The sequence below is a fragment of the Leopardus geoffroyi genome, chromosome A2 (genome assembly GCF_018350155.1).
Source record: "Leopardus geoffroyi isolate Oge1 chromosome A2, O.geoffroyi_Oge1_pat1.0, whole genome shotgun sequence".
Classification (NCBI taxonomy): domain Eukaryota; kingdom Metazoa; phylum Chordata; class Mammalia; order Carnivora; family Felidae; genus Leopardus; species Leopardus geoffroyi.
In genome coordinates, this window is record NC_059331.1 from 151,155,014 (window position 1) to 151,270,337 (window position 115,324).

At 47.5% G+C, this 115,324-nt stretch overlaps 2 protein-coding genes and 1 long non-coding RNA gene across 9 annotated transcripts; 1 reads left to right on the plus strand and 2 right to left on the minus strand.

The window, feature by feature from the left end:
* The first annotated feature begins 13,578 nt into the window (after positions 1–13,578).
* On the plus strand, positions 13,579–36,059 carry STRA8 (stimulated by retinoic acid 8). The gene is made up of 9 exons (XM_045495764.1): positions 13,579–13,705; positions 18,295–18,523; positions 22,846–22,921; positions 23,508–23,592; positions 25,447–25,668; positions 26,563–26,848; positions 31,106–31,179; positions 32,820–32,931; positions 35,985–36,059. Exons 2-9 carry the CDS (start codon positions 18,332–18,334, stop codon positions 36,057–36,059), a joined length of 1,122 nt encoding a protein of 373 aa, XP_045351720.1. The 5' UTR covers positions 13,579–13,705; positions 18,295–18,331.
* Positions 30,167–86,930, minus strand: LOC123606914 (solute carrier family 23 member 1-like). Of its 4 annotated transcripts, none has more exons than XM_045495762.1 (13): positions 86,581–86,929; positions 84,073–84,219; positions 73,726–73,883; positions 56,279–56,438; positions 49,691–49,872; positions 48,668–48,785; positions 47,413–47,569; positions 45,854–46,107; positions 41,005–41,169; positions 40,491–40,599; positions 40,300–40,395; positions 38,762–38,932; positions 30,167–31,836 (listed from the first exon to the last, which is right to left on the minus strand). In XM_045495762.1, the coding sequence occupies exons 1-13, from the start codon at positions 86,620–86,622 to the stop codon at positions 31,799–31,801; spliced, it is 1,797 nt and encodes a 598-aa protein (XP_045351718.1). In that variant the 5' UTR covers positions 86,623–86,929; the 3' UTR covers positions 30,167–31,798. The 4 variants fall into 4 exon arrangements, with proteins under 4 accessions (XP_045351718.1, XP_045351719.1, XP_045351716.1 ...); XM_045495760.1 differs by lacking the exon at positions 30,167–31,836 and adding an exon at positions 35,695–38,064 and having other exon boundaries at positions 86,581–86,930; XM_045495761.1 differs by lacking the exon at positions 30,167–31,836 and adding an exon at positions 35,695–38,064 and having other exon boundaries at positions 84,073–84,216.
* A 392-nt stretch (positions 86,931–87,322) lies between these two features.
* On the minus strand, positions 87,323–97,632 carry LOC123606916. Of its 4 annotated transcripts, none has more exons than XR_006716568.1 (5): positions 97,232–97,632; positions 96,946–97,028; positions 95,917–96,190; positions 95,040–95,091; positions 87,323–87,420 (listed from the first exon to the last, which is right to left on the minus strand). It is a non-coding gene; the product is annotated as an uncharacterized LOC123606916 (long non-coding RNA). The 4 variants fall into 4 exon arrangements; XR_006716567.1 differs by lacking the exon at positions 87,323–87,420 and adding an exon at positions 92,166–92,500; XR_006716566.1 differs by lacking the exon at positions 87,323–87,420 and having other exon boundaries at positions 93,008–95,091; positions 97,232–97,414; positions 97,522–97,632.
* Positions 97,633–115,324: the final 17,692 nt, after the last annotated feature.

Consider the following 115,324-nt stretch of genomic DNA (forward strand, 5'->3'; position numbering starts at 1 on the left):
CTTAGGGTTTCTTTGTCTAAGAGGTGAGACTGTGAGATACTTTCACTTCCTATTTTTTACTTTATCTTGTTTGAAATATTTATAAAGTATATTTTTGTAAGCAGGTAAAGAGCCAGTATCTTTGAGCCTCCCATTTCTCCTCTGTAAATTAGTGAGAATGATATCTACCTTGCAGAGTAACGAAAACTTAATAAGATAATGTATGTAAAAAACTTAGCACAATCGCCCATCATTAAAATGCAGTATTTGTTCCCATCTTCCCTCTAATGGTATGGCTTTCTGTAGTTATCAAAGTAGAACTCAGAATCATTACTGCCACTTTGTCCAGACCCTCCAACTCAACTATATGGAAACTTAACTCCAGCAGCTCTGATCTACACTAGAGAAACCAGAAAAGATAACAGGGAGCAAGCCACAGCGAGACCAGCTTCACCCTTTGCCTGCTTTCGCTGTCTTCACAGGTGTAAGACACCTTGCCCCACAGGGCAGGCAAGGCGAGTCACCTCTGTGACTCCTGGGAGGACCAGACCAAAATCCTACTTTGACTGGGATCTCAGATCATCAAAAGAGTGCTTGGGAAAATCCCCCAAAGGGAGTAATGGCCAAGACCTCTGCCTCCAAGAATGTCGCTAATTCAATTTTCCTAAGGCACCTGACACGCACTGCCATAGGTCCCACGTGCCTCACCTCCACCTGCGCTGGCACTTCCCAGACACCCCGTAAAATCAGCTAAGGTTGGCTTTCTGGTCAGTGAAAGGCAGCTCCCCCAGGCCTTCGGGCAAAGCACTTTCCTCTATCAGGAGTGTCTTCCGCACATACCCACGCAGACAGCTCATCCGAGCAACGCGTGAAGGAGGCTCCGCGTGTTTGTGCTAATGTCATCTCAGAAAGGCTCTCTCTGACCATCCCGTACAAAAGAGCAGTACTCTCACCTTGGAATTCTCATCCCCCTTGCCCTGCCTTCTCTTTCTGCACAGCACTTACAACCATCTGACAAGCTAGATGTTTGACATATTTATTGCCTGTCTCCCTGTACGCTAAAATATAAGCTGCACGAAAGCAGAGATTTTGTCTGAATCGTTTGCTACTATATCCTCAGAACCGAAACCAGCGTCTGCCTTGTAGTAAATGCTGAATAAATATTTGTTGAATTGTATGAATGAGGGCAATTTCAGTGAGGGCCCAGCCACCTTCACACAAGATAGCCCGGCTCGAGGGAATGGAAACTCTTGGATCCCTCCCACGTGTAGGCTCTGTGGCATTACCAACCGGTTCCCTGCCCAAAGCATTCCTTCTTTCCATCTTCCCTCCCTATTATTTTGCTCACTCTTTAAAGATTTCTAGAGACGTTTAGCTGAGCTGTGTTTATGTAACTGGAGAGGGCACTAGATTCTCCAGCTTATTCATCAGTTCCAGTTAGTTGATCTGATTAATCTTTTACTGCTTATGCTCTGGAGCCTGCTCTGAAAGTAGCAGGTGGCCTGGGGGTCCCTTAAGAAGGTGTGGTCGGGGGCCTGCAGCAGTTACATTATACAAAAAAAAAAAAAAAATTACAGGGGCATCCACAAGGTGAACCACAAATTACCTTTTCTTTCAATCTAATCATCTGCCTTTGAGTCAGGAGAGAAGGAAGGACGGGGCGGGGGGAACCAGTAAACATTTAATGAGTACCTACTAGATGCCAGGCAGTGTGCAAGGTGTCAGGAACAGGACAATAAGGAAGACCAGGGTCTCTGCCCTCGGGATTAGCTCCCCGGGGGGCAGTGGGGGGAGGGGGGTTGCGGTTTGCTATCCAGACAATTGAAGCACACACTTGGCTGCAGAGTGGAGGCTGGACTGGATGTGGGCAGGACTGGAAGGGCGATGGAGGCCAGACAGAGCCTGTGGCATTCTGAGCAAGGGATGAGACTAGGCTGGTAACAGCGAGGATGAACAACGGGGCAGATTTGAGAATTCCTGAGAAGTGGAATCAGCTGGACCTGGTGACTGATTAGCCAAGGTAAATAAAGAGCAGGGCTGATCAGTAATTGGCAAGTTTCTGGCTTGGGCATCTGGGTGGATGATAGGGCCATTCGTGGGCAGAAAGAACTCAGGAAGAGGAGACCTCGGGACTTCCAGACACATTGTTTTTGGTGAAAGCTAAAACAGAGACCCAGGAACTGTAAATAATATTAGGACACAGAGCACGGCTGGCCCACCTCACTCCCCTGGAGGCTTCAGCTGTTATCTATACACCGATGGTTCCTAAATCTTACCTCTAGCCCAGCCCTTTCCCCTGAGCTCCTGCCCAGGTACGCACGGCCATCTCAAACTTAACCATACTAGTTCAGTCAGAAGCATTTATGGAGGCTTTAAGTTGAAAATGGTGGGACTTCGGCTCAGGTCATGATCTCGCGGTCCGTGAGTTCGAGCCCCGCGTCGGGCTCTGTGCTGACAGCTCAGAGCCTGGAGTCTGCTTCGGATTCTGTGTCCCCCTCTCTCTCTGCCCCTCCCCCACTCATGCTCTGTCTCTCTCTGTCTCAGAAATAAACATTAAAAAACATTTAAAAAAAAAAAAAGAAAGAAAGAAAATGGTGAATGAGGCTTGAGGCCTGCCACGTGAGACTGTAGAGTTCAGCTCCTGTTTCTCCGAAGTGTAGTTCTGTTACTACCACATCACAATTACCTCAGGAGCTTGTTAAATTACAGAGTCTGGGCGCCAGAATTGCCCAGAATTGCCTGGGATGGTGCCTGGGAATCTGCATTTGGAGCAAACTCCAGGTGACTCTTAAGGACACCCACGTGTGAGAACCACCTAGTTCATGGTAACAGAGGGTAGAGGGGCCAGCTACCAACCAACAGAGCTTCCATGCCTAAGTGACTACTTTAAACTTAAAAGTAATACCAACATCCATGTTGGTAACTGCAAGACACTTTTACATACCCTGTTCCATTTGAATTTCATGCGACCCTATAAAGTTTTCTTTTCCTCATTTTACAAATAAAAAACTGAGAGGCACCTGGGTGGCTCCGTCGGTTAAGCTTCCAACTCTGGCTCAGGTCATGATCTCACGGTTCGTGGATTCGAGCCCCCACGTCGGGCTCTGTGTTGACAGCTCAGAGCCCGCAGCCTGCTTCGGATTCTGTGTCTCCCTCTCTCCCTGCCTCTCCCCCACTTGCACTCTGTCTCTCTCTCAAAAATAAACATTTTTTTTTTAATGTTTTTTTCAACGTTTATTTATTTTTGGGACAGAGAGAGACAGAGCATGAACGGGGGAGGGGCAGAGAGAGAGGGAGACACAGAATCGGAAACAGGCTCCAGGCTCTGAGCCATCAGCCCAGAGCCCGACGCGGGGCTCGAACTCACGGACCGCGAGATCGTGACCTGGCTGAAGTCGGACGCTTAACCGACTGCGCCACCCAGGCGCCCCAAAACTAAACATTTTTTTTTAATTTTTTTTTCAACGTTTTTATTTATTTTGGGGACAGAGAGAGACAGAGCATGAACGGGGGAGGGGCAGAGAGAGAGGGAGACACAGAATCGGAAACAGGCTCCAGGCTCTGAGCCATCAGCCCAGAGCCCGACGCGGGGCTCGAACTCACGGACCGCGAGATCGTGACCTGGCTGAAGTCAGACGCTTAACCGACTGCGCCACCCAGGCGCCCCAAAAATAAACATTTTTTTAAAAAATTTTTTTAAAGAAATAGAAAACTGAAGTTTAGGAAGACTAAATAGTGCCTCAAATTTACGTTTCTGGTTCCGAATCCTCCAGGGCTCTGCCGAGAGATTCACAGCAGCATCATTGAATCGGTCAACTTGTGAGACAGGTGAAAGACAAGGAGTTATCCCTCCTCCTGAAGAGTTTTAGAACTCAGACTAAGCACACCGGGTCTCTTTGGTAGCTGGAGCATTCTTCCCCGGGCACGGATCAACTTACCCCTCCGTAGCCAAAGATAACAGGTCAGAGGAGCAAGAGCACCTGAAGCCATCCAAGGTTCTAGGGTTTCCTTCGAATTCCGCCTTCTGCCATTCTAATCTTGATGCTCTGGGATGCCCTTGGCGTACCCCACAATTTCTGAGATTTCTTTTCACCCGGTCCTTTGCCTGACTCTGCTGTGGTTTCTCACTTGAACTCCTGTTGTCCTTTTCAACTCAGTCTAGTTGTCCTTAGCCGCTACCTCTCTCTGATAGCACTGGCTATTCTCTCTGTTCTCATGGCATAGCACGTTGTATGTGCTTATCCCATTGCTTTGTAACCATCTGTCTCATCTCCTTGGTTGTAAACTCCTGAGAGCAGAGAAGGTGTCTTGCTGGTCCTCGTGTCTCCGGTGACTAGCACAGTCCTTTAAAAGTAGGTGCTCAGTAGCTATTTGGGGAATTAATGAGTGAGGAAATAAAGTCCACATGACGGTACTGCCGGGAACTTTAGGTTACATCTGCAACAAAGAGCACCTATTGCCATTGCCAAGGGCAGAGGAATCTTTTCTACCCCGGGGTCAGTGCCATAAAAGCTATGAGCACTTCTGAAAGCTGGAAGAGGCCCACCATGACCCATGTAGCAGTTCGTGGGGTCCCTGTTGATAACCTTCAACCTTGCCTACTTACATGCTGGTGTTTAACTTACTGAAAATTAATGACATACCAATTAAAATAAATGCCCTTTTCACCTATCAAAATCGCATTAAAAAGAATATTGTCCAGTATTGTTAAAATGAAAGGGACATTCTCATAAAGCTTCAGAATAAGCTACTTTTCCAGGAATGAATTAATAAATGATCAAGCTTCTCCAGAATGTTCTTGAACCCAATGGTTCTCCTTCTAGAATTTCCCTTAAAGAAATGATAAAAAATGACAAGGTTCATGTCAAACAGGGTCAATTGTAAGAGTGTGAGTTATTTGTAACAATGAACGTGGTTTACAATAGTGGAAGTTGTAAGTATTTGGAGGCTATGGTGAGATATCCCCCCAAGAAGTCAAGATTGAGGAAAAGTGCATTTCCCACTGAGTGCCAAACTGCAAAAACCACCCAGATGGATCGGACACCAAAGATGCAAAGTCAGCGGCAAGAGAGAAAAGCTATGAGGCTCACAGGACTTGACTGAAGGGCACCAAATCACAAAATAAATATGGTGTCAGAAGAGGTTTTTTTTTTTTTTTTTAATTTTTTTAACGTTTATTTATTTTTGAGACAGAGAGAAGACAGAGCATGAATGGGGAAGGGTCAGAGAGAAGGAGACACAGAATCTGAAACAGGCTCCAGGCTCCGAGCTGTCAGCACAGAGCCTGATGCGGGGCTCGAGCTCACGGACTGCAAGATCATGACCTGAGCCGAAGTCGGCTGCTTAACCGACTGAGTCACCCAGGCGCCCCTAGAAGAGGTTTTAAACACAGACACACAGAAATCCAGAGAACGACCGTGGCAGAGCCTATCAAAGCCCTTGTGCCCGGTTCAGCCAGCAGATGACGTTCTGTGCTCTGTCCTGTCTTTCTCAAGATGAGAAGGAGGCTGTAGACCACCCCCAACTGGACCATTAAAGGCATCCCGCCTCCCTTTTCCTGGCTCCAAGTTCACCCAGCGACCATCTGATTCTCCTGGCACTTGACTACATGAAGATCAGTGACATTCGGGTGTTTTTCTCCTGGCAAGCTAAAAGGGAATTTCCGACTATGATAGCCTTCCAACGTAGGTGGAAGGGGACGTCGTTGTCAGTGCCACCGTGAACGCTCCTTGCCTGCGTGACAGTTGCGTCTCTCATTGAACCATGAAAGACCCAGCACTGCAATGTCCCTCCCGCCCTTGTGCGGCCAAGTCAGCCTGAATCCGCCTTTCAGAACCTGCTCACCCTCCCCCACCCCCCCCCACCCCCCCCCCCCCCCCCCCCCCGCCCCGCCACTGCAAGAACCGGTTCCAGCTGGCCTGGTTTTCACACCAACTCCACGTGCAGAAGTCTATTCATGATTTCTGCAGGGAAACAAAGAAACGTGAAGCAAAACGTTCAACCTTCGGGAAAAGCTTAAGTAAGTTATGCTACGTCTATCCCACGCAATATTATGTCGTTGTTAAAAAATCACATTTTTTCAAAGACTCTGTAATTACTTAGAGAAATAGTCCCACTACCTGTTAGAAAACATACGAGTCACACTCCAGGGGAAAAAAAAACTGACAGTTTCTTATAAATTAAACACGCAATTGCTACAGGACTCAGTAATTGTACTCTCGGGCATTTTTATCCCAGAGAAATGAAAATGTCCCTTCACACAAAAATTTGTACATGAAAATTCATGGCAGCTTTATTCATAAACGTCAAAAACTGGAAGCCATTCAAATGTCCTTCATGTCTTTTTGAAAGAATCTAGAATAAACAGGGCTGACAGGCAATGCTGGGACCCAGAGCAGAGCCGTCCCACCTCACCTCCTCTGGTTAAACAGACTGTGGTCCATTCATGCGATGGAATCCTATTCAGCAATAAAGAGAAATGAATTAGTAAGACACATACAACCTGGATGGATCTCAAGCAGATTCTGCTGCTGAAAAAAAGCCAATCTCCAAAGGTAACATACACACCAAAGATAGGATTCCATTTGCTTAACACTTTGGAAAAGACAACATTTAGAGAATTTGGAGACCAGATTAGTGGCTGCCAAGGGCCAGGGGTGAGTTGGCACGTGTGTGTGGAAGGAAGTATGATTATAAGAGGACAAAGTGAAGGCTCCTTGTGATGGAACTGTTCTCCATCTTCACTGTGTTCGTGGATGCGGGAACCTACACGTGCCATAAAATTGTAGAGAACTAAACACACACACACACACACACACAGACGTGTACAAGTAAGATAGGGCTATCTGAATAATACTGGTAGATTATAAATTTCAATACCCTGGCTGTGATACTGTACTATAGTTTTGCAAAATGTTACCGTCGGGGGAAACTTGGTACATGGATCTCTCTATATTAGTTCTTACAACTGCATATGTATCTACAATTACTTCAAAATATAAAGTTTAATGTTTTATTTATTTATTTTTTTTAGGTTTAATTTTAAGAAGTGTGCTATGGGGGTGCCTGGGTGGCTCAGTCGGTTAAGCGTCCAACTTTGTTTGGCTCAGGTCATGATCTCACAGTTCACAAGTCCAAGCCCGGCATCGGGCTGTGTGCTGACAGCTCAGAGCCTGTAGCCTGCTTCGGATTCTGTGTCTCTCTCCCTCTCTGCCCCTCCCCTGCTGGCGCTCTGTCTGTCTCTGTCTCAAAAATAAACATTAAAAAAATAAAAAATAAAGAAGTGTGTGGATTGTGTCTTTGATATATACGTACACACAAAATATCTACAGTTATTGGCTTTAGGTGTTAGAAAGAAGTGTGGATTTTATGGGCGGTTTCTGACTTTGTCTTTTTTTTTTTTTTTTTAACATGTATTTATTTTTGAGACAGAGAGAGACAGAGCATGAAGCGGGGAGGGTCAGAGAGAGAGGGAGACACAGAATCTGAGACAGGCTCCAGGCTCCGAGCTGTCAGCACAGAGCCCGACGCGGGGCTCGAACTCACAGACGGCAAGATCATGACCTGAGCTGAAGTCGGACGCTTAACCGACTGAGCCACCCAGGCGCCCCCTGACTTTGTCTTTATACTGTTTAATATTTTTCAGATTCCTTACCACAAACCCATATTGATTTTCTTTCTTTTTTTTTTTTTTTTTTTTTTTTTAACGTTTATTTATTTTTGAGACAGAGAGAGACAGAGCATGAATGGGGGAGGGTCAGAGAGAGGGAGACACAGAATCCAAAACAGGCTCCAGGCTCTGAGCTGTCAGCACAGAGCCCAACGCGGGGCTCGAACTCACAGACCGCGAGATCATGACCTGAGCCGAAGTCGGCGGCTCAACCGACTGAGCCACCCAGGCGCCCCTTGATTTTCTTTTATAAATATAAATGACTATCTTTAAACACAGCACGTTCTTTTTTCATTGCCATATTTTCGTGCTGACACACACAAAGCTTTTACAACTGTCCTCCCCAAAACTTATAAATATAAGCTGCTGCCAAACTGGGAATTCCCAATTCTGTGCCTCTACAGCTCAGTTTGGGGAACCAACTATAGGACCTCACACATGAACTCTGATCATCAAGTTGTGACATTTCCCTGGCTCCCCTTCCACATCTGCAACGTAAAGATCTTGGATCAGAAGGACCCTGAGGTCCTTCCAGCGCTGCTAGCCCATGCTGGGATGAGGCACCTGCTGGGAACATTGGCCTGTCTGTTTAGTGATCATGGGCCCCCGAGACTGAAAGTGAACCACCTCTCTCAGACCACTGTGACCACACCCCCCTGAGGAGTAGCTCAAATCAGAGACCCCGCCCCTCTCCCACACCTCCGCCTTCTATCCCAGAAGGCAGCCAAGTCCCATTTACACAGGACAGGAAACCACCAGTAATGGCATCCTTAGGCTGCCAGCAGTAGGAGTCCATAGGTTTATGAGTCTATAAAATCGTTCACTTTCACTGCTAGAACAATCCAAGACTCCCAGGTTAATAAGTAATACTGCCTTCACAAACAAGGGAAGACTGCATGGGGGAATCCCACCTTGATTGCCATGCTTCCTAAAAAGTAACTCCCTGCGCTCTGCAGTCCTGCTTTTATCTACTGCAATAACTGGGGCAGCCCCCCTGCCGACCCCGTGTACATATGTGTATACACACATATATGTAAATGAATGTGCGTATGTATACTAATCTTCTAAAGGACCCTAACACACGTTGCAAGAGGTTTCTTCGCTTTCAAATGGATTCACCTTTCCGCCCTAGTTATGGAATCTATGGAATACTGCGCAGCAGTAAATGAATGAGGTAGATCTCCACCTACGTGGTCGAGTGAAAACAGCAAGCTTCGGAGTGATACGTTTATGGAAACATTCTTTCCTCTGAAAACTTGCAAAACCAAACTACACTTTCTAAGGGACCGTCCGTAGGCATGTAAACATCCAGCAAAGGATCTGGAAGCGTTCATATCAAGCTAATGATGGCAATTAATTCTACAAAGTGGAGGGAACTCTAGGAGTGGACTCAAGATGTTTTCGTTTTTCACAAGGGGAATGTGTATTGTTTGCTCAATTAAAGTTAAGCTTATCTAGAAAATTAATAAAGGGGTTGACCAATGATTTGACTCACGTGGACTGACGCCACCTGGCCCATGGTCTTCCCCATTGTTTCATTTCCTTCTTCCAGTTGTCCAGGTTCAAAACCTGGGGGGGTCACTCTTGACTCCCCTCTTTCTGCCATGCCCCTACCTCCGCCGTCAACACATCAGGATATTCTGTGAGCTTTCCCTTCAATATCCAATGATTTCTCAACCTCACCACCACATTTCGTATTTTCTCTCCTGTATAATTCTAACGGCTCACCTGATCTTCCTGCTCCCACCCTGGCTTCCCTGTCTCGTCTCAACCCAGCAGCCAGAGTGGCCGCGTGAAAACCCTGCACCCCTCTCCTTTGCCCCTCTGATCCCATGTCTCACTATTTTGCCCCTCACTCACTGCCTCACTCTGCTCCAGCCACAGGGACGCCTTGCTTTGCACTCAGCACACTTCTGCCCCAGGGCTTTTGCATGTACCGAGCCCTCCACCCAGAACACTCTCCCCATTGTTATATACTTGGCTGACTCTTGGCCTCCTTCAAGTTTTGGCTCAAATCTCTTTTCTGAGAGATCTTCCCTGACCACCCTATTTGAAATGGACCCTCTCCCCTGTACTCCCTATTTCCCTCCTTATCAAACTTTCTAATATACTAGAAACACTTTTATTTTTTATTCCCTCCCCCAGCACTAGAGTTAAAACTCAACAAGAATCAGCTTTTATGTCTGTTTTGTTTATCATTATATTTCCAGCACCTAAAACACTGTTTGGCACATAATGGACACACAATAAATATTTATTGAGTAAGTAAAGAATATATCCATAGTTTCATGAAGGACACTATAAAAATGGCAAAAACTCCACATTGAGACACCACTGGTTGGCTTTTGAATTTTGAGTAAATCACTTAGCCTCAACTTGCTTTTTTAATTGTAGTAAAAACAACAACAACAAACCATGTAAGATGAGATCTACCCCCTTAAAAATTAAAAAAAAAATTAATGTTTATTCATTTTTGAGGCGGGGAGGGGCAGAGAGAGAGGGAGACACAGACTCTGAAGCAGGGTCCAGGTTGTGAGCTGTCAGCACAGAGCCCCGTGAGGGGCTCAAACTCATGAACCGTGAGATCGTGACATAAGCTGAAGTCAGACCCTTAACCAACTGAGCCACCCAGGCGCCTCTACCCTTAACAAATTTTTAAGTGTATAGCACAGCATTGTTAACTACGTGCCCAGATCTCTAGAACTTTTTCATCTCACGTGACTGAAACTCTATACCCATTGAACATCAGCTCCCTATTTCCCCCTGGTGACTGCCCCCAGCCCCTGTAACCAGCATTTTACTGCCCCCAGCTGCGGACAACCACTCTTTAGCAATCTGCTTCTGTGAGTCTGACTACTCTAGATAGCCCCTACCAGTAGAATCATGCAGTATTTGTCATTCCACGACTGGCTTGTTTCACTTAGCATAATGTCCTCTAGATTCATCCATCTTTTTTTATGACTGAATACTATTCCACTGTGTGTGCACCACATTTTCTTTTCCATTCATCTCTTTTTTTTTTTTTTAATTTTTTTTTTCAACGTTTATTTATTTTTGGGACAGAGAGAGACAGAGCATGAACGGGGGAGGGGCAGAGAGAGAGGGAGACACAGAATCGGAAACAGGCTCCAGGCTCTGAGCCATCAGCCCAGAGCCTGACGCGGGGCTCGAACTCACGGACCGCGAGATCGTGACCTGGCTGAAGTCGGACGCTTAACCGACTGCGCCACCCAGGCGCCCCTCCATTCATCTCTTGATGGACACTTAGGTTGCTTCCACCTCTTGGCTGTTGTGAATGATGGTAGATGAACACGGGAGGCCGACACCTCAAGATCCTGCTTTCATTTCTTTTGGATAAATATGTAGAAGTGAAACTTCTGGATAATATGGCAGTTAGTTCTACTTGTAACTTTTTGAAGATCCTCCATAGTGTTTTCCACAGCAGTTGTACCGTTTTACATTTCCGCAAACAGGGCACAGGGTTCCGGTATCTCTACATCCTTGCCCAAGAGCCACTGTCCACAGCCCTCAGTTCAAAGCTGCGGGTCTTTCCTTCAGAAGCTCATAAAATCAGGTAAATTTCTCTCCGGCCTAAGGTAGTTGATAGTCATCTCACTAGATGTCACCCCAAAAGCCATGGAATGCAAAGAACCAGAAAGAACCTTAGATGTTGAGATCTTAGACAAATCACTGCCCTTCTCGGAGTCTGGCTTCCCCATCTATAAAACGGAGTTAAGACTCTTCACAGACTTGTCCGTAAGGATTAGGAACAGAGTGGGTACCCAATACACAACCCATCACTCTCATTTAGTTTGAAGGATGTAAAAATGGTAGGGTCTGAGGCCCCTGCCCTTTACCACATGAAGTTGATGGACCAACAATGGGGAACAATTGCAAAAGGCTTTTCTTCTAACGAGAAAGTCAAGGCCAAGTGGCGCAGAACAGGGGTGGCCCCACAGGGGTGGCATTAATGCAGGGATCTTAGAGGCGTCCTGGTGGACCTGGTGGTCAGCTAGATCCAGGAGAAGGGAGTGCCCTCCAACCGATGGGGGAAGGGGGGTTTTTCAGGGCAGGATCTATGCTACTGTGTAAGGGGGGGGCGGTATTTCAGAGAAGGATCTATGCTACTGGGAGGGAGGGGGCAGGGTCAAAAGTGACAGTGTGTGTGAATGTTGCCGAGGAGAACTCTGATTGTATCTGAAGCTGAAGAGAGCCATGGGGAGGTACCAGGGTTCAGGAGCAGAGCCTTCCTCCTCACAGCTGTGGGGAAGGTTGACTGATGTGGACAGAGATCTCTGTGGACAGAGATCTCCATTTCCAATCAAGAAATCAGGCTGCTGCAGGTAAAGGGGTCTCCTAGTAACATCCCCCTGCCCTCCGACTGCATTTCTTCTGGATGCAGATCTGGTTCTCCCAGGGAGGCGCATCCAGGGAGGCAGTGTGGTGTGGGTTGAGGGGTGAGGTTGGGGGGGGGGGGGCACTGATCAGATGAAAACCTGAGGCAGGTAGGTCTCTGAGCCCCTCTGTGTCCTCTCGGTGCAAAGGGGAAGCTCTCCAGGACAGAGCTGCAGACTCCCCAGCACCCTCTGCTCCCCGGGGCCCCAGCAGTGCTGCGGAGGGTGGGGGGAGGGGCTGATGGTGGGAGGCAAGAAGTGGTGGGGGGAGAGAAACCAGGAAGGGGTGGGGGAGAAAGGAGTTCCTCAGGGGCCCTCAGAGACCCTGCATCAAAGGCCACCGGAGAGCCTGGACCTAAGCAGAATTGAACTGAAACGAACATTTGACATTTACCCTGAAAAGGAGGGTAATTGATTCTTACCAGGTGCTTTCTATGTGACAGTTTCTTTGTACATAACACATAATTCAATAATCCCCCAAAATCCTTTTAAAGAGGAGTCTGGCACTCACTGCAGTTGAATTTCTAGAGTGTGGACGGAATGCTAGGTGGCCTATTTGCACGTTTTAGCTAGGGCTGGCTCACTCATGGTCCTCACAGTCACGGGGAGGGCACTTCTGGACAGAGATCCAGATCTGTGCACCACCAAGCCCACAGCTAGGTGTGAGACCTCTGTGTGACCCCTGCCCCGGGGTGAAGTTCGGCCCCCTCAGAGGGCAGCAAGGGGGTACCTGGCCTGGCTACTGCTCCTGGCGCACAGCTGATGCGATGGGGTCACGACCATCAGGAAATATTTACGGGTGCAGGGGATCAAGCAAAAAGAGGCCAAAAGACAAGAGTATATCTAGATTTGGGGAAAAGGAATTTTTCCCCCTCAACTGAAAGAATGCCTGCTTCCTGTTGTCCCAAAGAGTGAGTCCTTTTTTTATTATTTCTTGATATTTTAATCCAAGCTTTTGAAGGTCTCTTTTCTAACCTTCTTACGCCCCCCTCCCCAAAGTTCTCTCCCCTTATTTAAAACATCATTCCCCTGGCCCACCCCCTTTATGCCGGTTTCCTTCCTACCTACGTGTTTTCATCTTTTCCCTGAGATGGGGAGCCCCTAGTTCTCTGGACCCTTTATTTAAGGTGTCTTCTGTAAGCCTCAAGATAACCCTGTAAGGTAGGTGTCATCGTCCCACTTGACGGATGAGGAAAACTGGGCTCAGTGTCCGGTGAGTGGAACCAGTTAGAGAACTTCCCTTTAGTCCTCTGTGGGCTGTGTGGGGCACCTGGGGTGGCAGAGGCATCCCCCCACCCCCTCCCTGTCCCCGCGTGACCTCCACTTGAAAAGGAGCCACCTGGCAAGGTGAGAAGGTCAGTCTCCCCCTTTTGTGTGTCCTTGAGACAACTCGTTACATTCTTTCTTCCACGGCCCGCACCCTCATTGGCCCGCCACCGCGCTTCCCCATTGGCTGTGTTGGCCGGGGACGCGCCGTGATTGGTCCCCATCCTGGTGCCCAGGTGCTAGGTCTGTCTCCTGGTGGGGGTAGGATCTAAAGTCCCCAGTCTGGCTCGCGCGCGAGGCCAGCGACAACTGTCCCGGCTGTCAGGGCTTCAGACGACCTCCCGCATGTCCTGGGAGAGGGGACGTCGTGTGCACGGGCGCCCACCTCCCGCAGCGCGTGAGTATAGATAGACCAACCGCTGCTATCACTGCGCCGGCTCATCTTCACAAAGGTGCACTTGGCCATGTGGGTGTTCATGCACAGGTATGGGCTGTGCGTGCCCGTGATCCAAGCAGGTGAACGTTGAGGTCTGGGGCCAGACCTTCAGCGGGCGTTTGTGTATGGCATCGTGACAAAGTACAGAGTTCTGAGAATGATTTTGGCTTTCTCTTTTACGTGATGTAATAAGCGTAGGGAACCAAAGGAAGCTGCCTGGGAGTTGCAAAACATTATCCAGCCTATTACGTACTTTCGCTCAGGGTGTGCTCATAAGCGTCACACTCAAACGTTTTGTGGAGTGATGCTAAAAACTGATGAAAATTTCTCTGAATCGCAGAAGAGGCAGAGGTCACATTTTTCAAAAATTTAGGGAGTTTTTAAAATGTCGACTCCAAGGGTGTATTAAGTGGTGTTTTGATAGGAACGGGTTAGTGTTCAATAGGCAAGTCGAGAAAGGTAACTTGAAAGTGTGCTTTGCTCTACAGATGAGGAGTAGCAAAAAAAAAAAAAAAAAAAAAAAAAAAAAAGGCAGGACGGTATGAACCGTCCCAGTGCCTTTCTAGAAGAGTTCGTCAGTGAGGCTGTCTGCTGACTTTGTTGGACTGCAGAGCCTTGTGCTTGCTGGTCTGACGCACAGGTTTGAACACAGTGAAAAGCTTTTAAAAGAGAATATATGTCAGGCATTCTGAAATGCCTATTATCTTTGGCCCGGGTTTCCTGCAGAATGAATGGGGTTTTCACAGAAAAAGTATCCAGCAAACCTCTGTCCACAGGGCTGCAGAGCCCAGAATTCCTCCAGATTCAGCTTCCCACTCTGTCGTGTACTCCACTTCTGCTAAAAGGAGTAGCTCGTGCTGCGTGCCTTTGCTCCGGGTGGTCATAGAAATCGTGACAGTGACCTTATAGAGGCAGCAACTTTATAAAGACTTTCGCCCCTCCTTCATACAGACAAATTAAGACCTCGGGCTTCTTGGCTCATATAAAGTCACACGGGAGATTAACACGGAGCTGGAGGTCCAGTCCAGGTCTTGAGCCAGTGGATAATCCAGCCGGCCTTGCCCTACACCAGTTCATCCCACTGGCCGGGTACCATCTCTGGGTGCAGCGTCATCCCACCCACGGTGGGTTCTTAGGCCTAGTGTCCTGCCCCCCCCCCCCCACTAGCTCTGCCCTGAATTTCCAAGATTCTCACACATTTTGGTTGCCCAAACATTTACACTCATCCCCCAAACGTGGCCAGTTTCTGGAGTCAGGAGAGGTATCCAGATTCTTGCCCCTGGGTAATCCCTCCCCTCCTCTCCTGTGTGGCAACCGGCCAGCATCCCCTTCGAAGGCTTTTTAAGCTTCCGAGATGTGTGCCTCTCACTGTGGATCTGGCCAAAAACTGAATTCAAGAGATCGTTATGCTTAGGATCCAGAGAGGGCTTTTGGGTTTTGGTCGGACTAGCTGTTATTCCCTGCCTCCAAGGTCTTTTCGTCATCCTATTGTGTCTTACTCTGACCTGCCGTGCAAAGGACGGTTTAGATGCCGATACGTTAATCCCAGCCAAGGATTTTACTAATTTGTTGGCAAAACAAGATTAAGTTAGAAACCAGTGTGGATGGGGCTGGCCAACTTCTTAGAGGAATTGGGGCCTAAACTAGGAATAAAAGGACAGGTTGACTCTCAATAGGTAGAGACTGGGGGGCAGGGGACAGAAGGAGGGGCGGCATCCCAGGGCAGACAGGCAGGGGCCACAGAATAGAGGGTGGTGGGCAGGAGAGCAAATGTTTCTGTTATTGGTGTGAGGGAAGGGAAAATGGGAGAGTCTGCTATCAAAATGCAGATTTCCAGGTCCCGGGGACAGAGTCTGGGACTCTGCTGTCCTTCTACCTCTGGGGGCAGTTTCCTTAACACACGTGGCCCCTGCACAGGACATTTAGGGGAAAAGGTTTGTTTTTGTTTTGTTCTGTCGTAAATAAAAGATCCCTTCTCAATCTCATTTTTACAGTTGGTTCCCCCTTTCCTAGCAAAAGAGCCAACCTGGGGAAAAGGCAGAAGGAGGGTCTTGCTCTCCCCTCCCCCCACCGAGACTGTGGCTTCTGCGGTACTCACCCCGGGGGCCACCCCCTGACACAGACCACAGGTGCAGACAGGCCAGATCCACCTGTATTATCCCAACAAAAAGCTCTGTCTGAACAATACTTACACCTCAGCTCCTGTTAGGTGCACAGCGCAAGTCAATAAAGACAACTCGAGACGCATGCCTTCTGGAGATCATACCAGCTCATTCCTAGCAGAGAGCAGGATGGCATTTAGGAGCAGAACATTTAAAATTGCACAGGGTCTTATCAAGTTTCATATCTGCTTGGCTTGAGGGAAGGATCCTCTCCCATCACCCCTGTGTCCTGCCCTGCTCCTGCCTCAGGGGGGAAACTATCTCAGACTCCTGACCGTGGGGCGCCTGGGGCAGGCAGGGTGAGGCAGAGGCCCCGGCTCGGGAGGTGGGCAGGATGCTCTGGGACTGGCCTCACCCCTAGTGGCAGGCAGTGAAGACTGGCCCAGGGGGTCCGTCCCCTTTGAGAGAGGCAGGGGGTCATAACCCTTATCCTGTGACTGAAACCACACAGCCCTCCAGGTATTTGGGTGGAGTGTGTTTGGGGAGAAGCCTGGGAGGAAACCCAGATTACCAGCATTGGCACCGCGAGAGCTTCAGATTTCCCATAAGCCCAGGGGCCTTAGGTGTCAGTATTCTGAGACCCTTAGAGAATTCTAGATCCTGGGAGAATCCTAGTGTTTATTTTACTTCTGTTCACTGACCTAAATTCCCTGGTGTCCAGGCACATTCATTTCTTCTTAACTTAAGCAATTAAAGAAAACCTTTGCTCTTCGCTTCAAAAGATTTTTATTTCTTCCCCAGGCAAATCAAAAGTTTCTTTGTTTCACTTTGCTCCCTATTAAAGATTTGTCAGTGTCTGGGAAGTGAGGCTATAGAGAGTTTTTAACCCAGCCATCAGGCTGGATGGACCTGTGCAGATTCTGTGGGTGTCCTCTGTGCACCAATGGTGGCATTCTGGGTAATAAATGTTACAGGAGCTTCACAGATCAGTGGCACAGACACCCACAGACGTAGTGGCACCCACTTACTATCTTCCTGCCATTGTTTTGAGAAGCAAAGAGAGGGAAAATAGACCCATTGGTGAAAATTACGTTGTTGGTAGATGTGTTTTCTGATCTAAATGGTGTTTTACAAATCCCATGCTGCCTGATTGGGTTCACTATCTCTGTGGCTGGTTCTCCCTGTAGAACTTAGTGGGAATGCTTTCTCAAGCCCCCTTCCCCGACATTCCCTCTATGGAGGAGACTTCGTTCCCAGCTGCCAGATGTGGTGCTTGGAGAGAGGTGTTGCCGTATGGGCCCTAGTGATGGCTCAAACCGTGAAGGTATCAGCATCACCTGGGGAGCGGGCTGCCCACCAGATGCCTGGACCGAGTAGATTCCAAACCAGTATTTTCAAGGTGGGGCCTGGGCGTGTGTATTTTCTACAGTCCCCCAGGTGATTGACATACATCAAAACAAGCAAACCCCAGGCTGAGGTCATGGAATGTCCCTGAGTGGCAGGCAGGACCGAGCTCAGGGAAGCCTGGGACCCAGTGGAGGGCTTCCATTAGAATTCACTCAAAACCCCAGCACTGAGCACCTTCTGGGAGGACAGAGGTGATGAAGATGTGGCCCCTCTGTTCAAAGGGCTGGCTGTCCTCTGGGTGGTGGGGTGAGTGCCTGAAGGAGGAGTCTATGACTCAGGTAAGAGACCTTGGTCCCTGTCTTTTATTAAAACTGTTATGGATCCATCCCAGAATTGCCTCTCCTAGGGGAGGGCTCCTGCTTTGTAAACTCAGATGTGACAACCTAATGATCATCCTCAGAACGCACAGCAGGCCAAGGGACACCTGCTTCTAAATCTGTGTCATTATGTGACTTTTTGCTTTCACAGGTAGAAAAGTGCATCTCTCCTTTTTTGAGATTATATATATATTCACGAATATACATATATATTCGCGAATATATATATTCATGAATATATATATACATATATATATATATTCACAAGTCTAAGGACACACCTTGATGGATTTCTTTTTGTACATATACCCGTGTAACCACTACCTAGATCAAAGAGGGGTGCATTCTCATGGGAGGAAAGACCTCAAAGGGTGTGGACACATGCCTGTTCAGCTTTTCACAGACTGTAAGGAATGAGATCTCAGGGGTATGGCTTGCTCTCCTTGGCCACGGCCAGTCAATTTAACAAGTGGCTGGTGAGTACCTGCAACGTTCTGGAAAATCCCTGGGGTAAAGCAGCAGTGCCCCTCAACTGTAAGTCAAATATGAGCAGCTTGTGTTCTTAGGAGTCCAGTTTAAATTCCGGATTTTTGTGTCCTCTGTTCTTTATTGTGTATGTTATTGATTATATTCGTCAGTTTGGGACCTGTTACTTGGGAGTGGTAACCCCTTTCTGTTTCAGTCTGCCTTCCTCTTTCTTTAGTACTGTATTTTTATTATTTAGGGCCAAAGAAGGGCATACTATTACACAGCAGCTTGTAATGGCGACCTCTGGAGAAGGTAGTAACCCCAGTGGCAGAGCAATACCCTGGCCGCTGGCACAGCTGTGGGAGCTTGAGCCGAGGGTGGCCCGCCGACGCCTGTCCCAGGCCCGCCACCGAGCCACCCTGGTGGGGCTGTTCAGCGACCTCCGGAAAATGGTCTACTCCCAGTCTGATCTCACAGCCTCAAAGGTAAGGGGACCTGGGTGTGGGAGGAAAAGTCTCCAACGTGGAGGGACTGTGGGGTGAGGTGGGGACCGGCCTGGAGCCCCCGGTGCCCCCACCCCCACCCTCAGGGCTGCTGCCGGGATGGGGTCAGTGATCAGAGGCGGGCACCTCGTGGCGCACGGTGTGTGGCTGCACGTGGGTGACGCGTGAGCTGGACCTTCCCTGCCCGCAGCAGACAAGCCTGGCATCAGAAGGGAAATAACGCCCCGAGAGGCCTGGTTAGCCAGCGGCTCCTGTGTCTGTCCCTCGAGCGGACAGGGGTGACCTCCGGCATCTGCTCCGGGACCCTGCCTCTCCACTCAAACACGCACACATGCACACACGCGTGCACACACACACACAGACACACGCACGTGTGTGCGACTTGGTTCTGGGCACCAACCAGATCTTTTCCGCAAGGCAGCAGAGCCCTCTGGGTAAGCATTTATCTGTTCCTGCTCTTGATTTTGCCTTTCTCCCTCGATAGCTTCTTTATTGCCTGTTAGTGCCTCTGGCAGAGCATGGAGGAAGGTTCCGGTGTTTCGGGTGGTGGTGCTAGAAAGAACGGAGCTCCTGTTATTGGAGGAGCCTTATAGGAGGTCTCCAGTAGGGGAGAGGGCCCTGAGATCTTCTCGCTCCCCCTGCCCTCTTGGAACAGCGGAGGCACAGGGGTCCGAAGGGACCTGTCAGCTAGTTGGTGGCAGGGCCGAGAGGAGGGCCTCAGCTCCCGGCTCCAGACCTGGTGGTCTTTCCAGAGACCAGCCGGTTGCCTGCGACAGTTTCTAGCCAGCAGATTTTCCCTGGTGGGCTGGTGGGTTTCAGCGGAGCCGCATTTAAGGACAGGGACCGCTTGAGGGGCATGAGCCCCCAGCCTCCTGCTGCCGGAGCTAACACAGCCTTCTCTCACTCAGGGCCAACACAAGAATTCCTCCTCAGCTGGCACGGGGCCAGGGCCTCTGTGACTGTGGCTTGATTGAGTGGCACCTCAAGCGCCTGTGTGCAAGACGCCAAGTAGGGCCGAGAGGGCTTTTGGGTGAAAGAATCTGAACAGAGATCCTGCCTGCTCTTGTAGAAGGGTGTGGAGGGTGAGAGGTGCGGGGGCCACTGTTCTTCCTCTCTCTGCTGAGCCAGGCTCGGGGGCTCAGGGCAAAGAGCCCGTCCGGCATAGCTCTGCGCCGTGTCCCCTCGCCGAGGAGGAATCTGCTACCTGTGCCCGGGGATGCGCCGAAAACCCAAAGTCCCCGTCACTGGCCAGTGAAGTAGTGTGCACAGACGCAGCATGACCAGAGAAAGAACAGGGCCCCAAAGTAAATAATCGAAGTCAAATATAGAGGAAAACTGTATTTTCCTCTATATTTGCACCCCCTAAAGTCTGTACCTCGTGACGTGGTGGAGGAGAGCCTGGCGGATTGGCCTGGGTCCATGTGAGACAAGGTACTTGCCAGGCTCCCGTCACCACCTCCCTTAAACACGGGCAACAGTAACGGCTTCCTCGGAGGCCTGTCGTGGCACCTAATAAGATCGCTGCGTGGAAAGACGTGGCATTGTCATAATGGCTTCCGTCTTGGTCACTTACTAGTGTATTACCTCATTTATCTGCCACAATTCCATTCTGATCTCATTTTACAGAGGAGGAGATGGAGGCTCCAGAAAGGTAAACAATTTGCCTGGAATGGCACAGCCAGGAAACAGCAGGCAGACCAGGTGTTCTCTCTCTTCTCCTTTTTTCCTCATCCTGCTTGAGGGACAGCCCTGAATCCTGCCTTCGTCATAGGCATGAAGAAAAGGTTCGCCCTAACAAAAGACCAGGAATAGAGTGGCTTGAAACAACAGAAATGTATTGTCTAGGAGTCCTAGAGGCTCAGAGTCCAGAATCAAGGTGTCCACAGGGCCATGCTCCCTCTGAAGGCTCTAGGGGAAAAGCCTGCCTGCCTCCCAGCTTCTGGCGTTTGCTAGCAATTACTTGGCGTTCCTTGGCTTAGAGATGCCCCACTCCAGTTTCTTGGCCGTCTTCTCACTGTGTCTTCACCTCATCCTCCCTCTGTGCACGTCTGTCTCTGCATCCAAATTTCCCCATTTAATAAGGACACCAGCCACGTTGGATGGATTAGAGCCCATTCTACTGATCTCGCTTTAGTTTAGTCTACGAAGGACCTATTTCCAAACAGGGTGACATTCACAGGTTCTGGGAGTTAGAACTTCAACATATCTTTTTCAGAGGGATATAATTCAACCCAGAACTAAGGTCCTAATTAGCCTGCCAAGAACATTCTGGAAGCACCCGGCTTCCATGGCTCTGTGTTGGCCCTCTAAGACTGCAAGTGAGCATGGGGTGTCTGGGCCAGAGGGCCAGAAAGGCCTCACCTCATCCTGATTAAGAACAAGCCTGAGATGCTGGGAACCAGGTGAAAGGAGTATTCGAGGGCCGCCTGGGTGGCTCAGTTGGTTAAGCATCTGACTTCAGCTCATGGTCTCGTGGTTCGTGAGTTCAAGCCCCTCATCGGGCTCCTTGCTGACAGCTCAGAGCCTGGAGTCTGCTCCGGATTCTGTGTCTCCCTCTCTCTCTCTGCTCCTCCCCTACTCGCTTGCGCTCTCTCTCTCTCTCTCTCAAAAAATGAATAAACATGTAAAAACATTTACAAAATAAAATAAAAGGAGTATTCGAGATCTCGCAATCAACTGCATTCTCCTGTCGCGGTTTTGGGGGCAGCAGAGTGTCGTGCTTCGCGCTCCCCTCAAGCCTCCTTTCTGTGCACCAGGCGGGACGCTGGGACGGCACCGGGGCTGTGCGCCTGTGGCTGCTTTGGCTTCCTCTCGCACTGCCCGCCCCGGCCTGGCCACACCTGGCTTCCCCAGTCCCCTGGGGCGGCCCACGTCCCCAGCCGCCCCGTCTCTGTCCCTGCGTGGAGGCCTGCCTTTGAGACACTGCGCTCTCCAGAGCTCAGCTCGGCCTGCTTGCTTGGCTGCCGTGCTCTAGGTCGTCTGGACGCCTCCAGCTGGAATCAGTGTCCCTTCCCACGCGTTTCCACGGCCCTCGGCTTCTACTCCCTTTGGTGCCTACTGAATTCTAGCCTGTGTTACAAGTCGTTTCCACGCTGGCCTTGTCTTTCCTGCTGGAAAGCAGGTGCCATCTGATTTACTCTGTGTCCCCAGGGGCCGAACGCACAGCTCTGCCTGTTGCACTTGCCTGATGAACGTATGGAACTCTGGACAGCTATCGGTGGTCAGCCAATAAACAGTATTTAGCATTTCTTGTGTTTGCATAATCTTGCAATCACCGTTTGACTTTATTTATTTTTTTTTTTAATTTTTTTTTTTTTTAACGTTTATTTTTGAGACAGAGAGAGACAGAGCATGAACGGGGCAGGGGCAGAGAGAGAGGGAGACACAGAATATGAAACAGGCTCCAGGCTCTGAGAAGTCAGCACAGAGCCTGATGTGGGGCTCGAACTCACAGACCGCGAGATCATGACCTGAGCCGAAGTCGGCCGCTCAACCGACTGAGCCACCCAGGCGCCCCAGTCACCGTTTGACTTTAGGAATAGGGGCGCCTGGGTGGCTCAGTCGGTTGAGCATCCGACTTCGGCTCAGGTCATGATCTCGTGGTTCATGAGTTCGAGCCCCGCGTCGGGCTCTGTGCTGACAGCTCAGAGCCTGGAGCCTGCTTCGGATTCCGTGTCTCCCTCTCTGTCTGCCCCTTCCCCGCTCATGCTCTGTCTCTATCTCTCAAAAATAAATAAACGTTAAAAAAAATTTTTTAAAGGAATATTACACATAGGAGAGAAGGAAGGGGAGAAGGAGGAGGGGAATGCTTGTGACTTAGCCCTGCAGCAACAGGAAATTCAGAGTTCAAGTTGACAGGGCATTTGGTGTTTTTTGATCAGCTGAAGTGTATGCATCTAGCAAATAAGAACTATTTATTTCATATTAACCAGCCAGTTGCTCATTGCGATAACCGAGCAGAAGTTAGTTCTGGGTCTTGGCGCCAGCCTGGGGCTGCTGCTCGGCCACAGTTCACTCCATCTTCAAGGAGCATATATAGCTGTTTGCCCTTCGGAAGCCCTAGTAGTTTGCAGAACACAGCCCTGTTGCCAAATATTTTAGCATTTCTGTGAGAACCGTCTCCAGAATACAAATTAAATGCTTCCGAACAAACTTCCCGACCTTTTTATTGACAATGTCAAGGAATGTGACTTTGCATCTGAGGGAGCATGGCGTCAGCCTGCGGAACGGACTCCTGTGTCCACGAGACCGCAGCCTCGGGGGTGGAAGGCTGGCTTTTCAGCATTGTCTGTCTCGGTTCCCAGTGGCAGGTTTTGAATAAGGCGAAGAATCATATTCAGGAGCTGGAGCAAACCTTGGACAATCTTCTGAAGACGAAAGGTAATGGACTCCTATCGGCCACCCCCGTCTCCTTCCCAGGGAAAGACTGGTTGGTTTTTCCACCGAAAGCAGAGCGATTGGATTAAGCCAAGTGAGCAGGTATTTCCTGCGTGCCGACCATGTGCCAGGCACTGTGCTGAAGCCAGGAGTGCAAGGAGATTTGTGCCCCTGCACTCAGGGAGCTTATAGTCTGGCAGGACAGACGGAAGCCATCAGGTACCTGATCCCATCTTGAGAGACCAGAGAGGAAGAGGACCGGTACTTATCACGCCCAAAAGCAGAGCCTGGCTCCCTTTCTTGGCACTCAGTGTGGGAACGGTGGCTGGCGAGGAATTTGGGCTTACTAAGCTGGTGGAAACTGAATTCTAAAAGGGATACTTTTGGTGTCTTGATTGAGAAGGGCCGGTTTAAGAAACTTCTCCCCCTTACCTCTAGAAGAAGAGGTGAAACTGGACCCTTGACACCCTAACCCGAATCTGGGTGGGCTCAGGGACCACTCATGGTCCACCTGGATCAGAAGGGCAGGAGGGAGTCGACAGAGGCTGGACTTCCCCATTTGTGACCCTTGCCTTCACCTCCCCAATAGAATCCTTCAAGCTGGAGGACGGGAATGCAAACAGCTTAGAGGAGGTCAAGGCAGAATATGCCAGCATGTACTCTGGAAATCACAGGTAAGACCCCCAGGCACCATCGTGCAATCAGCAAAGGAAGGATCATCTCATTGAGGCAGACAACTGCATTGGCGGTTCCTAAATGATCAGCCACTGATCCCAACCCCATCCATTTCCGTAAGCCATCCTTCCCCTACCAAGTTAAGATACACCCTGTATCCCATACTAAAATCTGATCGATACTTATATCATGTGCCCATGTGAGAATGGCTACATTTCTTTTTAAATCATAATAATTAGGATTTTTCTCTAGATAGATTATGGACCTACAGCAATTAAAAGTGTGGCATCAGCTCAGGAATAGATTAATTATATTTTATAGTTCTTGTATTTTAATTCATTACGTTAGGAGTGAAATTCAGTGTCTTCCTTCAAGATCATTTGTATTTCTTTTCCTGGCAACCTTTAGTGCCTATTTTTTTGCCCATTTTCCTGTTGGGATGGTGATCTTTTTCCCACATGGCTGTAGAAGTCCTCTGTATAGACCAAGCAATTAGCCAGCCATCTTGTAGGATATGACTTGCAAATAATTATCCTTTGGTCGTTTGTTTTGTTATTTTGCTTTTGATGTTTTTGCTTTTTGTTTTGGCCACGCAAAAATGAAGTCTAATCTGTCCATCTGCTATGGTTACTCAGAAAGGCTTCCTGTGCTCTGAAATTTAAAAAAGAAAAAAAAAAAAAGAAGAAGGGAGCCTGGGTGGCTTAGTTGGTTAAGCGTCCAATTCTTGATTTCAGCTCAGGTCATGATCTCACAGTAGCGAGATTGAGCCCCACGTCCAGCTCCCCACTCAGCATGGAATCCCTCTCTACCCCTCTTTTTTTGCTTCTCTCTCTCAAAATAAATAAACATTTAAAAAAATAATGTTGAAAATAAAAGAATCTTCCCAGGTTTTCTTCTGGTGCACTTGCTTCTTAACTCAACATGATGCCTTGGAGATTACTCCTATCAGATGAAGAGATTCTGGGTTACAAATCCCGGTTTTCCAAATCGCGTCGTGCTGTTCTGCTCTCTTAAAACTGCCTTTTGAAGAGCAGAATTTGAAATTTTTGATAAAGTCTAACTTACCCATTTTTTCTTTTTGAGGTTGAGGTTTTGGCGTGAACCTAAGTATTCGGTGTTTTGAGGTGCTGTTATAAACGGCACTTCTTAAAAATTCAATTTCCAGTTGTTCATCACTGGAATATAGAAATATGATTGGTTTTCACATATTGACCTTGTATCCTGCAACCTTCCTAAACACGCTTCTTTGTTCTAGTCACATATTTGGAGATTCTTTGGGATTTTCTACATAGATTATTGGGTCGTCTGCAAATAAAATGAGTTTTACTTCTCCCTTTCCAATCTGTGTATCGTTTTGTTCTTTTGCTCGCCTTGTTGGACTGGCTAGAATCTCCAGTACAATATTGGATAGAAGTGGTAAGAGTGAACATCCCTGTCTTATTCCTGACCTTAGCAGAGACATATTTTGTCTTTTACGGTTAAGTATGATGTTAGCTGTAGGTTTTTCATAGATGCCCTTTATCAGGTTGAGGAAGGTCCCTTCTATTCCTAGTTTGCCGAGAGTCTTTGTCATGAATGGATGTTAAATTTTGAGGAGTGCTTTTCGGCATCTATTGAGGGGATTGTTTGGTTTTTCTTCTTTAAGTCTGTTGTTACAGTGAATTCCACTGATGGAATTTCATCAAAGTTTGAGCCAGCCATCCTGCATTCCTGGGATAAACCCCACTTGGTCGTGATGTGTACACACACAACGCACGTGCACACGCTCACATTAAAATTGTGTTCAGAATGTCAGTGTCAGTGTTCATGAGGGGCATTAGTTTGTGGTTGTCTTGTTTCTGTTTTCTCACCAGCCTGGTCTCAAATGAGTTTTGTCATAATGGCTCTGCCAACTGGTGCCCAATTGAGGCAGTTGGGAAGGATGCTGAGGGGGAGGAAGAGGAGGAAGAAGAGGGGGAAGACCAAGAAGAGGAGGAAGACAAGGGAGAGGAAGAAGAGGAAGAGGAAGAAGAGAAGAAAGTGGAGCCCTTACACTCCCCAGTCACCTTGTTGCCAGACCTCATGGAATTTGAACGGTGTGAACAGCTGGGAGGGTGGCTTCACGCATGGCCTGAACTCTTGTGGGGAAGGGGTCAGAGGCTCTGTCTGCAGCAGGCTGCATCCCCGGTGCACTTCCAGACCAGGCCCCAAATCAAGGAAGCTCCAGAATTTCCGTATGTTAGGGGCTTGGGATGGGGTTGGCAGAAGAGCTAGAGAAATAATCTTGAAGTTACATTGCACAGCACATACACTGAGTTTACTTAGACTGGGTATTTATTTGGGGTGACTTTGTGGGGGCTATGATGGGGATTAGGAGGACCAAATACCCCCATACACACACACACACACACACACACACACACACACACACACACCAGCTGCATTACTGTTCTTATAGTAAGAAATACAGTGGATGACTGGCCTGGACTCCCCAACAGCCACCCACTGCCCCTCCACAGACTTAAGACCCATGGCAGCCATGTTGGCTTCCAGAGGCCAATAGAAGGAGGCTTGCTCCACAGCTGAACCTTTCCGGCCCTGAAATAAAGCAAGCGTCATATCATGGCTGCACATTCATGGGGCTTAGAATTATAAGCACTTTTCCCATGGGCTGAGAGGCGAGCAGGGAGCGTGGGCTCCTTGTTCTCTCTTCTGTTAGGCAGAGAGCTCCATGGGAACTCTGGGAAGACGTGGGGGAAGGACCCTGGAGCCCAGATCTATATCATTCCACGGCCCCCCAGATGGCTTCTGCTCTCCCAAGTGTCAGGGGCATGCAGACTAGAAAGGCTAAGCCCCTGGTAAACCACAGAGCTGTGGCACTGCCTGTGTGCTGTGGACCACCCCACTAATGGACACCTGAGGAGACGGTTTAGGGAGGGACCTTCGGCCACTGGCTTCAGGTCTGGGAGATGACGCCATTTCTGTTCCAGGTATCTCAACTTTTACAAACAGATGATGGACCTTCTGATCGGGAATGGGATTGTCTCCTCACAGGAGGTGACACTCCCCATCATCTCTGCAGCCATCTCCCACCTGTGGCAGAACCTCTCTGAGGAGAGGAAGACCAGTCTCCTGCAGGCCTGGGCACAGAGGAACAGCGGCCTCCTGGGCCTTGCTGGTACCTATCAGGAAGCAGGCTGTGCCGAGGGCAGCGTGAAGGACAGTGGGGTTGACAGCCAAGGAGCCAGCTGCTCACTCGTCTCTACCCCAGAGGAGGTGAGCAGACCGTCTCTGGGTCAGGGGGAGGAGTGCGCGGGAACGATTCCGATGCCTTTGGCCTGGAGACACCAGGGGTCTGCTTGGGGTCATTTACCAAATGTGAGGTAGTGTTTAAATTCTGACTCAAGCCGTGTGTTTCTGATTTTCCCGGCCTAAGCGCTACCACCACAGAATGGCATTCCTTTTTCTCCTGCTTCCTGAGCTTTCCACGGGGACCATAGAAGAGAAGGCTTAAAAGGTCATTGTCAGTTGGGATTGTTTTCGCTGCCAGTTACTCGCTCATTAAACCATGAAGGGAAAGATGCTTCTCCCATGCAGGGAGGTCCCAAGGTCAGGAGGGCTTCCCCTTAGTCTCAGTGAGGTCACCGTGGACTTGGTCCTTCCCCTCTCCCTGCTCTGCCTCATCGTAAGGCTGACTCCTCACCTTGTCTCCCCTCCCCACCTTCCCGTGTGACTGCAGAATGGCAGCTAGGAGCCTTTGAGCTGTATAGTCCCTCCTCCACATCAGGTAAGAGAGAGAAAGATTCATGTGGCTCTTTCTTAATGGCCAAGGAAGACCTTTTCCAGAAATTTCTGCCATACCTCTCCTGCCCTCCCATTGGCCAGATTGCCAGATTACTGAGCCAATGAGTGACATCATCGAGAACGTATTATGTTTGGAGGGGGTAGGCCCAATCCCTAAGAGGAGGTCAGTTCCCACCCCCAAGAGCATTCAGTGAAAAGAGAGGAATTCACTATCGACTATCGGCCTCTCAAAGCAGTGTGTCTGGTGGCATTAGTGGTCACTCAATGCTGAGATCGAAGTGGGCCCCTCAGCTGCGCTTCCAGAATTAGAACAGCCTCAGGAGGCTGCTGCTGCCTCACGGCCCTTCTGACCTGCTTCTCCAGCTTGGGGCAGGCAGTTCTGTGCTCTCTGCGCCTGTCCTGTGCTTTGCAGGACACTTAGTAACCATGGCCTCCACCAGGTCAGCCGCACCCCTCTGCTTGCCCTGACTTTCCAAGCATCCCTTAGTGGGTGGTCCCTTTGAGGAGATGTTCTGTGGCTCTGTGGGGAGCCTTAGAGCCAGACAGCTTCCTAGTGCCTGGGACCCCGGGGATACAGCCCTGAAATGCTCCATCGTCCAGGAAGTTGCCCAGCCCTCAGGGCCCGGGGCCCGGACAGCAACAGGATGTCAGTCACCTAGTCCAGGGCTTCCGGTTTACTGATGAGGCCTAAGGAGTGAGGTGGCTTGTCCAGGATGCTCAGCTCCTGCTTCAGAGGTTTTATCTCCTTCATCAAAGAATTTTTCAAATCTTTCTTTGGTCACCTGTCTATGGTCAGCCTTCCGTGATCTCCCCTGATCCTTCTCAAGTGGAGTCTAGTAAAAAGGCAGGTACCTGGCTAATACCTTAGACCCACTGAAATGGAGTACCTGACCCCTCAGGTGGCTCAGAACCTTCATTTTTTAAAATGTTTGTTTATTTTTGAAAGAGAGAGAGAGGGAGAGAGAACGAGGGGGGGGGGGCAGAGAGAGAGAGGGAGACACAGAACTCGAAGCAAGCTCCAGGCTCTGAGCTGTCAGCACAGGGCTTGGTGTGGGGCTCGAACCTGTGAACCACGAGATCATGACCTGAGCCGAAGTCGGAAGCTCAACCGACTGAGTCACCCAGGCGCCCCAGAACCTGCATTTCTAACAAACACCCCAGGTGACTGATGCATGAGGGCATTTTGGAAGGAACTCTCAGTGCAGATATGCAACAGTCAGCTTTTGTGTATGTCCCCTCCCCTGCCCCAGTTGGACTTGGGCTTCTCACCTATTTGTCCATTAATGTTGGCTTCACCATGAGAGGACCTGAGTTCTCCTCCATAGTGGTCAAAGCGGGGCCAGAAAACCAGTCGCTGAAGACCTCATACCCAAGGCATGTCAGCCAGCCTCGATGTCTTTGTAGCCCCGAATCGCCTGGCCCTGAGGTCTCACACAAAGAAGGCAAAAGGAAAACATATGCCAAATGTGCAGACAAGTGTCTCAAGCTGTAAACCGATGTGTACAGGCGTGCATGTGCATTTGCGGCACGAACCTTTCCTCAGGGAAGGACAGACCCAACCCAGAATCTAATGTCCCCAAATCATGGAAGCAGCTGATCTTTTCCAGAAAGGGCTAAGGGCTCACATTCTTCTGGCAGCAGAGTTCCTCAGCAGTGCCCAGATGAGGGCTCTGCCTCACTGCCATCCCTAGGCTTGGGCCAACCCAGGGCTGGGTGACCAGGTGAACAGAAGAGAGAAGAGTTACACCCAGGGCAGGGCCAGTCACTACTCTGGCTTCTAACTTAGTTGCAGTGAAGTCTTTATAGGTCGTGGTCCATCTGGAGAGGTTCTGCTGCAGAACAACTGTGTTTGGGGCCAGCTCCTGGATGCAGGGTCAGGTGTGCCTGGGAGGGTCTGAGAACCAAGACCCCGTGAGTGTGCTGGGTGCTCCAGAAGGGCCACAGAGCCTGGCAGGGCACCCCACCCCCGGCCAGGCTAGCTGCGAGAGCCGTGTGCACAGCTGAGGACAGTGTGTGGCCCGGAACTTCAGTGGGCTGACTGGTCAAAGGCAGGAATTTCGGGCCCAGGACCCTGCCTCCCACCTGCTGGGGAAGAACACAGAGTGGATGGGCTTCTGGGCTGGTCCTTTCAGTGACCTCTTCCCAGACCCTCTTGGAGATAAGCAAAGGGATATTAGAAAGAAGGTTCACCATAAAATGTCTAAAAGATCAGGAGAAGGGCCATCCGGGTGCCTGGGTGGCTCAGTCAGTTCAGCTTCTGACTTCAGCTCAGGTCATGATCTCCTGGCTCGGGAGTTCAAGCCCCACTTCGGGCTCAGGCTCTGTGCTGACAGCTCAGAGCCTGGAGCCTGCTTTGGATTCTGTGTCTCCGTCTCTCTCTCTCTGCCCCTCTCACACTTGCCATCGGTTTCTCTCTCAAAAATAAACATTTAAAAAATTAAAAAAAAAAAAAAAAAGAAGAAGGGCCATCCACATGGCCAGAGTCCCAAGGGATTCAGTTCAGGGGAAGCAAATTGTAAGAAGATAAGAAAGACAGACACAAGACCTCCAGAGATAGAACGGTGTGTCTCAGGTAAGGGGAGAGACCCTATGGAACCTGCCAGAACCTGCCGGCTATGGGCCAGAGAGCTCCCTCTCCTCTTCTCAGGGTGACTGCCCTTGTAAATGGGATATCAGACACAGGGAGGCGTCCCTGGTGAAAATTATGTAAGAATGTCCTGCCCAATATCTGGGACATTCTTATGCTAAAAACAAAAAACAAAAAACGATTCTTTATTTAAAATTCAAATTTAACGAAGCATCCTGCATTTTTATTTGCTAATCCTTGCATTCCTAAGTGTATATATCACATTCCTGTGGAATATTTAATATTCTTCAAGAAAGTAAACAAAAGCAGGACTGAAAGCCATCTAAATAACAAGACTGCAAAGTCGAAATATCCAATGTAACACGCCCCAGGAAATGACCAGAGGGAAATAGGTCAATGTGTCAACAATAGACCTCTCAGGCTTCTCCGTGGTTTTCATTTCTTTCTGTTTCTATTTTCCAAAATCTTCACGATGAACATGTGTTTCTTTTACAAAGCAGATTAATATTCAATAATAGCTAACGTTTCGGAGGCGGATGCTTCACCGACCTCATCTTATTTAATTCCTGCAGTGTCCCTGCGGGTAGGCGCTATTGTGATTCCCTTTACATAAGAGGAAGATTCGAGAAATGAGGTCACTTGTCTGAAGTCACACGGCTTAGTGAGTGGCAGGACTGGGAGCTGGCCCTCCTGCGGCCTCACCCCAGCGCCCCCAACCTCTCTCCGGCTGTCCTGGCTGATAGATGACTGCCAGCTTGGGGGATCCTGGGCTCGTGTAGCCTCTGCATCTCGGGAGGTGTAGATGAGCCCTCTCCCAGGGCAAACTGAAGCCTGACTCTGGCTGCTGCGTCTCACGCCTGGGCTCCCACCTTCTTTAGAAAGAGGAGACCGCAGTCCTTGGTGCTCCCCCATCCCTTGTGGCCACCTCTGGGGTTGGCACTTTGTTCTGGGCGGGCAAGCGCTTACTGTGCACGGCCTGGGAAGGTCACTGGGCAGAGATCCTGTGTTTGGGCCCCGGCTTTCACATACCCATCCTTTGGGGAGTGAGGGTTAAAGAGAGAGCCTTTCTATTCGTGTCCGCCAGCGGCCCAGAGCAGGTGCCAAACTAGTGCTGACACATCACGTTCTGTGCCTTCCTTCAGATACTCTTTGAAGATGCCTTCGATGTGGCAAGTTTCCTGGACAAAAGTGAGGCTCCAAGTACTTCTAGCTCTAGGTGAGGAAAGGGGTATGAAAGAGTGTGAGTGTGTGTGTGGACCCCTGCGCGGATGCTTAGGGGCCGCTCCCCTGCAGCCCCACAGAGGGGCGCAAAATTCCTCAGAAGTTCTTAGAGATCCACTTTATCCACTTTTGTCTGTGGTTCGAAGCGGGCTGGTCCTAGGATCGTGCCACTGAACTGAGGCTTCTTCTACGTAGAAAATGCTTCCATCCTGGCCCAGGGCTGAGACGCAGCGGGTCATGAGCTCGAGGCTGTTCACACTGCACCATCTTCCCAGGGTGAGGGGGGCCACGGGCAGGTTGCTGCGGTTGTCTGGTCTGAGAGGTGGGCAGGGGCTCCGGCCCCCCCACCCCGCCCCGAGAGGCTGGGCCAATGTGGAAACGGGCCGTGCCCTGAGCTGGACAGGGGAGAAGTGGCTTTTCACGGTGCTTCGAGGGATGGAGGTGGGAAGAGGGGAGGAGGGGACAGCTGACCCCATGAAGCGAGAAGACACAAAATAGGATCTGGGGAGATTCCCAAACAAACAGCTTGACTAAATCCGTAGCACAGGGGCTTTTCGCAAAGAGAGCTTGATTGGGATGCAAATTCCTTTGCTGCTTTGGAAAGCTGTGGTCTTCTAACCTATAGGCACAGGTACCTGCGCCCGTGTCATGGCTAAAAAAAAAAAAAAAAAAAATCCCGATTATTTAGTTTTTCTTCTTTGGGAGTGAGGAGACACTCCTGTCCTCATACCCCAACAAATATCCCCACTCTCCGCCAAGGCCATGCGGCCAGGCTGTCCCCAGTCACCTGACATCAGCCTATGTCCCTCCCACCTGCCTGCTCCACTCGGCCTCAACAGACTTGTCCAAACTCTCCAAAGCGGTTTGATGAGGTGACTCAAGCTCCTCTCAGCTGTGTGTGGGGTTTGGTTCTGCTGAAACGGGCTGGAAGCGGATGGATGTTCCTGTTTCTGAGCTGGGCTTGGGCTGTGCAGACAACTTCGCCAACCTGGAACGCCTTACTATGACGATGGAACACGAGAACAACCTATTAAAAATGTTTCCTGCTCTCCCTGGAAAAGGCATGGATTGCTGCCGGAGGGTTCCTACGCGGCTTGTGGGACCTCGATCCCAGGGGAAGTGAGGTCAACATGCAGGCTCTCCCCACATGACTTAAGGCTTCTTTGAAGTTGTTGGGAAGGCAACGGGGAGGAGTCTGCAAAGCAGGCCTTCTCCCTGCATCAGGGCTGTGTTCTGTGTTAGACCTACAGAGGGGAGGCATCTCAGGGGACTGAGCCCAAGTGTGGCGGATGCCCCCTGAGCTCCGTCAGCTGCCACAGGGGGACCAGGACCGTGGAGTGCGGCTATGCAAGGGTGAGCCTGAGGGACAGAGGCAGTTTAGCTCCCTTCTTCCAGAGGCCACAGCTCAGAACGCTAAATTAGGGCGCAGGAGCCAGTCTCCCTGTAGTCTCTCTTTTCCCGTGGGCTCCACACGTGACATTGAAGCCGAGGCAAGGCAGACCTCCAGGCTGTCTGAGAATTCAGCCGGGTGCTTCCAAGTGCGTGGTTCACCCTGTAAGCCACATATTTTAGGGGGTACGAGCCAAGGCCGAAGATTAGGATTCTAAACATTTGCTGTTTCTTCTCCTTTGTCAGTTCAGCATTTGCCGGCAGCAACCCAGAAAATCCAGAGGAGAAGTTTCAGCTCTACGTGCAGATCGTCGATTTTTTTAAAGGCCTTTGCTGCGTTAACACTCAGTTAAAACAGGTAGGACCGAGCAGAGTGATGGGAGGCCTCCGCTCACCTCCCGCAGGATGCCAGAAAGGACTCTCGAGACGAGAGTCAGCCTGATGCACCCTGGGGAATAGAAGATGTCCAGGGAAGCTGAGGGACGAGACTGACGGATGTTCCCCGGGCAGGCCTGAGATGGGGACCTGGCTCTTGGCAGGCATTTGTAAATGTTGTGTGACTGGGCGACAGCTTTCGGAGGGGCTGAGCTGTTCTGTCATCTTCTGAGCCCCTGTGCTAATGTTTGCTGTCAGCTTTTGAAGGGCATTAATTTCCGCTTCCCAAAAGCTGTGTCTTCATTAGAAGGTACGTTCCAGAAATTTTCATGCGGGGCGGGGAGTGAGGCGTGAGGCACCAAGGGCACAGGCCGCTTCAGATTCATAACCGAGGAATTTCTCTCCGAATTTAGCAAAGACACAACTGTTAATTTAAAAAGGTAAGCAACAGGGGTGTCTGGGTGGCTCAGTCAGTTAAGCGTCTGACTTCGGCTCAAGTCATGATCTCACGGTGCGTGGGTTCAAGCCCTGAGTCAAGCTCTGTACTGACGGCTCAGAGCCTGGAGCCCACTTCAGATTCTGTGTCTCCCTCTCTCTCTGCCCCTCCCCTGCTCGTGCTCTGTCTCTCTCTCTCAAAAATAAACATAAAAAAAAACTAAAAGAAATAAAAAAGTAAGCAGTAATAATGACAATGCTCGTCTAAAAATAACTAGGACAGCTTTCCAACAGGTTAAGGTATCAGCCTATTAGTGGCCCTCTTCCTACTGACCCTTCCTTGCCTCTGCCGAGACCACTCTGAATCTCCACTTGGGGCCCAGGGCCCCCCTTCCGCTTGCTCCGCACCACCCATCAGCTCTTGGCCGTCCGGCCCTTACTGCTGTGTCCGCCTTCTCTTGGACACAGGAAAGTCAGTCCACTTTACCGAGGCCAGTCTTTGCTTTCCCTGCTTCCTTTTCCCCGCGTATGGTAGAAAAGAAAGACCAAGCAGGACTGGAGTATCCGTATAAAGCAGAGAGATGCTCGAACTTGAATCCTCTCGGGAGCTAACCGGAAATGCAGATTCCTGGTGCCCCGGCACCCAAGATTCTCATTCACTGTTGTGAGGCAGGGCCCCAAGAATGCGTATTTTGAACAAGCTGGCCAGGTGGCTCTGGGGCAGGAGGCCACCAGCCTTTGCCATACGCTGTATAAAGAGGGAAATCTCATTCTCTTCCCCATCCACCTCCCCTGTCAGCTTGACCGAGGTCGTTGGATGAAATTTTAATTAGCACCTGTATGGTGTCCTAGGAAGGCTGTGTTAGCACTCAGCACCTGGACAGCACCTAGGACTGGCTTAAAATAACAAAAATGTCTTCTCTCACAGTTCTAGAGGCCAGAAGACCAAATCAAGGCCAAATGTAGCCAGAAGCTAGAGAAGGTGCAGGGCCATGCCGCCCCAGAAGGCTCTAGGGAAGAGTCCTGCCTTGCCTTTTCCTAGCTTCAGGTGGCCCCCACAGTCCTTGGCTTGCAGCTGAATCCCTCGAGTCATGGTCTCTGTCTTCACATGGCCTTCTCTCTTCCATGTGTCTCCCAGGCCCTCGCATCTTCTTATAAAGACAACAGTCATTTGGATTAAGGGCCCCCCCTAAATCCAGGATGAGCTCATCCTGCAATCCTTAACTTATTACACCTGCAAAGACCCTCTTTCCAAATAGGGTCCCAGGTGGGCATGAACTGGAGTGGATAGGCTACTATTCAGCACCCGAGACCAGCAGATACCTCTCGCAACCTGCTGCTTTTGCAAATCTGCAGCTCAAAAATGCCTTGGACACCATTTTCGGGGGCTTAGGGAACTGGACCCTTCTGAACAACATTCAAGCCCTTGGTGTGACACAGACTTGAGTGTGTGGCCCCTCCTGGGATGCTTGGCCTCCTGGCGCCCCCTGTGCTCCACTCCCTCTTTTTCTCAAGCTTTGCTGTGGTCTTCACCCTGAATGAAGGGCCCACATGACTTTCCTAGAGACCACCTGGTTCCCTCTCGGATACGCTGGCTCCCCACGCACCCTGCCTTCCTCGGTAGAGCACCGTGAGTGAGGACGTCAGCAGAGTCTTCTCCCAAGCTGGCCATCACCCCGGGGACTATGTCCCACATTCACGAGGTGGTTGACTGAGCTTAGGGATGCCTCCCGGGGCCCAAGGGGACCGGCCCCTGACCAGCAGGGTAACAAACTACAGGGGTCACTTTCTGCCAAGGTGGGGAAAGACAGGAAGAGCAAAACCCAGGAACATACTTTTAGGGGGAGAGGTAATAGCGAGTCAGGTCAGTGGGGGTCATTGTAAAGGGAATAAAAAACCCCTGCTAAACACACACCGTGCTGCTGCTTAAAAAAATTATCTAATAGTCAACCCATGTACATAGTTTAAAACTTGAAAGTTACCAAAAGATATACAAAGAAAACTCAGTCTCCTACCAGCGTCCCTTGGCTATGCCCCCATTCCTTTCCCCAAAGGCAATCACCGTCACCAGTTTCTTGTGCAGCCATCCAGAGATACTCTACAGATATTTATATATTCTTTCAAACACAAATGATAGTCTACTCTGCACACTGCCTTGCACTTCACTCTTTTCCTTTTAAATAGTATACCCCACAGAGAGAGAACCATCTCGTTCCTTTAATTTCAAATAGCTGCATGGTATTCCCTTGGTGGGTTCACCATGGCGTAACTCACTGTCCTCCATTGATGGGCGTTTGGAACAAGCTTTGATGCTGTCCACCACCCCCCCCCCACCCCGCCTCTTACGCGATCCTGGAAACCCCCAGGATGGAAAAGCAGCCAAGAAAACCCTTTCTGAAGATCATAGAGTGTGGAGTTGAGTGAAACGGAAAAGGGACCTGCCCCCGCCCTCCCCCGTAGCCCTTACTTCCTGGCCGGAAGCTAGAGAAGATGCAGCAAGAGATGGGGTGGACTCAAGGGGAGACATGGGGGCCTTCTCATCCGCCTGGGGACTGGCTTCCTTAAATAAAAACTGATCCTCTTCCACCCTGTGTTTTGCAGGAACCAGACCTCCCCGTTGATGATGAGATGATCATGTTGAGGTGCATGGAGACCTTCGATGATGAAGACCTGTGACGCACAAGGGCTGGGAAGGGAGGGGGTGAACGGGGGTGGGCAGCTTCCAAGTACTATGCCGACAGCCAAAGCCGTACCTGCCTCAGCCTTCCGGGACATTTTGGAGTGGCTGTCCCGGAGCATTTGGATGGTTTCCGTTTCCGATTGTTATAAAGTATTTGCAAAGTAGTGTGGCCCTGTGTCAGTCCCTCAGGGTTGTTTGGTGTGAGGGGTTAGCCGGATGCCAAGGCACACACCTGCTCCTGCTGTGTTCCTCTTTACGGGGGTCCTGGGGGCAGCCTGGCTGAAGCCCGGGCCACGGGCCTTTCAAGAAAGGACAGGTGGGGTCTGTCCCCAGAGGTGCCATGACACTGGATACTTACAGCACACCTTGGAGTCACGACATAGTTCTGGTGGGTTCTAGAGAGTTCTGGAGGCCACTCACTCATCCTGCATGCCCTGGGAGCCCAGGAACGGTGCTGACCACTCGTGTGCTGTAGGAGCTACAGGACATCGGGGCAGAACCAGCTTCCTCTGCTGCTTCTGGTAATAAAGACTCCTAAATGGAGTTCAAGCCAGATCCCAGAGTGTTCTGAGTGCTTTCTGGTGAGGCTCCTGGCTGCACAAACGGGATGTGATAGTTGATTCTATGTGTCAGCTTGACTGGGCCACGGAACCCAGGTATTTGGTTGAACATTCTAGATGTTTCTGTGAAGGTATTTTCAGATGAGATAAACATTTACAATAGTAGACTTTGAGTAAATACAGAATAATTACCCTCCTTAATGTGGGTCGGCCTCACCTAATCAGTTGAAGGATCAAACAGCCCTGAAGCCTGAGCTCGAGGAAGAGGGAAATCGCCAGTGACTGCCTTTGGACACAGACAGCAACTCTTCCCAGTCTGCCTGCCTACTCTGCAGATTTGGGACATTCCAGCGTCCACAATCACATGAGCCCATTCCTTAAAATCTCTACGTGTGTGTCTGCACATATATGTAATAGGTAGACGTGCTTGTGTGGACGTGTGTGTGCACATGTGCGTGCACACACATCCTACATCCTATTGGCTCTGTTTCTCTGGAGACCCCTCACCAATACACCGAGCGTGCATAGAAAGGATTTCCCATCATGACCACATAAGAAACTGAGGCGCAGGTTAAGGGTTAGGACCCAAGCGCAGTCCTGCCTGCCCTGAGCCCCAGTGCTGGCCCCTCACCTCATGTCCTGTCACAAGCCCACCCCCGAGGCTCCCCCATGGGGGATACGCGAGGACTGTCGCTTCACTATTTATAAACAACCAAAATGGGGGGGGGGAGCAGGTAGGGGCTCTCCACTGGGGGCTGTGCTGAGCAGAAAGAGGGGGGCTCAGCACCCGTGCTCACAACCACCCCCAGCCACTCCAGCAGCCAAGAACAAGGCAGCACGTGGGAAGGAAGAAAGAAATCTCTACAGAGATGCCGGCACATAGTAGGTCCTCAAGCAATGCGGGCCTAATCAGCTCTAACCAGCCCCCACCCCACTCCTGTTTAGTCTTCATTCCTGGAGCGTCGCGTCCTACGGGGGCCCCCGGTCTGCGTGGACCTCAGGGGAATACAGCATCCTTTCTCCCCACAGCCATGTGCGAGGAGCGCCCCTGCCTTCACACCTCAGCCCCAGCGGCCGTCTGCTCCCCACCCCGCAGGGCTCACTGGATATGGCACAGCCCAGGATGGATATGTTGCTTTAAAATCCCCTCAGATGCTACTTATCCTCCCTTCCTCCCCACCTAGGACTCTTCCGACATCAGTCAGGTATCTACCTGTATCTTGACTGACGATATCTTTTCCCGTGTTAGCCAGTCCTGTATCTGTCAGAGATACAGAACCAAGAGGATACAGATGGGGATGGGTATAGGTGCGGGTATAGGTTTAGGTATTTTGCTTTAAGGAACTGTTTCACACAATCGTGGAGACTGCAAATCTGAAATCTGCGGGGCGGACCAGCCAGCTGGAAACTCGGGCAAGAGTTAACGCTGCAGTCCTGACACCTATTAAAATAATGAAACAAGGAGGCCATCAGGTGGAGTGGGTTCTGATCCCTCGGCAGCCTACAGGAGCACACCGAGGCCTACGCGGGAGTCCGTGCACTCGATTCCAAGAAAGTGAAATTTAGGAACAATCCATCACAAACAGCCTGAGCCGGACGCGGGCTGGAGCACCAGGAGCTCAGAGAAGGTGCTGGGGGAACAGAGGGTCGTCCTCCCCTCTCCTGAGGAGCCGGCCGAGGGCCGGGTGCACGGAGGGGCTGGGGCATCCTGCCTCTTTGAGGAGGAAGAGAACTGTCCCTGTCACCTTTCAGCAAACAGCCCCAACTCTGCCCCCTGCCCCACCCCAGGCCTTTTCCTCCCCCCCAAGTCAGTATGTTGCCAAGAGGTCAGTATGCCCTAGAGAGTTTCTGTGTGGACGCTGGATTACACTGGAGACTGGTTTTCACTGTGGTGACTAAGTGACTGTGTCAAAGCCCACGCTTCACAGTCTTAATCTAATACTTATCTGGCTGCCACAGCGTGCGGGGTGCCCACCCATCCTCGCGTGGGGAGACGAGTACCCGAGGTGGGGGGCGAGGAGCACCCTGGGGCAGGCGTGAGGACAGCTCTTCTCATATCTTGGTTTCTGTGGTGCCTTCCGAGAACTCTCCCGAGGAATTCTGGGAGAGGCAGGTGAGCAGGCTCACTCCCTGCTCACCTTTCCCAGCTTCCCCCGTGGGCCAGAAGGGGAGACGCTGGGCGCAGGAGGACGTGCAGGATGTGGAGCCAATCCCACAGGGGAGGCCGTACACCTCCAAGGCCCTCGCAGTCTCCTCAGACTCCTCCTGGATTTGATTCCACACCAAGAGGCCTCTCTCCTCCAGGCTTCCTAATGGGAAGACGGCAAGCAGTCAGGACTGGGTACTGACCTCGCCGCCCTTGGGCTGGGGGAGCCTCTGGTGCCCCCTGCAGGCACCCGGGAGGTCTCCCCTGCCAGCCCGCCAGCTGCCAACAGCGACAGCATCGGCTCCTCCTCCTCCTCCTCCTCCTCCTCCGCTGCTTGTCTGGAGCATTCCAGGAGCTCCCACTGCGGCTGATGTGCAGCAGAGCTCCAAGGTACAATCCTAACTGAACCCTACCCTTTCCTCACCTTCAGGCGGTGGGCCTCTCCACCACTGTTTCTAGAATGCAGGCGCACTTTACACTTGGTAGAGAGAACAAATGTGGAAAACAGAGTGCCATCAAGCAGGTGATAGATAGCCTAGAGGTCCTCTCAAGGGGCCATGGGAGGTTCGAGAAGGGAGCACTGAAAGCCACCCCTGATGGCCGCTCTGCACTGCTCACGGCGACATCCTCAGCTCCCAGAGACTCGGTTTGCTCATCACCACACTGGTTCCCCTCTATTCTCATTGTCTGTTCCCTTGTCTCTCTCCCCTGTTAGCCTGTGGGTTTCTGGAAGATGGGGGGCCTGTCTCTCTGCTCTTTGTATTCTCAGTCCAGAGCATCTGGAACACAGCAAGTGTTCGGTGGGTTTTCATTGAAAATGTGAGTGAATGAATGAATGAATGAATGAATACATGTGTTCTCTCCCTCGCCAACTGGACTTTGGACTGTAAGACAGCTGGGGCTGTGTCCTTTTCTTCTTGCATCTGGCGTATTTCTCACCTTACAGCTCTGTTACAGCAAAACTGTCTCCCTCCCCCACCCCCCAAAAAAATCATATGTTGAAGCCCTAACCCCCCTACCTCGGATGTGACTGTATTTGGAGACAGGACGTTTAAAAGGGTGATCAGTTAAAGACGAGGTCTTTAGGGTGGGCCCTAATCTAATCTGACTGGTGTCGTAACATGAAGAGAATAAGACACACAGAGAGACAGCAGGGAGGCACCCACATGGAGGAAAGGGCATGTGAGGTCGCAGCAAGAAGGCCGCCATCTGCAAGCCAAGGAGAGAGAGCCCTCCGGAAAAACCAACTCTGCCACCTCCTGGATTTCAATCTTCTAGCCTCCAGACTGTGAGAACACACAGTTGTTGTTTAAGCCAGTCTGTGGCATTTTGTTACAGCCGTCCTAGAAAGCTAATACCATCCTGTACATCCACCCTCGCCCTCGCCCCCCCACCACCAGACCCAGGGCCTGCTCGACATACGCTGTGGTCAGCCTGACATGGTAATTGGGCTCAGCGAAGCAAGGTGGGTGGCCCAAATGCTGACCGCCTACCCGAACCGCTAGCTTACAGAGCGAAGGTGAGCCCTACCGGGGATGGTGTTGTCCAGGAGAAAGCCCAGGAATCCACCGACAAACATGCCTGTGGTCAGCAGGACCTGGATGACCTGGTCCAGTTGGAGAATCCCTAGAATGGAGACAAAAGCAACCAGGATTCCCAGGGGCCGAGGGCCCCCTGCCTCTGCCCCTGGAGAGGTCACAGTCTAGGAGACAGAGAATCACCTGTCTGGAGCTTCTCAGAGTTCTGGTTCACCCAGCTGGGAATGGCGAGACCACAGTAGATGGAGAAGCCAAAGATAAAGAGGTTCCTGGACGAGTTCATGTCCACGTACTGTAGGAGAGAAGCCCCCAGGGCAGCCCAGAGCCATCAGCGCCCGTACTGCACAGCGATCTCTCTCTCCTCCAAATGCCCCCTCCCCTCCCACTGCCACCGGAGATGGGGGAGGGAGGCTGGACTCAGGGCATCACACGCAGCCGGCAAGCCAGGCTGAGGTTCCACTTGACCCTGGGAGCTCAGTGGTCGGGACCACCCGAGTCGAACTGCTGCAGTTTCTGTTTTCCAAAAGTCTGGGTGCATCCGGCTATTTCTTTCTTCCGTTCAGAGCCCACTGTGGTCTCTGGGAACCAAGGATTCCTTCTCCTCCTCCCCTGCCCAGCCCTGTTCTCTTCATCCCAATTCTCACGGGCTCCTTTCAAGAGATGCACTGGCCGCGCTTCAAAGGGTGCCTCGCCTCACCTGCAGATTGGAAATCCCCACAGCAGTGATGACACCAAACATCACCAGGAACATGCCTCCAATCACAGGGGTTGGAATGGTGGCAAAGGCAGCCCCGATCTTCCCAAATACGCCCATCAGGAGAAGCACGCAGCTGGCAGCGACCATCACCGTCCTGCTCCCCACCTGCTCAGGGAGACGTGGGACAAGACGCTCAGCTCCAGCCAGGCCTCGGCCTTGCTCCAGGGGCACCACACATCACAATCCGGCGGACTTGAAAGAACAGCTGCATGAGCCCAGATGGCCCCCCTCTGCTCCCACATGGGGGTTGGGAAAGGATGAGGGTGTGACCTTGGGTCTCAGCCTCTGCCCTCATCTCTTCGCGCACTGCTCTATCCCCATCTTAAAGTCCTGACTCAAATGCTCCTCTAAGAAGGCTTTCCAGTGAGGCCGAAGGTCTCTCTTGGGAGGCAGTTGACCCAATGCTTAGGAATGGGCGTTTGAGAGCCAACGCCAGCTCTGCCCCTAACTGCCTGTATGACTTCGGGCACATGACTTAACCCCTCCAAACATCAGCTTCCAAAACTGCCAAAGGGAGTTAATTAAAATACTTACTTCACAGGGAGGGAGCCAAAACACAAGAGACTCTTAAAAACTGAGAACAAACTGAGGGTTGATGGGGGGTGGGAGGGCGGGGAGGGTGGGTGATGGGTATTGAGGGGGGCACCTGTTGGGATGAGCACTGGGTGTTGTATGGAAACCATTTTGACAATAAATTTCATATTTAAAAAATAAAAATAAGAGAATACTTACTTCACAAACTCGTTTTACAAGGCTAGCATTACTTTCATACCAAAGCCAGACAATAAAAGAAACTGCAGACCCACATCCCTGACAAATACTGAGGTTAAAAGTCTCAATAAAACATTAGGAAATCAAATTCAACATCACCTTAAAAAGATCATACACTGTGACCAAGTGGGATTTATCCCTGGGATGCAAGGATGTTTTAACATATACAAATGATAAATGTGATATGCCACATAAATAAAATGAAAGATAAAAACCATACAATCATCTCAAAAGATGCTGAAAAAGCATGAGACAAAATACAACATATTTTCATGATGAAAACTCTCAACATATTGGGTATAGAAGGAACACACCTCAACACAATGAAGGCATGAATATATGACAGTAGAGGTGATATGATCTTATATACAGAAAATGCTGAAGAGTCAACCAAGAAACTGTTAGGCCCAATCAACGAATCAGTAGTCACAGAATACAAAAATCAACATATAGAAATCAGTTGCATTCCTCTACAAACAACAAAATATAGGAAAAATAAATAAAGAAAACAATCCATTCATAATAACATCAAAAACAATAAACTACTTAAGAATGAATTTAACCAAGGAGGTGAAAGATCTGTTCACTAAAAACTAAAAGACACTGATGAAAGAAATTGAAGAAGACACAAACAAATGGGAAGATACCCTGTGTTCATGGGTAAGAAGAATTAATGTTAAAATGTCCATACTATCCACGGGGCACCTGGGTGGTTCAGTCAGTTAAGCGTCTGACTTCAGCTCAGGTCATGATCTCATGGCTCGTGAGTTTGAGCCCTGCGTTGGGCTCTGTGCTGACAGCTTGGAGCCTGGAGCCTGCTTCGGATTCTGTGTCTCCCTCTCTCTCTGCCCCTCCCCTGCTCATGCTCTCTCTCTCTCTCTCTCTCTCTCTCTCTCTCTCTCACAAATAAACATCCAGAAAAAATTAAAAAAAAATTTTTTTTCAACGTTTATTTATTTTTGGGACAGAGAGAGACAGAGCATGAACGGGGGAGGGGCAGAGAGAGAGGGAGACACAGAATCGGAAACAGGCTCCAGGCTCTGAGCCATCAGCCCAGAGCCTGACGCGGGGCTCGAACTCACGGACTGCGAGATCGTGACCTGGCTGAAGTCGGACGCTTAACCGACTGCGCCACCCAGGCGCCCCCAGAAAAAATTTTTTAAGAAAAGACCATACTATCCAAAGCCATCTGTATAGTCAATGCAATCTCTAACAAAATCCCAATGGCATTTTTCACAGAAATAGGAAAAAAAAAATCCCAAAATGCATATGTAAATACAAAAGACCCCAAATAGCCAAAGGAATCCCGAGAAAGAAGAATAGACTGGTGGAATCACACTTCCTGATTTCAAATAACACTACAAAGCTATAGTAATTTAAACAGTATGGTGCTGGCATAAAATCAGGCACATAGACCAATAGAACAGAACTGAGAACCCACAAAAAAACCCCATGCAAACATGGTCAACTAATATTTGACAAGGAAGCCAAGAATATTCAATGGGGTAAAGGACAGTCTTGTCAATAAAGAGGGCTGGGAAATCCAGAGAACCACATACAAGGAATAAAACTTGACCCCCTACATTTCATCATTCAAAAAACTAAATGCAAAATGGATTAAACACTTATACGTAAGACCTGAAACCATGAATCTCCTAGAAGAAAACATAGGGAAAATCCCTTTGGAATTGATTTTTACAACTTTTTTTGGATATGACACCAAAAGTGTAAGCAACAGAAGCACAAATAAACAAATGGGACTAAACAAAACAAAAAGGCAACCTACAGAATGGAATAAAATATTTGCAATCCATATATCCGATAAGGGGTTAATACCCACAATATATAAGAACCTATACAACTCAATAACAACAACAATAACAACTTAAAAATGGGCAGAGGAACTGAATAGACATTTCTCCCAAGAAGACATACAAATGGCCAACAGGTACATGAAAAGATGTTCAACATCACTAATCACCAGGGAAATTCAATCAAAACCACAATGAGAGATCACCTCAGGTCTATTAGATTCAGTTATCATTAAAAAGGTAAGAAATAACAGGTCTTGGTGGAGACGTGCAGAAAAGGGATCCTTTGTGTACCGTTATGTAATGTTTATTGGAACATATACTGGCACAGCCACTATGGAAAACAGTATGGCTTTTCCTCAAAAAATTAAAAATAGGATTACCATATGATCCAGCAATTCCTGTTGTGAGGATTTATGCACAGAAGCCAAAATACTAACTGGAAAAGATATCTGCAACCGTGTTCACTGCAGCATTATTTACCGCAGCCAAGATAGGGAAACAACCTAAACGTCTACTGATGGATGAATGGATAAAGAAAATGTGGTATACATACACAATGGCATATTACTCAGCCACGACAAATGAAATCTTTCCATTCTCAACAACATGGATAGACTTTGAAGGCTATGCTAAGTGAACCATGCTAAGTGAACTATGTCAGAGAAAGACAAGTATCATATGGTATCATTCACATGCGGAATCTAAAAAAAGCTAAATTCGCGGAAACAGAGAGGAGAGTGGTAGTTACCAGGGTGGAAAAAACGGGGAGAAAATGGGAAGATGTTTGTCAAACAGTATAAACTTCCAGTTAGAAGATGCATAAGTTCTGGGGATCTAAGTACATTGTGACTACAGTTAACAGCACTGTATTATATGTATACTTAAAAGTTGCTAAGAGAGTAGCTCTTAAATGTTCACACTGTTAAAAAAAAAAAAAAAAAAAAGGGGGGCGCCTGGGTGGCGCAGTCGGTTAAGCGTCCGACTTCAGCCAGGTCACGATCTCGCGGTCCGTGAGTTCGAGCCCCGCGTCGGGCTCTGGGCTGATGGCTCAGAGCCTGGAGCCTGTTTCCGATTCTGTGTCTCCCTCTCTCTCTGCCCCTCCCCCGTTCATGCTCTGTCTCTCTCTGTCCCAAAAATAAAAATAAACGTTGAAAAAAAAAATTAAAAAAAAAAAAAAAAAAAGAAAAGAAAGAAATGGTCATTATATAACCTGATGGGAGGGTTAGCTAATGGTGGCCATCATGTTGCAATATGTTAGTGTATTTTCAAACAAATACATGGTACAGCTTAAACTTACACAACGTTACATGTCAAGTATGTCTCAGTAAAGCTGGGGTGGGGGGAGGTGGGAAGGCAAATCTGGAGCACAGTGAGACACAGAGAGGCACCTGGGAGACGAGATGAAGAACACGCAAGGGTTCCTCCATGAAGGTCAAGGGCCACGGGGAGGAGTTAGAATACAATCCAAAAACAAGGCATAAACAAAATGTGGTGTGTGTGTGTGTGTGTATTATACATGGGATGGAATATTATTGGGCTGTCTGTGGACAGTCCTGGAGATAAGCCAGCCGCAAAAAGACAAATACTGCACGATTCCACTCCTGTGATGTAACTAGTCAAATTCACAGAGACAGAAAGTAGAATGGTGGTTGACAGGTGCTAGGGAGAGAGGAGGATAAGGATAAATCAATTGTTTAATTGATACAGATTTCAGGTTTTATGTTATGTGCCTTTAACCACAACGAAAAGTACTTTTTAAAGTATTTTTAAAAAGATACTCTAGCGTCAACGACTGAAGTCCATTAATGCCACGATAAGTAGCAGATTCTGCCTTTGTTTCTTTTTCTTTCCAGCCGAAGAGCTTACTTATTGAACTGTCTTCATTCCAGGACGTGTGGCAAGAATTTAACCACATCAAAATACATTTCTTTTTTTTTCCCGTTTTGTTTATGCTCCTAAAAAGAACAACAAACAAAGGCTGGAATCAAAGCTAAAGGGAACACAGCCCTTGCCAGGGTTTTTATTTGGGCTCGCTGAGACCCGTGTTGGACTTCTGAACTCCAGATCAGTAAAAGAAGGAATCTGAGTCGTTTGAAACTGCGAAGTTTGTGATAATTTGTTCCAGCAACGACAAGAGACTGAAGCACTGAGGACAGATTCGGGGGCACCCAGCCCACCCCATCAGTCACCGTCAGCAGACTTACCCTGGTGATACCCAGCGCCCCGACATTCTCGCTGTAGGACGTGGTCCCGTTCCCGGTCCCCCAGGCCCCTGCCAGCAGACAGCCAAGACCCTCGATGCCGATGCCTCGGTTGACCGCGTGCCTCGGAGGGGGTGGGGCCCCCACCAGCCGCGCGCAGGCGTAGTAATCCCCTACCGACTCCACCATGGAGGAGATAACCCCGGCAATGATCCCAAAGACCCCAGCCAGGCTGATGGTGGGGAGGCCCCACTGTCCTGAAAGAGCAGCACAGAGGGAATGTTAATCCAGAAGGCGGCAGGTTGCTGAACCCCAAATAACTTCTTTGCTGGGGGCGTCTTTGGAAAGCTTAAAAAAATTCTTTTAACTTTTATTTACTTTTTGAGAGACAGAGAGAGACAGAACGTGAGCAGGGGAGGAGCAGAGAGAGAGAGAGAGAGAGGGAGACGCATAATCCGAAGCAGGCTCCACGCTCCGAGCTGTCAGTGCAGAGCCTGATGCAGGGCTTGAACCCATGAACCGCGAGATCATGACCTGACCCCAAGTTGGACGCCTAACCGACTGAGCCACCCAGGCGCCCCTGCGAGGCTTTCAAGACCAGGAAGTATGTCTTCCAACCCCACGACTGTCCAGAGGCTTTGGCCTGGGCTCCTGTCCTCCCACTCCTTCCTGAGGGTAAGTCAGACACGCAGACCTGGAGGTCACTGTGCAAAAGAGCAAGCGACAGGGCTTCTTCCCAGGGCACATCTTGAAGCATTTGGAAGCAGAGATTCTCACTCAGGGAGGCTCTGGGTCCACAGTCCGCAGGGCCAGGCCCTCCCTCCCTGGTACCTGGTTATTAATACACCCCGAGCCAAGAAGTGCTAGGAAAGACAACCAGAAGTGGGCTATGGGATGGCCGTGACCTCATCTTCCTGGAAATGTTCTCATTCAGCCCAGGGATCCCTTGGGTAGATGCAACTAATCCAGGAGGAGACCCAAAGGTCTAGCCAGAAGGGTGAAATGTCTCTGATCTGCCCGTGCTCAGGCTGTGGGTTCTGGGTAACATGGAGGAGGGGTGGAGGGATGTAGACAGTCTTGGAGGAAGGTCCTGGAATGGGAGCCTTTGGTCTATCACCCTCAGAGGATTTTTTTTTTTAAATATATGAAATTTATTGTCAAATTGGTTTCCATACAACACCCAGTGCTCATCCCAACAGTCACCCTCCTCAATACCCATCACCCACCCTCCCCTCCCTCTCACCCCCCATCAGCCCTCAGTTTGTTCTCATTTTTTAAGAGTCTCTTATGCTTTTGCTCTCTCCCACTCTAACCTCTCTCTCTCTCTCTCTCTCTTTTTTTTTTTCCTTCCACCCTCAGAGGATTTTTAGGACAATCTGAGGGTCTCCTTCTTCTCCTAGGGGTCTGACACAGACTCCCTAGAGCCTGCTCCTCCTTGTCAGATCTTTTGGAAGAGATCCATCCTTTGCCCCTACTCAGCTCTCCATCCAGTGCCCTGGCCCCCACGGACAGTCCTGGAAAACACATGTCCCAGTCAAAAAGGGGCCCTATCTTCTCATTACCTGGGTAAGGGAAGCGAAACCAAGGAGCCCGGCTCAGGACATCGCCTTTGGTGTCGGTGCGGGCCAGGTGCCCGTAGGCCGTGGGGGCCGTGGGGAGGGTATTGGTGACTGTGAGCACGAAGCAGAGAAGCCACGAGATGCAGAGCGCCAGCAGCACCTGCCAGAGGGAGGGGCTTCACTACCCATCCCAGACCCCCGGCCCCTGCCAACACCTCCCAGAGGTGCTGGGCCAGGGAGGCAGGTCAGGGAAGCTCTTTGAAATAAGCAGGTGCTGGGTTACTGGCCCTGGTGATGACAACTACAATCTGCATCACAATTAGTGCATTAACGGAGTGTAGAAAATAAACTCTGGAAAGACCTTGTATCAAACACAGGCAGAAATGTCTAGCAAAACCGGCACAGCCTGGGGCAGAAGGATTATCATCTGTCTTCCTTTGCACTGCCTGCTGGTCACATGACCTTAGATCAAACTCCCTGAGCCTCAGTTTCCTCATCTGTGCGATAGCATTACAATCACTGCTCTGCAGGGCCTGAAGCAAGATTTCTTCGAGCAGCGTCTTCAGATATACTGATATTTCATCCCTGGTGGCAGAACCCCAGAAATGTGTATTTTGAGCGATGTCCCCAACTGATTCTTGCACAGTGAACTGTAGAACCACTGACCTGCAGGGTGGTGAAAGATGGACGAGACGTGGAAGTACCTTTGTACAATTTGAGATGTAGCTCACGGTGCAATTAAACCAGAAAACATACCGTGTGGTTGGTAGCCACACAGAGCTAACCCCGGTGCAAATCCAACAGCGGGGTGTCTGAAGAGGGGGCACCAGCATCGCCGTGAGGGATCTGGCTTGCCCGCGGGCCGCTGAGGAGGAACGTGATCTGAGCGACAGAGTCCTTAGTTTTGTGGAGTCGGGCGTGAACCTTGCTGGGAGCACAGCCCCAGGAACGTGAGAAGGCTGTCCCGCACTGGTGCCCAAAGCAGTGACCTTGGGGCAGGGTTCTCTGCTCCTGGGGGAGCAGCTTTGCGGAATGAGGGGACCACATCGCACCAGCAGCCAGGGAGCACTCCCACGGACGGTCGGCCGGCCTCCTTCTACAGAGGATGAATGCAGGTCGGGGGGGGGGGGGGGGGGGGGAGGAGCCACCACACGAGGAGGAGCATTTGCTTTGGGGACCTTCTGGGAGTGTGAGGGGATGCCCCCAACTCTCCGGGGGAGTCCACTAAGAACGGAAGAGGGCGGGGAGTGCTTCTTACCGGGAAGACCTGAAACAGGTAGAACTTAGACACGCGGCACTTCTGTCCTCTGTAAACGGGCATGGGCACAGCGACATTTTTCAGGTACTGAGAAAACAGCACGATGAGGAAGATGGTCCTAAAACAGAAACATGCCATGCCCAGCCCGGCAAGCTGGGGCTTATCCTCAGCAAGCGTCCAGGAGGCTGAGCCACCACTGTCTCGGGGACGGGGAGGCAGTGGCCGCCCCGGGAGGGTCCCCATCGAGGCCCCTCTTGGCAGCGCGGGCAGCGTCCTGCCATCTCTGAAAAGGTGGGCTGTTCCCTTTCAGAGCCGCCGGTGGCTGGAGAGGAAGAGCGGGGAGGGGGGCTGTTATCCCCTGGGGGTGGGCAGCTGGATGGGTCCAGTGGTTGGAGCCGGTGAGGTGAGAGTCCAAGACTGTCCTCTCTCCTGGGTCATTCTGCAGGTCCTTGTGGTCAGACTGCAGTGGCAGTGTGTCCGGTGCTGTCCCCAAGTCCCTTCGAAGCTCTGTTGAAACGCTTAAGGCCTCTTTTTCCATAAAGCCTTCCTGACCCTCCCAGTTGGCTTCCACCACCCCCTCCCCTGAACGTGCTTGGCATTCTGCGATTCTCGTCACTGTCTCCCGGTGTCACAGCTCCGTGGGTCCAAGGCTCATCTCTCTCCTACACCGTAAGCTTACTGAGAGCTGGAGCCACGTCTTTGCACCCTTCTCAGGTGCCAGAGATTTACGGACATTTGCAATAAACCCCAGCAGGCAGAGGACCAGCAGTATCGGTTTTTTTGTGGACACTAAGTATTCTTCTCCGCTGCCTGTGATTACTTCATTGTTTTGAGTACTAAAAATGCAACAAATAGTATTAATAATAAATTGTGGCAGTTTCACTGCTTTTTAAGGTATCGGAGTATTCATGAAAATATCCGTAAACCACAAGAGTTTGCCAATATCCAGAGCACATTCTTCTTGCTGGGTAATCTTCCACCAGAAAGAACTTGGGTGCCACTCCGTTCCCAGAGAGTACTTACGTGGCGGCAATGCCCCAGTGGATCCCAGCATTGTTGCCCGCAGAATCAAAGAGAGGCAAGGCCACCAGGGAGATGGTCGGAGCAATGGTCAAAGGGCCAATGTAGCGCATGAGAAACCCAATGAGGCCTGAGAATCCCACCAGCATCTGGACGCAGGAAGCGACCATGATAGTGCCCTGCAACTGACGAGGGAAAGTACAATTCATGTGCCTTGAAACTTGCAGAGGCCAGGGGCCACCATGGCAGACCCAGCTGTGGCAGCCCCCTTCCCAACCCGGTCCCCCTGGGTGGCACACACAGAGGCAGTGCAGCGACAAGGCTGAACCCCAGAGGAACTGAGGCAAGGAGAGCCCTGATCTCGCTCCTCTCTCCACTCCGGGATTTCCCACCACATGTTGGGCATCTTTACTTAATTTGAAAGTTTTCAGGAAATAGCCTTCAAAAGTCCTTCCCGGTCATAGTGATGATGCTGATGTCTGGGAATCCTAACAACACCCAGTAGTGTGTTGAACATCTTGTTGCTTTATTTTTCTGTTTTCCCACTATCTGTTGCAAGCCTTGGCAATTTTTTTTTTTTCGGTAAAGGACCAGATAGTGAATATTTTAGGCTTGATCAGCCATATGGGCTCTGTCGAAACTTCTCCAGACAAGATGTGAACAAATGAGCCTAGCTGTGTTCCAATACGATTTCATGGGTAGATACTGAAATTAGAATTTCATATAATTTGGACACATCATGAAATAGTATTCTTCTTTTTCAACCATTTAAAATATAAAACCATTCTCAGCTTGTGAGCTATATAAAAACAAGCAGCAGTCCAGATTTGGTTCATGGCCTGAAGTTTGCCAACCCCTACTTTGTAGGACTGATTGAATTTACTTTACTTCTCCTTTTTTACTCTTCCAGCTTGGATGTTCCACATTCCATTTTGGCCCTGATAACTCTCCCTGTTTTGAAGTCTGCTCTTTCTGAAAGTAATAGAATGACTCCTACTTTCTTTTGACTAGTGTTAGGGTGGTATATTTTTCTCCATCCACTTACCTTTAATCTCTGTGTGCCTTTATATTTACAGTAGGTTTCTTACAGATGATATTTAGTTAGGTCACATTTTTTAAAATGTTTTTATTTATTTTTGAGAGAGAGAGAAAGAGAGAGAAAGAGCGTGAGCAGGGGAGGGGCAGAGAGAGAGGGAGACACAGATTCCAAAGCAGGCTCCAGGCTCTGAGCTGTCAGCACAGAGCCTGATGTGGGGCCCGAGCTGTGAGATCATGACCTGAGCTGAAGTCGGACACTCAACTGACGGAGCCACCCAGGCACCCCGTTTTTTAAATGCACTCTGACAATCTCTGTCATTTAATTGGTACATTTAATCCATTGACATTCAAAGTGATTACTGATGTAGTTGGGTGGGTATCTACCCTATTCATTACTGTTTTCTATTTGTTGCCCTTCTTTGTTCCTATTTTTGTCTTCCACTCTGTGTGTGTGTGTGTGTGTTTTAGGTTTTTTTTTTTTAGTTTATTTTATTTTGAGAGAAAGACAGAGACAGAGTCAGAGAGACAGTGAGTGGGAGAGGAGCAGGGGGGGTGGGGGGACAGAATCCCAAGCAGGCTCCATGCTGTCAGCCCAGAGCCCAACGTCGGGCTCAAACTCACAAACCATGAGATGACAACCTGAGCTGAGATCAAGAGTTGGACGCTTAACCAGCTGAGCCACCCAGGCACCCCTCTTTTTGTGCTTTTAATGGAGCATTTTGTCTGACTCCGTTTTTTCTCCTTTCTTAGCCTATCAGTTATACTTCTTTCTTTCTTTCTTTCTTTCTTTCTTTCTTTCTTTTTCTAAAACTTTTTTGAATGGTCGCCCTCGAGTTTGCAACATACACTTACAACTAATCCAAGTCCGCTTTCAGATAACAAGATGCCAGTTCACGAGCAGGGTGAGCACATTAATAACAAAGCAATCCTAATCCGTCCTTATCATCGCTTGTATCACTGCTGGCACCTATTTCGTTTACATATGGGGACACATCAGTATATAAATAGAAACTACCTGATCCTGGAAAGGGAAGTTTGGATGGGTCAATGTGTTGAAAACTGAACTTGCCTTCTCTTCCCAGTTCTTTTTTACTTTTTCTGCTACCACCATGTTCTTAAAATAGAACCACTGTTCACTTTTACTTCTCCATTATTTATAGCCCAGCAAGTAATGCCCTTCCTATCGCTGGTACATTTGCACCACTTTCCCTGGTGGCTAGTATGGGGATATACAGCTGGTGTGCTGACCATCAGGGTTTCCAATCCTTGAGATGTGCGTGTAAACCTAACTCAGTTAAACACGGAATATCTACCTTAAATTCCCATAGGCTGGCTGGGTAGATTCAACCAATCCATCCTATTAATAAACGAGGTTGACATTTACAAGAACTTTCTCCTGTTTACAGCACTGGTGAAACACATTGGACCAGCAGGTGGAGCTAAACTACCACAGATAAGGCTCTGGCTTTGGTTTACTGTGTGGGAGCTTTGGAAACCATGTGGGAGAAAATAGTGGAGACTATTGTCTTAGACCAGTCAAAAGGAATCCCTACCCCAGGCCCTGGGCTTTCGAGCAGCTGTTGGCAAACTTCTGTAAAAAGCTAGATGATAAATAGTTTAGAGTTTGGGGGCCATGTGTGGTTTCTCTCACATCCTCTTTTTTAAAACAACCTTTTAAAAATGTAAAAACCATTCTTACTTTGTGAACAGTTAGAAAACCAGACCTCAGGCTGGATTTGGTCCAGGAGCCATACTTTTCTGATTCCAGCTCTAAGGACTCCATATATCATAAACACAATAAAGGTAATAAGAAACTATGGGGTCTCTGCCACTTGGGATCCCATGTTCAATGCAGGCACAGCGTGGCCCATATCCCTCAACATCTCCCTATTAATACTGTTCAAGCCCCAGGGAAATTATTTTCCAGAACTCTTGCCCAGCATCCGCAAAACACAAGGTCGCTGCTTCTGAATGCGGTAAAGCTTTGTGAGTTGTGCCACTGTAAAGCCAGAGTCAGATACTTCATGAGGACACAGGAAAGATCTGAGCCAGGAGTGCTTAGGTGGGAGAAGAGACAAATGAACTCATCACATCTTTCTTCTTGGAAGGTATAAAGGCAACAGATTCTTGGATAAGCAAGTCCAGTCCTGGGGCGCTCAGTCAGTTGAATGTCCGACTCTTGATTTGGGCTCAGGTCATGATCCCAGGGTGAAAGGATTGAGGCCCACATTGGGCTCTGTACTGAGTGTGGAGCCTGTTTAAGATTCTCTCTCTCACCCCCTGCTTGCTCCCTCTCTCTCTCTCTCTCTCTCTCTCAAAAAAAGGTGGGGGGGTGGGATTCCAGCCCGTAATAGGTCTGAGCGAAAGGGAAATCTTGCCCCTGGCATCTAGCAGAGCAGGGTAAGGAAACTCTATTTCTTGTTTTCGCTTAGTTTCAATTTGGACTTAACGAAGCCAAATACAGACTCCCTGGGGGACAGAAGAAGCAAACAAACAAACACCCACAAACCACGTGTGTTCTGTGATTCATTCTGTTGGTGGTATCATAAAACTGGGCTTCGCTGGAGAAGCATAGCCTAATTTGGAGAAGGTGGTACAACACACAGCCTTCCGAGATTCGCCAATCCACCTGGCAAAAATCCAGGGCCCCACTAGCTTGACAAGGGAAATTCTTAGGACTCTCTTGGTCTAGAGCTATCTAGAACCGTTCTTTAAAGATTAAAGAACCTTGCTAACTCTGGATTCACTCTGAGATAAAAAGGAAGCACGAAGACTGGATGAGATTATGGAGGTACACATACTTTTGGCCTGTGTATCAGAGCGTAGGTGTGTGCACAAAAAGCTGCTTTTGCAAGGGAAGAAGAACAACCGAAGGTTCTGGCTGGAACTCGACAAGTGATGGCTCAGACTGATCTGCTGTGCCCTTATAAGCACAGTGCTTGCTGAGCTATCAAAAGTGTTGGTGGGAGAGCCCACACTGAATGAGAACAGACCCTGTTAGAAGCCAGGTGGCCTTAGGTGAGATTGTGGCCTGAAGCAGCTACTCAACCCCCTCTCCCTTTGACAGACCATCACTAACTAGTCTGCATTGTTTGGAATTAGACCACAAGCAGATGGCACCAAATAATTTTAAGATCAGAGATTCCCGTCACATCCCGAGTGATGCCCCAAAGGCATCAAGTAAGGAAGAACGGATCCACAAAATCCACTGATTAAAGGAAATAGTTATAGTCAGGTAAAGAGAAGGCACGTATACAGGGAGCGTTCGTAGGATTCATGAGCAAGTGACAGTCCTCTCCCACGGCCCCCATCGGGACAGACACTACCTCACAAGATAACCTGACTCCAGCAACAAAGACTTGGATTTCACTGTGTGAGTCTTTGAACTCGGAAAGCACTAGTTGGGGCCACGCTAAAGGTACTGCTCACCTAACCGAGAAATGGAGGCTAGAAGCATATGACATTTCAACAGAAGGACATTGGTGGGAGAAGTGAAGCAAGTCTAAGTGCAGCCAATGGACCGAGTGACAAGGCTGACTATGCGAACATACAGACCCGGGATTGCCCCCGTATAATTACGGGGGGTCTTGGGCTGCGGTCAGTGACTAGCAGTTTGGGCTGGCAAGGGGCTCATACAGGGCTCCTTTTATGGCACACGAGTTTATAGTTAAATCTCAAATATCGGTGGTTCATGGTGATGCCCCTGAGTCTTAAAAAGAGGAGTGAAGTATGACTTCGAATGTAGTCACTAGGGTCCACAAGATGATACCTTGGGCCACAATCCATGCACCTGTGGGCTCATGAACAACATAATCCCTATCTCCATCTGAAGTCACTTAGGTTGCCCAGGATGGTCCCCGTTGCCAATAGCAATGGGCGCATGTGCCTTTGGTGGGAGAATATGAGGGTATATGGCCCATGTCTCAGAGCTGGCAGTCTGCCTGTGCTGGACATTTCACAGAGTATGGGAGGTTTTAATATTTTTAAAAACTGGCGTTGACAGTGTCTCTGGTTTGACCTTTGCCTATTTTGCAACTGAAGCCGTGGACCAGACTACTTATAAAAAGACGGGCAACCCAGGTTGCCCACCAACATGAATGTCAACATATATGTGAAAAAGCTCAAGGACTTCCTGGCCTCCATAACCATAGGAGTCAATTCCTATAATAAATCTCCTCTTACGTGTATCTCTATGTATCCCACTGGTTCTGTTTCTTTGGTCATCCCTGACTGGCACACATATCTTATGACAGCAATCCCACTCCTAGCTGTATATTCAGTGGAGATACGAATATACATTCACCTAAAAACAAGGACACAAACATTTATAGCAATACTATCTATAACTGGAATACCATCTATAACTATCAATAACTGGAAACTACCCATAAACACAGTCTGGGTAACAGCAGAATAGATAAATAAATTGCTGTAGAGTTATATAATGGAACACTACTTAGTAAAGACAGTGAAGAATCTACTCCAACATATAACAATACGGAAGACTCTTGTAAAAATAATGTTGAGGGGGCGCATGGGTGGCTCAGTCAGTTAAGCATCTGACTTGGGCTCAGCCCACGATCTCACAGTTCATGGGTTGGAGCCCCGCGTCATGCTCTGTGCCGACAGCTCGGACCCTGGAGCCTTCTTCGGATTCTGTGTCTCCCTCTCTCTGCCCCTCCCCTGCTTGCACTGTCTCTGTTTCACTCAAAAACAAATAAACATTAAAAAAAATTTTTTAATTATGCAATTGAGACATGGACTTTAGGTAAATCATCTATTTAGAAGTAAGCACTGATAGAGAGCTTTATCTTGACTTTCTGTAAATTTGGATATAAATAGTTTGAGCCCTACAAATCAACTTGAAACAATTAAATGTATATGTTTCCTTGAAAAATAAATAAATAATAAAAATTTTTTTTAAATAAAAAAAATAATGTTGAAGGAAGAAGACAGACACAAACTAATATGTACTGTGTAGTTCCGTATATAACGTTCAAAACCAGGGGGAACTAATCTATGGTATTGGAAATCAGGTCAGTGATTATCCCTGAAGGAGGAACAAGGGGGCCTCTGGGATGTTGGTAATGTTCTGTTGCCTGATCCAGTGCTGGTTACACGAGCAAGTTCAGCTTTTGGAAATTTATTGTGTTCTTTTCTATCTGTATTAAACTTAAGTTAAAAGTTCATTTACAAGGGTAGTGGCGCCTGGGTGACTCAGTCGGTTGAGCATCTGACTTCGGTTCGGGTCATGATCTCACAGTTCATGGGTTCGAGCCCCGTGTCGGGCTCTGTGCTGACAGCTCAGAGCCTGAAGCCTGCTTCGGATTCTGTGTCTCCCTCTCTCTCCCTGCCCCTCCCTGCTCATACTCTCTCTCTTTCCCTCTCAAAAATAAAAAATAAACATTAAAAAACATTTTTTTTTTAAAAGTCCATTAACGAAGGTACAAGTTCTGACTTTGGAAGGAGGGGAGAAAAAATTGAACTAGAGCAATATTATCAAACATATGGTAGTAGTATACATTTCCCCTTCCACCCCCCCTTACCCCTTACCTCTCGGATTCTCTTCTGCCATTCTTCAGTGAATTCAGGAGAGCTGGTGTTCACCAGGCTGGCATTGAGTGTCCACGGTGGGCACTTCCAAGTGGGGAGGGAGAGCATGGCCAGAGAGGGTGCCACAAAAGCAAATGTCCCTCCCTGGAGAATGGGCAGCCTGGAGGAGGGGGAAAAGGATGCAGTTACTCAAAAGATCCCTTAGCACTGGTGTGAAACTGGGCCCAATGGGGGATTTTTTTTAAATCCCAAGCCCTAGCTTGATTTAGAGGCGATACATGACCTAGCGGGTAAGCTCCACATCAGACCCATGAACCCTGGCAAACTTTGGACAGGTGGGAGAGGTGAGTACAGGGAAGACAAGCAGACCTAACCCCAGTCTTGGAGATGCAAACTAAGGAGGAGAGTCGGGCACTGGGAAATCATTCGCAGACCAGCACAGAGCTCAGCGGCCATGTGCACTGGGTGCCATTGTCCACCCTGGTCTCAGAGAATCTTCCCCAGAGCCCAGGACAAAAGCACAGCTCCCATGTGGAGTTCTCCCTCCAAGAGATGCACAGCCTAAAATCTGGGTCGCCAGACTCCTTGGTGTCTTCCAAAATGATCAGCAATCCCAGACCTTTCCCTTCAAGCCTCCTTTTCATCATATGGACAGAACAGTTTTCAGGTCAATTATCAGGGTGCGTTTTTCCATCCAGGCCCTTCTCACTCCTGCCCGGCCTCTCACTCCATCCTCTGTGAGAACTTCTGGAGGTGCCCACCTACCTTTCTTCCCTTTGAGGTAAACACAGCCTGGTAAGTCAACCTCCAACAATCCTCTCTTATCAGATCAGAGGCCACCAAGGCTAACCTAGTCTGCCCACCCATGACACTAAAATTTGGGGTAGGGTGGAACAGAGGCACCCCAGTATCTTGATTGCATTTGTCACTATGATGCACCCACTTTGTCTTAACAATCCCAGAAGGGTATTTTTGAACTCAGGATTTCATAAAGATATCTTAAAGGCTTATTCTCGAGAATGACTGAGCACATTCTATGTAATGAAAATATAAAGTTTATGAGAGTTTTGTTGCCCAAGTGGCCTTTGTATTCTGGCTGAATATTAGAGTCAGTGACACTTGGGCATCACCCTCAGTGGGTGGGCATCACCTTAGCAGGCTCGTCTAGCAGTGCACTCAAGGTGATTCTAATGTGCAGCCGGGGTTGAGGGCAACTGATCTAGATCCATAAATCTAGGCCCACAAAAGGCTCCAAAGTAGAATGGAATACATTGCCCACATAAGGCAGGAATCCACAAGCGGTGTATGGGTATGTGCGAACAATTTTTTTTTTTTATTTAAAAACTATGAACCTAAATATCTTGACACAGAAGGGAAGCATGCTCTATTTATCTTTACAAAATCTCCTTGAGGTTTTAAAACAAACATATAGGGCTGCCTGGGTGGTGCAGTCGGTTAAGTGTCCAACTTCGGCCCATGATTTTTGGTTCATGGGTTTGGGCCCCGCGTTGGGCTCTGTGCTGACAGCTCAGAACCTGGAGCCTCCTTCGGATTCTGTGTCTCCATCTCTTCCTGCCCCTCCCCTGCTCCCTCTCTCTCTCTCTCTTTCTCTCTCTCTCAAAAATACAGTCCACCACGTCAGCCATTTCCATTGTGCTGGGCTCCATGAGGGCAGGGATTCGTTATTTTTCACTGCCATTCCTCCAGCACTGAGCCTGGCGCCACAAAGAAAACCTACCAACACTGGGTTTATCGTTGTTTTTTTTTAAGTTTAATAGGCGTGTAAGGAAGTCCTAACAAATGTTAATTTGCATTTCATTAAGCTATGAGCGATGTGCACTCATTCATGTGATTTAATGTCTGTTTTCTCCTTGTCTATAAACTGTCTGCTCATTACATAGAATTTGGATACTGTTAAAATAAATAACAATTCTTATGATCATGAGCTTTCTTTTCATTAAAAAAAAAAATGCTTTCTGTTACTGTATGCAGGAACTCACCCCCATTCAGAAATTATTTAAGAGAGCATTTCAAAATTTTCAAGTAGTTGAGCACCTTTCTAATTCTGTTTGTGTCCATTTCTTTCAAGAGGATTACATGTAGTTGGGGTAATATGATATATGGACTTTCTGCCTTTTTTGCATTTGCTAAATATCTTTTATGTTCAAGAACAAGGTGAATTTTTTCCATTTATTTGCTTCAGTGTATTATCATGCTTTATGTTCAGGTTCACACGGTATATCAATAAATTTTTCCCTTATCGTTTTATACTTAGACCTTGCAGTTCCATTTTCTATTCCTTCCTGCCGTTGTCCCCACCCCATTTTGTTCGGTAGAACTTCTTTTTTTTTTTTTTTAACGTTCATTTATTTATTTTGAGAGAGTGCATGCACGTGCACAAGGGAAGAGGGGCAGAGAGAGGGAGAGAGAGAATCCCAAGCAGGCTCCGCACTGTCAGAGCAGAGCTGGATGCAGGGCTCGAACTCATGAACCATGAGATCATGACCTGAGATGAAATCAAGAGGCAGTTGCTTAACCTACTGAGGCATTAGGCGCCCCTGTTAAGTATAACTTCTTACCAAAAGTACCCTTTTGGTAAATAGATGTGAGCAATAGAAAGAGGGAAACAGAGAAAGATATATTGATCTGCATACTCTCCTTTCACTGCTGCTAGTTCTTTTATGCACATCCCGGTACATGCATAGGGTACGTGCACTCAGTACTATCCTAGGCTTTCATTTTTCTATGTATGTTTTACCTTCTACGGTGACCTTGATGCATATCTCAGGGCTCTTTTTGAAAAAAAAAATCTTTTTTTAACGTTTATTTATTTTTGAGACAGAGAGAGACAGAGCATGAACAGGGGAGGGTCAGAGAGAGGGAGACACAGAATCTGAAACAGGCTCCAGGCTCTGAGCTGTCAGCACAGAGCCCGACGCGGGGCTCGAACTCATGGACCGCGAGATCACGACCCAAGCCGAAGTTGAACGCTTAACCGACTGAGCCACCCAGGCACCCCTCAGTGCTCTTTTAAATTTTATAATTATCTACCACTGCAATGGCGACCCCTGTATTTTTAAATCTGCCCACGAGTATGGTTCAGTATTATTCTACATGTGCCTCTGACATCAGTCTCTCTTATAAACTATAGACTATTGATTTGAAACCAACCCAACATTTGAGACCTAGAAGAGTCCCTTGAAATATATCCAGCTTGGCCTTGTCATTATTGTAGATAGGGAATCTGGGCCCAATGTCATAGAGGTAACCAGGACGAGTGCTCGGGTCTCCTCCCTTATCATCTGGGTTTCTCGCTGCTTCTTGACACCGATTGAGAGCAAGGCATCCACGAATGCCAAGTTTAAATCCGGCTCCGCTTCTCATCAGTTCTGTGACCTAGGTATGCTGCCCAACGGCTGCAAGCCTCAGTGTCCTCTTTGATAAAATAATATACTCTCCCCAGGGAGTAGCTGCGAAGATTAAATATGTATAAATGGGTAGCCCCATGCCTGGGGCATATAAGAGCTCACTGAAGAGCCGTAATTGCCATTACTTTGTTATTCCCTCTGAAATGTGTGGGTACTTCCTGAGAAGGTGGTGTACGTTAAGACATTTTCTCTCCTGTTTTCTCTAAATAACAGATGTTCTAGTGTGGGCTTTTTTTTTTTTTTTTTTTTAACTGTTTGGCCTTCCCAACTCTTGCAGGTTGGTTCTCTAAGACTTGTTTTCTGCATCCCTTGTTTTCTTTCCTATTGTTGGAATCCATGTGTGTGGGCTGGTCCAAGGCTGTGTCTTCGTATTAATTACTCCCTTGCTCTCTCTCTGGCCAAGTGCTCAGCCCTGCAGGTAGTATGATATCACCTGCTCAGAGCTCCACAGCTTTTGCTTCACTCCCCCTCATTGTTCCTCCTGTTCTAGTTCTTAAAGTGGACAGTATTTGTCGACCGTAAGGTTAATGTCTGAGGCACAGCTCTCTTCATGTGATGGCACGACACGTATCAGTTGGGGTGGAGCTGCTTTTGTCGGATCCACTAATCGTCTGGAAGCTTACTGCTCTCGTAGTACTGTTGGATCTATTTCAGGTGCTACCCTCCCCGGTTCTTTTTACTTCTGTTAGATTTGATTTGAAGGAGGTGCTCTGACAATGCCCCATAAGTTCCGACATGCTATGTCCTCACTCTAGAACTGACACTTCACCTGGCTCCAAACAGGATTTAAGGGGGCTTATGATTATATTACGCTACAGTAATAAAGGACCTACCACGCTATCCTCAGACCCCGCAACTTCACTTTCCAGCTGTTTCTCACCCCTTCCCAAGCCCACTGGCCCACACCCAGCCTCATGAACCCTTACAGAAAGAGCCAGTCTGGGCTCAGACGGAGTGGGATCTGGGTGCAAACCTCCACTGCCGCCCTCACGACACCCCATAGAAAAGGTGGTCTGATTCTTCCTGTGCCTCCTACTCCTTCCACCCTTCACCGTGTCACCTGTGTGCTGAAGCCTGAAAAAGGGAAGACGCCCGGCCGTTTTCTTTACAACAATGACTTGCATGTTTTCTAAGAAGAGGTTAAATGTCAAAATCTGTAGTCACAGGAATGCATCTTAAGAATCTCATAGGATGAGTATTTTGTTGGCAGGGCTGTAGGAATGTGTCCCCGGGGCGACTCCTAACATCTAAGCTTACACGGAATTTTAAAAGCACTCGGCATTTTCATCCAGTTGTCTCAACAGCCCTCCAGGGCAGTCGGTCCACACTGCTTTGCCTGCACAGGAGGAGACTGCCTCTGGTGGGCAGTGCCAGTGGGAGGGCCTGGCTCGGATGTGGGGAAGCCCTGATCAGAAAGTCTGACTCGCCAGGTTGAATTGCAACGGTAAGTTTGTCATAAAAACAACTGCTAACAAGACATGAAGTAAGAACAAACTAGAGTTTATGTTAATGATTAGAGAAAACATTTTTCTCCCGTCTTCATAGTCCCACTCTAACCCACAAAACAGAAACATCTACCCTTTTGGAAGCATTGAGAAGTTAAGGCCCCCCCCCCCCCCCAACCCCGTTCCCTCTGAGCTCTCAGGTACTTCTGTTAAGGAAAAGTTATTCATGACACCAGTTAATGATGTGAAGGTGACTTTATTCCAGGGCGGGACTACAACAGGATTTTGTAGTAGGGGAGAGCATCGGGCTCAACTCTGAATATAACAAGGAAAGATGGGAATTTATAGCCCAGGAGCGGGGTTGGGTCAGGGGCTGGAAAGTTACTAAAAGGAAACATAAGGGATAGGGCAGGGGAGGATCCTGCTGAAGGCAGGCCAGGGTGATCAGACATCATCTGAGTGATGGCAGAGAACTGATCAACCCAATCAGATATGGAGGGCAGGGATTCTGACTACACTGAATTAGTAAGATTCTTGCTAAAATTGGAAAATGCAGAGACCAGTATGAAAGCTCAAAAGTCAAACCTAGTTGAATAGTTGTCTGCTGGGCTGAGCAACAGAATGGCCATAGTTGATCCTGTCCATTAGACACTATGACTACATAGACCTCTTATCCAGGTAAGTGATGAATAGGCAGAAAATCCAGCGTGACTTGGGCCTGAAAAAGATCCTGCGTGTTTTCCGGCTCTGAAAACTTAAAGGAAAAAATTTCCTTGAAGAAACAAGTGAAAATTGTTGCGTATGTTCAAAAAATATAAGAGGATACAGCTGCATGAGAAAATAACTTGAGATAATATTTTTAAACAAAATGCTAATAGAAGACGTATGATGACTTGAATAAATGAGACATATACTATGTTCCCTGAAAGGAAAACTCAATATTACAAAGGTCCACTTATTCCAAGTTAATCTATAAATGTAATGCAATTGCAACCAAAATCCCAATGAGAATATTTTATTTCATATAATGATTTAAAAATTCATCTGGAAGAACTTAAAAATTAGAATTACTTAGAAAGACTTTTAATTTTTTTTAATATTTCTTCTTTTTTTTAATGTTTATTTATTATTTTTGAGAGAGAGTGACAGAGCATGAGCAGGGGAGCGGCAGAGAGAGAGAGGGAGACACAGAATCTGAAGCAGGCTCCAGGCTCCCAGCTGGCAGCACAAAGCCTGATGTGGGGCTCAAATTCATGGACCGCGAGATCATGACCTGAGCCGGAGTCAGGCGCCTAACTGACTGAGTCACCCGAGCGCCCTAATATTTATTCATTTTTTGAGAGAGAGAGACAGACAGACAGAGTGCGAGTAGGGGAGTGGCAGAGAGAGAGGGAGACAAAGAATCTGAAACAGGCTCCAGGCTCTGAGCTATCAGCACAGAGCCCGATGCGAGGCTCAAACCCATGAACCACAAGATTGTGACCTGAGCGGAAGTCGGATGCTTAACTGACTGAGCCACCCAGCTGCCCCAGAATAAATTAGAAAGACTTTTAAAGTAAAGAATAATGAGGAAAAGCTTGCCTAACTAGATAAAGTCACTACAAAGTTATTAATTTTAAAATAGGGCAGTAATGGTTGAAGACTTAAAGAAATCAATGGCAGAAAACAGTAGCCTGAACAGATTGATCCTAGGATATATAAGAACTTAATGTGTGATGAATAAAGTCTTGATTCCCAATGAGGAACAGATGGTTTATTCAACAAATGATACTGAGAAAATTGGCTTTTACAGAGAAGAAAATCAATTTGAGGACTTACTTCATACAATGCACCTAAATGAATCCTAAATAAATTCAAGAGTTAAATTGAAAAAATCTAAACAACACACAGACAAGATACTTTTTTAAAAGGTGATTACTTATCTATTGGATATAGAAAGGATTTCTAAGTTAAAAGTAGATCAAGAAATAGCAAAGGAAAAAAGTAATACATTTTACCATAGAAACATAAAAGCTTTATTATGGCAAAAATATCTTAATCAAAATTAAAGCACACTAAAAATGTTTATGGCAATTAATAAACACAAAAATTTAATAGTCTTTTTTAAATTAATTAAAAAAAATTTTTAATGTTTATCTATTTTTGAGAGAGAGAGAGAGAGAGCATGAGCAGGGGAGGGGCAGAGAGAGAGGGAGACACAGAATCTGAAGCAGGCTCCAGGCTCCCAGCTGGTAGCACAGAGCCCAATGCGGGGCTTGAACTCACAAGCCATGAGATCTTGACCTGAGCTGAAGTTGGAAGCATAACCGACTGAGCCACCCAGGCGCCCCAATATTCTTAATATGTGTTGACTTTTTTACAAAATAATAAAAATGACTTCTGATTAAGAATGCCAGATTATACACTTGCCCTCTCTTGAAACTTCAATAAAATGATTAAAATATATTTTAGAAGAATAAATTACAAGGATAAAAAGACCTGAGCAAGAGACAGTTGCAACAAACTGAAAGCTGAAGAGCAGATGAACAGTGGTAACTGATTTAACCTCCTGGGGAATCCGTATCCTATAGAGGCAATCGGGAAACGACAGTATACTGAAAAACTCACCACGTGTCAGGAGTTCGTTCTTGAAGTAGGGTTAAACGTGGAGCTAAAACAGGTTAAAAATCTTTCTCAGAACACCAGTCAGGTAACTATCCTTCCCCCATCTTGGCAGAAGACTTTAAGTTTATTCCGTGAAAAAGGCAAACTGCAGACTGCAGGGACACGGGCACAGTTGAAGTGGAGATACCGTACTGAACACTGGGATGATTCATTTAATATATGTACACTGAACACGAAAACTTCCAGCTCACTTTCCCACTGAGCTTCTAGCACACTTCCAGCCAGGTCTTTACCCTCTGGGCAAGAGACTAGAAGGTCCTTTTCTGGAGGATAGGACAACCTGAGAGGAAAACATAAAGATGCTGAAATTCAGGCTTCCCTAGCTATGCTAGGAAAAACACAAAGATGCTGAAATTCATGACACCATATTAAGACTACAATGTGAATTGTGACCCTTGCAGTTGGGACATGTGTCATTCCTGCATGTCATGCTATGATGAAGCCCAAAGTGAACGAGACACACTTCCAGGTTCAGAACATCTAGTCAAGCTTCTGAGGCCCTACCTTAAAATATGAGCAGATATACAAAGATCGCCAGACAACCACAGGACTGTCAATGACAGAGACCCAAATAAAGAAACAGATGAAAGTTACTTGTCTTGGGGCGCCTGGGTGGCTCAGTTGGTTAAGCGTCTGACTCTTGATTTTGGCTCAGGTCATGATCTTAAACTCATGATCTTCATGAGTTCGAGCCCCACATGAGGCTCTGTGCTGATGGCGCAGAGCCTGCTTGTGATTCTCTCTCTTCTTCTATCTCTGTCCCTCCCCTGATCATGCTCTCTCTCAAAATAAATAAATATTAAAAAAAATTAAAGGGGCACTTGGGTGGCTCAGTTGGTTAAGCATCCAACTTCACCTCAGGTCATAATCTCACAATTTGTGAGTTCAAGCCCCACATCGGGCTCTGTGCTGACAGTTAAGAGCCTGGAGCCTGCTTTGGATTCTTTGTCTCCTCTTTCTGCCCCTCCCCCATTCATACTGTCTCTCTGTCCCTCTCTCTCTCTCTCTCTCTCTCTCTCTCAAAATTAAACGTTAAAAACATTTTTTTAATTAAAAAAATAAAAGAAAGTAACCTGTCCTGCAAGGGGATGATACTTTTTAAAACACACTCTCATTTGTATCTTTAGCAAGCAAGAGATCTTGCATTCATAGAACAAGAATAGGATGCAAAAACAAGAATATTCAGAGAACAGAAAAAAATCTTTTAAAACATTATAGTATAAATAAATTAAGCAGAAGAGTTGGAAGATAAAATTGATGTAATTTCCTCCCCCCAAAAGAGCAAAAATACAAAGAAATGTAAATAAGGATAGAAAAGGTAAGAAAATTAGAGAACCAGTCCAGGAAATCCAGCATGTGAATAAAAGGAGTTTGAGAAAAAAATTCAAAGAAACTGAAGGACGAGTATTTGCATATTAAAAGGACCAATGGAGTACACAGTATAATGGATAAAAATAAACTCAGGCCATGACACATAACTAAAAATTTATAACACAGGATTGTAAAGCAGTTCTTTCCACCTTCTGGGGTGGGGTAAGGGGGAAAGATTACATAAAGGTTTGGCCTTCTTAAAATCGCATTGGAAGTTATAAGACAATGGAACAATACTTTCAAATTCTGAAAGAAAAGTATTCCCAACCTACATTTCTATACCCAGCTAAGCTATCAATGAAGCATGAGAGTAGGATCAAGATACTTTCACATATACAAAGTCTTACAAAATTTATCTCCGATGTATTCTTTCTCTCTCAGGAAGCTATTGGACTCTTGTGTTTCTCCAAAAAGGATACCACTGTGGGAATAAGAGACCTAGACTGAGAACTGACATGAAGGGGATTCTCAGGATAGGGATGAAGGGTCATCTCAGGATGACATATATAATGGATACCAGGCATATAAAGCAGCCATTCCAAATTGCAGCAAATCAGAGAGCTCTAGGAGATAGTTCATCAAGAAGATGAAGCTGATGTGAATGAAATTATTAGGAAGAAATTTAGACAATAAACAAAGAGTATATAACTGAATTAGAAATAAGTACCTAGAAAATGAAGTATAGAAACAAGAAAGGTGTTAATTCCAGGGAAAACAAAAATCTGGGCAGGAAAAGCACGTTGTGATTCAGCTCCAAATAGCATTCTAGTCATTAATTATAATGTAAATATGGAATATTGATCTATGTTGGGAGCATGTTAGAATAAGAGGATGGGAAGTATGCTTGTATGCAGTGAGAGGGAGTGGGCTGTGAAAGAAAAGGAGATCATAATCATTCATATTGGCACATCAATTAGTAATACCTAAAATGGAAGTGTGTTAATTAGAGATATGGAGCTAAATAATCAGCTTAAAGGGATGAAACGTTTGACTTTGCCTAGGGGGAAAAAAATAGGAGGAAGATGTGAAATCGGAAGGGGAAGCCTATTTGTCTATCTTCTTTAAACCCATCACTGCTTACTACTCTTTGACCACCCCCTACACCTCCTCCCTCCCCCACCACCCAAAATCCGTGCTGGATTGGGAGCCATTGCTCCAGCCCTCCCTTCTGTTCTGCCCCAAAGACAAACACACGTGTCCTTTTTTATTTTTAGGGCTTCAATGCTGATCATGGAGAAATGACTTGGGGAAATGAAGATGAAAGCAGGTGAAGTGGAAAAGGTTGCAGGATCTCAGAATTTGTCTCAAGGTTGGGGCATAACTCCCAGCCCCAGTCCCTCCTCCAATACAGTAATAGGCAGCCTACTGGACTTTTGTTCTCAGGCACAGACTCAAAGGGTGTGGCTCATGAAACATACCCTGGTACTTTTCTAAAAATACCTTTTAAATGATTTTTACTTTTCCCAGTTATAAAGTAATACATGAACACTGAAGAAAAATAAATGGCAAATCAAGACAAATACAAAGAATAAATTTAAATTAGCCTAATTCTATAACCCAGAAATGGTTATTAACATTTTGCTCCAGTCTTTTTTTTAATCTTTAACCAGATAAGCTTTATCAGCATACATATAATATATACATTTTATATATGTATGAAAAATATAATCCTAAACATTTCTATCAGCCTTTCTTCTGTCTTTAACTAGATAAATGATTGTCAGTATACATATAATTTCTACTTCTCATACTTAACAAATCACGTTGGTTGCTATTGCAATAGTGAAAAAGCTGAAACAACTTGGGTCTCCTTTAATAGTAAATAGTTAAATAAATTAGAATATAATTATATTTTCTAGAATATGAAATACTAAGTGATCATTTTTTAAAAAGAACTATTGCAGAAATGTGTTTGTTGGAAATGGAAAAATATTATGGTGCATTGTATATGTTTAAAAAGGGGGAGGAGGACTGTTTCTTACAATCAAATGTTTTTAATTATTTAAAAAGGGAGGGAGGGTGCAAAATTTTGTGTATAGTACAATCCTTTTCCTGGTGTGAAAAATAAATTTTTTGTACCTGGCACTAAGCTAACCTCTTGGTATGCATTATCTAATTTAATTCTCACGGCTTTGGAAAAGTTAAAAAACAGTTCCTCTTCACAGAAACAAGAGGACTCTAAGAGAAAATAATGCAAATATTGTCCAGGGAAGAAAGGAAAAGGAGCATTAAGTCTCTACTAGGTAGGGCCTTAAGCACCTGGGAACCTGGAAGGGATGATCGCCCTGAGGAGTTCTGGGGTTGGGACACGTGGAATTTGAGAAGCCTGTGGGTAAGGAGGGGAAGAACACGGGTAAATGGGGAGGTGGTCAACAGCTGGGGACAGATGCATCTGGAGGGTGATCTGCTGGAATCCAGCCTCACCATGTCATCATGGTGATGTTCCTTCTTGAGTCAGTCCCCGAGTGGGCAAAGGATGATGTCACATGGACTTTTCTTTGAAACAGACCAGAATGGGGAGCAGAGTCTCAGGAACGTAAGATGGAACTGATGAATTCGCCTTGAATTTAAGAGGGTCACTGTGTTGTAAGAAATCCTGAGCACTCTGGGTCTCAACTACTTCACTAGTGGACAAAGAACACTCTGTTCATGTTTTTTCTGAGTTCCCTCCACCAAGCAGGTACATTGTAGGAAATACCACTGGTGCCTTCCCTATGGGTAACTTCTCAACTTCAACCCAGAGGAAGCACACCAGCCCCCTCCTTAGGACTCCTCTGATGTGATGAGTTGTCAGATCACTCTTCTATCCCAACAGCCACCACTGTTCCTGCTCCCGTCAGAGCCCCAATGGCACATCTGGTGACTTGGCTGTCAAGAGGGCAGGAGCAAAGTGGCTGCATACCTCTGATGATGGCCATGGCCTTTCTGCATAACCAATGACAGGCGCAGAGCTAGGGCAGGGCTGGGCTCAGCCACAGGAAGTCACTGGATGCAAAGGATCAAGGCCAGGGCTGACTCAGGAAAAACTGTATGCGAGTAAGTGTAAGACAAGCGGATGTTCTTTGCCAGAAGTACGTGTTCCACACTTGAGCTATTCCCAGGAAAATGGAGAGACATGTTACTTGGAACCACTCCACAAAAAGAAATTACCAGTACAAACTATGAATAATTCCAGAGATGGCATTAAGGCCTAGAATCACATGTAGTCAATATCTGATTTCTTCTAGTGATTTCCTTCCAAACTTAATGTCTTATTTTGAAATGAATGATAGAAGTATGCCCTTCCGTGAATTGCAGAAGCGAACACCTAAGTGAGGAAGGCTCTTAGGGGATGCACCCAAGACCCTTAAAGCCGTACCAGGGAGACAGCTGTCCATGTTGCCAAGGATTACAGCCGCCTGCCCCACACTGGGCACAGTGCTTGTGAACTCCTATATCAAGAGCAGCAGTTATCATCTCTTATCATTCCCTTTTGATTATTTAATGTGGTTTTAATCACGATGACCTTGTTGCAACATCGCCATTTTTGGTTACCAGCAAATAACCAGTAGTCAGATCTACTTGGCCTTTGAGTCATCAACTATCAGTTAGGTTTCACAATCTATAATGTCTTAGGGAGTTGCTCGTCAGCATCTGAGACAGAAGCTTATTTCCTAGAACCAAACTCATGTTTATTCCTGACCCCACCCTAATGGCATTAACATTATTTCATTTCCTAATTTTATTTACCTCTTTCTCTGCATGTTTAATTAAGGTGTAAGTTCAAGTTCTTTGGGCCCTAACTGCTGATTAGTTTGTGTTTCTTACGGAGCCTACCAGAAGGCTAGGCCCAGAGGCACTTTTACTACTGATTATCCCATTGAAACCCGGGGCTTCATCATCTTCTCTGTCAACATCATAGCTGCCCACAACAGAGACAGAAGGGACTTTCGGACATCGTATAGTTGAATTCCTTCATTTTGTCGACGAGAAACTGAGCCTTAAAGAGGGCAGATGATTTGTCTAAGTTCCCATGGTACAGAAGCCAAGACTGGAGTTCCGTCCTCCAGTTTCCAAACCCAGTACTCTTCCATAATTATAATTAATGCCATCTCAGGTTTATGGGCGGGACTCCCCCATCCAGAAGCGCTTTGTGTTTGTAACTCTCCACGGGGCGGGGTGTTCTGGGACCCAGGCAGGTTACCGCAAGCTGTCCCTAATCCCACCGCACCATCTCACATTCCCAGAGCCGATCCTGGAAAATAGGGGCGTCTGATAGATAGACCAGAGCAAACCCTGCACCTCTCTGAGTCCTTGGTCGGGGATTTGGAAGAAGTCTTAGCTCACCGAGATGGTGAAGAAGAGAGAGCAGGGAAATCACCCTCCAAAGCCGTGGGCACTGGTCTCCACTCCTCAACAGAGGTTGCAAGAACTTAAGCCTTGGCGTCTCGCCTGGAAATGACTTGCAAAGGAAGCACTTTGGAAAGTGCCTTTGATTTGATTCAGGCAAAAAGGCCATGCCAGCAGTGAATATACTCCTCTGAATGTTGTCTGCAGTCAGTCTATCCTGGAAACAACCGGCCAGCCCCATATCCGTCTATACCTGTGTGGTTTGATTCAGATAATTGACACTGAATAGATGGATATTAATTTTTCCTGTCATGTCACCTTCTATCAATATAGGTCAGCAGAAGCACATTGTAGGAAATGTTTTCCATTTCCCTTCGCAACGCCAGGGCGGGACACAGGCCTGGCACAGATTAGGTCAAAAGTAGATTTAGGATAAAGGGACCCTCACTTGCCGGGCTCCTTCTCAAGTCCCGGGGGTCCTGCAACGTGTGCACTAGCCATAGGCCTTTGTCAACTTTGTAGAAGTAAATGGTTTCAGCCACATTTGGCCGGCTACTGCCTCTTTGCACTGCCTCCTCACGGACTCTAAATCTTGCATCAGATGGCATTTGAAAGGTCATAAGCACTCTTAGGATTTGGCCAGGGGAAGCTGAGTCAGGATCAATTTAGTTTGAATGTGGCAGGATAGATTTATGTGGGTTGAGACCACTAAACCACCCATGTTTGTTTGTTTGTTTTTAACTTTTTTTTAATGTTTCTTCATTTTTGAGAGACAGAGAGAGACAGAGCATGAGCAGGGAAGGGGCAGAGAGCGAGGGAGACACAGAATCCAAAGCAGACTCCATGCTCCGAGCTGTTAGCACAGAGCCTGACGCGGGGCTCGAACCCACGGACCGCGAGATCGTGACCTGAGCCGAAGTCGGACGCTCAACCGACTGAGCCGCCCAGGCATCCCCACCCATGTATATTTAATTTCCTGCTAGCCACCTCAGGGTCATGATTGGGTCTCGCAATACTCCTACCTCCCCTTGTGCCAGCTCACTCTACTTCGTGAAGTTGCACAAACCCGAGGTCACGTTATGTTATGAATGTGTCCTATGGCACCTGACGTACGTGGGCGTTGGAGGAGAAACAAAGGTTGAAATGTAGGGTGCCAGAAGCAAGTCTGTGGAAAACCTGAAAACCATCAGATACGCAAAATCGCCAGAGAAGACGTGAGTCTCACTGATATGCAGGCAAGATGGAAGTTTTCTCCTATCAAGAATATAGTTGATAATGTACCACTTACACTTTTAAATGCAGCATGCATTTTAGACATTTCTGATGGAAATCACGGACAAGAGAATGTCTGTGTTTGTAGGGCACAAATCAATAGTGGTATTACAGTTTTGTGTGAAAGGATGACCATGCATCTTAACTAGCAGTAGTAACAAACAAATTTGGACCAACCCACGGAAGCGGAATGACTGAATTATCTTTCCTTCTCTTCAGAAAATGTTGATCAAAGAGTACACCACTTTCAATTCAACAAGAAAGGAGTAGGGGCTCCTGGGTGGCTCAGACGGTTAAGTATCTGACTCCTGTTATTCAGCTCAGGTCTTGTTCTTGCGGTTTGTGAGTTCGAGCCCCACTTCAGGCTCTGTGCTGACAGGGCGGATCCTGCTTGGGTTTCTCTCTTTCTCCCTCTCTCTCCGCCCCTTCCCTGTTCGTGCTCTCTTTCTCTCGCAAAATAAATAAATAAATAACTTTAAAATAAAATAAAAAAAGATTGGAAAAACTTGGAATGTGTGACACTTGTGGTGTTAATCTGCTTTTTAAATGTTGTAATTTGAGGCGCCTGGGTGGCTCAGTCGGCTAAGTGTCCGACTTCAGCTCAGGTCATGATCTCACGTTCGGTGAGTTCGAGCCCCGCTTCGGGCTCTGTGCTAACCGCTCAGAGCCTGGAGCCTGTTTTGGATTCTGTGTCTCCCTCTCTCTCTGACCCTCCCCCGTTCATGCTGTGTCTCTGTCTCAAAAATAAATAAACGTTAAAAAAAATTTAAAAAAAATGTCGTAATTTATCATGATTTTTTTTCAATGTAATAATATTGTCTCTCATGCAGGATTTTGTACTCATACTTTTGTGTCCTTCTTAAAGGGGACACTGAAAACTGGACATCCTTCAGGCTGAACAAAACTTGGATATGTCCTTGGACTAGATGTTAAATAAATGATAAAGGAAGAAGGCCCACAACTAACAGATCTGGGGTGAGCAGGAGAGGTCTGGAGGACCCGCAGAGAGGGATGTCCTGATCCCTCCTGATAACCTAGAAGGGAGCCATGGTGCAGAGTTCTTTCTGGGAGACAAGCTGGGGCGGGGGTGGTGGTGGAGAATATGAAGAGAGGATGTGTCGAAATGAGGAGGGAAAAGTTCCGAAGACACATTTTCCAGGCCTCGCAATTTTGTCCAGGCCAGCTCCAGAGCAACAGAGCCCCATTTTACTCAGGCTAATTTTTGCAACCTACATATGAACATAAAGGACTTGATGGTGTTTGTATTTATTTATTTATTTATTTATTTATTTATTTATTTATTTAGAAAGGTGATTCCACTGATTATAACGATTTTGCTCATCTCAATCTTACTGTCAGGGAGAAAAGGCCATACTATCATCGGCCTTGTTTTCCGGGTACCAAACCACAGACACAGTTCAGCGAATCCCTGCTGTCTCGTCTGTTCAGAACAGAACTCTCCTTCCCTGACTCTTTAGGAAGTTTTCCCGAAGGAGAGCTGCCATATGTGTTGCCCGGATGGGTGAGAGCTGGGCATCTGGCTTAAGTCGCACCCATCAGAGCTCTTCCCTGGAATTTAATTTTTTTTTTTAATTTTTTTTTTCAACGTTTATTTATTTTTGGGACAGAGAGAGACAGAGCATGAACGGGGGAGGGGCAGCGAGAGAGGGAGACACAGAATCGGAAACAGGCTCCAGGCTCCGAGCCATCAGCCCAGAGCCCGACGCGGGGCTCGAACTCACGGACCGCGAGATCGTGACCTGGCTGAAGTCGGACGCTTAACCGACTGCGCCACCCAGGCGCCCCTCTTCCCTGGAATTTTAAAATGCGAGGCCAGCCAGAGCAGTCCTCAGCTGCTCTGGGAGACAAGCGTGAGGACTGCCAGCAGCCTGCCTCCGGTCCTGTGCGGGGAGCGTGACCACGACAATGAAGCACAGGCACTGACAGTGTGAGGAAGAGACAGCCCTGCATCCAGACGAGGAAAGGAGAGCCCCCTGTACTTAGCCTGCTGTCCCAGGGGGCTCCACTCTCCCTCCTCCGGGAGGCATCTGTGGGGCCAAGGGATTCTGTCCACCTCATGTCTGTGTGCCTCTCCCCTTTGAGACTCAAGAATTCCTCTGCCCAAATGGCCCTGAGCCTCTTCCAGAACCTGCTTGGGCCTCTTCCCCAGGTCTGCCCTGCTGAAGGCAGACCATGATGCAGGTGTACATACCCCTAGGCCTATGGAGGGTGGCCAAGCGTCAGCTATTTGGAGAATCTGGTGTATGTGTGTATGTGCATGAGCATATGTGTGTTGGGGGTGGGTACGCAGCCCACATTCATGAGTGTAAGGACATTTACGATCTGGAGCAAAACTTGACATGAGAAGACAAGGGGGAAGGCCACAGGCTGGGGGTTGGCCCTCCCCATGTGGCTAGGTCCCAAAGCAGAACTTAGAGCAGTGAAAAAATTTTAAATTCAAAGCTGGCCTTCCAGGTAGAATGACCAGAACATATCTTATTTAAGAGTTTGTAAGTTTGGTTTTAGACATGCAGCGTGTGGGGCTCCATTTGTATCCTTGCCCTGCATCTCGCAAATACCAGGGGCAGGCCTTTGTAGAGACAAGAGGAGAAGAAAAAGTCCCAGTGGCACTTGAGCCCCTGGTTCAATGTGCTCCTGATGCATGGTGTAACCTTGCCTTTCTCTTCCCTTGACCTTATACACCGATAAAGAACAATTTTTTGCCTAAGCCATTCTGGACTTACGGGACTTTCATCAAGAATCCTAGCTAATATGGAAAGTAAGTGTTGGAGCCAGGACCTGAACCCAGGCTCTGATTGCCCGTCCCATGTTCCCTCCATCATGTCTACCTAAACACCTCTGCAGCTGTAAGCCAAGCAAATCTTGCTGATACCCCAGCAGGTAAAAGTCAGAATCCCGGGAAAAGAGTTTTACCTACCTGACTCCAAAAAACACTTGCAGGAGAGTGCAGAAGCCAGAGACGAAGAAAATTGTGCTGATGAGGTAGCTCTGAGTCAGGGGGTCATGCTGCAGACACAGGTCCTTGGCCAGGATGAGTGGCACTGACACGAGCCCCCCCAGGGCCGTGAGGAAGTGCTGTGGGTGGAGCAGAGAGAGTGGACGGTTAAGCAGATGCCACGGGTTACCTGATCCCACCGTCATTCCCATTCTTCCACCAGAGGAAAGAGTGCTACTCAAGCCGGACCATGAGTGACAGGCAGAGATCCAGAGAAGCAGTAGGAAGTAGGAAGACCAGACAGCAACTAACAGAGACCTAACCAGAGGGTCTGGGGTTCAAGGGCAGAACCCTGGCAGTGGGAACCGATATGGCACTTGGGAAACCAAGGCAGGGACACAAAATAGCAGGACATAACAGGAGCCAAGGAAGGGGCCTTAAGAATAAGAAGAAGGCAAGAGGCTCATAATTAAAACAAGGTACAAGGTGAGGGCAAGACTAATGAGCAGGAAGCCCTGAACACATTCTCCAGATAGATCATATATTAAGTCACAAAAAGTCTTAGCAAATTTCATGAATGAAATCATACCATGGGTCTGAATGGCATGTAACAGGAGGAAAACTGGAAAATTCATATATTTGTGGAAATTAAGCAATACCCTTCTGAACAACCAACGGGAATAAGAAGAAATCAAAAGAAATCAAAAAATGTCTTGAGACAAACAAAAATGGAAACGCAACATATCAAAACTCATGCAACGTGGCAGAAGCAGTTTGAAGAGGGAAGCTTATGGCGATAAACACCTAGAAGAAAAATCTCGAACGACTTTACACCTCAAGGAACTAGAAGAAGACTAAACTAAGCAGAAAATTAGCAGGAGGGAGGAAGAATTAATGCTATTAAAATTTCCATCCTATCCAAAGCCACGTATCGATTCAATGAAATTTGTATCAAAATTTTAATGATATTCCTCACAGAAATAGAAAAAACAATGTCATAATTTGTGTGGAACAACAAAAGACTTCAAACAGCCAAAGTAATCCTTAAAAAGAAGAACAAGGCTGGAGCCATCCTAATTCCTCCTTTCAAACTTTTTTTTTTCTTTTTAGTTTCTTTATTTTGAGAGAGAGAGAGAGAGAGAAAGCAGGGGAGAGGAAGAGAGAGAATCCCAAGCAGGCTCTATGCTCAGTGTGGAGCTAGACACGGGGCTCGAACTTACAAACTCTGAGATCATGACCTGAGCTGATATCAAGAGTCAGACGCTCAACCGACTGAGCCACTCAGGCAACCCCCTCATTTCAAATTTTTATTACAAAGCTATAGTAATCAAACAATATGGTACTTGAGAACTGGTTGATATTTTGATATTTTCCTTAGTTTAAAAAGTGAGACAAAAATGAAATAACAAAAACATACCAGATTTTCATTTTTCAACGACATAAATAAGCAGCCTCTTTGCTAAATTTTATGGCAGTTTTTGAAAACTGGAGGAACGTTATTTAAAAAAAAAAAACAACCCACAGGGGCGCCTGGGTGGCTCAGTCGGTTAAGCGTCCGACTTCGGTTCAGGTCATGATCTCGCGGTTCGTGAGTTCGAGCCCCGCGTCAGGCTCTGTGCGGACAGCTCAGAGCCTGGAGCCTGTTTCTGATTCTGTGTCTCCCTCTCTCTCTCTGACCCTCCCCCGTTCATGCTCTGTCTCTCTCTGTCTCAAAAATAAATAAACGTTAAAAAAAATTTTTTTAAATAAAAAATAAAAAAAAACACAAAAAAATCAGTATGGTACTGTCATAATTTTTTTCTTAATGTTTATTTATTTTTGAGACAGAGACAGAGCATGAACAGGAGAGGGGCAGAGAGAGAGGGAGGCACAGAAGCTGAAGCAGGCTCCAGGCTCCGAGCTGTCAGAACAGAGCCCGACACAGGGCTTGAACTCACAGACCGTGAGATCATGACCTGAGCCGAAGTCGGATGCTTAACTGACTGAGCCAGCCAGGCGCCCCAGTATGGTACTGTTATAAAAGTAGACAAATAAACCAGTAGAACAGAACTGAGAGCCCAGAAATAACCCCATGCATATATGGTCAACTAATATTTGACAAGCAAGCCAAAAAGGCTCAAGGGGAAAGGACAGTCTCTTCAATAAATGATATTGCGAAATCTGGATAACCACATACAGAAGAATGAAAATGGACTCCTGTCTTGCACCATTCACAAAAAGTAACTCAAAAATGGATTAAGGACTTAAATATAAGGCCTGAAACTGTAAAACTCCTGGAAGAAAACACAATGGAAAAGCTCCTTAACATTGGTCTGGACAAAGATTATTAGCCATGACACCAAAAGCTCAAACAACAGAAGCAAAAATAAACAAGTGGGACTACATCAAACTAAAAAGCTTCTGCGCAGCAAAAGGAACCATCAGCAAAATAAAAAGGCATCCAAAGAATAGGAGAAAATACTTGCAATTTGCAAACCATCTATCTGATAAGGGGGTTAACATCCAAAAAATGTTAACTCATCCAAAAAAGGAACTCATAGAGCTCAATAGCAAAAACCAAACCATCTGATTTAAAGACGGGCAGGAGACTTGGAACTTGGGAAGATGGCTTAGTAGGAGGAGCTCACCCCCTCCCACGCTTACAAGTAGGTATCATCCACATCCAAGTCAATAAACCAGACAGCGATCCAAAGACTGGCAGAACAAACTCCACGACTAAATATGGAGAAGCTGCATCTGAAAGTTTAGGAAGGTCAGAAAGGTGGAGGGAGGCTGCCCACGGGAGGGAGAGAGCTGCACACACATACAGGGCAGAGAAATGGGCCCTCGCACCAGGGAGCTCACACAGGGAAGACTAATCCCTATAACGTTTGGCTTTAAAAGCCAGAGGGGCTGAATTCGGTGAGTTTGTAAAACCAGGGGGACTTGGAGCCTGGAGCTGTAAAAGTCAGCTGACTCAGCACTGGGCCAGCTGGAAAGGCAGGTGATAGTCGGGTCACTGCCCTTAAAGAGTCAGCAGCCTGCATGGAGAGGCAACGTAAAAATGGCAGTTTACACAACCTCTGGGGCAAACAGGAGACAGATCTGCTCAGAGTGATTTTGGAGTGTGCCGGGGGACTTTGAAAAGGAGAGACTTGGCAGGTGCCATTTTCCTCCCCCTCCCCCTCCCCCCAGCATGCACACAGAGCCACCTGCCAGAGGTGGGCTGCACAGACACTTGTAGCCTCAGCTCAGGGCCCAGGACAAATTTTGTTAAAGCCCCACCCAGTGGTGTTTGCCCCACCCAGTCACAGGCCCCCCCAAGTCACCCCCCCCCGCCGCCCCATTCCCACATGCATGGAACTCAGCCTCACACCCCTTGTCGCCCTGACATGCAGCCCCCAGCCAACAACCACCTCAGTGCTTTGGGGGATCTGGCAAAGGACTAGTGGCCCAATGCAAATGTTCCTAACACCACTGCCCTGTTCCCCAATTCCCTGGCAGGTATGCCCCCTCGGAGCCGGCCTGCCTGGGTCCCACTAACACCACATAGAGGAACTACTGCCCACAACAGGCAGAGAGCCCGTGCAGATGACTGTACTGAAAGGAAAGATGATTCAGATACAACAGCAGGGTGTAAGCAACACATACAGGATACTTTCCTGAAGTGCCAGGTTCTGGTGAACAGGGACACTGCACTGCAGGGCACTCCAGGACCTCCTCGTCATAAAGTCACTACTTTGAAGAGCACAAGTCATAGCTGACTTTCTTGACACAGAGAAACAGACACGGGGCAGAAAAATGGGGAGACAGAGAAATTTATCCCAAATGAAAGAACGGGACAGGGCCATGGCCAGAGATCTAAAGAAATGGAAATATAAGCAAATATAAATAACCTGCCTGATAGAGAATTTAAAGCAATGATCACAAAGACACTCACCGGACTTAACCAAAAAAAAAAAAAAAGAGTGGAAGACAGGAGTGAGACCCTTAACACAGAGATAAGGAATAACACAGCAGAGATAAAGGGCTCGATAAACCAAATGAAAAACACGCTTGATGGAATGAATAACAGGATGGCAGAAGCAGAGTAACAAGTTAGTAACCTAGAAGAAAGTAATGGAAAGTAATCAAGCTGAACAAAGGGAGAAAAAAAAAATTACACAAAATAAGAATACACTTAGGGAACTCAGTGACTCCATCAAACATAATAACATTTGTATTATAGGAGTCCCAGAAGAAGAAGAGAGAGAAAGGGGGGCAGAAAATTTATTTGAAGAAATAAGAGCTGAAAACTTTCCTAATCTGAGGAAGGAAACAGATATCCAGATCCAGGAGGCACAGAGAACTCCCAACAAAATCAACAAAAGCAGACCCACACCAAGACATATTGTAATTAAACTTACAAAATATAGTGATAAAGGAAATATCTTAAAAGCAGCAAGACGAAGCAGCAAAAGAAGTCATTAACTTACAAGGGAAAACCCATAAGGCTAGCAGGAGATTTTTCAACAGAAATTTTGCAAACCAGAAGGAAGTGGCATGATATATTTAAAGTGCTGAATGGGAAAAATCTGAAGCCCAGAATACTCTGTCCAGCAAGGCTATCATTCAGAATAGAAGGAGAGATAAAAAGTTTCCCAGACAAACAAAAACTAAAGGAGTTTGTAAATCACTAAACCAGCCCTGCAAGAAATATTAAAGGAGACTCTCTGAGTGGAAAGGAGAGATCAAAAGTGACAGTATAAAGGTAGGAAACACAAAAGCAGTAAAAATGAATATTTCTGTAAAAAATCAGTTAAGGAACTCCCACCGACAAAAATATAAAGTATAATAACATACACTTAAAATGTGGGAGAGGAGAGGAGAGAAATTATATATAAACCTGATGGCAACCATATATCAAAAGCCATTAATAAACATGAAAAGAATAAAGAGAAATAAGTCCAAATATACCACTAAAGAAAATCAGCAAAAGATGACAGAGAGAAAGACAAGAAAGGATCAGAGAAAACTTTCAGAAACAACCACAAAACAAGTGATAAAATGTCAATAAACATATATGTATCAATAATTACTTTGAAGCTTCTGCACAGCGAAGGAAACAATCAGCAAAACTAAAAGGCAACTGACAGAATGGGAGAAGATATTTGCAAAGGACATATCAGATAAAGCGTTAGTATCCAAAATCTGTAAAGAACTTATGAAATTCAACACGTAAAAAATAAATAATCCAGTGAAGAAATGGGCAAAAGACATGAATAGACACTTCTCCAAAGAAGACATCAGATGGCCAACCGACACATGAAAAAATGCTCAACATCATTCATCATCAGGGAAATACAAATCAAAACCACAATGAGATACCACCTCACACCAGTCAGAATGGCTAACATGAACAACTCAGGCAACAACCGATGTTGGCGAGGATGCAGAGAAAGAGGATTTCTTTGGCACTGCTGGTGGGAATGCAAACTGGTGCAGCCACTCTGGGAAACAGTATGGAGGTTTTTCAAAAAATTAAAAATAGAACTACCCTATGACCCAGCAATTGCACTACTAGGTATTTATCCTAGGGATACATGCCACTGTTTCGAAGGGGCACATACACCCCGATGTTTATAGCAGCACTATCGACAATAGTGAAAATGTGAAAAGAGCCCAAATGTCCATCAACAGATGAATGGATAAAGAAGATGTGGTATATATAGCCAATGGAGTATTACTTGGCAATCAAAAAGAATGAAAGCTTGTTATTTGCAACCATGTGGATGGAACTAGAGGGTATTATGCTAAGCCAAATTAGTCAGGCAGAGAAAGACAAATAGCATGTGACTTCACTCATATGTGGAATTTTTTTTTTTTTTCAACGTTTATTTATTTTTGGGACAGAGAGAGACAGAGCATGAACGGGGGAGGGGCAGAGAGAGAGGGAGACACAGAATCGGAAACAGGCTCCAGGCTCTGAGCCATCAGCCCAGAGCCCGATGCGGGGCTCAAACTCACGGACCGCGAGATCGTGACCTGGCTGAAGTCGGATGCTTAACCGACTGCGCCACCCAGGCGCCCCTCATATGTGGAATTTAAGATACAAAACAGATGAACATAAGGGAAGGGAAGCAAAAATAATACAAAAACAGGAAAGGGGATAAAACATAAGAGACTCTTAAATATAGAGAACAAACAGGGTTGCTGGAGGGGTTGTCGGTGGGGGATGGGCTAAATGGGTACGGGGCATTAAGGAGGACACTTGTTGGGATGAACACTGGGTGTTATACACGGGGGATGAATCACTGGAATCTGCTACTGAAATCATTATTGCACTATATGCTAACTAACTTGGATGTAAATTAAAAAATAAAAAAAATATAAACAAACAAACAAACATTATAACATTTAAAAAAATTACTTTGAATGCAAATGGACGAAATACTTCAATCAAAAGGCCTAGGGCAACAGAATGAATTAAAAAACAAGACCCATCTATATGTAGCCTATAAGAGACTCATTTTAGACCTAAAGACACTTGCAGATTGAAAGTGAGGGGATGGAGAAATAGCTATCATGCAAATGGATGTCAAAAGAAACTCAGAGTATCAATACTTATTTCAGACAAAATCGACTTTAAAACAAAGACTGTAGCAAGACACAAAGAAGGACACTATATAATAATAGAGGGGACAATCCAACCAGGAGTTGCAACAATTGTAAATATTTATGCACCCAACATAGAAACTCCCAAATAAATAAAAACAGTTCATAGCAAATATAAAGGAACTAATCAATAATTATACAATAATAGAAAGGGACTTTTACACCCCAGTTATATCAATAAACAGATCATCTAAACCGAAAATCCACAAGGAAACAATGGCTTTCAATGACACACTGGAACAGATGGATTTAACAGATATATTCAGAACATTCCATCCTAAAACAGCAGAATATACATTTTTTCAAGTGCACACAGAACATTTTCCAGAATAGATCAGATATCAGCCCACACAGCAAGCCTCAAATTCAAGAAGATCCAAGTCTTACTATTCATGTTTTCTGATCACAATGCTATGAAACTAGAAGTCAACCACAAGAAAAAATCTGGAAAGATCACAAATACATGGAAGTTAAATAACATGCTACTAAACAGTGAATGGGACAACCAGGAAATAAAAGAAACAAATGAAAATGAAAACAACAACCCAAAACCTTTGGGATTCAGCAAAAACGGTTCTAAGAGGGAAGTATATAGCAATACAAGCCTACCTTAAGTAGCAAGAAAAATCTCAAATGGATAACCTAAACTAACCCCTAAAGGAGCTACAAAAAGAACAACAAACAAAACCTAAAACCAGCAGAAAAAAGGTAATAATAAAGATGAGAGCAGAAATAAATGATAAACTAAAAAACAAAAACAAAAACAAAAAACAATAGAAAAGATCAATGAAACCAGCAGCTGGTTCTTTGAAAAAAAAAAAATCAATAAAATTGATAAACCTCAGGCCAGGTTGATCAAAAAGAAAAGAGAAAGGTCTCAAATAAATAAAATCACAGATGAGAGAGGAGAAATAACAGCCAACATTACAGAAATACAAATAATTGTAACAGAATATTATGAAAAACTATGTGCCAACAAATTGGACAACCTGGAAGAAATGGATAGATTCCTAGAAACATATACAATACCAAAACTGAAACTGGGAAGAAATAGAAAATTTGAACAGGCTGATAACCAGAAAAGAGATTGAATTAGTAACCAAAAAACTTCCAACAAACAAGTCTAGGGCCAGATGGCTTCACAGGTAAATGCCATCAAACATAAAAAGAGGAGTTAATAGCTGTTATTCTTTAACTATTCCAAAATTAGAAAAGGAAGGAAAACCTCCAAATTCATTCTATGAGGCCAGCATTATCCTGACACCAAAACCTGATAAAGACACCACTAAAAAAGAGAACTGCAGGCCAGTATGAATATAGATGCAAAAATCTTCAATAAAATACCAGGAAACCAAATTAACAATACATTTAAAAAATCATTCAGCACGCTCAAAGTGGGATTTATTCCTGGGTTGCAATGGTGGTTCAATACTCTCAAATCAATCAATGCAATATATCGCATCAGTAAAATAAAGGATAAGAACCATATGATCATTTCAGTAGATGCAGAAAAAGCATTTGACAAAGTACAACATCCATTCATGATAAAAACCCTCAACAAAGTAGGTTTGGAGGCAATATATATATCTCAACATAACAAAGGCCACATAAGAAAAACCCACAGCTAATATCATCCTCAATGGAGAAAAAATGGAGAGATCTCCCCCTAAGGTCAGGAACAAGACAAGGATGTCCACTGTCATCAGTTTTATTCAACATACTACTGGAAGTCCTAGCCTCAGCAATCCCACAGCAAAAAGAAATAAAAGGCATCCAAACTGGCAAGGAAGAGATAAAACTTTCACGATCTGCTGATGACATGATACTATGTAAAGAAAATCTGAAAGACTCCATCAAAAAACTGCTAGAATTGATATATGAATTCAGTGAAGTCACAGGATACAAAACCAATGTACAGAAATCTGTTGCATTTCTATACACCAATAATGAAGGAGCAGAAAGAGAAATTAAGAAGACAATCCCATTTACAATTGCACCCAAAGTAATAAGATACCTAGGAATAAATCTAACCAAAGAGGTGAAAGACCTGTACCCTGGAAACTATAAAACACTGCTGAAAGAAACTGATTACGACACAAAGGAATGGAAAGACGTTCCATGCTCATGGACTGGAAGAACAGGCATTTGTTAAAATGTCTGTGCCACCCGAAGCAATCTAAACATTCAGCGAGATCCCCATCAAAACAGCAGTAGCATTTTCACAGAACTAGAACAAACAATCCTAAAATTTGCACGGAACCACAAAAGACACCCCCCCCCCCAAATAACCAAAGCAATTTTGAAAAAGCAAAGCAAAGCTGGAGGCATCACAATTCCAGACTTCATGTTATGTTGCAAAGTTGTAGTGATCAAAACAGTATGGTACTGGCACAAAAACAGACACACAGATCAATAGAACAGAACTGAAAATCCAGAAATGGACCCACAACTATGTGATCAATTAATCTTGACAAAGCTGGAAAGACCATCCAATGGGAAAAAGACAGTCTCTTCAACGAATGGTGTTGGGGAAACTGGACGGCAGCCTTTGGCTTTCTTAAATTCCTTACAGTTTTCTGAGTCAGGGAATATAGATCTACATTATCTATATTATCTATTTCATTGGCTCATAATAATGTTTTAAAACAGTATGGTATTTACTTTTCTTATTTTATAGAAAAGCATAAATATGTAAAGAAGAAGTGTAACCCATCTCTAATATTCCATATTGAACAGTTTGTAAAATTAAAAGAGACACATCCATGTCACGAAAAGCTACAAAATAAAAGGTGACAGGGGAAAGCCACCTCCCCTTTTCTAGCTCTTCTTCCCAAAGTTAATCCCTTTATGAGTTTCTTATGAGTCCTTCAACCCCCCAAATCACTGCATATACTTATTTCTGTCTTTCCACCTCTTTGTTTTTAACACACACACACACACACACACACACACACACACACTAACACTCTATACACAGTTACTTAGATTTTTTCACTTACTATATATTGGGGCACATTGTCTAACTGCAAGATAAATATATATCTTTCTCTTTTCTCTTCCCTGCGTAAAAAAGTCATTTGCTAAGATGTGTCACAATTTGTTAACCAGTCTTTTTGAAGGAGATTTTGGCGTTGTTTCTAGGGTTTTGTTTATTTGTTTGTTGTGTGGTGTGAAGTTACTATTACCAATAATGCTACGAGAACATCTTTGCATTTATCTTAGCAAGTCCTGCCAATACATCCAGAGAAATTCTTCAGCACTGAGGACTGGGTTAAAGGGTATATGATCTACACCGGATTGTCATCCAGAAAGGCTGCATCAAATAATATTCCAACGGAAGGCTTTGAGAGTACCGGTTTCCCCCAATTCGCCAAGCATTGGTTATTGAATTTTTTAGCTGTTGCAAACGAAAGAAACTGAAATTGGTATCTTGAAGAAAAAAATGACACAGCGTCCTTGATGGGACCTCTCAGCTTAGCACGAGGGAGAATCTTCCCCTAATTCCTCACCCCCATCCCCAACACCTGAGAGAAAGAGACCCGAGGAGCTCTGGATTCCCCTGGAGGTCACCTGCATGGGAGACAAGGACCCCAGCGCCTGAAGTTGTGGATCTTGACTGATTTGACCCGGGGCGTGTACTGATGTCGCTTTGGAGGCAGAGCCTCTTCGGACGCAGTGCCTGCTGGGTGGTGTTACCTGGATTCCCATGAGGATGCAGAGATACCATGGTGGGACCTCCAGGATGCTATAGACCAGGTTGTTGCTGCTGGGGCTCCTGGACTGCTCCCCCTTCTTCCTGTTTGGGCCCTCAGTGTGACCGTTGAGCACATCGTCTTCCCTCTGCTGGGAACAAGAGAAGGGCACAGAAAGGCATTTTTTTTAGAGAGACAGAGAGAGAGAGAGAGGGAAGGAGGGAGGGAGGGAGGATCTTAAGCAGGCTTCATGTCAGCACAGAGCCCGACATGGGGCTCGATCTCACAACCATGAGATCATGACCTGAGCCCAAATCAAGAGTCGGATGCCTAACTGCCCGAGCCACCCAGGTGCCCCACATCAGGGCATTTTAGGAGGAATCAGTGGACTTCCTGATTTCAAGTGGAGAGCTGGACGGCCTGCAGGAGGCACTGGGACAGCGACAACGGTAGGCCTGCTTGGGATTTCTAGGTCCAGACTCAAAAGACCAGTGGTTTTCTACATTATACATCTTCAGTAGGGCCTGCACGTGAAGCCTGGGACCACGCGAGGGGAGCGGGCACGTTGCCTGAAGCCCCCGCAGAGAAGCAGCTTTGTGGAGGAGAGGTGGGGTTCAACTCCAAGGTCAGAAAATGGGCAGATTTCCCTCCCAGACAGGGAAATGGGGATCCTGACCCCGAATGGTGTCGCTGCCCTCGTAGGTGCTGTGTTTACATCTGCCGAAGCTGTCACCTCAGCCTGTTTCTGTAACAGTCAGTTACCTGATCCAACCCTTCTCCTGGGCTGTGAGCTCCTAGAATGCACCAACTGTGCCTTACCCTTCTGTGGCGTCCCCGCTTCGGGAGCAGCCAGCGCTCGTGTTCAGTGTAGACCCAATGAACGGACGGAACGTGCAAATGTGAGAGAGTGCAATGCCACCTCCCTGCAGCTGCCGGGACTCCGGTGCAGGGACAGCAAGAGCCGGAAGGTGGAGTCCCCGGGGCGGGGGCAGATGGATCCCTTGCCCCTCCGGCTCCACTCATACCCCCCACAGCTTCCGTTCCCCCACCTGGCCCTCCAGGTGTGTTTCCTGACACTCCCGATTTACGCGGCTCCGACCGATGGGGTTGACCCGGTGTCTCCGAATGTGGCCTCCGTTATCCTGCATCAGTGCCTTAGCTTACCCTGTGCCCCCAACTTGAGCCCCTGCTTCTCCTACCCACTCCCTGATGGCAAGAGCTCTATGCCTCCTCCCCTCCACGTCTCCCGACCTCCCCCACCCATATGATTTTTTTCTCCCGGTAACTCCCAGCGCGCTGCCCCTCTCTGTTACATACTGTACTATTTTCTCTCTAGTTCTAGAAACATTTCCGTGCACCCTGCCTTCCCCTAGCTGGGCCACAAGCTTTCAGGGTCAGCAAGCTGTCTTCTCCCTGTTAACATGCCTAGAAGTTTCTAGCAGAGCAACCTGCAATGTGAAACCAAAAACATCCTAGAAAAATGGGTGCTGATAAGGAAGGGAAGACAGGCCACCGAAGAGAGGGGTGGGTACATGCCCAGACCGGCCACTCCCCAGAGAGCCTCCAGGAAGCCAAAATGTGGAGTCTTCGATTTCTTTCCCAAGGTGTTTGTTTTGTTTGCCTGACGTAGAGGCAGAAAGAACTCTGAAGAGAAATGAAGAGAGTTCTCTCAGGTGCCTCCCATGATTTTCCAGAAGAGACGGCCAGGGCCTCTTCCCCAGAAGGCTGAGCAGCGGCGGGCAGGGGTCTGGCAGCTCTCAGAGCCCAGCCGAGGTTCACGGGGGACACCCGTCCCACAGGCACCCTGGGCTGCCGCCCTAGCCGGGCACAGAGGCGCTCTCTCCACCTGTGGTGGCCACTGGCGAGGTCAGAGCGTCTCCACTGGGTTCACCCTGTTATTTTTAGGTGGTCAAAAATCGGTCAGAAGGGTGGTGGGGTCAGGGCTCGAGGCCCTGCCAGAGAAGCCTCCGGAGGCTTCTCTCTGCTTCTCTGGGCCTCGGGTTCCTCACCTGGGAACAGAAGCACCTGCATCATTGGCTCGGAAGGAAGAAAATAAAGCACGTTAAGTGCCGGGGTGGGGGCGTATCGGTTGTTTGGTAAATATTAGTTCTCTCTCTCTGCTGACCTCTCTCTTTCCCTTGCTTTGTTGCAGAAAGTCCTTCTGTCCAAATAAATTGTAACACTGAGAAACCTCGAAAAACAAAAAAATTTAGATCCAGCAGAGACCAACCCGTGAATAAAGGTAAAACCTCCTCCACCTCCTCCTCGTGGCTTTCGAATTTATTCGCAGGGTTTAGCCCTCCGGCAGGAATCTTTGCCGCCCGACGGCCAGGCTGGGAGCGGCACACCTGTCTAGTAATCTAAACTCTGGTCTAGGACGTGAGCCACCGTCCTGGGCAGGCGGAATAATGATTGAGGACACTGGGACTCCCCCTGGACACCCCCTCCAGGCCTCCTTCTTCCTTTCTGCCCCTCCCCCTTAGCTTGCCCCCTCTCTTTTTGGGGCACTCACCAAGGCTTGCGAAGGCTGCTGGCTGGTGATGGCAGAGGTCATGGCAACCTGGGGTCGGCTCCTTTTGGCCTCCTCTCGGGATGAAAACAGAGTGAAGCTGCTCCAATTGGAAGAGATTAACGTCTCACTGCCCTCCAAAATAGCAAGGGAGGGAGAAAGACAGGGATCCTGGGCGGGCTCCGGGCAGGGTGGGGCTTCCAGATTTTCTCTCCTGCCCCCTCCAAGCGCCACAGGAGATCAAGGTGCATTCAAGTGCAGCCAATGTTTCATAATTAACTTTGAGTCAGTGCAGAGAAGTTAATGATCCTCTATGGCACTACAGGAGACAAACCGGGCACGGCCTTTCGGGGAGCGGCATGACCGCATTTTCTGGAAGTCTGATTCTAGGAGGCAGGAAGGGGGGGGGGGGCGGTGAGGGTGAGGCCTGGGCTGAACACAACGGCTTTGCAGTTTTTGAATGTTGGTTCTTGGTGACTAGTTGAACCGGAATGGAGAGCATTTGAAAAGATAAGTTCAACCAGCCTGGCCTCTGAGGATATCATCACAAAACAAAGGGCATTACTGTGGATCCAGGAGAAACTGCTAAGGTGCCTTGGGGGAGCAAAGCCCTTGGGTGAGAACCTGAGAAATGTGCTTCTAATCCTTAGGTGTTTGTCTTCCCCACACCTGGAAATGTCTAATAACCCACCTTGTAGAGAGAGAAGTCCGAGAGGGTGTACTCTTGCTCTTATTCTGCACAGGGCCCCCCTCAAAAACTCCGAATAAAGCCCCCTCCGTGAAGTCCAAAGTAAGCTGGCTACTCATGATGGTAGAATGTTCTGGAATGGGTGGCACTGGGTCCTAAGGTTCGGGAAACCCATGGTGGGATGCACATAGATGTCAGTGGGCATTGGTCCAAGAGGAAGCCCTGAAAAAATGCAACAATGAGGTGTTTGACAAGGGAGGGGACAGACCTGCTGTGGGCTGTGACAGAAAAGCCAGCGGTAAGTAGCTGACCTTACTGAACACTTGGCTATGTACACCGTGCTACGCCTTTTTGGTATTACCTTGCTTAACATTCACAACAAACTAGCGTTCCCATTCCTTTTTTACAGATTAAGAAAGTAAGATGTTGATGGGCCCGTTAAGCTCCCTGCCTAAGGTTCATAACAAATGTAGAAGGGGAGATTCAAAACCCAGTCTTGCTCCACAGGCTGTGGAGGCCAAGGAGGTCCTAGTGGAGACAGGCCCTCTGGGTCTGAAGATGTAAAGGATGAGGCTCCAGGGGACATGGCCGCAGAGCAGGCTTCCCCTCACTATCCCTGAAGGGACACGTGGATCCTCTACAAATGGCACCCCGGGGCCACGAGTTCACCTCAGAAGTGAAAGTGAGACTACTTCGCTTCGGGAAGGTGTGGATTCCGGCCTCTGTTGGGTTTCCCTGAACACACTAAATGTGCAGTTCTGAGCTGGGCAAGTTATGAGGAGAACACAGAGAGCAGGTGCCCCCGTTCACGTGGATCTCTGTCCTGAGCAGCACAGGTCTCGTTGCTCCAGGAAGACCCGGCAGGCGTGAGGCAGAGTGGGGGGCTGCTTCTACTGCCTACCACAACCCCTACCCTCACAGACCTGGGGGGCACGGGCAAAGTTAGGTTTGTGTCAGACATGTCTTTTCCCTGTCACCTTCTGGGATAACATGGAAGAAGGGGACTTCTCAAAGACTCTGTCCTCCCGACCCTGAAGGTCCTGCCTTTCGTGGCTACGTTCTTTCCTCCCCCTGGCGACTGCTTAGGTATACAGTTAAACTCCCCTACGCTATGAGGTAAAATCCTTAGCTACACACAACTGAGGTAAAACAGAAAGATGGTCTCCTGTTACCCACTTTGTTTGGTTGCCTATACAGTATGTTCCAGAAACTTCCTTGCTCTTTAAGTCCTCTCTTCCGGGCCCAACACTCTTTGTCTCACGTATAAGTCCTTTGGCTTGTGGCCGCTGCTGATGTCCGTGGAGTCCCCACCTCCCTCAGCAGTTCAGATGAGGAACCAAGCCATCACCCCTCCTTTTCCTCTACCTTCCACCCCTCAGGAGTCACTTCTACAGACTATGATCCCTCAGCTCATCATTGGCTTGGCCTGGCTTCTGCTACCGTCTCTTACCTTAAAGCTACTGTGGTATTCCACAGCTCTCTACAGTCTCAGCTGCCCCAGCTGGTGGCCTTGCCCTCCCTCCCCATCTGGAATCATCCTGCCATCCCGTAGGCACACCAGCCTGAAGCTCTCAATACACAGTCAGCACATTTACACATGATTATTTATAACCCTTGTGTTTCAAGTTATGGAAATCAAGTTCTAATAATTAGCTCAAACAAGGAATTTAAGAATATGGGGCCTGTCTGGGAACCCATGATCTTTCCTCAGATACGGGAAGGAATGAAAACCCTTCCGTTACATTTTCACACCTAAACATCTAATCCCAAATTTGAGGCAGTTCCTCAAGCCCCAGGCCCTTTGGGAGGGGAGAGGCACCAGGCTTCTCCATACATAATGCATGACGGCCCCATTGGATGCACCACCTTTGGGTGTGGAGTAGGCTATGCAGGCAGGCTTGACCTGGACCTTTGCACCTCTGCAGATAAACTGGCAATTTCCCGCTACAGGAGGGAATATGCCAAGAGACCGCCGTGAGGCAAATCACACCTGACCACGAGAATGAAGGAGGCCGACAGGGTTTCTCAAGAAAAGGTCCAACAAAACTGAAGGCACAGCTCTTGGTTTTGCTCTTCGGACCCGTTGAGCCTCCCTCATCTTCCTCAGTGAACCATCCTGATCTGCAGTCTCCCCGCACAGGGGAGACTACGCGTGTGTGCACATCTATTCCAACGCTAACAACCTCAACATATTTTTATACAACAGAATTGCCGAAAATGTGGCAGAAGTAATCCAAGAGAGCACTGGGGAAGCAATTTCAAGGCTACTTGTCTATGAGATGCTTTACTCCAGTGAACCTCTAATTTCGTATACTCTTGATCTGAAAGGTCAAGAAACCAAGCTTTATCGTCGGAGGGTGGGTTTCCTACATCCTTATGGAGCCCTGACTTTTTTCATGAGGAATTGGAGTTACAGACTTTCAGGCTTGGACTTGAAAAATGGTTTACTTCAACTTTTGGTATGTGCAGCGTGGAAAAGCCACCGCACGTGGATTGTCGCACCTGATTTATGACTTCATGGTCTCAATAACTCCCATACTCATGTTTAATTGAATCTCAGTTTATCTAACGGGGTTGACAAACTGTGACTCAGGCCAAGTCTGGCCCACTGCCTGTTTGTGTAAATAGAGTTTTATTGGAATATGTCCCATTCACTTAGATACTCTCTAAAGCTGCTGGTGAGTTACAACGGCAGATCTGAATGGTTGCGACAGCCCACGGAGCCTAAAACAATCTGCTACCTGACCCTTTGCAAAAAAAGTTTGCTGACCCCTGCTCTAGAACACCAGTCCAAAAGCTTGTTTTTTTTTTTAAAAAAACACTTAACTTTGAAAGTCTTCAGCATGTAATTTTTCATCTGTAATCATACAGCGTCAAGAATGGTTTAAATAAATACATTTAAACAAAATGTAACTAAGTACTTAAAAAAAAAAAACTTATTTCCTCCTCTTCAGCTGAATCCTGCTTTTCTCTTCCAGAAAAGATACTACACACTCTTCTTTGAGTTCACTCTTGTAGAGGACAGGCAGGATTTGGGGGGCTAGTTACCGGAAGTCATAATAAAAACCTTTTCTCTATATGCTCCTGTCACTAAATGCTTCTGCTCACCCCTTCAGCTTATCTTTGTTTTTCCTTGTGTAAGTAAGCCCTTGTGTTGGACAAGCAGGGCTGAGGGGAGACTATGCAGTGGGGTCCCGGAAACCAGGACTGGACACGTTCATGGAATGGAACTGCCCTGGGACCGAGATCCAAACCAGCTTATGGAGAGCAGGTTTGAAAACCACTACTCTAGGGGCACCTGGGGGGCTTAGTTGGTTAAGCGACCAATTCTTGGTTTCAGCTCAGGTCATGATTTCATGGTTTGTGGGTTCGAGCCCCGTGTCAGACTCCGTGCTGCCAGCAAGGAGCCTGCTTGGGATTCAATCTCTCCCTCTCTCTCTCTGCCCCTCCCCTGATCGTGCACTCTCTGTCTCTCTAAATAAATAAATAAATAAATAAATAAATATTTAAAAAGGAAAAGGAAAAGAAAACCACTACTCTAAGATGATCAGGTAGATTCCAGAATTTGACAATGGATCGCCCAAGTTTAACTGCTGCTCTAAACAATCCCTTCTCAGCGGGAGCGGGTCCTGCAACCAGCTTTGGTGTCTTTGAAATTTCAGCTCTTCCTTCTAGTGCACTCTTCTTCCCCATGCTGGGCCACTGAGGCTGGGAGAGAAGGCTGGACTAGAGGGACCAGAGGATGTCAGGTGGATCCTCAGGCAGAGACACCTCTGCCATGAGAGGTCCTAGACTTACAGACTCCATCACCTTGAAGCTGTCTGTTGGAGTGCCCCATCTGACCTTTCACCTGGGCCTGACCGCCAGTCATCAGAGGACAGTATTCCAGAGTCCTTCTCGGCAACCCACGAGTCACCCTGTTACTGTCTGGCCATTCGAAGATCGGGGAAATCACAGGATGCCTGATTGATGTAAACCAGAAGCTAGGAGTTAGCATGCTTAGTCGCAAGCAACAGAAACTGACTCTGACCCACTGAAGCCAGAAATGGGCATTTATTTGAAAAACCCTAGTAGGTAGCTCAGTGAATGAAGAGTCGAACAAGCAGGCACTAGGAAAGACGGCAACAGTGAATTCAGGGACAGGAATCCCGGGACTTCCTCTTTCAGGGTAGTACTATCAGGTGACTCAGCTCCACCCACCTTCTGTTCCTGGAACCATCACTCACAAGTCAAATTCCACGGGGACGAGATCTGATGGGCCCAGCCTGTGCCCACCCCTGCAGGCAGCCCACCGGGATCGGGGTTGAATAGGGTCCTACAACAGGTACACAGAACGGGGCAAGGACAGTCTTTCCGAAGGAGAGGGAAGAAAGGCAGGAGGAAGACACAGGAAGGAGGTGGCTACTCTCCACAGTTACCATGATAGGGAGCATCCTGTGTGGAGGAGCCCAGTGAGTTTTCCCGTGCGAGTTCCCACACAAATTCCCACACAAATTCTATTGCAGTGAGTGAACCAGCCACGTGGTAAGTATGACAGGAGAGTGTGCCTGCTTCGTACGCTTCCCCAGCCACTCTAGATAGAGCTTTCCGCCTCTATCTCCTGTACTAAGCACAAACCTGGAAGGTGATTATCTACTGCCCACCTCCCCTTCCCCAAAAAACAGGAGTTCAGTTTAGCAGACACTGTTTTGGCATAACTGATGTGCGTTTTCTGTGCCATTGTTTTCCTCTCCCCACCCTCCACCTATTCCAGAGGACACGTTTCTTTTTTATTTTTTAGTATTTATTTATTTTTGGGAGAGACAGAGAGATCAAGCAGGGGAGGGGCAGAGAAAGAACGGGACAGAGGATCTGAGGCAGGATCTGCGCTGACTGACAGCAGAGAGCCCGAGGTGGGGCTCGAACTCACAAACTGTGCCATCATGACCTGAGCTAAGGTCAGACGCTCAGCCTACTGACCACCCAGGTGCCCCTAGAAGATACATTTCTAAGGAAGCAGGCAGGAACCCTGAACGGATCGAGTTTTAGAATATTGTTAATTTCCTGCAGCCCTGGTTTTTCAGACTGAGAGGCTTACCCTCCAGTATGGGGACTCACCCAGTTTGCCAAGACTCCTCAGGCAGAAGGGACTGATCAGTTCCAAGAGGGAGAGTCATGCCGAGACTGTGGGTAGCTGGGCAGCATCCTGAGGACCTGCAGCCTCCTGGAGGGGTGGGTTCAGGGTGTCTCTCCAGGCTGCATGGGGGACAGCCCACAGAATAGTAAATGGCTTGGGCAGATCCAGGGCTATCGGCAGGACAAAGAAAGCAGGTGGTATGGACCTTAGAGTCCAGATTAATCTCTAAATCACAAGAGGATACTCGAAAAAGAGGGGCATGCAGGGTGGATTTCAAGCCTCCTATGCCAGCCTTGAAATTTTCTCAAAGAACTGATCCTCTTGGGGTGCCTGGGTGGCTCAGTCGGTTAAGCATCTGACTCTTGGTTTCAGCTCGGGTCATGATCTCGCAGTTCGTGAGCTGGAGTCCTGCACCGGGCTCTGTGCTGACACCATGGAGCCTGCTTGGGATTCTCTCTCCCGGCCCCCCCTCTCTCTCCCCCCTCTCCTGCTCTCTCTCTCTCAAAATAAATAAGTAAACTTAAAAAAAAAAAAAAAAAGAACTGATCCTCTTCTCAGAGAGGGAATGCGCAGTTCCAAAAGCACCTGCCAGGGGTCTGCCTCTAGGGCAGAAGGGTTTTTATAAGAACCAGCAGCCCTGGCTGGCACTTAGCAGGTGTCACGAGACATCAGGCGGGAGCCTCTCTATCTGAGGCAGGTAAGACTGAGGGTCCCGAGTGTCCACAGTCAGGGAAGCTTAATGCAGAAACGGAATTCAGGGGAAGATTCTGAACCCGCAGCAAAGCTACAGTGAACAAGGCATAGTGCTAAGACCACTCTCTAGAGTTTAGGACCTGTAAGTGTCCTCTTGGGCTGTCTTCTAGGATTTGTTGACATTTCATGGGAGTCTTGACCCATAAATCCAGAACTTTCAGCTGAAAGTGTGAAAGTGAGGTGTGCTTGGAAAGGTCTCGGGAGACCAGGGGAGCAGAGGCAGGAGCCATGAGGGTCCCACAAGATTCTAGACCCAGCTGACCCCACACCCCTGCCACATCAGGCAGCTGAGGCCCAGGGATGGGACGATAACTGAGGAAGAAGCAGATGTGGCTGGAGATCAAGGGCAGGAGGCAGTGTGCATTTACTGCTGCTTTTAAGGCAGAGTCTACAGGGAAAGCGTCCCCATTTGAGGGAGACACTCAGAAGCTAATCCAAATTCAAGAAAAGTTCTGCTGGGCCCCTAGCTGGGGAGGACTCGGTGCTCCAATCAGGGAAGAGTACAGCACCAGGAGGAGGGAGGAGAGATCTTTGCCCACTGTCCAATCTTGGCTAGCTCTCTCTCTGATGACCCCGGGGAATGATTCACCCACAGAGCTAGGCACAGTTTGTGTGGGGGTAGAGCCCGGTGTCTCCCTTCTTTGTGGGGACACAGGAACTTATTAGGAAGATACTGTGGAAGAATAATGTTTTGGAAATAATAATAGTGGTAAGTTTCCCTGGCAAAAAAAAATTTTTTTTAAAAATCACCATTTACGGAGGGAGGGATTTCACCGTGCAGGTAGCTGAGGAAGTCACCGGTGAGGAGAAATGAAAAAGCAAGAGCATTGGGGGGGGGGGGGGGGGCTGTCTTCAAGAGGTGGCTGTGCCCCAGCGAGACCTCAGAGAAGGAGCATTCATCTGACAGGTCCAAGTAGCAGGGTCACAGGTGGCACCACCAGGGCACTGAAGCAGAGATTCGGACATGGTCAAGCCGGCCCATGTGTCCGAGAGACAAGGCCTTCTCAGTGGGACACACGTGAATTGACGAACGTGGGATAGATGTACAGCAGACACCTCAGGGGACACCTGGGAGCACAGGTGTCTCAGGGCCAGCTGGGGCCTTCCCTAAGCCTTCGCACCACCCAGGTACTCCCAAATTGAGCCACAAACTCCAGAAAAGGGGGAGAGCCCCAACTGGAAGGCTGAATGTCCACCAGTCCAGCAGAATGGGGGTTCGCAATAAAAATGATCATTTTTGCTTTTTGCCCACCTGCATTTTTGGATGGAAATTCATACTTGCTATGAACATCTTAAGGAGGAAGGAGGGCTGAGCCTCTGCATCACCAGAAAACGTCTCCAGGGGTAGCAGCTACGGTTGTTGGGCCACGGACAAAGCAGAGTCAGTGTCTGTTCTTCCCACACACCACCTCCGTTAGATGTCCAAATCAGGGCTCAGTCATCAAGGAGGGTGCCCACAGTTGGCCCATCACTGCACCATCCCACTCACACAGGTGCGTCCAGCCCTGGGCTCCTTCAAAACTCCTCTGCTAATCCAGGGTCTCACTGAGGTGGAGCAGGTGTGGGCCCAGCTCTGAAAACCCTCCCAGTTCCTGCACATCCTCCCCACTCTACTGTGAGCACCAGGTCCTCTTCATGAACCAGTTGCAGCTGGGAGGTGTGGGAGCCCAGGACCAGATTTCTAAGATCTGTGCTATAGACTGGTCTCCCCCAAATTCATGTTAAATCCTCATGCCCGATGGCATGGTATTTGGAGACGGGGACTTTGGGAGGTGATTAGGCCCTGAGTGCGGAGCCCTTATATATGGTGCCCTTATAAAACCACAGGAATCGCTCTTGACCCTGCAGCCATGTGAGGACACAGAGAGAAGATGGCCGTCTACAAACCAGGAAGTAGACTCTCACCAGACACTGAATCTGCCAGCGCCTTGGTCTTGGGTTTTTCAGCTTCCAGAACCTGGAAAAATAAACATTTGTTGTTAAAGCCCCCCAGCCTATAACAGCCCAAATAGATTAAGACAATTTGGCATGTGTGGAATTCTCGTGTGATTGGCTTTATAAGAAGAGAACAGTGGTTTCAGACTCTGGCCTTCTCTTTGCTCAATTCCTCGTAATAGGAGTTTGACCTAAATACTTTTTGCACACAGTGTTCATCTTCCCTTCGATCACTTCCAAGGAGGCCGAGTAGCAGTGGAGCTTGGGCAGCATCTTAAGATGCTTCTCCTGAGGAGCACACAAGGTGGCCATCATGGGTAGTTTCTGGCCAAGACCTCCATGTCCTCTGTCCTCTGCTGAATCCCAGCCTGGCAAAATGTTCAAAGGCTGACTTCAGGGCCCATTAGGGTAAACATCCCTTCCCCCTTTTTTTGCCTCCATCTCATTGCAGAGAAATTTGCTTCCTGGGAAGAAGAACTCTAGATTATGAAAGCTGGGAAGAACCATAGGAAAAAACAAAGGCCCAGAGAAGGAGGGGAACTGCTGGGTCCACGGTCCTCATCTCAGTGAAGGACACCAATGTCCACCAAACACCCAAACCAGAGCTTGGTCCACCATATGCAATTCTTCCCGAGTTCTGCCATATTCACCTCCTAAATATGTCTCTCGTGTGTCCAACGCTCTCTAACGGTAGCAAATATATTAACTTCATCTAAGCCCACTTCTTCGTTTCTCTTTCACTTCTACTGTCAGCGTCCCTACGATTTTATGCACAGCAACCTGGATAAACTGTTAAAACATAAATCTAGTCGTGTCATTGTCCTTTTTAAACCGCTTTATGACTCACCTGTGCCCTGAGGATACAGTAAAACGAATCCTCAGCATGGCCTATGATGTCCTTCATGACTTGGCTCCTTGGAGCCCCGCTGCTCAGAACTCCCCGTCACACGGAGTCTGGCACACACAGTAGGTCCTCCATAAACAGCAGTTGGATTTAATCAAATTATCCACGCCTATTCAGTATGTCTCAGTCTTTAACTCATGACTCTGAACTTGGGCCAGGTCTTCATCCAGAAAGAGGTACATTTCAATGCCTCCCCTCTTGCTGCTGGAGGTCCAGGCTACAAAACAACAAGGATTATCTGAAAGACCAGGTTCTGGTCTCCTCTGCCTCGGTCCAGGATTGACAAGAGGGAGCTGACCACTTGCTGGGCGGGCCCTCAAGGCAAGAGATGCTCCTGTCATTGCCACAAGGGGAAGCACACAGCTGGGTTTTTCTAAAACTTAAGAGACCTCATCTCCATTTCAGAGAGTTGACACAGCCCCTCAGAGAGGGGCAGAGCTTAAAACCAAGGTCTTTGGCCTCTGTGCCGGTTTTAGAAGGTGCCTGAGATTTTGCCTTCATTCAGATATGGTGGGGCCAATAGATCAGGAGATGATTGCCATTGAAAAGATAGTCTTTTACTCACAGGTCTCAAGAGGGGGGAATGGCACACTGTGAGGGAGAATGAGTAGCTGAACAAGTGTAGCATTGACTGGAGATCTCTGGGGCTGAGGTGCTGTCTCTAGTTGTCTGTTATCCCACCCTAGGAGGGTAGGGAAGGGGGGATAGTGGTTTGGCCGGATGAAGGCGGTGAAGGTGGTGGTTGAGGGTTTAGCCTCTGGATTGGTTGGTTCGCATATGAAAGGCACACTCACCAGGGAGTTGTTTGCATTCTCAAAGAACTAGCTAGCCCTGGGAGGGGCAGTCTTTCCTTGGTTAGTGAGCCCCAAATGCCAGAGCACAAAGAATACAAAAGACAGAGTTAATACAATGCTAGATGGAGAATTTCTCAGGAGCACACTGCTCTTCAAAGCAGCTCCCTTGTGGTCTTACCTCTGTCATCATCCTTGTTGTAATAACCTGAGGAGTCTCTTCTTCCATAAAAGGGGTCCATGGAAAAGGGCAAAGGAAGACTTCTGGGAGAAGAAGTGAGAGTGTTAAATAAAACCTTCCCTTGCCATTCTTTCTGAGTAGGCTTTGCAGCATGATTTAAAACAAACAAACAAACAGTCAACCAACATCAGAGCTGAGGAAGGAGGGAGAGAGAGTGCCAGAGATCTCAGAGGAGAGTGGGTGTAAAATAGCTTGGAGCTTAGTTGGGTAATGTGGCTTCAGTCACCTGTTTCGTCATCACTTGGCTTTTGGTCTGCGCATCCAACGGGACAGTCACAAGGGTCAGTCCTCACTGATGTCTCCCATCCTCCCTTAGATCTGCTCTGGGTTGGATCAAGGTACACAGAGGGCTGGGGAACACAGTCGCCAATATCAAAGCAGCAGCATGGATCAGGCTTAGTAACTTGGGCTTATGGACAGGAGAGACATCAAGAGATTGTGTAAACAGCTCTGAAAACTACAAACAGGAGAAGGGAGTAGGAGGGAGGCGCGCTGGTCAGGGTAACTAGAAGTTACCTGAACAGAATCTCCCCACGCTGAACTCACAGGTTCAGGAGATCCAGTATCTCCCAGAAGTTTCTCTGCGGGAAACTTGCACACACCTGCATAAGTTTCCCACGCCCTCCTCCTGATACGGTATCGGTTTTGTTTTCTTCTTTTCTTCGCAGAAGCATGAAAGTGAAAGGGGCTGGATCTTTATTTGCCTTGTGTCTGATGTCCTACAACTCCACTCACTGGACCCACACTTTAAAGAATTTGGGGGTATGTTCACAACTCCGAGGATGGGTTCTGAGAGCCTCGGGCCATCAGGCCAAGCACATGTCTTCTAAGACAGTCTGGTAAAAGTGCCTTACTGCTGGGACAGCCTCGCTGACCAGAGGGTCCCCTGTGGGTGCTGTGGGTGTCTGTCTGGAGAATCGTGGTGGGGGCAGAAGAACAAACATGAAATCCTGGAGCAGACCAGGTAGACATCAAAAGGCATAATAGTAGGTTCAGCTTTAGGTGCTTGCTTGTGGTCATGTTAAATTTTAGTTTTATTTATTTATGTATTTATTTATAAATGTTTGTTTACTTTTGAAAGAGAGATAGCGAGAGAGAGAGGGCACATGCAGGAGGGGCAGAGAGAGAGAGGGAGAGAGAGAATCCCAAGCAGGCTCCGAGCTGTCAGCACAGAGTCTGACACAGGTCTCCATCTCATGAACCAGTGAGATCATGACCTCAACCCAAATCAAGAGTCAGACACTTAAGCGACTGAGCCACCCAGGCCCCCCCCCCCCACCAAGAGTTTACGTTCGAATCATACACAGTATAAGTGGAAACGTAGGGTTAGGAGGCTTGGGAATTAGAAGTAATTGTCTTAGTCTGAAGTGATCAAGTCACAGTGTAAGGAACAATCCAAATGACAGCCCTACCTTAGTTTAAAGCTAGGTTCTCTTTTCTGCTTATTATGGATCTTTGATAAGGAATACAATTGCTGAGAAGTCTGTTTTGCTTGCTGTTTACTATGAGCATTGTGAGACCTTTCCTGAAAGTAACCCGCTGTGTAGTAGAATGGGTTGTAAACCTTCCTAAACGTAGTCTGATATGTAATGAAATGAGTAATTGTACTTAAACCAACTGGCGTCTCTCGCTTCTGTAATCTTGCTTGTTTAACACATTCCTCACCTATCCCCTTCCCTTTTTTTTTTCTCTCTCCCACCACAAGTAACAGACAAAGGACGCCCAATCAGAAAACCACAAATGTCCTTACTTTAGAATTTACCTATCAGGACCCTCACTCACCTATGCTGTTTGTCCCTGTCTATAAAAACCCTATACCAACTCTGATCGGGGCCTCTGTGTGTCACCGGCAACGAGTGCACAGAGGTCCAGGTTCGAACCTGCAATAAACGACCCTTGCCGCTTGGCTTTGACTCACGACTCTGGTGGTCTTTTGTGGGAGGTTTTAGAACATCGGGCATTACATTTGGAGGTTCCACCGAGACCTCCCCCGAGCCCACCAGACTTCTGATCAATGGGTCGTATCTGATTCCGATCGGTAAGTAAGCCGGCTCTAACGTTCTTCCTTTTCTCTCTAATCTGTGCTTCTTCTCTGGAGAACCGGTTCTGTCTGGAAGCTGGTGTGACCCTGGCGGACGCGCTATAGGGCACCCAGCCGGGGTCAGTTGGAGACGTCCACTGACATCTGGGGCTCCTTGGCCCATCTGGGGACCTGATTGGTCCATCTGGGGCTGTTTGGCCCATCTGGGGCTGCTTGGCCCATCTGGGGACCTGATTGGTCTATCTGGGGCTGTTTGGCCCATCTGGGGCTCCTTGGCCCATCTGGGGACCTGATTGGTCCATCTGGGGCTGTTTGGCCCATCTGGGGCTGCTTGGCCTATCTGGGGACCAGTTCGGTCCATCTGGGGCTCCTTGGCCCATCTGGATTCTTTTCTGGGGGCTGCTTACGCCCAACGCGCCTGCGAACTAAATACTTTCATTTTCTTTATGAACCTCCAGAGTGCTAAAAATATCTCTAGGCGTCTAAAAAAAAAGAAGAAAAACCATCTAGGCATGCCAATTATTACCGGTATTTTGATGTGATGTATGTCTGTGTGTCTGTCTGTTGAATGGAATGATTGTTGGGAGTCAGGGGCACGCGCCTGACTTACCCTATGTGTAGTCCCACAGCATAAGCTACGGGATTCGAGTGGGCTCTAACCCGATTTCCGCGGTGATCCTCATACGGCTTAAGGCGGTCAAAATCTTTTTGATCCGAGCAGGGGGTTTATACCTGCCCGCCCATGCTAAGAGGCACCTAAGTTCCCGCGAGGGACGCGGACGGGCGAGTACGCGAGTGCTTCTTTGTCAGTCTAAAGAGTGCTTCTTTGTCAGTCTAAATGTATTGTCACCCCGGGGCCCTTGTAAATACCGCCGTAACCCTCTCTGTCGGGCTAGCCAAGAAAGTTGGAACCGCTGCGAAAGATTTTTGTTAGTTCTTGTTTTTCTTTCATGGATCGGATGTTTTATTGGAATTAAGTGTTTTCTCGGCTGATCAGAATTAATTATTCCATCCTTTGTTTCTCTCTCCTCCTTTCTCAGCTCCCTGCGGCTTTCCTTCCTGCCCCCTGGCCAGCGGCGCCCCCCCCCCCTCTCCTCTCCTCTTCCTCAGAATTATAATATGGGCCAAGCGCAGAGCACCCCTCTCTCCCTCCTTCTCGCCAACTTCAGGGACGTAAAAGCTAGAGGACACAGCTTAAGCCTAGACATTCACAAAAGGAAGTTAATTACCTATTGCCGCTCTGAATGGCCCACCTTTGGGGTTAATTGGCCTACAGAAGGAACCTTCTGCCTCCCTGTGGTCCTTAAAGTAAAATCAAAAATTTTCCTACCAGGGAAAGAAGGTCACTCGGATCAGATTCCCTATATTCTGGTGTGGCAAGATTTAGTAAAAAAACTCTCCCAAGCCGCCAACTCCAGCTGCACCCTTTGATCTCCCCGACAACCAAGATTTACCTTTCCTTGACCCTCCCCCTTATCAGGTTCCTCCTTGCACTCCGCAAGCTGCCCTTATCCCTGCTGCGCCGGCAGAGCCTCCCGTAGCCCAGCCCATAGGAGAACTGGAGAATAGGGAGGCTCAACCCGCGCCCATGCCTAATGGGGGCGAAGTCCAAGGGCCGGCCGGACATACCCGTAGGCGGGCCCCACGTGAGCCAGGACTCCGCCTTCCTGACTCCACCGTAGCTTTACCCTTACGGGAAATAGGGCCTCCCGATGATACGGGGAATCCCCGACTCCAATATAGGCCCTTCTCTACTAGTGACCTATATAACTGGAAAACCCAGAATGCCCGATTTTCTGACAACCCTAAAGATTTAATAAGTCTCTTAGACAGCGTTATGTTTACTCACCAACCCACCTGGGATGATTGTCAGCAGCTCCTCCGAATCCTGTTCACCACCGAGGAGCGAGAACGAATTCAATTGGAGGCAAGAAAGCTGGTTCCTGGAGATGACGGCCAACCCACTGCTAACCTTGATCTCATTAACGCAGCTTTTCCCTTGACCCGACCCCCACAGGATGGCTGGGACTACAACACGGCAGAAGGTAGGGACGGCTGCGCATTTATCGCCAGACTCTAATGGCGGGTCTCCGGGCTGCTGCACGCAAGCCCACTAATTTGGCAAGAGTGTATTCAATAATACAAGGTAAGACAGAGAGCCCTGCCGCTTATTTAGAAAGATTAATGGAAACCTTCAGACAGTATACCCCCATGAACCCCGAGGCCCCCGAAAATCAAGCTGCTGTTGTAATGGCCTTTGTAAATCAAGCAGCCACTGATATTAAAAAGAAACTCCAGAAGCTAGAGGACCTGGAGGGAAAACAGATTCAGGACTTACTCCGCATTGCCCAGCGTGTCTATAATAATAGAGAGGCTCCAGAGGACAGGCAACTTAAAGCCACCGAGAAAATGACCAAAGTCCTGGCTACTGTTGTCCAAAAGCCCCTGGATAAACACAAGCCCCTAGATAAGGACCAATGCGCCTATTGCAAAGAAAAAGGCCACTGGGCCCGAGAATGCCCTAAAAAGAAAAAGCCACATTATGGTCAAAAACCGTGGCAGCCAAAAACCACACCCGCCCTCTTCACTCAAGATGCAGAATAGGGGGGACGGGGTTCGGATCCCCTCCCCGAACCTAGGGTAACGCTACAAGTGGAGGGGAACCCAGTTCAATTCTTAGTCGACACAGGGGCACAACATTCGGTCTTGATCAGACCCCATGGAAAAATCTCTGAAAAATCTTCCTGGGTCCAAGGGGCTACTGGAATAAGAAAATATCCCTGGACCACCCAGAGAACTGTGGACCTAGGAAATGGAAAGGTCACCCATTCCTTCCTAGTCATCCCTGACAGCCCGTGCCCCTTATTAGGAAGAGACTTACTCACTAAAATGGGGGCCCAGATTCATTTTACGCCAGGGGGCCCCCAAGTGACTGGCCCGCACAACCAACCCATTACCATACTTACTCTAAGATTAGAAGATGAATATCGACTCCATCAAGGGCCACCCTCACAAAGTCAAAACATAGAGCCCTGGCTCCAGCAGTTTCCAGAAGCATGGGCTGAAACCGGGGGTATGGGGTTGGCTAAACATCGCCCAGCTCTATTCATAGAGCTGAAGCCGGGGGCAGATCCAGTCTGGGTCCGACAATACCCGATGTCAATGGAGGCCAAAAAGGGCATCACACCACATATCCGTCGCCTCCTAGACTTAGGCATCTTGCGTCCCTGCCATTCAGCCTGGAACACCCCCCTGCTGCCCGTACGAAAACCTAACAGTGCAGACTACCGTCCGGTACAAGACCTGAGAGAAGTTAACCGCCGAGTCATGGACATACACCCAACAGTACCCAACCCCTATACCCTCCTAAGTGCCCTCAGTCCAGAAAAACAATGGTATACGGTCCTTGATTTAAAAGATGCTTTTTTCAGCCTGCCTCTGGCCCCCAAAAGCCAAGAGCTCTTCGCCTTCGAGTGGTCAGACCCTGAGAGAGGCATAAATGGGCAACTCACCTGGACCCGGCTCCCCCAAGGATTTAAAAACTCACCCACCTTGTTCGATGAGGCACTCCACGAGGATCTGGGTGAGTACCGGAATCAAAACCCCGAAGTGACTCTCTTGCAGTACGTTGACGATCTTTTAATCGCCGCTGAGACTGCCGAAGCTTGCTTGCAAGGCACCAAAAATCTCCTCCGGACACTTGGTGCCCTGGGGTACCGGGCTTCAGCAAAGAAAGCCCAAATTTGCAGATCCGAGGTAACCTACTTGGGGTATCTGTTAAGGGAAGGCCAACGATGGCTCACTGATGCACGGAAGGAAACCGTTCTCCGCATCCCCCGACCCACGACCCGAAGGCAGGTAAGAGAGTTCCTGGGATCGGCCGGGTTCTGCCGCTTGTGGATACCTCGGTTCGCCAAGATGGCTAAGCCTCTTTACTTGGTCACCCGAGAACAGGCGCCCTTTGAGTGGACAGAGGAAACTGAGCAGGCTTTCCAGCAAATTAAACTCGCCCTGTTGTCGGCACCAGCCTTAGGGCTCCCTGATGTCTCCAAACCCTTTCATCTCTTCGTAGATGAAAATAAAGGGGTAGCCAAAGCAGCGCTGACGCAACTCCTTGGCCCATGGCCCAGGCCCGTTGCCTATCTTTCAAAAAGACTGGACCCAGTAGCGGCTGGCTGGCCCCCTTGCCTCTGTATGATCGCTGCTACAGCTCTAATGGTAAAGGATGCTGATAAGTTAACTATGGGACAAGAGTTACATATCACAACCCCTCATGCCATAGAAGGAGTCCTCAAACAACCTCCTGACCGATGGATTAGTAACGCCCGACTGGTTCACTACCAGGGACTATTATTAAATCCCCTCAGAATCATTTATGCTCCCACCCGAACACTAAACCCTGCCTCCCTGTTACCAGACCCGGACTTAGATACCCCTCTCCATGACTGCACTGAGATATTGGCACAGGTTCATGGAGCTCGGGAAGATTTACAGGATCATCCGCTGCCGGACGCTGAAGTTACCTGGTTCACTGACGGCAGCAGCTTTATACATCAGGGTCAAAGGTACGCGGGGGCAGCAGTCACAACTGAAACTGAGACTGTTTGGGCAGAGCCTTTGCCAGCTGGCACCTCTGCCCAACGGGCTGAACTTGTGGCCTTAACTAAGGCACTGACTTTGGGAAAAGACAAGAGACTAAATGTGTACACTGATAGCAGATATGCTTTTGCTACGGCCCACATACATGGAGCAATATACAGAGAGAGGGGACTGTTAACTGCAGAGGGGAAAACCATCAAAAACAAAGAAGAAATATTGGCTCTTTTAAAGGCACTCTGGCTGCCTAAACGACTAGCCATCATACATTGCCCAGGCCACCAAAAACCGATCACACTGGTGGCCAGAGGAAATAATCTGGCTGACCAGGTGGCCCGACAGGTGGCCTTACAGGTGGACTGTGCTTTAATGACCACCCTACCAGACCCCGGTCCAGCTAGTTTACCAGAAAGTCCCACCTACACTAAAAAAGACCTAGACTGGATCCAAAAATTGCCTATGACTCAGTGCCTTAACGGGTGGTGGAGAGCAGCGGACTGTAACATAATCCTCCCAGAGGAAATGGGAAATATAGTCTTATCCAAAATGCACCGAGCCACTCATATGGGCACGAGAAAAATGCAAGACTTAATAAGACATGCTAGGATCACCATCAAAGACTCTAGGACAAAAATCGAACAGATAGTTACTAGCTGTAAAGCCTGTCAACTAACCAACGCCACCAACCACGGGAAAAACCCTGGCTCCAGAACTCGTGGAACCAGGCCGGGAGCCTATTGGGAAGTAGACTTCACCGAGGTAAAGCCTGGAAAATATGGATACAAATATTTGCTAATGTTTATAGATACCTTTTCAGGATAGACAGAGGCCTTCCCCACCAAGCATGAGACTGCACAGATAGTAGCAAAGAAGATGTTAGAAGACATCATGCCCAGGTACGGATTCCCTACCCTAATAGGATCAGACAACGGACCAGCATTCATTTCAAAGGTAATACAAGGGATAGCGTAGTTTATTGGGGCCGATTGGAAACTACATTGTGCATATAGACCCCAAAGTTCAGGACAGGTAGAAAGAATGAATAGAACCCTAAAAGAGACCCTAACCAAATTGACCATGGAGACTGGCGCTAACTGGGTAGTCTTACTCCCCTACGCTCTGTTTAGGGTGCGGAACTCCCCTTACAAACTTGGATTAACCCCCTTTGAAATCATGTATGGAGTGCCCCCCCTATAATTCCCAACCTATAGTCTAATGTGTTAACTGAATTTGATGATCATGAACTTCTTATTTCCCTGAGGGAACTCCAGCACACCCACCAGGAAGTTTGGCCCAGATTGAGAGCCATTTATGAGAACGGGCCCCCTCCTGAGCCGCATCACTACCGACCCGGAGATTGGGTATACGTGCGGAGACACCAGCAAGAGAACTCATTACTGCAGGGGCTCTAACTCTGGCCATCCTACTTCTCGCTCTCACATTCGGCCCCTGCATCATAAACAAAAATTAAGTTTGTCCAAGACAGGTTCAATGCTGTACAATTAATGGTCTTACGAACTCAGTACCAACCGCTCGAGACATTACAAATAGAAAACTGAAGATCCAAGATTGGCTCTTTAGGCACAAGAAAAAGGGGGGAATGTAAGGAACAATCCAAATGACAGCCCTACCTTAGTTTAAAGCTAGGTTCTCTTTTCTGCTTATTATGGATCTTTGATAAGGAATACAATTGCTGAGAAGTCTGTTTTGCTTGCTGTTTACTATGAGCATTGTGAGACCTTTCCTGAAAGTAACCCGCTGTGTAGTAGAATGGGTTGTAAACCTTCCTAAACGTAGTCTGATATGTAATGAAATGAGTAATTGTACTTAAACCAACTGGCGTCTCTCGCTTCTGTAATCTTGCTTGTTTAACACATTCCTCACCTATCCCCTTCCCTTTTTTTTTTCTCTCTCCCACCACAAGTAACAGACAAAGGACGCCCAATCAGAAAACCACAAATGTCCTTACTTTAGAATTTACCTATCAGGACCCTCACTCACCTATGCTGTTTGTCCCTGTCTATAAAAACCCTATACCAACTCTGATCGGGGCCTCTGTGTGTCACCGGCAACAAGTGCGCAGAGGTCCAGGTTCGAACCTGCAATAAACGACCCTTGCCGCTTGGCTTTGACTCACGACTCTGGTGGTCTTTTGTGGGAGGTTTTAGAACATCGGGCATTACAACAGGCGGAAGTATGGGGCTAGGGCAGGACACAGGCGGGACAGCCCTCTGTCATAAAAGCCTCCTGACTGAGCTGTAGCTTGGGTCTCATCTGCACTCCTGTCTCAAAGGGCACAACCACTGTCCTTCACGAATTATCCCTCCCCCGCTGAAGTCCTGGCCCCATTGTCCCCTGACCCAAAGTCAGTTGTTTTACATGCAGAAGAAAGAAACTGGACCACTTACTTAACACCATCCACAAAAATAAAATCAAAGTGGATGAAAGACCTAAATATGAGACAGGAAACCATCAAAACCTTACAGGAGAAAACAGGCAGCAACCTCGTTGACCTCGGCCACAGCAACTTCTTCCTAGACACGTCTTCGGAGGCAAGGGAAATAAAAGCAAACCTGAACTTTTGGGACCTCATCAAGATAAAAAGCTTTTGCACCCTGAAGGAAACAATCAACAAAACTAAAAGGCAACTGACAGAATGGGAGAAGATATTTGCAAATGGCATATCGGATAAAGGGCTAGTATCCAAAATCTATAAAGAACTTATCAAAGTCAACACCCCCAAAACAAATAATCCAGCGAAGAAATAGGCAGAAGATGTGAATAAACACTTTTCCAAAGAGGACATCCAGATGGCTAACAGACACATGAGAAGATGCTCACTATCACTCATCACCAGCGAAATACAAATCAAAACCACAATGGTGTACCCCCGCACACCTTTCAGAATGGCTACAATTAACAACTCAGGTAACAACAGATGTTGGCGAGGATGCAGAGAAAGGGGACCCCTTTAGCACTGTTGGTGGGAATGCAAGCTGGAATGGAGGTTCCTCAAAAAAATTAAAATTAGAACTACCCTACCACCCAGCAATGGCACTACTAGGTATTTATCCAAAGGATACAAAAATGCTGATTGGAAGGGGCACATGCTCCCCAATGTTTATAGCAGTGCTATAAACAATAGCCAAATTATGGAAAGAGCCCAAATGTCCATCGACGGATGAATGGATAAAGAAGATGTGGTATACACACACACACACACACACACACACACACACACACACACACACAATAGAATACTACTCAGTGATCAAAAAGAATGAAATCTTGGGGCGCCTAATGGCTCGGTCGGTTAGCGTCTGACTTCAGCTCAGGTCGTGATCTCCCGGTTTGTGAGTTTGAGCCCCACATCGAGCTCTATGTGGACAGCTCAGAGCCTGGTGCCTGCTTCGGATTCTGTGTCTCCCCTCCTCTCTCTCTGCCCTTCCCCTGCTCTCGCTCTGTCTCTCTCTCCTTCAAAAATAAAAATAAACATTAAAAAAAAAAGAATCAAATCTTGCCATTTGCAACAACATGGATGGAACTAGAGTGTATTACACTAAGTGAAATAAGTCAGAGAAAGACAAAGATCCTATGATGTCACTCCTGTGTGGGATTTGAGAAACTCAACAGATGAACATAGGGGAAGGGGAGGAAAAATAAGGTAAAAACAGTGAGGGAGGCAAACCACAAGAGACTCTTAAGCACAGAGAACAAATAGAGAGTTGCTGAAGGGGAGGTGGGAAAGGGCTAAATGGATGATGGATATTGAAGAGGGCACTTGTTGGGCTGAACACTGTTACATATAACACTGTGTTATATGTAAGTGATGAATCAGTGGGTTCTATTCCTGAAACCAACACTACTACACTGTATGTTAAGTTACTTGAACTTGAATAAATAATTTTTTTAAAAAGTCAGGTTTTTAAAAGTGTTCATTATTTATTTATTTATTTATTTTGTTTTTGAGAGAAAGAGAGAGAGACAGAGTGTGAGCAGGGGAGGGGCAGAGAGAGAGGGGGAGACAGAATCTGAAGCAGGCTCTAGGCTCTGAGCTGTCAGCACAGAGCCCGATGCGGGGCTTGAACTCACAAACTGGGAGATCATGACCTGAGCCGAAGTGGGCTGCTTAACTGACTGAGCCACCTAGGTGCCCCAAAAAGTCAGTGGTTTTTTTTTTTTTTTTTTTTCAACGTTTATTTATTTTTGGGACAGAGAGAGACAGAGCATGAACGGGGGAGGGGCAGAGAGAGAGGGAGACACAGAATCGGAAACAGGCTCCAGGCTCTGAGCCATCAGCCCAGAGCCTGATGCGGGGCTCGAACTCACGGACCGTGAGATCGTGACCTGGCTGAAGTCGGACGCTTAACCGACTGCGCCACCCAGGCGCCCAAAAGTCAGTGGTTTTAATGCAACAGACCCCCTGCTTCTGAACACCGAAAGGTGATGAGCCTGGCTCCGAGAACTGTCACTAAGCCTCCAATAATTAGCTTAAAACGTGTTCCCAGACCAGTGACCGCTCTGGGATCCCAGTTAGGCCATTTAACGCATTAGAGAATAAAAGAGGTGACTGGAATCTGACAAAAATGAGTCCCAGAGGAGACAAAGCCAGATGTCCTGGGGGAGAGTTTCATTTATAAATGCTTGGGTCTCTTGCAGCCAGGGAGGGCTTCCTGAAGGAGGGAGGCTGTGAAATGGAAGAACTGGAGGTGTGGAGGGGCCAAGGGCTCAGGTTAAAGGCCTGCTCTCTCCATTGGACCCCCCACTCTGTGTCCCCATGGAAGCGGTTACAATTCAAAGGATGGTTCTGTGGGGTGAAACCATGCCATGGTCCCAGTGGATGGCAGGTTGGTTGATGTTACACTTGACGACACACTTTCTTCCCCCATAGTTTCTTGGCATAGACATAAGGAGGTCGCTTCACTCCACTGCAGACCTCACCAACAGACGATGAAACAGATCTGTATTCCAACTCGGGGACAGCGGGGACTATCGAGTGACTTTACTGAAATCATTTGGGACGCTCCGTGACGGAATCACTCTGGGTTTTCTCCCCAGAAATATGTTCCCTGCAGTACTGGAGGGTTGTTGTTTCCAGCATTCAGAACCAGTTTCTTGCCCCCACATTTTTGCTAGCCCCTTGCCCCACGTTTTGCCTTTTTCCTACTATCAGCGCACCGAGAAGGCTGCCGCCCTTCCCTCTGTCGATGTAAAACCTCACAACGACCAGCATACACCAGCAAGGGCCAGACGCGAAAGGAAACCTCAGGTGACTTTGGCTAAATCAAAACCAGAAGGCCTGGCATAAACCGGCCGTGATGCAGGGCACCTACGTGGAAATCCCCCACGGTCCTCCACGGAAGAGTCATCTCATCTGAGAGCACATGCACCAGCGACAAGTGAATTTTTCTGAATGTCTGGCAAGAAGCCTGCTCCAGGGAGCTTTACTGGCAGCCCGAGACTGAGCTCAGCCCCACCAACAAACATGTGCTGGCTCATCCGGAACTGTTGATCTGAACGGGAAACGTGCCAGCTTCCTCGTCATCACTGGCAGGTTTCTTCATTAACTTATGGATAAGTTCAGCCCCATATCCACTATTTTTAGGTGCTTGTACCAGGACTCCACCAGCACCTCAGCCAGGCTGGCCTCACGTGTGACTTGAATGTTGGCGCACGGATCACACGGGAAGGAACACGGTCCATACTGGGGCATCGGGAGAATCTCAACTCACTTCATTAGGGCTTTTTGGCCCCATGTCCTCTTCCCACCTCCTCTGCCCCAGAGTTTGCAGATCAGCTCTTGGCCTAAAAGAAAACCATCAACCAAGTCCATGGCCCTAAGAAGCCAGCTTGGGAGAAGGGCTTAGTAGATTGGGCCAGGGAAGCCAGAAACCATGTAAGTCATGAGGCCTTGGAGCCCAACAGGGAAGGGGACTAAGTGATACCTGGTGACAGTGAGTCATAAAAACCAAGTCCCAATAAAGACCAGTAGTTTTCCCATCTTCCCCAGTTGCACACAGCCCCCCTGGCCCTGGCCAATCACCTGGCAAATAGGTGCCATAGTCACAAAGGTAACTGAGTGGGAATGTATCAGAACAGGGAAGAATTTTCAAAATCCCTTCATCTAAACCGCTCATTTTATAGATGAGCAACCTGTGATCCAGAAGAGCAAAATGACCTAACTTATTCAGCACCACGCAGGTGGTTAGAGGCAAACAGAAGTAGGATCCGGGTTTTCTAACACCCAGCTTATCACATGTCAACAACGTGCATCATGAGCGCTGAATATGTAAGTTTAAGTCCTTACGTTTCAGAATCAAGAAAATCATCCTCATCTACAAAGAGGAGTGAATCATTATGTTGTTGAAGAGATTCTCTGAAGACACAGAGATTCTCTAGAGACTCTACAAGGCCCAGTTTCCCACCGAAATAGGAGCCATCTACACGGTATCATTTGTAATTACAAAAGAGGTTTTGGTGTTTTCTATCTTCAGTTTAAGACAGAGAAGAGAGGCTGAGGGTGTCACAGAGTTAGAAGGTTTCACTGAAGACAGTGTCAACCAGTGGCAAACAGGTGAGATTGGACTTGAATTGAAGAGGAAGCACATAAACAGATTAAGAATGAGGATTAATGGGGCGCCTGGGTGGCTCAGTCGGTTGGGCGTCCAACTTTGGCTCAGGTCATGATCTCACGGTTCGTGAGTTTGAGCCCCGCGTCAGGCTCTGGTGCTGACAGCTCAGAGCCTGGAGCCTGCTTCAGATTCTGTGTCCCCCTTCCTCTCCGCCCCTCCCCTGCTTGTGCTCTGTCTCTATCTTTCAAAAATGAATAAACATAAAAATTTTTTTTTAAAAAAGAATGAAGATTAATAATAAACCTTCTGGGGGGTGCCTGGGTGGCTCAGTTGGTTGAGTGTCTGATTCTCCATTTCAGCTCAGGTCATGATCCCAGGGTCGTGGGATCGAGCCCCACATCAGCTCCATGCTGAGCATGGAGGCTGAGATTCTCTCTCTCTCTCTCTCTCTCTCTCCCTCTGCCCCTCTCCCTGGCTCATGCCCTCTCTCTCTCTTTAAAATAAAATAAAATAATAATAAATAATAAAATTTCTGGTGCAAAAGAGATGAAGAATCTCGTATTCAAAAAAAAAATCATCCCCACTAGCTACCTCCATTTCCTCACTTCCCATTCACTTCTTCACGTACGATGATGATATCACTTCCTTCCCTCTGGAGAAGCTCCCTCTGACCTCCTAATTTCCAACTCTACCATTTCCATTGTCTTCATCCTAACTGGCCCCCATAGCATTTGACATAATTGACCATGACACCCTTTTCTTCTCAATTTCCTCTCACTCTTACTAGCTGGTGTTCTCCAAGGTTTCATTAATGGCTCCCCCACCCCCGATGCTTCCCTAAATGATTTCAGTTCCATACTACCTGCACGCTGACAATCCCTAAATTGTTATCTCTACCCCTGTCCTCTTACTTGAGCTCCACTTGTGTGTGTGTGTGTGTGTGTGTGTGTACGTGTACATACACCTACTTTTTCACTGCACAGCACACCCCCCAAAATCAAAGTCCTCATTCTCTTCCTCCTGAACAAACATATACGCAGTTATCTCCATCAAAGACCTCTGTCATTTCTGCCCCCTTCTCTTACTTGACCTCTTCCTTCAGACATAAGTCCTGCCAGTTATCTCTCAGAAATGTTGCTTGAATTAAAATTACTCTGATTGAAAAGGAAAAAAAGAAAAAAAGAGTTACTCTTTTTCTCTGATCTTCATTATCTCAATTCAGACTTGTGTGCACTTTCTCACCAGGACGACAGCAATAGCTTTGCTTTTTGTTGTGGTAAAAATGCACATAACATGAAATTTACTGTTTTACCCCGTTTTGAGTGAACAGTTAGTGGCATTAAGTACGTTCATTGTCCAAACCATCTCAGAGCCTTTCCAACATCCTTAATCCCTAAACCTGAAACTCTGTACTCATTAAATAGAAACTCCTAATTTGCTCTTCTCCTCACTATTCTTTCTTCCTCTATGGATTTGACTATTTTTAGTACCTCATAGAATTGGAATCTTATAGTATTGGTCCTTCTGTGTCTGGATTATTCTCAATAGCTTCTTAACTGGTTTCCTTATTTCTAGTTTTTCTTCTCCCACAACTCATTTGTCGAGTACAGTCAAAACCATAAAAGACTCTTAAATAGAGAGAACAAACTGAGGGCTGCTGGAGGGGTGTTGGGTTGGGGGATGAGCTAAGTGGGTGACAGGCATTAAGGAGGACATTTGTTGGGATGAGCACTGGGTGTCATATGTAAGAGTTGAAACACTGGGTTCTACTCCTGAAGGCATGACAACCCTTTACAGTAACTAACTTGAATTTAAATTTAAAAAATGTAATCAGTTAAAAAAATTTTGTAAGACATGTTGACTACAAGGAAAAGCCTACAGTCCTCAACTTGGGGGTCAAGGCCTTTTGAAATCTGGCCCCAACCTACCTTCCCGGGTTACCTCCTGCTCCTCCTCCAACAATACCCCAACCACACCCCACTACCTGGTAAGCCCCTCCATGCCTTTGTCACTCTCCTGCACCTGCCACCTCCCTGCTTGGCCTGCCCTGTCCTCTCCATCCTCTGTGCCCTCTCTCAAATCCCTGGCCTTCACCTAGCAAACTCCACTCATCCTTTGAAGCCCAGCTTCCATTTTCCTTCCCCTGTGAAGTTGGCCCTGATCCTCCATAGCTGAACTAAACCTTCTCTCCACCATGTTACTACATCACTTTGCAGATCTAGGATTTATGTGCTTTTCGTGATGTCTTCTATTTTTCAATCAAAAAGCTTTAAGAAATATTGATGTCAGTCTCCCCTTTCGAGCCTGTGATCTCCTTGGTGGTCGGGAACATGTCTTTTCATCCTTGGTAATCTCACCGGTGGGTATTCAATAAATGTCTGTTCAAGGAATGAATAAACAAAATATTTATCCATCTGTACCGTGTTAAAATGATACATAAGGACACATTAGGTGGTCTGTAAAAGACTTCTGAGATACAGGATTCCAAAATACACTTTACCAACCCTGCCACATACCGTATAGGAGCATCTTCCGCAGAAATGAAAAGCGGGGAGAACAGTTGTTGTTACCACAACATCTGGTTACGATTAGCTCTCTACGCGTCAAACATAATAAGGGTAATTACTCAAAGTTGTCATCCTGATCATCTGAGGTAATCAGACCCAACGCATCCCCCAGGGCGGTTGGTAGCAGAATTCAAACCTGGAAGCCACTTGAACTACAGGTCTTCTTGAAGGGACACTGTGGGTGCCATTCCCAGGGGGAGTGACATCCAGAGTACAGTGCGGCCTGTGGGGGGTGCCCAGGGACTCCTTGACTGACACTAAAGAAATCCAGACGGCTAAAAGCTTAAGCCCATACCGGCAGCCACCAGTCTAAAGCTTGACAGCGGTGTTTCATGAGAAGAGAGCATTTTGCAGCAATTACAACAGTCATTCCGTGCATTTGTAGTGCATGTCAGTTTCAAAGTGCTCTCATTTACTGTATTTCCTTTGAGCCTCACAGCCATCTGTGTACAATGAACTTGATGCCTAGATGAAGACACAGGCCGGCCGACATGGGTGCTGTGGTCCTTCCCCAGGCCACAGAGGAAGTAAGCAGTAACACTTCTGCTGTTTCCTGTCTGGGGCCTCTTAGCGAGAGCCTGGGAATCTTGAGGTTATTTAAGGTTTTTAATGCATAGCTTGCAAGTATTTTCTCCCAGTCCGTTGCTGATCTAGTTTTGTTTATGGTGTTTTGTCTTAAAGTGTCTATAAAATTTAGGTTTAGTAAATTGATTAATATTTTGCCTCTTGGGTCTTGTATTTTGAGTTTCTCTTACAAATGTTTTCCTTATCCTAAGGTTATAAGCATGTATTTCTGTATTTTTGATATGACCGTGTAGTCACTGCTGGACTGTTTGCTTAATGGTTATCTCTATCATTCAAATACGAGCTCTAAGAAGAGAACCACGTCTGTTTTATTCTCAACTGTATCACTAAAACATGTCACAGCCTAGTAACTCTGTGTTCAATAAGTGTTTAGAATTCTAAAAAAGTGATACGGGTATTATTGACAAGAAAATACAGATGTCCCTGGAAGAAACTCAATCTATGGAATTTGGGTATTGCGAATTTTATAAAAGACTTCTGTGTACATTCTGTTAAGTTTTACCCTTAATTTTGAATTCTGGCTTTTGTCAGTAATCCCCAAAGAATCATAAAATCCTGAATTTTGGAAGAAAGTTTAGGGATCACAGAGGGGTCCAACTTCTTAGTTGGTGAGCTCTTCCTTCACATGGCTCTGTCTCCCGGGAGACTGAGGTGTGGTTTAAGAACATCCTCTTCTGTTGGCCTTCTATGGGCCCAAACCTTATGGTAAGCACTTTGATACCTCTACTCCTCCCGAAGTCCCCCAGATTTTCTGCCATGTCTATTTCTGGTGATCTGCACCACCTCCTTTCCTTTCTTTTACTCCCACACTGATAAGCCTTCTGGGCAACATCAAATAATTCCAATTGGGTCCATTTCAGATATATGCCAACCTCACCTAGACCCTTGCTACTTGTTTACCATTCTTTTTATCTATACTTTTACCAAAATGGTAGTTGTGCCTTAGTACGTTCTCAAGCTCCAAATCCCCATTCTAGGCCTGGCTTCTTCATACTACGGAGCATAACCCATAATCCCTAAGAATGGATTCCCTTAACATTTCTGGTCTTTACCTCAAAATCCTATCTCTTATTTGCTACTAGCTTGGAAGGAAAAGCATCCCTCTTCCTAAGAGTAAACCTCCACTTGTGCTCTTGCTTCTGTTCAATTGTCATCTTATTCAAATTCACTTTTTCAAATAGTTTGTCTTCTCTGACTTCTAACGGGCTTATGACCCCAACCTGACTTCCTTCGGGGTGGGAAGGAGCCTCTCCTCTTCTGTGTGTGCCTCTCAAGCTATGTTGTCAGTATCCCTTTATCAAACTTCTTTGCAGTAAATTATTTCCAATTCTTTAATTCCTAGTCATACTTCATTCTTCAACCTATTGCAATTGGCTTTTATAAAAATTTTTTTAGTACCTCCACTGGATTAAAGCCAGGCCCTTGAAGATTATTACTGATCTCCTGCCAATAAAATTTAATACCACCCTAGCCTCCAAAATTTCCTTCCTTCCTTCCCTCATTTACTCATACTGAAGGTCAGGTAGTATGCTTAGCCCTGTGTATGTGTAAACAAAAAGAATCATCCCTTCATTGATGAAGGCATATATAAGGGATATATGAGGTATATATATATGAATGGTGTGTGCATTCCAGATATGCAAGGAACAGGTGCATAGTCTCATGAAATAGAGAATACCATTCTGTCTGTTAGGGGAGGGGGCCCTGGGTGCCACACTAGCAAAACTTAAATTTCATTATGAACGTACTGGAGGTGGGGGAGCTTTTAGAAAGTATTGACCAGGAGGTGACATGACCCATTCTAGATGCTGCAAAACCACAGGAGCCAGTTTGAGTGTTGACAGTTACTCATTAGCCCCACACCCTGCACCCCTCTCCTCTGCATCCCAGTTCTGATCCCTTCCATCAGGATCCCAGGTTAGATCCTGCTGATAAGAGGCACGTAGGTAAAATGTGAA

What these genes read in the sequence shown, in the direction of transcription:
- LOC123606914 (XM_045495760.1), bottom strand. Translation starts at nt 86,622, where the DNA reads ATGACCTCTGCCATCACCAGCCAGCAGCCTTCGCAAGCCTTG. An exon ending in CTCTGAGAAGCTCCAGACAG is followed by an intron (nt 40,396 to 40,490) that starts GTGATTCTCTGT and finishes TCTCCATTCTAG; the next exon opens with GGATTCTCCAACTGGACCAG. An exon ending in CACGGGGGAAGCTGGGAAAG is followed by an intron (nt 38,065 to 38,761) that starts GTGAGCAGGGAG and finishes TTATTTTAATAG; the next exon opens with GTGTCAGGACTGCAGCGTTA.
- STRA8 (XM_045495764.1), top strand. Translation starts at nt 18,332, where the DNA reads ATGGCGACCTCTGGAGAAGGTAGTAACCCCAGTGGCAGAGCAATACCC. An exon ending in CAATCTTCTGAAGACGAAAG is followed by an intron (nt 22,922 to 23,507) that starts GTAATGGACTCC and finishes CCTCCCCAATAG; the next exon opens with AATCCTTCAAGCTGGAGGAC. An exon ending in TCGTCTCTACCCCAGAGGAG is followed by an intron (nt 26,849 to 31,105) that starts GTGAGCAGACCG and finishes GCCTTCCTTCAG; the next exon opens with ATACTCTTTGAAGATGCCTT.